At 36.0% G+C, this 144,179-nt stretch overlaps 1 long non-coding RNA gene and 2 pseudogenes across 1 annotated transcript; all 3 read right to left on the reverse strand.

Annotated features, from left to right (window-relative positions):
* Positions 1–617: 617 nt before the first annotated feature.
* On the reverse strand, positions 618–1,009 carry LOC110222902 (protein S100-A4 pseudogene; annotated as a pseudogene).
* Positions 1,010–3,185: 2,176 nt separating this feature from the next.
* Positions 3,186–108,837, reverse strand: LOC110222864 (uncharacterized). The gene is made up of 4 exons (XR_013486965.1): positions 108,555–108,837; positions 9,112–9,439; positions 8,242–8,325; positions 3,186–3,548 (listed from the first exon to the last, which is right to left on the reverse strand). It is a non-coding gene; the product is annotated as an uncharacterized LOC110222864 (long non-coding RNA).
* LOC110222920 (von Willebrand factor A domain-containing protein 5A-like) lies at positions 15,023–17,290 on the reverse strand (annotated as a pseudogene).
* Positions 108,838–144,179: the final 35,342 nt, after the last annotated feature.

Genomic DNA, 144,179 nt, shown 5'->3' on the forward strand with positions numbered 1-144,179 from the left:
TCACATAGGCAGATGTGGGTCTTGAATTGTGGTCTAACTGACTCAGGACAGTTCTTTCTTCACTATGACATTCTCTCTCTCTCTCTCTCTCTCTCTCTCTCTCTCTCTCTCTCTCTCTCTCTCATTCTGTCTCATGTTCAATTATAGTGATGAAGAAAATATAATAAAGGCAATGTCATCTATGAAAGAAGCACTATGTTTCTATGTGTGCGACTTCAAGAAAGCATTTATAAAATCAAATATTCATTAATTTAACATGGAGAAGGCTGGGATTTTTACAACCAGAATTGTACTCTTCATTCTTTTATTTTAATCCCAAAATAACATCTCTCTTTAGACAGTAGATTTACAAGTGTTTGAAAATAGCTAGTTTTAGATACTATCATTTATCCATCAGGGCCTCTTGTCAAAAGTGAACTAATTTGATTTTTTTTTTCTTGCAATAAACCTTTATTGGCTCTACTCAATGACCTGAGTGTGCTCCAGCACCACCTAGGATGGTAATGTGCCCACCTCAGGCTCCATGAGGATACTTATCACCCTGTAGCTTCTCCCCAGATTCCCCCTTCCCCCTCCCACAAGAGCTTCCCTCTTTTCCCTTTCCCATCCCCCACTATCACCACTGCTCCCCTTTATTTCTTCCTGGGCAGCTTGTCAGCATAGCCCTCGAAGAATTCATCGTACATCATGGCAATGCACGACAGGAAGACTGAGTACTCCTGGAAATCAACCTCGTTGTCCCTGTTGTTGTCCAGATTGCTCATGAGCTTCTGAAAAGCAGCCTCATCTGTCTTTTTCCCCAAGAAGCTAGGGAGCTCCCGTGTCACCAGCTCCTTCAGCTCTGTCTTATTGAGCTTGAACTTGTCTCCCTCCTTTCCAGAGTACTTGTGGAATGTGGACACCATCACGTCCAGAGCCTTTTCCAGGGGACTTGTCATGATGCTGTCGTAAGGGGCACCAAACCAACCCTAGAGGAAATGTAGAGAGGGGAGAGAGAGAGGGACACACTAATTTGATTTTTTAAAAAAGCAGATACATATCTATAGATAGGCATAAGACCTATGCTTTCAAATGGTGTAAAGAACTCCTTAGTGAAGAAAAGCCCTTCACCAATGTTAAGTTGGTTAAGTTCATATTCTTAAAGAGTCAACCAAAGCACAGAGAGATTGAGCGGCTTGCCCAGGATCACTCTTCTAATATGTCTTAGAATATTGAACTTGATGTAGGTCTTCTTGACATTAATACCAGCTCTCTTTGTGTGTCTGTCTCTCTCTGATTCTCTCTGTGTCTATCTCTGTCTTTCTTATCTGTCTCTCTCTCTCTCATGCATATATATGTGTATGTGTATATGATATCTTGATGATATATTTGTATATAATGCCCCAAAATTATCAAGACAGGTTTAACTTAAGTAATTATGTTTACTCTATTCCAGTTTGGGAGGCAGAGAAGTAAACATTTTAGAAAATTTCCTTTCATGTATGTTTAATTATCAAAGATATAATAATAATAGTAACATTTTCAAAACTGTCTCAGTTATTTAGACATTTAATTCTCCTGAACATCTCATTCTCCAACACTCTATAAATAATTACAGTATCCCAGTATATTGCTAAATTCATATGGATATATTTTAAAATATATCTTAATCATTTCCCAATAACGTCCCATGCCCCATAGAATCTCCCAACCTCAAAAAGAAAAACAGAAGGAAAACTGAACAGAGTCGCATTGGACAATACATTCAATATTTCACACCATTACAATTATTGTGAGTTCAGATGCCTTTCAATACTATATCAAAGTACTCGTTATTCATATTTGTCTTATGTACATGCTTTCTTCACTATACATCAATTCATGCAGAGCTTCCTATATTTCTCTTAATTTCTCACATTTGCTATTCATTATGGGACAGTAATATCCCATTATATTCATCTGCCACAGTTTTTTCATCCACTTGCAACTGATGGATAGCCATTTTGTTTCCTTACTTCCAGAAGACCTATGAGTAAGATTTTGGCATAGAGTGAACTTTTCTTTATGTCTTGAAGCACTTTGGAGGAATGTTCCAATTAAGGATATTGTTTCAAAGGATATGTGTGAATCTTGTAATGACTATTCATGTATAACTGTTTTCCAAATCTGGCAAACCTATATAATGATTTATTATAATTATCTTTCCTTAGTCTTTTCTTTTCTATTTCCATCATTTATAATCATTCCTCAAATTATATGGATGTGATATGAAGCCTCAGAAATGTTTTTATGCACATTTGATTTATTATTAATGATTCAGAATGTCATTTTCATGTACTGACTGTTGATAATTTTACATTCATTCTTTTTAAAACATATTTGCATATTATTTAGCATCCAAGAGTTGTTGAACTAAAGACAAAGTTTCATTAATGATTCCACTACCATAGTGAAGAATTGATTCACAGTTTATAATATTGTGCTTTATTTACCCTTTATAAATCCTGTATGGGGCTAGGGGTGGGAAGTAGACATGTTGATTATAATCTAGAGATATAATTTAATCTCTGATTGATGTATCTACCCAAAGATGAGGCAACAAGAAAATTAACCCAGTTTTCTGAGCTTCCTCTGTATAATAACATTCCTTCTCATTCCTGATTAAATCCTTATGATTGTCTAAGAACTCAACTACCTTCTACAAATTGAGAATGAAGAAGAAAGAACTGGGAGAATGAAAACTTAGAATTCCTTCTTAGGTTGAATATGATGGTAACAAAGTATAGGTTTCAACTCTTACCTTACTTCTATTTTCTCTACCAGAGAAAAAGATCTCAAGAATAGAAAAGAAAGAACAAAAATAATTAATGTGGAGTCATGAGATAAAGTAGAATTTTTAAGAGTATGTCTAGCTGCCTTTAAGCAGTTCAAGTCCCTGATTCATATGAACTACATGCTAAAGATATAACAGATGTGATATTTGAGATACCATAAGCAATCTTTAAGAATAGGGAAAACAGGGAATGAAAGCAGTGACTTGCTTGAGCTCTCCCCAAAACCCCTCCAAATATTCATAAAAAATGGCTCTAACAAATTCTAAAGCAGCAGAACCCACAAAAAGACAGAGTGAAACAAATTTCCAGCCCAAGACAACCTGGATGATTGATCAGAAAGGTATATCATGCTGGGCGGCAACTAACCTGGAGCAGGCCTCAGAGGACTGAATCATGAGCCGCTGTGGTGGTTTCCAGACTTCTCAACCCAGGAATGCCAAAGGCAACTTAGAAGGTCAGTGGGAAAAATCTGTTTCTGCAGTGCTGAGAGAGGAACACCGGGTCTCAGCTCCATTCCCTCAGATTGTGGCCCTGGGTGGAGCGCAGCTGCCTCCTGAGCTTCCAGGTCCACATACTAAGGGGGAATACAGTGGCTGATCAGAGGGGTTTGCAGGGATCTCTTTGCCTTTGCTGAGGCAGTAATCTTTTGCTTTGCCTGTGTTTGGATCTGGGTCACAGTTCTGGGTGGTGGTCCTGAGGTGAGGAGGAACGCTGGCACAGTGGAGCTTGTAGTGGCTGTGGAGAGGAACCCCTCATCACAGTTAAAGGACAGAAAGGAGTACTTGTAGTCACAGGCCAGGAAAGGAGTAAACACCTCACCCCTTATCATACCACCTTGGAAGAACTGAAAATTTACAGGTCCCCACAAGTATCTCTGAAAACAGCTACACAAACCCCCAAACCTTGGAACAGTATATTCTCCACTTTGGAAGTAGACTCTTATCTTAACAAAGAGTTTAAACTCAAGTAATTGGCCAGGATCATAAGCAAGCAGTGCAAAAAGAGTCAGACTATATTATCTTTCTTTGGTAAAAAAGAGAATCAAAATATACAACCAGAAGAAGACAACAAAGTCAAAGCTCCTACATCCAAAGCCTGCAAGGAAAATATGAATCAGTCCCAGGCCTTGGAAGAGCTCAAGAAGGATTTTGAGAAGCAAGTAAGGGAAGTAGAGGAAAAACTGGGAAGAGAAATGAGAGTGATGCAAGAAAATCATGAAAAACAAGTCAGCAGCTTGCTAAAGGAGACCCAGAAAAATACTGAAGAAAATAACACCTTAAAAAACAGCCTAACCCAAATGGCAAAAGAGGTCCAAGAAGCCAATGAGGAGAAAAATGCCCTAAAAAGAAAAATTGGCCAAATGGAACAGCAAGTCCTAAAGCTTACTGAAGAAAATACTTCCTTAAAAATTAGAATAGAGCAATTGGAAGACAGTGACTTTATGAGAAATCACAACACACTAAAACAAATCCGAAAGAATGAAAAATTAGAAAACAATGTGAAATATCTCATTGGAAAAACAACTGACCTGGAAAATAGATCCAGGAGAGAGAATTTAAAATTACTGGACTATCTGAAAGCCATGATCAAAAAAAGAGCCTAGACATCATCTTTCCAGAAATTATCAAGGAAAACCACCCTGATGTATTAGAACCAGAAGGCAAAATAGAAATTGAAAGAATCCACTGATCTCCTCTGGAAAGAGATGCCCAAAGGAAAACTCCTATGAATACTATGCCAAATTCCAGAGTTCCTGGGTCAAGAAGAAAATATTACAAGCTGCCAGAAAGAAACAATTCAAGTACTGTGGAAACACAATCAGGATAACACAAGATATAGCAGCTTCTACATTAAAGGACTGCAGGGCATGGAATATAATATTCAGAGGGCAAAGGAGATAGAATTACAACCAAGAGTCACCTACCCAGCAAAAGTGAGTATTACCCTTTAGGGGAAAATGGTCATTCAGTGAAATAGAGGACTTTCAAGCATTCCTGATGAAAAGACCAGCGCTAAACAGAAAATTTGACTTTCAAATACAGGACTCAAGTGGAACATGAAGAGGTAAACAGGAAAGAGAAATCATAAGAGACTTATTAAGATTGAACTGTTTACATTCCTGCATGGAAAGATGATATTTGTAACTCATGAGAACTTTGTCAGTATTAGGGTAGTTGAAGGAAAAAAATTGTATGTATGTATGTATATATAGATAGATAGAGGGCACAGGGTGAGTTGAAGATTAAGGGGTCATATCTGGAGAATAAAATTAAGGGATGACAGAGGATTATACTCGGAGAAGAAGAAAGGGAGAGGTAGAATGGGGTAAATTATCTCACAAAAAAAAACAGAAAAGAAAAGTCTTACAGTGGATGGGAAATTGGGGAAGGTGAGAAGGAATGAGTGAATCTTCTCATAGGATTTGGCTTAAGGAGGGAATACCATATGCATTCAATTAGGTATGGAAATCTGTCTTACCCTACAGGAAGATAGGGGGAGAAGGGGACAAGAGAGCAGGGGGATAATAGAGAGGAGGGCAGATTGGGAAAGGGTGTAATCAGAAGCAAATACTTCTGAGGAGGGACAGGGTGAAAAGAAAGAATAGAATAAATGGGAGGGCAGGATAGGATTAAGGGAAATAGAGTTAGTTTTTCACAACATGTCTACTATAGACATGTTTTGCATAGCTGCACACATGTATAACCTATACTGAGTTGCTTGCCTTTTCAATGAGGGTGGGTAGGGAGGGAGGAAGGGAGAAAATTTGAAACCTAAAATTTTAAAAACATATGTTTAAAAAAAATGTTTTCACATGCTACTGGGAAATATGAAATACAGGAAAAGGGATACAGAAGTCTATCCTGCCCTACAGGAATATAGAAGGGGAAGGGGATAAGAGATGCGGGGGGGGAACGATAAAAGAGAGGACAGACTGGAGGAAGGGCTATTCAGAATGCATGCCATCTTGGGGTTGGGGGAGGGTTGAGATGGGGTGAAAATTTGGAACTCAAACCTTGTGGAAGTAAATATTGAAAACTAAAATAAATGAATTTATATTTAAAAAGATAAAAAAAATAATAAAATTAGGGAAAATGAGAAAAGTACTGCAGAATTGGAGAAGGCAAATGTTTTCATTTTTTCATAACAGAAAAGAAAAGCTAAAGACTGGTGAACTTGACTTTAATTTCTGGAAAAATCTGCAAAGGCTATTATCAATGGAATGATCTGTGAACATATAAAAAAAGTAAATGGTGATCAAAAAAAGACATCAGGCTTCAAGAAGAACAGGTTATTCCAGAATAAATTTCATTTCTACTTTTTGATAGGGTTGCTGAACTACCTGATCAAGGGAATGCTATAAATTTACAAAGCTAAGTGATAAATTTTAGCAAAGCATTTTACAAAACTCATGCATATGGAGAAATGAGGGCCAGATGATAATACAATTGGATGGAGTCTGAAGTGGTTGAGTTGTTGAATTCAATAAGTAGGTATTAATGACTTGAAGTAGATTTTGAAGGAAAGGTTCAAGGGGACATCCTAAGGATCTTTGCTTATCTCTGTACTATTATTTATTTAGTCATTTGTTTGTCAATGATCGATAAAGGCACAGCTATTTTGACTAGTATATTGTATAAGATCCAAAACTGGAAGTATAACAATCAGACTGAATGACAGTCAAGATTTAGTAATTTTTCAATAGTCTAAAACATTAGTTTAAATTTTAAAGTGGACAAATGTAAAATCTTTCATTTGGGCTCAAAAAATTAACTTCATAAAAGTGATATAGGTATGACTATATAATGGCTCATATGAAAATGATCTATGGCCTTGAATTGACTACAAGTTCAATATGAATCAACAGTGTGACATGATATGGTTTCCCAGAGAGGCTTAATGTAAAAGACCAAGGAAGTGTTACATAATACAGTTTTTCTCTGCTCTTGTTAAATAGTTTCTGGAGTAATGACACTACATTTTTAGGAAAGTATTTAGAAAGAGGTTGAATAGGATTGTGAAGATCTTAAATAACATGCCATTTAGGGACCAGTTAGAAGTGAACATATGTAGCCTGGAAAAGAGGAGACTTGAAGGAAGGGAATGCAAGTGATCTCTTCAAATACTTAAATGATTGTCACTTGGAAGAAAAATTGGACTTTGCTTGCTTTCTGAGGTCAGACTAGGAGCAATGGGTTGAAGTTTGAAATAAGCAAATTATTCTTGATAGGAATGAAAACTTCCTGAAAACAGAGCTATTCCAAAGTGGAATGTATTACCTTGGGAGTTAGAGGGTTCTTGCTCTCTGGACAATATCAAGAAAGGGCAGAGTGATCACTTGTTGGACAAGTTGTGTGGAGGCATTCTTGGCGAGGTATAAGTTGAACTACATGGCCTCTGAAATTCTTTCCAACTCTTAGAATCTGGGAAACCTTTTTTTGATTATTTACTTGGAGTCTGTGTCCCATGACACATTCATCACAGGTAGAAAGGATGCTTTTGTAAAATAAATCTAGAAGCTGATATTTCATCTTCTTTCAACTCATACTTGGCAGATCCAGTTAATAGGGGTATTTATGCAGCCTTTAGGCTGGCTCCCTTCTTCTGCCATCTGCCTCATGTATATGTACACTACAAGCTCCATATGCTTCTTCAACTCCAGTAAGCCTTGAAGTATTCTGAGCTTTCACCAGGGCCAGTTTAGACAAATGACTTAACTAATTTGTTTTGGGTTTCTAGTGAGTGGGAAGTGAATTTGGCAGTACTCAAAATCTCTCAAAGTGTTTTGCCTTTAATAGAAATAACAGCTGGACAAATGGTACTCTCTAAAACTTTTTTTTTTCTCTTTCAAAATTCTGAATGCCTACTACTCAAACTGAGAAATCGCTTTTGTGATTAAAAGGGGAAAGTCACAAATTACTTCTTTGGTTGCAGCAAGTGAGTCTGGGGTAATTGTTATGAGAATCAACTCACTACTTTTTTACTATACTTATGTTTTTCATATTTGTTGAAGATGTGGGTGGCATGTGTGTCTAGTGGTGTTTATTAAACACACAGTTGGTGACTAACTTTATGATGCTCTGTAACATTACTTTCATCTGGGAGTAGGGTAGAAGACTGTCCCCTCAACCATATCCAAGCCAAGAAGCTCTACTCTCTCTGTCTAGGGGTGATAAACCTCATTGAGCTGTTTCCTTGTGGAAGCCTTTGATTCCTTAACACATCCCACCATGGATTGAACCAGGAAACCTCTCTACATAGAAGAACAAAAGAATACCTGAGCCCTTGCTTTCATTATTTAATTTTAAATTAGCAATTTCCAATTAGCAAACTGTATTTCCTCTTTCCCATATCCCCTGGTCTCTGGGGTAGAAACACAAAACACTTATAACATATATAGTCTTGCAAAACAAATTCTCATATTACCCACCTCCAAAAAATATTTAACTCATCCTGCATTTTGATCCATCATTTCTTTGTCATGAGATAGGTAGTTGTCTTCATCATAAGTTCTCTGGAATCATGGTTGATCATTGCGTTGTTCAAAGTGGTACAAACATTGTAAAGTTAGTGCTCCACATTCTATTCTGAATTTGGAATCTTTATTCTTCAAATTTTGTATGTTGATATAGAGAAAAAGTCTATTTCCCAGCATATGCTGCTCTAGTTTTGACCATCGCTCTAGAATCAAGCTGCCTGCTCTTCTGAACTTTCCTCCCTATTCTAATCAGCCCTGGTCCTCTCTAGGACTGCTCTAATCTAGTTTTCTGCTGACCTAGAAACCCACTGCACCCTTTGGACTACCTGTTCTAATCTTAAGAATTACTATCAACATTTTTTTTTTAAATTTATTTATTATTGGGTTTCTACCAAAGACGATAATCCAAGGCCATACTTTTCATTGAAGTACTTTTCATTGGAATACTTTTCACTTTTCTCACTCCCTCTGCTTTCCAGGACCAGGTGGTGGGCATATTTCTTGATCAGCACTGTCACTTCTAGGTGATTTTTTTTTTTTACTATTATTCATGCTCAGTAGCATGGTAAATAAGAGTGTTGGACTTGGAATCAAGAAGACCTCAGTTCAAATCCTGAGTCAATTACTTATTAGTTATGCAACCCTTGGTAAGTTAAAGTTGCAAACTGCTTCAGTTTCCCCAGATGTAAAAAGAGTATAATAATATTACTTATCTCACAGTGTTATTGTGGAAACAAATATGCTAGCCTATTTATAGTGCTTTACAAATAAATCTTAAAGTACTATATAAATGCTAGTTATTATTTTAATTACACTTCTCACCTGTGGTTCCAAGAAGCTGTAGCATGCACAGTGGCCACAACTCAGTAAAATTTTCTCAGCAGATGGGCGAAACCAAGTTGAGAGGGTAACCAACAGGCCTCAAATTCATTGATGAGTCAGAAAGTTATCTACCTCAAGTATATGAAAACACTCCCCAGTGGAATGGGCAGATGAGAACAGTTTATCCAATGGCTACAAAGATGGCTGAGGCAGGCACTGTGAAGCTCTTAGAGCTTGGTTAGACATCAAAGATACCAAGGTCATCCACTGCATCCTGAGCCATAGTGAGCCGTCTTGACTTTTGTCTTGCCACTGGACTTCAATTACTCTGGAAGAGAGAGTGAGGCTGATGACTTTGTGCAACTCTGCCTTAAATCCAATTCACATGTAAGTTAAGACATCACCCATCATCCCCTATTTTACCCCAACATGGTGATGTCATTGATCCTCTTTAAAAGTGGACAGACAACATTTATAATTATAATTCCTCTACATCAAGTCCATTCAGTTCATTTAAAAGGAACATTACTCCTTTGTTGTTGCTTTCATCAACCAACTCCAGTTTATTCTCTATGACTTTAGTTCTTCTTCCATGCTCTTCCTCTTAACACTTTCTCCTGCCATTAGCCTCAGTAATTCAATATTTATTTTGACAACACCTCTGACACTCTGTACATAATTCTCTGCTTCATCAACTCTAATCGCCTCTTCTTTCTTTACTATGACTGCTCATTTCTGTGATCATACCAAAGAAGCAGAATTTTGAAATCCCACTTTTTATCCAGTCACCTATCTCTATTAGTTTATTTGACCAAAAACATGAATTTCCTGGTGATTAATCTGCCAGTGATGATATCTTCTGAATTTAGCCTTACAAAATGGAAATACAATCTACCACTGATCAAATACTTGAAAATTTTCCACTTTGGTGGGACCTCACAGATGTTATGCTCCTGAATAAACATGAATAAAGCATAGCCTTCGAGAAGTAATGGTCATTTTTTTGCAATATGATGAGTCATTGGACTAGTACTTTAATAAATGAATTTAACAATAGAGCACCGGCCCTAAAGTCAGGAGGACATGAGTTCAAATCTGGCCTCAGACCAAACACTTGTCACTTACTAGCTGTGTGACCCTGGGCAAGTCACTTAACCCCAATTGCTTAAAAACCAAGAATAAATAAATAAATGAATTAATTTCATGATTATAAGAATATAGAGAGCTGTCATAGAATAGAAAACAATATAAGATACAATGTTTCAAAATGTTATCAGTTTGAATCAAAAGGAAAGAAAAGTAATTTAAAATTTAAAATAGGACCTATTAAATTATTGGATATAAATTTTGAGGGAGAAAGGACATTCATTGGCATCATGAAGATTTTAAATATGGGAATTTAGGTATCACTAATAGTGAATTCAAAAGTAGGCATTGTGTTATAGAGCACACAGCAATGATTTGGTACCAGAATATCTGGTCTAATCTCAGCTCTGCTGTCTTTTGCTTATATGAACTTAGAAAAGTCATTCTCCTCTGGGCCTTAATTTCCTCTTCATCTACAAAATGAAGCAGTTGGATTATTTGATCTCTGGGTTATATTCCAATTTTATGATGCCAGCAGCATGTTTTAGTGGAAAGGTAGTAATAATCTTGTTTGCATTTGAATCACTGACTCAGGAAATCCATCAAGTAATCTATGTGAAGATATCACCTAGGGAGTCAAGGAGATGGGCAGGAAAACAAAAAGAAATGTTAGGGATGGAGTTGTAGATTTGGGCTTCATTTTCATACATGAAATTATTGAAGCTATGAGAATTAATGAACTTCCCAAGGCAGAGAGGGTAGAATGGAATTTTCAGATCATAGATTTAGATGTGGAAGGGAAAGAATAAATTAATGAATTTGTTACAATTGCACATTTAGTGTTTACTCTGTTCCAAGAAATGTGTTAAACTCTAGAGATACAAACATAAATGTGAGCCAATTCTAATCTCAAGGAGTTTACATTTCAATGGGGGAAATTACAAATTTTGGAGCAAATATCTATGGATAAGGAAGGATGTTCTGTTCTGGGAAGTCACTGAGTTGGTGAATTAAACAATAGGGTAGTTGATTGACAAGCACATTCTTTCCAAAGGCAATGACAATGCTGATTTTATAATAGTTTTCACTGCAAGAAATAGAAAGGGTGAAGAGAGACCTGGCAACAATTAGAAAATGACTGGGGTGGGAATGTGAATGGACAGGAAATTCAGATCTGAAGAGCTTGGCTCTTTAAAAGCATGGTCTATGCAGGACCATAGAGATAACCAACTCAGTCTTCATTTTATGGATGAAGAAATTGTAGTACTGGAGAGTGAAATTAGTCTCTTCAATGGGCCCTGGCCTGGTGGTACAATGATCTTCAATGAAACCTGAGCACTGCAAATCCATCTAGAATGAGGAAGTACCCTAAGGGCAGTGGACATAAAAGAATTTAAATGAGAGCAAGAAAAAAAAAAGCTGAAAGTGGTGGAAACACAGAAAAAAATAAAGTTGTTAAGTAGGAGAGGGAGGCAAGCAATTAGAGGCATTTAACCCTGAGTCATGTAGACTCTATTTTGAAAATCACATAAATGACCTGCAGGCTGATACAGCATCCATCTTTTGGGGATAAAATCAAATATAGGAAGGGCAAGACCCTCACCTCATATGGTCACCATTATCAGAACTTGGGACAGTCCTCGCTAGGGTAAATAGAAATCAAGGGTCCTGAAGAAGACCAGCCTGTCCACTGACAACAACTGTTGTTGGGTCTGATTCTGACTTTGCATCATGTTCAAGTCTTACTCCTGACTCCTCTGATAATTCTCAGTGAAAGTATAAATAGAACTACTGTAGAGAGTGTGCATACCAAGTCAAATCTGGAACCTGGGGCTCTTCAGGGCTAATTCACTTGCTAAATGCCATATAGGTAGTAAGTAACAGAGTCGGAATTTGAAACCAAGGCCTTTAATTCCAAATATGTGATGTACTTTAAAAGAAAGGACGAGGTCAGAATTTTGGGGATGACCTACCACAAAGAGTTAGAGAGAAGTCAAGAAGCCAAAGGAGGAATGATGATAGTCCACTTTTTTAAAGAGTTATTTTATTTTTAATTTATAGAATAAAACAAGCATTTCCATAATATAGTATAATAAAAAAAAGGTGATTGCATATGAAACTGCAAAATCTATTATGGACAAATTGCTATTCCTTTTAAACATTATAAAGGTATCATGTAAATGTCTTTTTTTTCCTTCTTTTCTTCCTCCCCACCCTAAAGTTGGCTATCATTAGACAAAGTAGGTATATATAGATATAGATATAGATGTAGATAGATAGATAGTGTGTGTGTGTGTGTGTGTGTGTGTGTGTGTGTGTGTGTGTTTAGAATTACTCTATACATCTATTTATCGATTCTTTTTCTGGACACAGAATCTTTCTTCATATGTCCTTTATTTTTAATTTTTTGTATTTATAATAGTCAGAATGACTTAGTCACTCAAAGTCATTCTTAAAACTCTTTTATACAGAGAGATTTAATGTTTAGAAAGATATATATATATATATTTATGCAGTTATCAATACATAAACACAAATACAAATATACATGATTATGTGTGTATAGAAAGACAAATTGACAGAAGCAGAGAGAGAGAGAGAGAGAGAGAGAGAGAGAGAGAGAGAGAGAGAAATCTTACTTAATCCTCACTATAAACCTCTGAGGTAGATCTATTTTTATCCTCACTTTACCAATGAGGATGCTAAAGCTTAGAGAAGCCCAGTTAGGATGTGTCTGAGGCCAGATTTAAATTCAAATATTCTATCTTTATTTTTTAATTTAATATTTTATTTTCCCCAATTACATGTAAAAATAATTTAACCATTCTTTTTACAAATTTTACAAATTTTTAAATTTTGAGTTCCATACTTTCTCCCTATCTCCTTCAATTCGACATAGGTTATACGTGTGTAGTCATGCAAAAAGTATTTCCATGTAAGTCATGCTGTGAAAGAAAACAAAGACCCTCCCCCCAAAAAAAGACAACAAGAAAAATAAAGAAAAAGTATCTTAAATCTGCATTCAGACTCCTTTACTTTGAATAGGTAAGTCATTTTTTCTTGTTATTAGAATATTTGCAGGAAATAACATGTTTCTGAAAAGCTTGAGTGTCCATGATAAAGAAAGTGAGGATATAAGGACCAAATTGTAACATGCGGAGAAGATCTTTTTATTCATCTCAGAGAGAAGGATATGTTTATCTCTATCCTAGTTTGATCTACTACTATGGCTGTTCAGCAGAAAACAGGGCATAAAAGCAGAGGTCCTGCAGTCCAGAGTCATAGGATTCCAACTCCATGACTATGGAGAAGTCTCTATGTCTGCAACAGCTCCCATAGGTGGCAAAGGGAGCTCATTAGTGTTTGTAGAAGCAGAGGATATAAAGACCACACACATGGAATCAGAATGATCCAGTGCAGACTTGAACCTGTGAGTTGGGGAGTTTCAGTATCTCTTCCTAACAACATTCCCCAGGCACAGGGTTAGGATAAATCTAATGCTTGCTTCCCACCTCTAGCTTCCTATGGTTGAGGTCCTTGACTGCTCACCAGCTTTGTGTATAAGATAAAGCGTTAGAAGAATTTTTTAAAGTCATCTAGTACAAGGAATTCTAATTCTGTTATACAATAACATATACTGTGGTAGATGAATGTCCTACCTGCAGCTAAATTTTTACTCTTTCCTCAAAAATCAAATCCCTACCTGCAAATTAACTAAAGACACCAAACTAATCCTTCCATCACTCTATTTACTTATCTTAAAAAAAAAAAAAGTGGGGCAGGGGGAGGTTGGAGGAACCACTCTTGCTTTAAGGTATTCTAAAGGGGTCAGCTAGGTGGTGCAGTGATGGAGAACGAGGCCTGGAGTCAGGAGTTCAAAGCCAGCTTGAGACACTTATTAGTTGTGTATCCTTGGGCAAGTGACTTAATACCATATGCCTCAGTATCTTCTGCTATAAAATGAGCTAGAGAAGGAAATGGCTAACCACTCCCATGTCTTTGCCAAGAAAACCTCAAATGGGGTCACAAAGAGTTGGACAAGACTGAAACAACTAAACAACAAAAAAGGAGGGTAGGGGGAAAAGCTAGAGTAATATCTACATTCCCCAATCCTAGAATTTCATGGTTTATGCAGTGACAGGGATTCTGGTAACCATGAAGAATGATTCAGTATAGTGCTCAGGTGCTTAAAAACTTTTTTAGAATTGAAAAAAGTCTTTATTTTCCCAATTCTTAATTTTTCCTCCCATCCTTCCAAATAATTTTTTATTTATTTTGGACATATTTTGTAATTTACTTATCTCTATATTTGTTGCTTTTCACAGCAAAATGTAAGTTGCTTGTGTGAGGGTACTATCATTTTTTCTTAATAGCTCTAATTCCTAGCACAGTGCTCAGATCCTAGTAGGGCCCTTAATAAATACTTCAATAAATCAAATTAAATCTGATTGACCTTTCCCTAAGAGGAAAGAGCCATAAATGGGAAGGGAACCATACTAACAGGTCACAGCAATTGGAGGGGCAGGAGTAACAGCCAAAGAAAAATACTTTCATTTATATTCTAACGGGCCAAAGACAGAAGGATACACAGATGACTTCAGGAGAGCATTGGTGGCTTTCATGCATTCATCTAGGAGGTATCAGATTGAGCCCAGATCTATGCCACAACTTTCCTTTCCAGAATTTCTCATTCTTCTCTCTGGGCCCAGCTGGTGCTGTACATCTGCAGCACAGCCAAGGTAGTGGCCCAGCTTGGGACATCTTTATTCTGGTCAGGTAATGCAGACAATGCAACCTAAACACTCACACCCACACCTGAGGCCAGGGTTTTGCCTATTTTCTAGGACCCATCTGTTTTCTGGAGAGAAATCAGCTACAGAAGTGGAGACTCTGGAGGGGTTTAGTCTCTGATGAATATCAGTGTGGAAGAGTCTGAGACACAGACATAGCTATCATCTTAGTTATCACTCTCAACTGCATCAGCACACAGGGCCCATAGGATGAAGGACCTGGGAGCTACATGACATCAAGCAATTGGGAACAAGCATATGCCAAAAGACCTGGCATGTACTTCATGGTCTGGGATATATGAAGGCCACGGGAACAACTTTCTGAGTTAAGGGCTCCTGAATTGGCTGGTTGAGTTCTTTATACATAGCAATGTAGGCTGTATGAGGGTCACAACTTAGAGGCTGATACCCACCACTTTTTTCTTCTCTTTTGCAATACCCACTAAGTTTCTATCTAGGGTCTGGATCAAGGACTCGGCAGCCAGGTGGTAAATTGTAAGTTTGTCATCTGTCTTGGGATCCAGGGAGAATGGCACTGTGTTCCTGAAGCCATCACCTTGGAGTATGTATTGAAGACATATCTCACCTGCTGCTCCTTTGGATGAATTTGTCCTTTGTAACTGTGCATAGATGATTAAACTCTGCCCCTGGAAGGCTACAGGAGCTGGAGAGAGCAAGGCAGTCTCCAGCCCAGGTATTAAGGTTGAAGTCAGGGTGATATCCTATACAGTTGGCTGCAGGGCCACTTTAGGGATAGGAGGGTCTTGGGTTGCATTCCTCCTTTGTCTATGATGAATTTTGCAGTGCCTCCAGCTTCCAGAGCAATGCCTATAATAAGGACCTGAAATGTGTGTTGTGGCATTGAATTTTAGCAATGATCTGTCATATACCACAAACTTCTCCATCTGTGAAGACAAAAATCTGTGGAGTGTATCTCTCTCTCTCTCTCTCTCTCGCTCTCTCTCTCTCTCTCTCTCTCTGTCTCTGTCTCTCTCTTTCTGTGTGTGTGTGTGTGTGTGTGTGTGTGTGTGTGTGTGGGTGGGTGTGTGTGAGTCCTTCCCTGGTCAGACAGTAGAACCTTTACTCTCCTCATACTCTCGTCCATGAACTGCTATGTGCACTCCACATTTTCGGAAGGAGTGACTCAAAGTAGGAGACAAGTCTACAGATATTGAAATAACAGCCAAGGGACAAACTCTCCAGCAACAGGAGCAGAGTTTCTTTGTCACTGGGCACCTTATTTGTTATTTATTGGGTAAGACATGCTCCCCAATCAGTCCATGAGGAAGATAAATTGGCCAGAAGTGCCCCCTCCCTGGGACTCAGGGATATTGGGATGGAACTCACCATCACAGTTATATCTCCCATCAGGGAGCCTGGCTTGGCATCAGCTTGGGTCAGTTCCATAGAGACACTGGGCATGTTCACCTCCCTATAGTAAACCAGAATCTTGACATCCAGATCAAACTGGCATCCTTCAGCCAAGGAATCCAGGGCAACTGTCCCGTCATTTTTCAAGTGCTGCAGGGAGCACAGGGGCAGTTGGAATAGAACTTCTTAATGCCATGGGGGGAATAGACATTGGCATTGACACTAAATGTGTAGGGCAGCTCCTTGCCAGCAACCTGGAGAATTTGAGAGGTGATGCTGTCAGTCTCAGCTGACTCTTGGAGGAGATAGCGTGGGTTCAAGATGTCTGGCAGCACAAAACAAACAGTTCCATCTGCCTCGAGGGGCAAGTCCTGAATGTAGCTCAGAGTGACAGCAGCCAGTCTGGCTAGGAGATAGATTTCTTTTATTGTAGCTGAAAATGTCCCCAGAACTGCTATCCTGCTCCAATAGGAAAGCTACCTGGCCTTGGGAGGTGACATCCTCATAATTCTTCTGGACCTGCTGCTTCTGTTGTATTTTTGTCACTATGCTCTTCCCATCCACCAGAGCCTAGAAGCTATAACCAGCAGGGTCTTCATCAATGGGGAAAACAAAGAATGCTTCCGCAAGGTCTCATTCTTGTAGGCTTGGATTGCAGATAGGTTTGCTAGAAACTCACAGATAGACAGACACTGAGATGCTCTTCAGAGGCACTGGCTGCTTGGAGTGGGTGAAAAGACCACAAGGATATTCCATAGTGAAAATCTGCTCAGAAGTACTTCCCACTTTCAAGTTTCATAAAATCTTCTATCTTTAGGTACAACAATTTATTCACTGTGTCAGTTAAGGAAGGAATAATCACACAAGTAGAAAGAAAATCAGAGTGTGAACTTTATGAAGCCAAAATACAGACTATCAAAGAGCCAAGATGGTGGAGTAGAGGCAGGGTTTTGCCTGAGCTCTCCCCCAAACCCTCGAATACATTTAAATAATGACTCTAAACACATTTTAGAACAGCAGAACTCACAAAAAGACAGAGCGAAATGATTTTCCAGACCAAGACAACTTAGAAAGTCAGCAGGAAAGGTCTGTTGCATCTGGATGAGAGCAGAACACAGTCCAGTGCAAACCATACCCACACAGCCCCTGCTGCAGTAAACTAGGAGCAAGTCTTAGGAGCCACTAAATCAGCAGGGGTAGCAGCTGCTTCTGAAGCTCTCAGCCCGCAAACCACAACGGGGTCAAACAACTAGTCAAAAGGAGATTACAGGCGTCTCTTTGCTAGCGCTGAGGCAGGACCCTGTTGCTCTGCCCATGCTTGGATCCAGGTCTCAGTCCTGTGTGGCAGTCCCAGAGCTTGTGGCCACAGTGGAGCAGGGACATTTATTGTAATTTCAGGGCAGAATAGAGTGCTTATGGTCACTCGCAAGCCAGAGCAAAGCTAGGAGAGTAACAAACACCTCTTCTGAGAGCATGCCACCTTGGAAGAACTGAAAACTTACATGTTTTTAGAAGTTTCTCTCAAAACAGCTGCACAAAAGCCCTGAAGCTTGGGACAGTGTGACTTCCACCCTGGAAGCAGAGCCCTACTTTAACAAAGAATTAAAAGTTAAGTACTAGGCTGGGAATATAAGCAAACAACAGAAAAAAAATTCTGACCATAGAAGGCTACTATGGTGACAAGAAAGATCAAAACACACACTCAAAAGAAGATAACAAAGTCAGAGCTCCTATATCCAAAGCCTCCATGAAAAATATGAATTGATTTCAGGCCATGGAAGGGCTCAAAAAGGATTTTGAAAATCAAGTAAGAGAGAGAAAGGAAAAATTGGGAAGAGAATTGAGAGGGATGCAATGAAATCATGAAAAACAAGTCAACGGCTTGGTAAAGGAGACAAAAAAATACTGAAGAAACTAAACACCTTAAAAAACAGAGTAGGCCAAATGGTAAAAGATATCCAAAAAGCCAATGAGGAGAAGCATGCCTTAAAAAGTAGAATTGGCTAAATGGGAAAAAAAAGGTACAAAAATTCACTGAAGAAAATAATTCCTTAAAAATTAGAATTGAGCAAATGAAAGGTAATGACTTTATGTGAAATCAAAATAGACACTATCTAGTAACAGTATTTGGTCAGCGGTGGTACATACAGTGGAAACATCAAAGAGAACAAGGACAAAGGAAAGGTTATTGGAGTTGAAAATTAAGAGGTCATTGGTGACCTTTGTGAATGATATTTCATCAAGGTTATGAGACAGAAGTCAGTTTGGAGGTTTTTATGAAGTACATTGTGGTTTAAAAATTATTATAGAATATAGAAAATGTTATCCTGAAACTTTAGAAGGTGCTAGGGAGATTGGGGTTTTAGAATAAAGGAACTTCACAGAGATTTTTTAGCAAAATATAGAAATGAATGACTAGTTTTCATAAACACAGTTGGTTTATGTATTAAATATGTCTATTACAGAATCATTTCAAGTTTATTATTTTGAAGAGAAGATATCACTAAATAACTTTTTTTTATTTCCCATAATTCATTTTTCATATCATTTAGAACACAAAGGCTCCATGGAATGCAATTTAGAAGACATGGTCATCTAACAGAACTATGCTAAGGGCTAGGTAGCTAAAGACCCAGTTTCTAGTTTCTGCTTTGTTGCTAATAATCTCTGTTTACTGAGCATGTCACTTTACTTCTATGTCATTCAGTTTCTTCATCTATAAGATGAAGAATATTAATATCTGTCCTACCTATTGATCTTGTCCACAAATGTGGAGAAGATATTTCCATCTGAATCAGAGTAGCTGGGTACTTAGAATGAGAATAAGAGATAGAAAACAGCCCTTTGTTTTCATTGGCATAATGAATTCCTAAGTGAGGAAACTTTTTTCTACCAATGAATGAATGAAATATTTATTAATTACTTACTATGTGCAAAGCAGGACAGCTAGAGAGCAGAACTGTTAGAGTGCCAGGCCTGAATTCAGGAAGACTTATCTTTGTGAATTTAAATCCAGCCTCAGACACTTGCTCGCTGTGTGACCTTGGGCAAGTCCCTTCACCCTATTTGCCTCAGTTTTTTCATCTGTAAAATGAACTGGAGAAGGAAATGGCAAATCACTCTAATATTTTTGCCAGAAAAAAACCCAAGTGGGGTCATGAAGAGTTAGACACCACTGAAAAAAGTGAGCAATCGCAACATATTCAAAGCGTTATACAAAGCATGAGAGAGAAAAAGAGAAAAATAAGAAAGGCCTTGTTTTCAAAGAGCTGCATTCTAACAGAAGAGATAACACCTATGGAAGTTGTCAGCTGCAAGTCAGACGGAAAGTCCCTAAAGGAATTCTGATTCAGTCATCCTGAGGCCTACTCCTACTCCAAGTTTTCTGGGGCCCATCCTGGGGCCTATTCCGTGCCTGCCTGGTCTGTACTAGACAGCACTCCTCTCTCCAGATGGTGCAACAGACCTTCCCTGACGACCTTCTAAATTGTTTGGGCTGGAAATGGGAAAGTCCCTCTGAGTGGACTTGGTAGTCAAAGTGGTAGTGGTGGTGGTGGTGATTTGATTTGCTTTCCAAATTATGCCTTCTATCTTTAGAGTCCTTTAATACTTAAACTAGACTGGGAAGGAAGGAAGAAGGAACTTTTTTTTTTCCCTTTTAGCAGTTGGCACTATGTAATAGGTAAAAATTCCTTCCTAAGGGGATAGTCAGGACTTTTTGAGTCAATAATAGCTTCTCACGCTAAATGGAAGTATGGGAAGGGGAATGCAGAGATTTAAAAAAAAAAGAGTAAAAGCCCCAAGAAAAAGAGATGGGACAATGCAATAGAGGATCATCTTCTGGGAAGTATGCAAGGGTCCATATTTCAACCTGACATGACCAGCTGAAAGATGTGCTGTCTTTCCTGAGCTTACAGTCAGGATGTGACACAATGTGTTCTGAGATTTTTCAAATCTCAGGGCAGCTACTTGTCCTAGTGATTCATGATACCACCAGAGGCAACTTGGAAAGAACGTTGCAATTCTAGGCTTTATAAAAAAAATCAAATGAGCAATAAAACATAGGGTCCTAGGTAGTAGTATTCTTTCCTCATCACAATTCTCTGAAATAGGTCATTCAAGTATTTGAATCCCTGTTTTAAAAATAAAACTCAGTACCTTGCTTATGGCCAATATCGGAGCTGTGATTTGAGCCCACCTTTCTCTTGACTCTAGGGCTACTGATCTTTCCCCTATGCTACTATGAGCCTTCTTGTTAATCTCCACAATATGGTTCCATTTTTTTGTTCTTTGTTCCTCACCCAAATTCTCAATGCCATGCAACCTTCTTAGTCGTCATGAAATTGCATATATAAGATAAGATGGAAGCTTTCTAAAAAGAATATTGAAGCAAACAGGGGGATTGTCCATGGACTCATGTTCAAAGTGCACATACAAGAAATGGAAGCAAGAGTGAGTAACTGAGACCAAAAAAAATAAGAGTTTGAAAGCTCTGTAAAAATGGCATCAGGGGGGCAGCTAGGTGGTGCACTCAGGAGGACCTAAATTCAAATCCAGCCTCAGACCAAACACTCAATACTTCCTAGCTGTGTGACCCTGGGCAAGTCACTTAACCCCAATTGCCTAAAAAAAAAAAATTTAAAAAAAGAATAGCATCAAGAAGATTATAGCCGAGCAAATTTTGCTTCTGATAGACTTTCTATGAAACAAAACAACCACCATCAACAAAAAGCTATGTAGAAGGGGAAAAAAAAAAGAAATATCAATGAGGGAAGGGATAAATCCCTGATTGAGGTGAATAGAAAGAGGAAAACAGATATTTATATTTTTTAGATGAGGAAAATTATCTTCATCCTGGGAGATATAGAACAAAAATTGATAAAATGGAGTGAAAATTAAAGATAAGTGAGAAGATAGTAGTGAAAATTTAGATTTTTGACAAAAAATTTCCTAGTCACCAGGACTGAACAAAATGAAAGAATTTGTGGATACAAAATGTTTTCAATGATCACTAAAGAATCAGAGCTCATGGTAGAGGTTCTGAGGGCCTGCAATCAAGCAAATGGTGTCTCAATATGTTTATAATGATGGAGACAATTCTAGAGCAGCTTATTGTGGGGAGTTTGTGAGTTTTGGAATAGGAATATTATAGGAACATGAAGCCGGTATTAGAAGAGATATTAAAAGCCATCTACTCCAATCCCTCATTTTATAGATGATGAAAAGGTACTCCTGGGAGTTTAGATGATTTGCCTTTGGCTACATAGTAGTAATACCCAGAAGTGGAATTTGAACACAGGGCTTCTGACTTAAGGTCCAAAGTTTGTTCCATTGCAATTACTATGAGATTAAGAACATATGCCAGACTAGCTTCATTTCCCCCTAGAAAAGGATTACTAGATCAGCAGCTTGTATAAATGTAAGAATGGGAGCATGGCATTTAACAAAATTCCCTAATATCCTTCTGTGAAAGACAAAAAAAAATTGACTCAATGAAAATAAATTTAGGTGTTTCTGGATATAGTTAACATTTTAGAACCAAAGAAATTTGTTTGCCAACTTGAATGTCTTTGTTTAGCGAAATACTGTAAAATTCTTTCTTTGGCCCTGTTCTATTCAACTTTCCCCTACCCCACTGACTTGCAGAAAGATATAGACAATATACTTATCAATTTGTGCATACTATAAAGCTGCAGTGGATAGATAACACACTGTAAAAACAGAATTAAGGTACAAACAACTCTACAAGTTAGAAAAGTCAACTAAAATGAATACAATGAAATTTAATAGAAATAAATGTGATATCCATGCAGGTGGTTTCAAAAAATGAACTTCAGTAGGATAAGAAAGATGTGGCCAGAAAGCAGTTTGTGTGAATAATGCCTAGAGATTTTAGTGGATTGCAAATTCAATATAATTAATCAATGTTATGATGTAGCCAAAAAAAGATAATGTAATTATAGGCTACATTCATAGTAATTTAATGCACCCAAAAGGGAGGTCATAATCTTGATGCATTTACTCTGTTCAGAGCAAATGTAGTCTGTTCAGACTACATCTGGGATACTATCATTAGTTCTATGAACCATGTTTTGGAAGGCACATTGACAAACTGTAGTGCACTCAGGAGATGGGAAAACAAGATGTTGAGGGGACTTGCAACTATGCCATATGAGGATTAGAGACTAGAGAAGAGAAGAGAAGATTTAGGCATAAATTATATCCACCTCAAATATATGATAGGTTATCACATGGAAAAAGGTGCCTGGGTTATCTGTGGCCCATGACTAGGACAAATAGTTGGAAATAAACATGAAGAAATATTTCTTAGCAATCAAAGCTGTCCAGAAATAGAATGGATAATTATGTTGAGAAACATATTCTTTTTCATGACAAATCTCCCAAGAGAAAAGATGATCATTTGTTGTGAGTCTGGTAGATGGGATTGGACAGCTAGGTGGCACAATGCCTGCAGTTAGAAAGACTCATCTTCATGAGTTCAAATCTGGCCTCAGACACCTACTAACTACATGATAATGGGCAAGTCAATTAGCCCAGTTTGCCTCAGTCTCTTCATGTATAAAATGAGCTGGAGAAGAAAAGGGAAAACCCTTCCAGTATCTTTGCCAAGAAGATTCCGAATGGAGTTACAGAATGTCAGACATGATTCAAATGATTCAGCAACAACCACAAGCAGTATTAATTCTTTAGGTTTGGTTTGGACTGTGATAGGATCATAAACAAAAAATTGGAATACTGTTTAGTGATCATCTAATCCAATCTCCTCATTTTACAGATGAGTCACACATTTGTTAAGTGATAGATAGGTCCTTGATTTGGACCCAGGTTGCTTAACTACAAACCCAGAACTTTTTCCCTACATCAATGTGATATGGTGGTACAGGCAGTGTGCCTATTAGATGATTTCTGAGGTGTCTTTTATCTCTGTACTTTTATGATCATATGTCACTGACTTTGATATTTCCCATAGGTACCATTATGAACAACCTTTAAGAATGTCGTGAAGTTTTCTGGAGAGACAAACAATGCATTCATGGAAACACCAAAAGTGACATTTTATCTTCTAATTGCACTTTCATGTTGAAATATTATTTTGGTCTCCTAATGAATTCTTATATAATGCAAATCCTATGTGCTGAGCAAGTAGAGTAGTTGTTTGACAAAGGAATTGAACTGAAACCAAAGTACGTAGATTGAAAATAATTCATTATCGCAATGTTTTTTATTCTCTCGAGATAGATACAGGTGCCCAGATGCAGATGGTTTTAAGTACAATCATATGCAGATGGTTTTAAGTACAATCATATGTTTCCTTCTAATATTTTCATTGTGTACTTTAACTATGAGGTTGATAGAATAATCATTATCATATCTATTTTAAAGTTGAAGAAATAGAGTAGTTAAGTGGTTTACCACTATAGGTAATAGGTGTCCATTTCAACTCTATCCAACTTCCCCTACCCCACTTGTAGAAAGATATAGACAATATGCTTATCTAATTTGTGGTTCTTTACTCCTCTTATCCAATTCCCTCATTTTCTAGATGAGAACCTGAGAGTTAAGTTACTTGCCCAGAGTAACTTAGGTTATAAGCAGTAGAACCAGAATTTAAAATCAGGTCACATCTTCAAGTCCATTGTCTAACACTTCTATGATGACAGAGGAATGGGTCTTGGGTCAGGATGTTCTGAGTTCAAATCCAACCCCAGACACTTATTAGCTATGTGATCCTGCTCAAATAACTTTACCTCTAACTGCCTAAGCTTCCTCAAATATAAAACAGAGATAATTACAATTACCTCCCAGAGTTATAGTGAGGATCAAAAGAGGTAATATTTGTAAAGCATTTAGTTTGCTAAATAGTAGGTGCCATACAAATTCTAGTAATGGTAGTCAAGTAACAGCAGCAGCAGCAGCAGGAGTAGTATGATAAATAATTTAAGTAGAAATCTCCTGAATCCAATGGCAGCATGCTAACCACTATATCAGACTTCTTCTTAACGTATCAATAAATAAACAAATATAAAAATTATTTATAGCTGGCATTTATATAAGGATTTTCAAAGTTTATGAAGCATGTTGCATGTATTATCTCTTTTGAGAGTAACAATTACCCTATGAAGTAGGTATCATGAATCCCATTTTATAGAGGAGGAAACTGATGTGCATAGTGGGGAATTGGAAGTGAATTAGCATTTATATAATGCCAACTGTGTGCCAAGCATTTTTTGCAATTATTTTCTCATTTGATCTTTACAATAACCCTGCAAAGAAGGTGCTTTTATCTGCATTTTACAGTTGAAAGAATAGAGCTTCAATGACTTGCTCAGAATCACACAGCTAATAAATGTTTAAGTTCACATTTGCACTCAGATCTTGCTCAGTGAAGGCTTGGAACTCTATTCACTATGTCACCAACTACCTCATAGTGGTTCAATGCCTTGTGTACAGGAACATAGGCAATAAATATAGAATTTGAACCTAAATCTTCAGACTAAAAGTGTAAGCCTCTCTGCATTATTCTCTATTGCTTCCCAAAGTGGGGATAATTATGCTTGCAGCTATCTACTTCTCAGGGTTGTTAGGTATATCAAGTAAGAAAAATATTTCATGCATATCAAATATTTTTATTTATGGTATTCTCACTCTACATCTTGATTCCAGAGTGGAGGAGCATTGATTTAGAGCTGGAAGAGATTTCAGAAGGCATCTTGTTTAACCACTTCATTTTCTTTGTTTTTGTTTTTGTTTTTGTGAAGCAGTTGGGGCTGTGAACTTGCCCAGCATCACAGCTAGTAACTGTTTGGTCTGAGGCCAAATTTGAACTTAGGTCCTCCTGACTTCAGGGCTGGTGCTGTATCCACTGCACCATCTAGCTGCCCCAGCCACCTCATTTTCTAGATGAGGAAATGGAGGTACAGAAAATTGAGTAATTGATTTAAGGTCACACAAGCATCAGAGCTGGGATTTGAACCCAGGTCCTCTGATTCCATAGCCCATGTTATTTCCATTATGCTATATAGTCTTCCCAAGACAACAGGGACTCAATCCATCTCATCTTTAAAATGTACGTTAACTGTTTGACAAGTGGCTCACATTTCTTCCAATGGCAACCATCCCAAAATGTCCCATGGAAATTAACCTTAATAGCATTCTTAGGACAGCACGGATTTGATTTCTGTGTTAAAAGTCTGGATGCTGCCTTCACAAAGAGTCACACATGGAAAAGGAGACTCTGAAACCACCATGGCATCCATGGTTTTTGGAACGAAAGATGAAACCAGTAGAATACTGGGATAATTCAGTGATGGGGTCATTGCTTTTTTTTTTAACTTTTTTTTGGGGGAGGGGTGAGGCAATGGGGGTTAAATAACTTGCCCTGGGTCACACAGTCAGTAAGTGTTAAGTGTCTAAGGCTGGATTTGAACTCAGGTCCTCCTGATTGCAAGGCCAGAGCTCTATTCACTATACCACCTACCTGCCCCTGGGTCATTGCTTTTTACAAGCAAGGCTGGAAAGTAGCGAATTTGTCAAGAAGGGAACATACTAAAAATGCCAATTTGGATGATATGGATTATTGGGATTGGATCTAGACTACTTTTCTTTTCTTTTTTTCTTTTACATACCCATTAAACATATTTTCACATTAGTGAAGTTGTAAGTAAAAATTAAAACCAATAGGAGGAACCATCAGAAAGATGAAACAAAACTCAATAGAAGGTAAAAATAAGCAATAGCGATTTGACTTCCATAGTTCTTTCTTTGGATGTGGATAGCATTTTCCATCCTGAGGCCTCTGGAGATGTCTTAGATTCTCGTAATGCTGAGAAGGGTTCAGTTTAACAATCTTGGTCATTGCATAACATGGCTGTTATTGTGTACAAAGTCCTCTTGGTTCTGCTCACTTCACTCAGCACCAGACCATATAAGTCTTTCCAGGTTTTTCTGAAGTCAGCCTGTTCATCATTTCTTATAGCACAACAGTATTCCATTTCATATACCACAACTTGCTCAGCCATTCCCCAATGATGGGCATCCTCTCAATTTCCAATTCTTTGCCACCACAAAAAGAGCTGCTATGAATATATTTGTACATGTGCATTCTTTTCCCATTTGTTTGATCTCTTTGGGATATAGCCCTAGCAGTGCTATTGCTGGATCAAAGAGTATGCACATTTTTTCAGCCCTTTGGGCATAGTTCCAAATTGTTCTCCAAAATGGTTGGGTCATTTCACAACTTCACCAACAATGTTTAGTGTTCCAATTTTCCCACATCTTCTCCAACATTTATCATTTTCCTGTTTTGTCATGTTGGCCAATCTGATAGGTGTGATGTGGCACCTCAGAGTTGTTTTGATTTGCATTTCTCTAATCAATAACGATTTAGAGCATTTTTTCATATGACTATAGATGGCTTTAATTTCTTCATCTGAGAACTGTCTGTTCATATCCTTTGACCATTTATCAATTGGGGAATGGCTTGTGTTCTTATAAATTTGTCTTAATTCTCTATATATTTTAGAAATGAGGCCTTTATCAGAGAGACTGGTTGTAAAAATTCTTTCCCAATTTTCTACCTTCCTTCTAATCTTAGTTGCATTGGCTTTGTTTGTGCAAAAACTTTTCAATTTAATGTAATCAAAATTATCCATTTTGCTTTTCATAATGTTCTCTATCTCCTGTTTGGTCATGAATTCTTCTGTTCTCCATAGATCTGATAGGTAAACTATTCCTTGTTCTCCCAGTTTACTTATGGTATCAGCCTTTATATCTAAGTCATGAACCCATTTTGACTTTATTTTGGTATATGGTGTGAGATTTGGGTCTATGCCTAGTTTCTGCCATACTCTTTTCCAGTTTTCCCAGCAGTTTTTTTCAAAGAGTGGGTTCTTATCCCAGAAGCTGGGGTCTTTGGGTTTATCAAATAATAGATTACTATAGTCATTGACTACTGTGTCTTGCATATTTAACCTATTCCACTGATCCACCTCCCTATTTCTTAGCCAGTACCAAGCAGTTTTGATGATTGCTGCTTTATAATACAATTTAAGATCTGGAATTGCTAGGCCACCTTCCCCTGCATTTCTTTTCATTAGTTCCTTTGATATTCTGGACCTTTTGTTTTTCCAAATGAATCTTGTTATTATTTTTTCTAACTCTATAAAATAAATTTTTGGTAGTTTGATTGGTATGGCACTGAATAAGTAAATTAGCTTAGGTAGGATTGTCATTTTTATTATATTAGCTCAGCCTACCCATGAGCAACTGATGTTTTTCCAATTATTTAGATCTGATTTTATTTGTGTGAAAAGTGTTTTGTAATTGTGTTCATAGAGTTCCTGGGTTTGTTTCAGGAGGTAGACTCCTAAATATTTTATAATGTCTACAGTAAGTTTAAATGGGATTTCTCTTTATCTCTTGCTGTTGGGCTTTGTTGGTAATATATAGAAATGCTGATGATTTATGTGGGTTTATTTTATAGCCTGCAACTTTGCTAAAGTTGTTTATTATTTCAAGTAGTTTTTTACTTGATTCTCTAGGATTCTCTAAGTATATCATCATGTCATCTGCAAAGAGTGATAGCTTTGTTTCTTCTTTGCCTATTCTAATGCCTTCAATTTCTTTTTCTTCTCTTATTGCTAAAGCTAAGGTTTCCAGTACAATATTGAATAACAGTGGTGATAATGGACATCCTTGTTTCACCCCTGATCTTATTGGAAATGCTTCTAGCCTGTCCATTACATATAATGCTTGCTGAAGGTTTTAGATAGATGCTATTTATTATTAAGGAAGACTCCATTTATACCTATGCTTTCTAGTGTTTTTAATAGGAATGGGTGTTGTATTTTATCAAAAGCTTTTTCTGCATCTATTGAGATGATCATGTGGTTTCTGTTGGTTTTGGTGTTGATATGCTCAATGATGCTGATAGTTTTCCTAATATTGAACCAACCCTGCATTCCTGGTATAAATCCTACCTGGTCATAGTGTATTATTCTTGTGATAAGTTGCTGCAATCTACTTGCTAGTATTTTGTTTAAAATTTTTCATCTATATTCATTAGAGAAATTGGTCTATAATTTTCTTTCTCTATTTTGACTCTTCCTGGTTTAGGTATCAACACCATATTTGTATCATAAAAAGAATTTGGTAAGACTTTCTTCACCTATTTTCCCAAATAGTCTATATAGTATTGGAATTAATTGTTCTTTAAATGTTTGATAGAATTTGCTTGTAAATCCATCTGGCCCTGGAGATTTTTTCCTAGGGAGTTCATCAATGGCTTCTTCAATTTCTTTTTCTGAGATGGGGTTATTTAAGTATTTTACTTCCTCTTCTGTTAATCTGGGCAATTTATATTTTTGTAAATATGTATCCATTTCACTAAGATTGTCAAATTTGTTGTCATATAGTTGGGCAAAATAATTCCTAATTATTGTTTTAATTTCCTCTTCCTTGGTGGTAGCTTCACATTCTTGATACTGGTAATTTGGTTTTCTTCTTTTTTTTAATTAAATTAACCAAAGGTTTATCTATTTTATTTCTTTTTTCATAAAACCAGGTCTTAGTTTTATTTATTAGTTCAATAGTTTTCTTAATTTCAATTTTAATAAACTCTTCTTTGGTTTTCAATATTTCTAATTTGGTGTTTAGTTGAGGATTTTTAATTTGTTCTTTTTCTAGTTTTTTTAGTTGTATTCCCAATTCATTAACCTCCTCTTAGGCTACTTTCCCACAAGCTGACTGCCTTCTAGGATGCTCATTCCCATTAGAAATCAGACAGCTGGTACGTGGAAATTCTTGCGTTTGACACAAAGACAAGTTCTCTCACATAGTTGAGTAATTATAAACAGAAATAAAAGAAAACTACAGAGAAACTTGCGACACTGGGGTTTTGGAGAAAAATGTTGTGATCTTTAAAAATCAGTGAAATACCTCAGTTTGTTTTGTTTTTTTCTTCCTTTGCCTGTTGTTGCCATTGACTAGATCCATGTTTCTTTTCTTATTGCTTTTAATCCACAAAAATAGCTGCTGCTACCAGCAATAGTTTTCTGTTTGTCTCATAATATCCATTCAAAATAAATATAATGATCTGTGCTCAGATATTTATTCGGTGAAAAGTGAATAATTTTAATTCACCAAGACCTTCAATGCATACTTTTTAAGACAAAGATCAGTGATAATTCAAATATCGTTTGTGTTTCTCTTAGGTTTTATGACATTTTGTGATAAAAATGAGCACATCTTAGTCTTCCAAGTATTATAAAGAAACAAATAACATTCCCAAACCAAATTCATGAATCATTTATAATGCCTTTCATGAACAAGAAAATGCTAAGCACTGATCAGTTCCTTTTCCAGAAAGCAGACTCTTTCATCTCAGAGTCAGGCAACATCACAGACGTGTTAGACAATGCACTTGAAGAAGATATGACCTGATTTTAAATTCTGGTTCTACTGCTTATAACCTAAGTTACCCTGGGCAAGTCACTTAACTCTCAAGTTCTCATCTAGAAAATGAGGGAATTGGATAAGAGGAGTAAAAAATCACAGAATTTTAGAGTTGAAATGGACACTTATTCAATCATATGCATAAAAAGCAAACCTCACTCTAACACGCCCAGTAATTAGACTTCTCCCACTCCACCCCACACTGGCAACTCTCAAAGCAGTTCATTCTACTTTTGAACACCTCTAATTTTTGTGACATTTTTCCTGACATCAAGTCTTAATTTCTCCCTTTGAAGATTCTTCACATCATTGATGGTTCTGCCCGCAGGGGCCATACAGAAAGTAAAATCCTTCTTGACAGCCTTACAGATATTTGTACACCACAATTATATCCTCACTCTTCTCTTCTCTAGGCTAAATAGCCCCACTTTCTGTCTTCATGTGGCATAGACTCAAGATCTTTCACCATTGTGGTTGTCCGCTTCTGGAGATACACTATCATTTTATCAACAACCTTCATAAACTGTGATTTGAACTCAATACTCCATATGTGGTATTACCAGGACAAAGTATATTAGAGTGGCCTCCCTATTTCTGGAAGCTAGTAGGCTTTTCTTAATGCACCCTACATGTTACCTAACCACTCTTCTCTTATCTTATATGAAATTCACAATTATAATGTAAGCTTAAGATTTTTAATTTAACTTTATTGAATTTCATCTTCTTAGATTCAGCCTATTACCATTGCCCTTGGAGAATTTTTTAGAAGTTGATCCTGTCTGTTAGCTTTAGGTCATCTCCAAATTTGATATGCATACCAAGTATGTCTTTATCCAAGTCATGGGTAAAAAAAAGTAACTTTGACAAGGACAACCATACATCCCTGGAACCTTGCACGGAAATATTTCTACTAAGATGACATTGGACTATTACTGAATACTCATTGCATTGGTCCATTAATTAGGCCAATTTCTTATCTCGTTTGATTGTATTATCATGTAGTCAATATTGCTCTATCTTTTCCACAAGCATAGCAGGAGAGACTATCACACACTTTGGTAAAATCTAGGTAAACTATGTCTAAAACTTTCTCAGCCACTGTCAGTTTAATAACTCTGTTGAAAAAAGAAATGAGGTTAATCTGGAGAGATCTGTTATTGATAAAATCATTTAAGGCCTTTCTAATTTTTCCATATCATTCTTTTAATGATCTGTTCTTAAAAATTTCCCTGAAAAAAATAAAGTGAATCTCACTAGTCAATAGTTTGCAGATTCAATTAACTTCCCCTGCCCTTTTTTTTTCCTTTTCAAATAGGGACACCATTTGGCTGTGCTCAGTCCTGCACTGCCTCCCTCATTCTCATGATCATTCACATATCCCTGACTTTAGCATACTGGTCATGTCTACCAGTTCCTTCAGTATCTGAGGAAATAGTTTATCTGGTATAGATGACTTGAATTCATCTTAAGCTTCTTGGTCCTGTTACTATATTTTCATTTCCCTTGGGTATCAACTATCAGCTTGTCTTTTTTATTATGCTCATTCTATTGATCATCAAAGATTTGTTCCTTAATAGAACAAACAAAAGTAACGTAAGAATTAAACAGCTCTGATCTCATTTTTTTTTCCAGTATTGCCATTCAATCCACCCCCAAGTGGTGGTCTTCTGCCTTCCTTGATCACAGTTTTTGACCTAATAGAGACAAGAATAGCAATGGAATTAAATTTGTATTTTCTTTGCTTTCTCTTGCTGGTTTCAGCTCAATATGAGTTTTAGCATTCTTTATTCTATTGTTACAAGACTATGTGTACAGATGTATGTATGTGTGTGCATGTATGTATATCTATCTAGCTATCTATACACATACACACTATCCATCTGCTATTCTGTGTTCATATTCACATGCACATGCATGCCAACATACACACAATATATATGCATATACACATCAGGAATGTGTATACGTGTGTATATACATAGATGCACATGATTATATATACATACATGTATGTGTATGTATATGTGTGCATATATATGTATATATACATATATATACATACATATACATACATATATATACACATACATACATATATATATACACATACATACATATATATATATATATATATATAATATATATATATATATATATATATATATAAAAACATGGGGCAGCTAGGTTGCACAGTAGGTAAGAGTGCTGGACCTGGAGTCAAGGAGGCTGAACTTCCTGGATTCAAATCAGACCTCAGGGAGGTGGAGCCAAGATGGAGGAGAAAAGACAGGAATTCACCTGCTAAATTCCATCCAAACAACTTCAAATAAAGCCTTAAAATGAATTCTGGAGTGACAGGACCTACAAAAGAATGAATTTAGACAATTTTCCAGCTTAAGACAACTTAGAAGTTTGGCAGGAAAATGTTCTCTTCCATGAGGTGAAAGTGAATCACAGACCAGGAAACACTTTGGCAAGACAGCAACATGCCTTGGGGCAAATGAATCAGAAAAAGTGGCTTCCAGAGCTCTCATCCCACAGATGGTAATGAGTTTGTACAACTGGTCAGATGGATATTACAGGGATCCCTTAGCCGGCACTTGGTATAGGACTCTGTCGCATTGCTCATAGACAGATCCAGGTTGCAATCCTGAGTTGTAGTCCTGGGTTGCAGTCCCAGGGCAAAAAGAAGCAGTAGCAAACTGAAGTTTGCATCTGTAGGGGTGTGGGGACTCTGGTCACAGATCCAGGGTGGAAAAAGAATCCTTGTGGTCACTCACAGATGAGACCATTGACTAGGAGAGTAGTAAACACATCTCTCCTTCCACCTTGGAAGAATTAAACATTTATAGATCCCCAGAATTAGCTCTGAAATCAGCTGTACAAAAAGCCTGAAGCTTATGACAGTGCTCACTTCACCCCACAGTATAGACCAACTTTTACATCAAGTTAAAAGTCAAGAAATAGACTGGAAAAATGAGCAAACAACAGCAACAACAAAAAGAACCTGAGAATAGAAAGTTACTATTGCTGACAGGAAAGATCAAAATGGAAACTCAGAAGAGAACAAAGTCAGCACTGCTACATCCAAAGCCCCAAAGAAAAACATGAATTGGTCTTAGACCCAATTACAGCTTTAAAAGGTTTTTAAAAGTCAAATAAGAGAGGTAGGGGGGAAATTAAGAAAAGAAATTTGATTGTAGCAGGAATATCATGAAAAAAATCCAATAACTTGGTACAGGAGGTGCAAAAAAAATACTGAAGAAAATAACACCTCAAAAAAAAGGCCAAATGTTAAAAGAAGCACAAAAATTCACTTAAGAGACTTCCTTAAAAAACAGAATTAGCTAAATAGAAAAAAAGCAGTACAAATGTTCTCTGAAGAAAATAATTTCTTAAAAATAGAATTTGTTTAAGTAGAAGCTAACGATTCCATGAAACATCAAGAAACAATCAAGCAAAATCAAAATAATGAAAAATTAGAAGATGTAAAGTATCTCATTGAAAAAAGTGCTCTAGACAATAGATCAAAGAATGATGATTTAATAATTATTGAATTACTTCAAAGCCATGATTAAAAAAAGAGTCTATACCCATTATCATTGAAAAACTTTATTATCAAAGAAAACTGCCATGATATCCTAGAAGCAGAGGATAAAATAGAAATAAAAAAGACTCTGCTGTTCACTTCCTGATAGAGTTCCTAAAATAAAAACTCCCAAGAATAGTATATACAAATTCCAGAACTTCCAGGTCAAGGAGAAAACAAAACAAGCAGGCAGAAGGAAACAGTTCAAATATTGTGAAGGCACAATTAGGATTATGTAGGATTTAGTAGCTTCTATTTAAAGAATGAGAGTACTCAGAATACGATATTCCAGAAGGCAAAGGAGCTAGGATTACAACCAAGAGTCATCCACCCAGCAAAACTGATTATAATCCTTCAGTGGAAAAAATAGATATTCAATGAAATGGAGGACGTTCAAACATTCCTGATGAAAAGAGCAGAGCTGAATAGAAAATTTGACATTCAAACACAAGACTCAAGGAAAGCATAAAAAAGTAAACATGAAAGAGAAATTATAAAGGATTCAACAAATTTAAACTATCTACATCCTACATGGGAAGATGACACTTGTAACTCCTAAGAAATTTTTCTTTGTTAGGGCAGTTAGAAAGAGTTTACATAGACAGAGGGCATTGGTGTCAGTTGAATGTGATTGGATAATAATCAAAAAAATTAAATTAAATTAAGGAGTAAGAAAGAGGAATGCAGTGGGAGAAAGAAAAAAAGAGACATAGAATGGGGTAAATTATCTCAAATAAAAGAAGTGTGAAAGAGATTTTACAGTGGAGGGGAAGATAGAAGAAGGGGGGAAATGATTGAATTTTACTCTCATCAGAATTGGCTCAAAGAGGGAATAATATACACACTCAGTTGAGTATAGAAATCTGTCTTACCCTACAGGAAAGTAGGAGGGTAAGGGGATAAGAAAGGTGTGGATGATTAGATGGAAGATTGGGGAAGATGGTAGTCAGAACCAAAATCACTTTTGAGGATGGACAAAGTGAAAGGAAAGAAAGAATAAGATAAATTGGGGAGGGGAAAGTGAAATGGAATGGAGGGAAATACAAAATGAGTAATCACAACTGTGAAAAAATTTACAAGTTTCTCTGATAAAGGTCTTATTTCTCAAATATATAGAGAACTGAATCAAATTTATAAAAGTATGACCCATTCCTCAACAGATAAATGATCAAAGGACATGAACGGCAGTTTTCAGATGAAATAATCAACACTATGTATAGTCATCTGCAAAAAAATGCTCTAAATCACTATTGATTAATAAAAAAAATTGCAAATTAAAACAACTCTGAGATATCACTACATAGCTATCAGTTTGGCTAATATGACAGAAAATGCAAATAAAAAAATTTGGAGAGATTTATGAAAATTGAGACAGTAATGTACTGTTGGTGGAGTTGTGAACTGATTTAACCATTATGGAGAATAATGTAGAACTATTTCCAAAGGGCTATAAAATCATGCATACCCTTTGACTCAGCAATAGTGCTATTAGGTCTGTATCCCAAAGAGATAATAAAAGAAAGGAAAAGAATATATGTGCACCAAAATATTTATAGTAGATCTTTTGGTGGTAGCAAAGAATCAGAAATTGAAGGGATACCAATCAATTGGAGAATGGCTGAAAGATATCATATATGATAATAATGGGATATTGTTCTGTTATAAGAAATGATGAGCAGAATGCTATCAGAAAATTCTGGAAAGACTTACATGTACTGATGCAAATTGAGATGAGCAGAACCAGAACATAGTACACAATAACAACAGTATTGGTCAATGGTAAATTCTGAAAAACTTAGCTATTCTCAGCAATACAGTGATCCAAGACAATTCCAATGGGTATATGATGAAAAATGCTATCCATCTCCAGAGAAAGAACTGATGGAGTTTGGATGCAGTTTAAAACATATTCTTTTTTTTTTAAACTTTCTTTATTGTTCTTGATTTTTTCGGTCTGTGTTTTCTTTCACAACGTGACTAACATGGAAATGTGTTTTGCATGACTGCATATGTATAACTTATTTCAAATTACTTGCCCTCTCAAATGAGGGGTGAGGCGAAGAATGAAAGGAGAGAATTTGGAATTCAGAATTTTTAAAAATGAATGTTAAAAATTGTTTTTACATGTAAGTGGGAAAATATTAAATAAAATAAAATCTTGCCTCAGACACTTACTAGCTATGAGACCCTGGGTAAGTCACTTAATTAACCCTGTTTGCCTCAGGTTCCTCATCCATAAACTGAGCTGGAGAAGAAAATGGCAAACCACTCTAGTATCTTTGCCAAGAACACCACAAATTGTGTCACAAAGAATAAAACATTATTGAGAAATGGCTGAACAAAACAATAATATATAAAGATGGATAAATAGGTAGATCTCTTTCTTTCTTTTTATCTATCCATCTACCTATCATCTGTCTGTCTGTCTATCTGTCTATCTATCTATCTATCTATCTATCTATCTATCTATCTATCTATCTATCCATCTAACTATCTATCCATGGATGTGATGGAGCTAGCTCAAACTATCTCCCAAAACCCAACTGTTAAAATTTCAGTGTGAACATTTACATTTTAGAAATTGGCAAATGTTACCAATCAGGGATTGCTTTAATGTTTTGTTGATTTCCGGACTTAATAAAGAGATCGAGGAAATGTTAATACTGCTAATTAAACTGAAAAGTGTGTCATGACTTATTTAATTTTTGGAGAGCCAATTATTAAACATTTACCAGGGCACCACTCTGTATGACTGTATGTATGTTTAATTTACCTTGATTAATGAATTTCTTTGTACATCTACATTGGTCTTTTCAGGCAACTCTAGTTTTTGTAATTTTTTTTTTGTCTTAAAATCTTATTCTTAGAGTATCAGATCCTTTTCAGGCTAACATTCTCTGTAGTATTTCAGTTCATGGAAGGCTACCCATCCTTCATATTAGCTCTTTGAAAACTACTTTAAAAAAAATCTAATTGGCACACTATATAATGTCTGTCTTTCCTCTCTCCTTTTCTATCACAACCTCTATATGGCAGGGTTTGTTTCCCCTCAAAGTTTCCATTATTTTCACCCAGCAATCACAGACTCCTTGTTTGTTCCAGAATAAAATTTCCTCTTGTTGATTTCTTTGCTTCTTGAAATTTGAAGTTATGACTTTAAAAAGTCAAAATCTTATTAGCAGCTCTGCTTTGGACAGAGGAAGAAAGCTTCAATAGATGTCTGGATAGTAGAAATTTTGTAGTTCAGTCATGTCAGTCATGTTCAACTCTCTATGACCCCACTGGGGTTTTCTTGGCAAAGATGCTGGAATGGTTTGCCATTACCTTCTCCAGCTCATTTTACAGATGAGGAAACTGAGGCAAATTGAGGTAAGTGAGTATCCCAGTGTCAGAGAGTATGAGGCTGGATTCGAACTCTGGTCTTCTTGGCTCCAGGCCTGGCACTCTGCCCACTGTACCACTTAGATGATCCATCACCATTACATTATGCCTCTGGTTTGGGCTGCGAAGATTGGTTCTACCTGTAAAAATTCTACATTACCCTGATGTTTAGTAAATAAAAAAAGCCCTGAGATGAAAACAGCAGACCTCAACTCCAAATCCAGAAGTCCAGGAATTGAAATAAATCATTAATTGCAAAGAATATGTTTCTTTCCCCTTCAAATAAATGCTCATTTGGATCATAAAGGAGGACTTTGCTTCTCCAATAGCATTTTTTTGATTACCTATTAGTCTATTCCTGCTTCCAGTTGTGTTCACTCTTGGGACCTACAAACAATCCATTTCTAACTCAGAAGTGTCTTCAGTTCTTCAAATTAGGCCAATATTAAAATAAAATAATCTCTGTTTTCTTTTGAAGAAAAACCACACATCCTGAGCCATTATCAGTTCTAACCAGCTATCTCCCTTTAGTAAAGAAACACATTTGTTTTAGTCAAAGCTGTACATACTTGTGAAGAACATATAAATATTTAAAGACACAGCAAAACTGAAAAGTAAAAATAATGATGTTGGCTGCCCTCCCATAACATATCTTCTGCACAATATGGGGTGCCAGGCCTTTCAAAGCTTTTTTTTTTCTGTAAGGAAACTTATATAGACCAAGTCTACAAAGTACATTTTAACACATAATTTTGAAGGTGTTAAATATACTGGAGTTCATTTTCTTTTAAGTAGACTATTATAGGAACTTTTGACCAGCAATTTGCAATTAAAATGAAATGGGATGATAGGTTCCCCTATAACTACAGGTTGTGTTCTGGCTACTTGGGACTTTATGAATTCTGTTTAATTTCTGCCATCTTAGGAAGAAGGTAATGTCTGTGAGTGCCAGTGATTAGGGTCAAAAAGGCCCAGGGAGAGAACCAGAGAGTATGCTAGTAAATGTTTAACAACCAGATCGGGGGGGGGAAGAGAAGGAGTATATACATATGTATGCATGATACTCTATTAAGTTTAATTTGAATTATTAACATTTTATCCATCATTTTCTTAAGTGATATTCATTGTCTGATCAACACAAAAAATCAATCAATCTTCAGTGTTTACTGATTCGCTGACCAAGGAACCTTCAGAGTCTACTTTATTCATATAAACTGTCCTTCTTGGTAAGTGGATATTTTAATCTCAGGATCTTTCTTTAAAAACAATATTAAAAATACTATTTGTTAACAAGTTTTTACCAAAAGTATGAACATATTTACCTCATTCTCCGAGGTATGGTCTATTTTCAAGTATAATTATAGAACTCTTGAGAGAGCCATATACATTTTGACGATTCTCAAAAGCAGCACCACTAAGACAGTGAATTTCTCTGAACTACATTACCTATTCACTAATGAAATAGTCATGGATCTTTTTCAGAAACTTCTTGTTTGCTTTCAATTTGGCAGGGTCCCAACTGAAAAACAGACATCAGGTCCACCATAGGAATTGTCCAAAGGCTGCAAAATTTGCTGATTAAGGAACCACATGGGGTATCATTTATCTTTCTCCATTTCTCTGTTTTCTTAAAATTATACTAACAACATTCCAAGCTTAGTGGAACATGATTTCATTTGGTAGGACTATAGCTGCAGAGGAAAAATCCCCTAGGGTTTTCAACTTGCCAATATGGTTTACATTATCTCTCAACTCTGCTACCATTCCTTTATCAGGTTGGTACAAGAGAAGAGACCTAGATATGTTGCTGGTCTGATTAGGCTCATGCTTTGCATAGACTTTAGAGTTTGATAAAAGCAGTTTTCTTTTGTGGGGAAGAGATAAAGAAGGGGTTTTATGACAATTGTAGAGAGCTGTTATTTAGTTTCTCCTGTAATATGCAAAATGTGTTAATTTTCTTCTTATGCCTTGAAGGAAGAGAATTAAGGAATAAAGATAGGGATCTATGAGTTTATAGATATGGGAAGTCTTGTATGAGGAAACTCACTCTACTGATGAAATGAGATGATATTTGTAAAAAGTGTTCTTTACCTATATTAGTATAGTTCTTGGTATATAGTAGGCCTTTTATGAATTCTAATTCCCTCCCTTTCCCCACACCCCCACTCAGATGTTTTTCAACACCTTATAGTTTTAGATTGCAGTTACAGATTTAGTTTGCAAGGCTACCTAGAGCCTCGAGAAGTTGAGCGATTTGTCCAGTATATCACAGGCAGTATCCGTCAGGGGCAGAAGCTGAACCAGTATCTTCCTGGCTTTCTTTCTAGGACTCCATACTGCTTTTTGTGGAGAGTGGACTCATAAATTTTCAATCATTCTTTTCATCAGGACACATATTTCTGTAGTATAAAATATTAAAACCATGGATCAGTATTCATTGAAAAAAATATGGCCATAACTCTTTTTCCTCTGTTTCTTACACTTTCTGGACAGTATGCAATTCACAATACTTGTTGAATGCCTATCAGGACTGGGCATGATTGTCTCTACTCATATAGCCACCTATTTCCATTAGCTTCTCTTCTCATATGTTAACAAAAGAAAGATGTTAATGTAACCAGTTCGTTTTTAATGGAAAAGAAAGAAAATTTCCAGTATCTGTTTTCTATGATCACATTCAATGCAATAATTCAATAAACATTTGTTAAGCACCTACTATGCTCCAGACACTGCACTGCATTCTGGGGAGTCAATTAATAAAAAGAATGACAGTCACTGCCCTCAAGCAGCTTATAATTCAATGGGGAAAGTGAAAAAACACACAAAATGCAGGAAAATGTGGGGGGGGGGTAGAGGAAAACCAAGGGGTACCTGGAATGGGACATCTTGTTTCATAGAGTTGAAACCAGGCAGAGTAGCAGATGCAGAGTGGAGTGAGCTAAAAAAGCCAATATTGGCCCTCTATAAAGAAAGGCATTGGGAGGCAAATGACATTAGACACTAGTATAATAATATTGTTGTTTTGGTCCCAATCTCTTAGGGCCAGGCTTGTTACATTCTCATGCCCCACCCCCCAAAGTGCCAAGAGATTTAGGGTTGTCTCTATTTGATTGGCTAAAGACCCCAGTGGCTATATGTCACTTATTTTAGGGGCTCAGTGACTAGCACCCCAGTTCCAGCTATCCACTAACATTGGATTAATCTTTATGAAAGGATATTTAATTCAAATATGTAGCAAAAATAAACATACAAACATTTCTCCCAACTCCTCATACCTTGATCTGGGGAGAGGAGAAGTGGTTAGGCTCACAGCTCAGCAAATGAAAATACCAAAGAACCAGATCTATTTCTCAAAGTCACATGACCTTCTCCTTAAGGAGAACAGGGAGGAAGTAAAAGGACGTTCCCCTTTTACCACATGGTCTCACCAGGTGGTAAAGGAGTCACCATGATCCTTAAGATGAGACTACTGTACCTCAGGTCCTTTGAAGATATTGATGGTTCTGGCTAACCAGCCACTGGAAAAAAAGATCCTGCCAATTGCTTATTATGTGAACACATAATGCCCATGCCTATTTCAGTCCTCCAGTCTACCAGAAGCATCTTCCACACACATACTTTCATTGTAGGTAGTCTAAGAATGCATTAATTCCCATTACACGAGGATAAAATCTTTTGAGAATCACTGATGTGCCTAGGAGACCAGTTTCTGTAACTGGTAAGGCCCACCTTATTCATTTTGTACATTTAATAAGCATCCAATACCCAACTATTCACAAATTCCTTCAGGTATGGTCTTTCAGAGCCTAAATGTATACTGAAAAAGGTTAGTCACTGCATAGAGTAATCACCATGCTCATTCAAAGATTTAGAAGTTTATTTAGTAATTTTGGAATGCATGGCAAATTTTGTGAAGAGTGAGCCTTTCTTTCACTAAGCAGTACTTGCATATTTAAGACTAGAAACCAAATAAAGAGTTATTAAAATGTAAATAATGCTTTTTTTTTTATTGATCCATAAATTACCATAATGATTTTCTCTCTCCTTTGGCTTCACATCTATGTTGTTCTCTTAAGAAAGACAACAGAAGATAAAGAATGTAATACATTTTATGTGGCATCCAATGTAGCTGCAGTAGTCAGAAGAAAAAACAAACAAACTTGAATAACTACTTGATGTCAGGTTTATGCCCTTCTAACACAGATGCAGATCCCAACCAACATATTAATATCTTTTTTTAACTCCTCAATAGAAGAGCTACCTAAAGTGCTAAAGGCTTTCCCCTATGTCTTTTACTATTCAATGGGTTTTATGGAGTAATAATAGATTGGAACAGATTTAGCCAATATTGTGAAAATTTAGGTATAAATTTGGAATTAAATGCAACACTCCTAATCAAATAGTTAACAAAGAGAGGTTTACTTAGTCCTAGTAAGGGAAGATGTTCAGAGAAGAGAAGAGTTCTTCATTCTGGATAAATCTCAGTTCAGTTGATAGATTTCAAGGTTTGTTCATGTTTCTGTTATATGGTCTGGAAATTCGGGGAGAAATTCCAGATTTTCATTTCCTGGTTGTTTTGTGCCCATGTGACCAAGAATTTACACCAATAGCATAAGTCCTAGTCCGCTGAGACCATAAAATTGTCAAATCTGCAGGATAAATAGGGGTTTTTTTTGACTAAACAAGGTATACAAAGAATCTCAAAAGATAAAATAGATAATTTGGATTACATAAAAATAAACAAACCAAGCTAATAAAGCTAAATTTAAAAAGGAAACAGTTAACTGAGGGGAAAAGAACCCTTACAGCAAGCTTCTCTGATAAAGAGTTCATTTCCTAGGGGCAGCTAGGTGGCACAGTGGATAGAGCATTGGCCCTGATTCAGGAGGACCTGAGTTCAAATTCAGCCTCAGACACATGACATTTACTAGCTGTGTGATCCTGGACAAATCACTTAACCCCATTGCCTAGCCAAAAAACAAACAAAAAAAGAAACAAAACAAAACAAAAAACAACAAGAAGAAGAGTTGATTTCCAAGGTATGTAAGGAATTGATTCAATCTTATAAGAATAATAGATATTTTCCAATTGATAAATTGTCTAAGGATATTAAAAAACCTGTTCTCAAGGGAAGAAATCCAAGCTATATATGGCCATATAAAAAAATTGCTGCAAATCATTAATAGTCATAGAACTGAAAATTAAAGCAACTCCAAGGTTCTGCTTCACATACAGCAAACTGGCAAAACTAATAAAAATAGGAAGTGACAAATACTGGAGGGGCTATGGGAAAACAGGCATATTGATGCACTGGTACAAGAGTTGTGAATTAGTCCAGTTATTCTGAAAAGCTATTTGGAATTATGCCCTAAAAGATTTCTAAATTGTTCATACCCTTTGACCCAGAAATATGCCATCTAGGCCTATACCCCAGAGTGCTAAAAGAAAGAATGAAAGGTTCTACATACACAATAATTATTTATAGCAGTTTATCTTGTAGTGTCAAAGAAAGAAAATTAAATGGGTGCTCATTATTGCTGGATGCCTGAACAACTGAGGATACGTGTATACAATAAATTACTATTGTGCTTTAAGAAATGAAGAGATGATTTCAGAGATACCTGGGATGACTTAATTTAACTGATGCAATAATATGAGCAGAACTAGAACAATTTCTACTATAACATAAAACACAAACTATTCTGACCTTGTGAAACAATAACCGATGACAACTTAAGACACAGTGACTAATGACAGCACAATAACCAAGTACGATTTGGGAGGACTGATGATGAAAAACGCAGCCCATTTTTTTTTTACAGTTATCAACTAATAAATAGAATAAGAGATGTTTTTGGATGTGGCCAATGTTGGTATTTATTTTTGCTTAACGAGGCTTATAAATTAACAGGGTTTTATATTTTTAATCCCTCCCCTTCCTGAGGGGGAGTAGGAGAGAGGATAATAAATGTTTAATAAATGAAAAAAAAATCCAAAGGAGAGTTTCAATACCTTTAAGAAAAACTAACATTAGTTGTATAGGGAGGCATGGGTATTAGTATGTTACTCCCATCACACAAGGCAACCCATATCATCTATCTGTAGCCCAAGATTTTGTAACCTGATATGAGCATCTGTCTTTTTCTATTCATATACATCCTTGGTAATGCATTTACAATATTTCTTTTATGAAAAACATTATTGGCAATACTATATGGCCTATTGCTACTCACCACGGATTCTTTCACTGTGTTTTAAGTCACCTATAACTTTGGGTCTTCAGAGATTACGGTGTTCTGTGACTTATAGACACATTGTTTCACTGTGAAAATATTGAGGGAATGATTACTTTAAAATAGTTCAACCTGGTAGATGGCCTGGTTTGATAATATTTGGGACTACTAGATGTAACCCTTTATGAATAGTTTCTTTGGCAGAATATATTCGGGCCCATTTGTAGATTAATCTAATTTATGTAAATGCAACAGTAGGCTGGTAGAGTTATCATTCCACCATGTGTTCAAGATTTTAACTTGGAATTACGGAAGAAAGTTGAAAATTATCTAAATCTTTTGGGCCCACAATCCTATGATTGGAAATAAACTCTAAGGGAGGCAAGGACAAGAAGAAACGTTCAACATACATTTAAATATTCATAGCAGCACCCTTTGTAGTAGCAAATAACTAGAAACAAAATGGGCACCTATTGATATAAGACTGGCTGAAAAAATATGGTATATGTATAAAGTTGAATATTGTACAACAAAAAATGGTCAATATGAAGAATTCAGAGAAATATGGGAAGATTTTTTTTTTAAATTGACACTGTGCCAAATGGACAGAACCAAGAGACTCCAATGACTCCATCAATGCAAATGAAAAGGTCACTGAAAGGCAGTCTGACTCTCAGTAGCTGACAGACTAGTGATGATCCTGGAGAACATAAAATAAATCCTATCATAGTAGAAAAGTGGATTGCTAGGACAATATAAGTTGCATACACTTTCATATATAGTCACTGTATAAAATGTTTTTGTTTAATTTATCTTCTTTGTCAAAGAGAAGGTTCAATCTAGGGAGTATTGTTATATCTGTTATGGAAAGCCAAAAAATTAGTAAAACATGTTTTTAAAAGGATTGAACAGTGACAATAGTTAGAAAAATGCAACATTAATATGCCAATTAATGAGGACAGAATCATAATCTCAAAAGGAGATTATACAAATGATCAATCTTAAACTGCACAACCTTTTCATTTTTTTAAAGCCATATTGCAAATGATGAACATCATTTGAGATTTATGGGTAACTAAGTGTGAAAATTCAATGAGCTTTCTTTAAGAGCACCACTCAGACCCACCCAAGCTGTGGATAAGCTCTGACCTTACTTTCTAGCAGTTTTCATTCAGGTTATATTTCATGCACTGTTTCAACTTCACATCTGTTATTTTAGGCAGACATACTCTTTATCATTGGGATTTACCTTTTTTTCAGTATTTATAATATCCATGTAGGAATAAGCATACATACAGGTGAGCACACCTGGAAAACCAAGCCTATACTCTATGAATGATTTTAGTTTTACTTTTGCCTTAGATCTTTTATAATACTAATCACAGTGTTTGGTACATAGAAAGTCCTTAACGGATGTTTATTAAGTGAATATTGTATGAGTAACATACTGCAAATATCTAATATATGCCAGATATAAGTCCTTTTATTTTAGACATTAATGAAGGATCTAACATTAAAAGAAGAAGAAATCTCAGCATTTCCAGAAGTAAAAGTGAAAATGTTATATCCTTTGCATAGAGACATGCCACTATTAACTTAACACCACTAGAAATATGTGGTGACAACTTCCCCTACCCTCACACTAGCATAAGAGATTTTTACAGAGTCCATATCCATAAAAAAACTAAAAGCAACCATAGGATACCCAGTAGAATAACTCATGTCATCTGATTTGAAACAAAGTCTTTAGTTTTTTAAGTTCTGCATGTATACTGCATGAAACTTCTGACCATTGCTAGGCTTTCTTTGGACGATGAAAAATGACTTGGCAAGATAAATGTGTTCCTTTTCTTGGTCATTTCCATTGCCCCAATAGATGGTTTTCTTGTTCATTTATTTCAGTCATGTCAGATTCTTTGTGATCCCATTTGGGATTTTCTTAGTAAAGATACTGGAGTGCTTTGCCATTTCTCTAGCTCATTTTATGGATGAGGAAACTGAGGCAGACAGTATTATCCAGGATCACCCAGTTAGTAAGTTTCTGAGGCTGGGTTTGAACTCAGGTCTTCCTAACTTTAGGCCCAGTTTTATCTGCTGCACCACCTAGCTGCCCTCTCTATAGATAGTGAGGTCCTCCAAATTTTCCTGTTTGAGGATATCATTTCATGCTGATTGCACCAAAACCTGGAATATCAAAGCCTTCTTAATGATACCAAAACACACATAAAATCCATACATAGCAAAGGAAATACCAAGTGGATAGAGAATGTCTGTTGTTTAGTTTATATGAACTTGCAAGTATAGCCTATTGAACCTGTTCATCAGTACACTTATCCTTCAATTTACCTATAACTGGATAATGAAATAGATCCATAATTTATTTAAAGGAAGAAAGCAAGTTTGGGGAAATTTCAGAGCCTTTTCAATGATGCTAAGCTTCTCCTTAAAATATGAATTCTCTTTTATATATTTTTATTTTTTTCAGTTAATAAAAAACCTGTTTTTACTCCCTCCCTTTTCATTCCTCCACCGACAAAAGAAAAAAAAATCCTTGTAATAAATATGCATTTTAAAAGAAAACAAATCCCCATCTTTGCATGTCCAAAAAGTATGTCTTTACCTTGAGTCCATCATCTCTCTGTCAGGAGTCAGGTAGCACATTCCAATTCCATGATGAGTCCTCTGGAATTGTGGTTAATCTTTGTTTTAATCAGATTTCTTAAGTCTTTCAAAGTTGTTTGTCTTTACAGAATTGTTGGTAATGTGTAAATTGTACAAATTCTGATCTCTTTATTCTGCATCAGCTTATCAAAGTCTTCACGGATTTCTTTGAAATTGATCCTTTCATCATTCCTTATAAAGCATAATAGTATGCAATTATGTTCATATGCCTTCATTCCCCAAATGATGAAAATCTCTTTAAATTTCTGATTCTTTGCCACCAAGCTGCCATAAACATTTGTGTATATACAGGGGGTTTTTTTGCTCTTTTCCCCCCCTCTTTGATATATAGACCTGGCAGTGGTTTCACTGGGTTAAAGGGTACACATAGTTTAATAACTTTTGGACAGAATTCCAAATTGCTGTCCACAGTGGCTGATCCAACGATTTAGAGCTTCACTCACAGTGCATTAACGTACTTGTTTTTGAAGATCCCTTCTTGCAGTCCAGGCACTCTTCAAGGGATGTGGTTCTTCTTTGAGCCCTGCATGTTACCGTTTTATCCAAAAGTCCTTTGAGTTATCTTTAGACCCTAACTATCAATTTAATGTGTTAATTATCCCTTCTAGCTTTGTCGTTTCCCTTTTTATGCCAGCGTTTCAAAACTGAGGTTGAGTCTCAGAGTTGTTTAGGATGTATTTCTCTCATTTTTTAATGATTTAGAACATCTTTTATATGGTTATTGATAATTTGGATTTCTTCCTTTAAAAACTGCCTGGTCATATCCTTTGAACACTACTATCAGGGAATGAAATGTAGAAACAAATTTTTCCAGTGATTTTATATGACTTAAAATCATGGAATTCCACAACATCTTGTTTTAAAACTTCAGTTCACCCAATGGGCAATGGATGAATGCATGGTGGTAACAAAGTAAGTTTCCACATATGTCTGATGATGAATTGTGTATAAAAAAGTTTCATAAAATGATATCATTGGGGTGGAGTCAAGATGGCAGAGTAAAAGCAGTGACTGGCTTAAGCTCTCCCCCAAAACCCTCCAAATACCTATAAAAATGATTCTAAACAAATTTGAGAGCAGCAGAACCCACAAAAAGCCAGAGTGAAACAAATTTCCAGCCCAAGACAACGTGGATAGCTGATGGGAAAGGTCAGTGGCACCAGGCTAGGAGAAAAGTGCAGTTCAGTGTGGGCCACACAGACAAAGACAGGCCCCCAGAAAACCCAGAGCTGGCCTCAAGGGACTGAATCATGGGAAGCTGTGGTAGTTTCCAGACTTCTCAATCCACAAATGCCAAAGATAACTAAGACAATCTGTAGGAAAAGTCTGTCAGACATGGGTGAGAGAGGAGCATGGTCAGGCCCCAACCTTGGAGCAGCACCTGGGGGGTGGTGTCTGCAGCTGCTTCTGGATGTCTATGTAGATGTGGATGTAGATGTAGATGGATATGTATATTTGTATGTGTGTGTGTGTATTTGTATGCATATGTATATACACAGAGGGTGGCACAGGGTGAGTTGAACATGAAGGGATGATATCTTAAAAGTAAAATTAAGAGGTAAGAGACAGTTATACTGGGAGAAGGAGAAAGGGAGAAATAGAATGGGGTAAAAAGCTTTTACAGATTTGGGGAAGAGGGGGGAGGTGAGAGGAAATGAGTGAATCTTACTCTCATTGGATTTGGCTTAAAGAGGGGACAAAATACATACTCAATTTGGTTTGTAAATCTATCTTACCCTATAGGAAAATAGAGGGAAAGGGGATGGGGGGGGGTGATAGAAGGGAGGCCATACTGGGGGAGGGCCTAATCAGAAGAAAACAGTGTTTAGGTGGGACAGGGTCCAAGGAGAGAATAGAATAAACAGAGGGTGGGATAGGATGGAGGGAAATATACTTAGTTTTTCACAACATGACTATTATGGAATTGTTTTGCATAACTACACACGTATAACCTATATTGACTTGCTTGCCTTTTCAATGAGGGTGGGTGGGTAGGGAGGAAGGGAGAGAATTTGGAACTCAGTTTTAAAAACAAATGTTAAAAATTGTTTTTACATGCAGCTGGGAAATAAAATATATAGGCAATGGGGTATAGAAGTCTATCCTGCCCTACAGAAAAATAGAAGGGGAAGGGGGTAAAAGAAGGGGGTGAGGGTGACAGAAGGGAGGGCAGACTGGGGAAAGGTATATTCAAATGTGTGCTGTATTGGGATGAGGGGAGGGGAAAAATGAGGAGAAAATTTGGAATTCAAAATCTTGTGGAAGTGAATGTTGAAAACTAAAAATAAATAAACAAAAGAAAAAAGATATCATTAAAGATATTATTTGGAAAGAAGTTGGGGTAGTCATGACAAGAGATAGACAATTTTTAGTTATCACTGATACTCTGATAATATTAAAATATCTAGAGAACATTTCCCCACAATTGGCATATTCAAGAATTTCAATGGATGAGAAGATATGATGGCTTGTTATATGCACTACAGGAGTGAGTACAAATATTGACCAACTCACAGAGACACTGCAATGTTAAACTGTAAGTATTCCATTTCCATTAATTTAAAAAAATAGTGCCCCTCTTAAAATCCCTTTTTCTTTTTCAAATTTGGTGTAGCTGATTACTGTGATGGGGGATTGGTAGGTTCTAGTCTTTTTTTCTTTCACTAACTATCTGTTTAACTTGACCTTAGGCAAGTTATTATATCTCTCTCATACTCATTTGCTAAGTCTATAAAATAAGGGAGTTTATTATGTAATCCTTTTTTATGACTCAACTGTCATTTTAATACCTAAACCAGGGAAAAATAGAAAAAGAAAGCTACATACAAATACATCTGATAAATACTGATGCAAAAGGATTGAATAAAATATTAAGCTACAACCATATGGTTCAAATGATTACTATTTTCAAATTATATTTATAATGCACATATTAGGATTATTAAATTAGGAAAACTATAAAGATAATAGGCCATAATAATAATAATAATAATACAAGTAACAAATATTAAACAATTATATCAATAAATGCAGAAAAAATATTTTGACAAAATTCAATACTCATTAATGATTAAAAAAAAACTCTGGAAAGCACAGGATTAAATGAACCTTTCTTTAAAGTGGTAAAGTGTATAATAATGATAAAGCATTGATAACCTTAAGGTTGGTAAAATGTTTCATATATGCTACCTCATTTAGTCTTCACAAAGAGTCTAAGTAAGGGACTATTATTATCCTAAAAACAAACAAACAAACAAACAAACAATGAGAGGTATAGTGAATTATGCAGAGTTTGAGGCTGAATTTGAACTCAGGTCAGGTTTTTTTTTTTTGCCTCAAAGTCCCATACTACCCATCTTAACAACTATTAAAACCAAAAACTGGCATTATTTGTGATGGAGAAAACTGGAGGCTTTTCTAATAAGATGAGGAGTAAAGCAGCCATGTCCATTTGCACCAACATTATTTAATTCAGTTTTAGAAAACTACCTATAGCAATAAGAACAAAAATTCAAAGACTAGTTAAAAGCAAAGAGGAAACAAAATGATAACTTTTGATAGATGCTATGATGGTTTGCCTGGAGCTATCTTAATAGCTCAAGTAAAAATTAATTAAATTAATAAATAACCAATAAAGTAACAGGATAAATTCCAGGTGGATAGAGAGCTTAAATAGAAAAATATCATATCATTAAAAGTCAACTGACAAGGAAGGTGATATTTTTCAAATTTTGCTGCAGAGAAGTCTTACCTAAACAAAGGACAGAGATTATCATAAAAAGATAAAATGAACAAGCTGGCATAAAATTGAAGAAAACTCTGGCACAAGTAAAATAAAGAAATTTGGAACCAGAAGTGAAACAATTAATTTAACAAAAATATCTTCACAGCAAATTTCTGTGATAATGGTCTAATATCCAAGACTGAAGAAAAATTGACACAAATATATAAAAAATAAGATCTATTCTCCAGCACATAAGGGCATGAACAAACAGTTCTCAAACAGAGAATGTAAACCACATGAAAAAATGCTCCAAGTTATTAATTAAAAATGCAGATTAAAATAACCCTAGGATTCTACCTCTTGTTCATCATATTGGCAAAGATGATAAAATTGGAAAACTGCCGTTTGGGCAAAGTAATGAGAAGATAGGTATATTTTAGTAAAAGCTGTGAATTGGCTTAACCATTGTGGAAAGCAATTTCAATCACACCTAAAAGGTCACTAAATTAAATGCCACAATACTCTTGTAATGCTATTATTATGCATGTACCCTCAAGAAGTTCAGAGAAAGAGGAAAAGGACCTTAGGACCCAAAAATCTTACAGCAACATATTTTGTTGTGGAAAATTATAGTTATCCTAGAAGCAAAATAGTTATCAATCATTTGAGGAATGGAAGAACAAATTATGACATGTGTTCTATGAAATTTTGTTATGCCATAAGAAATGAGAAATGTGTAAAAACTTGTAGGCTACTAATGATCGCTTAGCTGTCAAAAACCAAAGACTGTTCTTCAATCCTTATTCTCCTTTATCTCTCCTCAGCCTTTGACACTATTGATCACTCTCTCTTCCTTGATTTTCTCCTACCGATCTGTTACCTCCTACCTATCTGTTCTCTCCTTCTCCCTCTTTTTCTGGATCCTCCTCCAGATCATGTCCTCTATCCATAGTGAAACTTCAGGGTTCTTTCCTCTGCTCTTTTCTCTGCTCCTTCTATACTACTTCACTTGATTATTTCATCAGTTCCCATGGATTTAACTATCATTTCTATGGTAATGATTGTTAATTCTACCTATCCTGCCCCAGACTCTCTACTGACCTCCAAACTCACATTTTCAGCTATATTTTAATCATCTCAAATTGGATGTCTAGGAGACATCTTCAACTCAGTTTATATAAAACAGAATTCAACTTTCCTCCTAAATCCTCCTCCCACTTCCACCTTTCCTATTACTGTAGAGGGCAATACCATCCTACCAGTCCCTCAGGCTCCCAACCTAGCTGTCATCCTGAACATTTTGTATCTCAAACCGCGTGTCCAATTAGTTGCCAAGGCCTGTTGAGTTTTAACTTTGCAATATCTTTTAAATATTCCCCCTTCTCTATTCTGATACCGGTACCACCCTGGTGTAGGTGCTCACCTCCTCATGTCTAAACTACTGAAATTGATTGATAGTATGAACAAATATAGAGCCAAGCAAACAGAACCAGGAGAACAATTTTCTTGATGACCACAATAAAATGGTGGAGGTCAGGGAACTTTGAAGGACTCAGTAAAGAAGTAATAGACTACAGAAACTGTTATACATTTTCAGATATGGCCAATGTCTTCATTTATTTTTCTTGATAATACCTATTTCTTTGATGTGAAGAGTTTTAATTGGTGCTAATGATAGATACAAAAAAATCACATCTATAAATAATTTAAACACTTTAAAATTATTTTTAAATTAAAAAGTCTTGACAGGTTAGAATATTGGGATGAAAATTTTTCATATATTAAACTGAATTCTGCCTGACTTGTTACTGAAGCACATCAATGAAAATCATGAAATGTCTTGTACTAACATTTTCCCCTAGCACTTTTCCCAATTATTTCTGAATATGTGTTTATTTCAAATGGAATCCAAGCCATATGTTTCTGGTTCATTTACACTTAACCCATATAAATATCATTCTGTAAAAACAACTTGATGTTCTGAAGAATGTTTTCAAAGCCATTGTTAATTGAAATTTGTTTATCTTTGAAGAAGACAATTTTGTTTTGCCTGGAAGAGAACTTGACCCAGAAAAAGTTGATTTCTGTGGCTTTTGAGTTTTAAACTAAGGTTGGATGAGGTTTGCACTTAACAAAGCCCGAATTCCACCATATACACTTCGTAAAGCAGTGGAAGGGTTTGATCACAATTACCAGAACTGATATGGAAAATCACTGGAATTCTAATGATTCAGTGCTAAAAGCATTTTATAAGAAAACAAAGTAACATTATAGATTATCTTTAAAAAAGAGGTTCTTGGACATTTTCTGAAATGTTAAATATGAATACCTCTACTAGCATATGCACAGGGACTAAAAGTTAGCATTACATATATCTAAGAGAAATCAAGAGGCATAAGATTTAAATTCATTTAAGAAGATCTGCCTTTTTTTGTTAGTTGGATGCTATGAGAATAGATATGAGTGGTTGACCACTGAGAATATTTGCGCTGGGATAGAGACTTTGATATTTTTAGTTTGATACTGTGAAATACTATGGGATGGGTGTATCTATGGGTAGGACAGCTTCCTTTCTGAATCCAAAACAACATTAATAAAAATTAAAATGTGATATTTTAAAAGTAAAAAAAAAAATTGGGCATATTTACAAATGTATAAAATGGAAAATCCCGCCCCTAATATTTCCCCCTGATGTCTCATTATGGCAGGGCTGGGAGGGGGGAGGCTCTCAAAGGCTGTAGGAGCAGAGCACAAACTCCAGAAGCTCCTGTCATGTTTGGCAATCTTTGACTATAGAGTTGTCAAAAATGATATATTTATTGTCTGTGAACTAGTGTGGCTATATTTTATGGAGTTTGATCACTAGGAGGTTGATCACCAGCTCATCTCCCAATGTACCTGAGTGCTAAGCTCTGTCATTGAGCCTCACCAGCTTACACATTAGCCTTCTACTGTTTTTCATCCTTACTCTGGCTCTGCTTACCTCTATAGCTCTCAATTCCTGCCTGCCTATTCCCTTGTGCATTTTGGAAACCCAGTTCTCTGCCAACAAATTCTCCTTCATACTAGATTTCTTACTACTACATATTCTACTTCATTATATTAACTAAAGCCTGTATTATTGTCTGAAGACTCAAAATTTCTATCTGGCTATTCCTTTTCTCACCTTTCTGATGCTGCTCATGAAGCTTGCAAAAGGAGTTGCCATACTTCTTACTGCTCGTTGTCACTTTCAGATACTTGCTCCACTACTGACTTCTCCTTTGACACTGGTGTTGTCTAACTAGGCCACTCTCTGTCCATCCTTACTGTCCTACCTACTTGTTTGTCACTCTCTCAGCTTTTTCTATGGTTTTGGCACCTTATTCATAGTTTTCCTCTCTACCCTTTCCTGTACCATCAACATTGAAGATATCCATATTGAAACAATGATTATCAACATTATGATCCCACTAAAACCCTGTCTTCACAACTTCTTGAATTCTTCAACTTCTCAGATCCCAAACTTTGACCTAATTCAGTCAACAATCAAGATGTTCATATCAAGAACTTTTATACCACTCAAAACTGCTCCATTTTCTAAAGCCTAAATGTTGAAATTCCCACTTCTCACCACAACTGTCTTTGTTTCTTCCTCTCTATATACTTTAATAACTGATTGTTGTCTTCTTTCTTAACTTTAGCTCCCCAATTGCTTCTGCTTTTCGAAGTCTAATAACCCTTGGCCAGTGTCAATGAGCTGGATGCTATGGCATTAACATTAAATAATGTTCACTCTTCCACTCTTGAATACTTTGTCCCCTTGACTTTTTAATCATTAGATCTCAATTCAGAATAATTGTGGCTCTTTACTTGTTACTCCTAAACATCTGAGTGTTGGTGGAAGAAATCTCCAAACCTTACTGACTATGTGCACCATAAATCTGTGCTCCGTAATATCAAAAAACCCATTAGTCAGAGGTTGTAATCACTACTTGTGTTAAGTACTTTGGATTTTTCTTGTGAATGAATGAATGAAAAAGCCTTTATTAATCATTTATGCAAAGCACCATGCTTAGTGTTGTTCAGGTTATAAATAAATAATAAAAGATATGCAGTCCCCAATTTTAATGAGTTTATTTTCCAATAAGGGAAGACGATATCTATAAGATATTGATGGGAAGAAAAGAGTGCTCGGGCCTAGGAAATCAAAGAGATTATGAATATGATCAATGGGCAATTGATTGACATGCCCTTCCCAAGAATAGTAGTGTTAATTTGATTGATCTCCCAAAGCTTGAGAAGGAAAGTGGGAGCAGAGGAAAAGGGAATAAAGTTATCTGAGTAAAAGCATGACATGAAAATAGTGTACTAAGGAGCTACCATCAGTATTACACAAGATTTAGTAACCACTTCTGTAAAAATATGGCTTGGAATTCAATAATCTAAGGTAAAAGGTATAGGCTAACAACCATGAATAACTTACCCAATGAAACCGATTATAATTCTAAAGGGCTAGGGGTGAGGGTGGGGACTGGATTTTTAATAAAAAAGAAGACTTTTAAGCATTCCTGACTAAAACAAATACAGATTTCCATAGAAATTTTGAAATAGAAATGCAGGAGTCTAAAGAAACAGAAAAAGGTAGACATGAGCAAACAATCATGAGACTAAGGAAAGATAAACCTTTTATATTGTAATAGGGGGAGATAATAAATTTATACCCTTAGAACTCTGATATCAGGGGTCATAGAGAGAATATAGAGGGTCTGGAAGTAATTTTGTTGTGTTTTATTGCTCTAAAAAGAAAAAAATACAGGAAATGAAAGAGGAGTACAGTTGAGGGGAGGGAAAGAGAATAAGAATGGGAGTAATTATATAAGTGGGATACATGAGTAGAATCTATAAAAATAAGAAAAGAGTAGAAGGGGCAGGTGGCACTTGAAAAACTCATCTGGATTGGTCAAATGAGAGAAGAACATACACATAGTTGGATACAAAAATATGTTTCATTCAATGGGTGATGATTAAAGGGATTTTGGGATCTTAAGTAAAATAAACTCTAAATGACAGCAGATTTCAAAGAGGGACTTAAAAGAAAAGAAAGAAAGGTTAAGAACCTATTATTGGGTTCTGGGAGAGGGAAAGTGTACAGCGGCAGGTAGCAGAGGCGGATTATACAACACTGATAGTGAAATATTATTTTTTCCCTTCAGTATTTTTTTATAAAGGTCAATAAACAAAAAGAAGGAAAAGAATAAAAGAACAAGATGGAGAGAAATACACAATTAAAATCATAGCTAAGAATGGAAATGTTATGAACTCATCTACAAAATAGTAGAGAATAACAGAAAGGATTAGAAAACAGAATCCAACAATACTTACAGAGAGTTGAAATAAGGGTCTGCGTCAAAATTTTTCGTGTTTCGTGTAAGTAAATGAAGTAAATAAGAAACGCAGGAGGGGTTTGAATCAAGACCTTATACAGAGCAACAGCAAAAATAAACATTTAAATGAGATAAACTAGGAAACTTCATTTTACTGAAATGTACCACAGACAATAAATCAATATCAATACAAAATATTATGCCCCAAATCACATAGAATCTAAATACTTGAAGAAATAGTTAAATAAATTAAAAAGAGAAATAGATAGTAAAACTCCATTTACCCCTCTCAGACTTCCATAAACCTAACAAAAAAACAGATATGAATAGAATTTTAGAAAAGTCAATCAATCTACAAGAATTTGTTAAGCCTTGCTATGTGCTGGGCACTGTGCTAAGCACTGGTCATGCAAATATAAACAGAAAGAAAGACAGTCCCTGAATTCAAATAGCTTATGTCCTATTGGAGGAAAATGACATATAAAATGGAGGTAAAAAGTGAGGGTGAGGGAAGTTGCCTCACTTAGGGGTTGGATGGGAGCCACTCTAAAGAAAATCCCATGAAGATGAGTTAGCAGTGTGGCCTGGAAAGCAATGAAGACATCTTTGACTTGAACATCCTTCTTAAATTTTTTGCAGCTTTGTTTAAAAAAAAAAAAGAAAAAGAAAAAGAAAAAAAAGAACAGCCAATAGGAGTAGCAGCAGCAAGAGGAAAAAAAAGAGGATTTTATACTTTGGACTTTGTATCAGGCACTTAAATTGCTGGAGAGACATGCCATTCTGAACCAAAGGTGTGAAAAATGGGTTAAAAACATTATGAAATTAAGTCTAATAAATGGAATTTCAGCAGCAAAGTGGAGGCATAGATTCAGCCTCTACCCATCCAAATACACTGAGACACATTTTCTAAAATGCCCAAGACAACAGCAGCAGCAGCAACGGCAGGAACTGTTCTGTAGTGTCTGTTTTCCTTATATGTTGTGTTGTTGACAGGAGGAGTTTCTGTGTCAAACTGAGAAGGCACGGGGGAGAAGGGAGATGCTGTGCCTAAATTCCTGGGTCATTCAGGTCCATGCTTGAACCAAACATTTTCACCAGCTGCTCTTCATAATTGGAAATATTCCTCTTCATAAATTGGAAGCTTGTGGGGGGAAGCAGCCATTCAGAAGATAAGGTGTCAGGGGAGGAGAATCCTTCCAATGAGAGAAGTAGTTTCTATGGCATGGTAGAGAAAATCCTGTGAAGATGAGAAAGAGGCATAGCCTGAAGAGGGATGAAGACATCTTTGACCTTGGCTTCCTCTTTAAATTGGATGTTGGCATCAGTCAATCAGAAAGTAAGGCTTCTGGCACTGAGAGTATGTCTAAAGGAGAAGTAGTTTAGGTGTGAAGTGATTTTCCAGGGTAAAAGAACTGTCCATATTATAGTAAAATGCTATGGTAAATAATGATTTCTATGCTATGCAAATTCAGGTGATGTCCTGGGGGAAAGAGGGGAAGTATATTGTACCCTTGAAGCTAAGCAGAGCACATGATGGAAAATGGATTTGCCAAGAAGATTGTGAGCACTCTATAAAGAAAGCTTTGGGAGGAATTTAGTGCTCTTCCCTGTAGCCCTCCAATTAGAAAGGAGAGGCAACTGAGGGAGAGTTGAGAAAGTGTAGAGACTCAAAACCTAAGTCATTCTTCATGGGAATGAAATTTCAGGTGATCAGCTTATCCTGATCAGCTTGTCCTTATTAAATGCATCTTTTAAAGATCACAATGTAATAAAAAATTATATTTGATAAAGGGCTACTGAAGAAATGATTAAAATTAATTAGCAACTAATGTAATACCAAAGACTAGGTGTATCAAAAGAAAAATCATGGAAATAATAATTTCATTCAATATAATGTTGAAACAGCATACAATAATCTTTGGGATCCATTCAGATCAACCATTAGGAGAAAAATTATGTCTCTAAATGAGAATAATAATAAAAGGGAAAGAACATATCATTGAATTAGACATATAACTCAAAAAAAGTTTAGAAAATAAATTTTAAATTAAAACCCAATTAGCAAAATAGAAAACCTAAAAAAAATCAAAGAAGAAATTAACAAAGTTGAAAACAAATAAATAATTGAATTAATAAATAAAACTAGAAGCTTTGAAAAAAATAAAATAGACAAACCATTAGCTAACTTGGTATTAAAAATTTAAGGAGTTGAATTCACAAACATTGAAGAAGAAAAAAGGATATTCAAATGTAGTACTGAACTGCTTCAAGAAAAGGGAGTTAACCTCTCCCTTGATATCTTTAAACAAAGTCTTGGTGATCATTTGTCAGATGAGGAGACAAGGACTGAACCTCATGTGTCATCTTCCAAACTCAGCCTTTCTACTGAAAAATCATCCCAGGAAATGCACATAAAATATGATTCCTATGTTTCTTTTCACAGAAGCCAGGGAATATAATGATAACTTAGAAAGGCTGCAAGAGAATGAGTCACAGTCACCATATATGTGATAAACAAAGAAAAAAAAACTTCAGACTTTAGTCACACAAAAGAAAATATAATACAGTGTGTTTAAAGAAGTTTTTTTTTTTCCCTGTGAAATAAATGTAGAATTTCTAGATTGAAATTCAGAATTGAATCAGTTTGATACAACCCATATTGCATGAAAAGAAAAAAAAAACCTTATGAAGGTAATGATTGTGGGAAGGGCTTCTAGTTCAAAGGTTACTGAACATCAGGGAATCTAGGGTGGCTCAGTAGAAAGAGTGCCGGGTGTCAACTCAGGAAGACTCATCTTACTGAGTTCAAATCCAGCCTCAGACACTAGCTGTGTGACCCAGGACAAATTATTTAACCCTGTTTGCCTCAATTTTCTTCTCTGTAAAATGAGCTGGAGAAGGAAATGGCAAACCATTCCAGTATTTTTCCCAAAAAAGCCCCACAAGGGGTCACAAAGAGGCAGATACGATTGAACAAAATCAGAGAATTCATATTATAGAGAAACCATGTCAACATAATCAATGTGAAAGGGCTTTTGGCCAGTGATCAAGGCAGATCAAATCAAGAAGCATTTACATTCATGTGCCAAGCAAAGAAAAGCAAAACAAAACACAACAACAAACAAACAAAACAGCCCTTGCTTTCAAAGAACTCAGTCTAACTGGGGAATACAGCATGCAAACAACTACCTACAGGCTAAATACATATGGATAAATTGGAGATAATCATCAATGGAAGGAACTAAGATTAAACGAAGTTGGAGATTGGGTTTATAAAAATAGGATTTTGCTGGGACTTGAAGAATCCAGGAGTGAAAAGAGAGAGAGAATTCTAGGCATGTGCAATAGCCAGAGCTAATGTGTTGAGTCAGAAGAAAGAACTGATCACTGCTTATTCATCAGAAAATTCATATTATGGAGAAATAACGTCAGAGTTTATGATCTATGTCTCAGTGTAACTACTATTTTCCCCAACAATTTAGCATGGTGTCTTCTGCCTTCCTCCCATTTTGCCTCTCTTAGAATATTTAGCCGTCTACTGAGCTCAGCTCAGTGCCATCTCCTTGCTTCTATTTTTTTAAAATTCTCTCTTTCTGTCTTGTTCAAATGTCCTTGTATGTTCTTATATGTGTATTTTATTCTCCCAAGTAAGCCACCTGACATTTCTGTTTTGTTTCCCTGACTGTGTCACCATTTTGTACCCAGAAGTCAATTAATATATCTTTATTAACTTGATATGAATAACAGCCTTCCAATTTATCCAGGTTTAATATATTTTGTAAGTTTTAATCTTCATGCATAATATTTATTTTCAATTTGGACTAATCAATCAAGCTCCAAACAGTTATTAGGCTCTGGCGAATCAGAGACAAAAGTGAAATAATTCTTACTCTCAAGGAGCTAACATCTAATCTGGTATAAACAACGTGTATGTATACACTTATGTGCAAAATAAATGTGAAACTTTTTTGAGGTGGGGCAAGCTGTGGGAATCAAAAAGCCTTCATGGAGAAGATATAGTTGGTGCTGTGTTTTGAAGGAAACAAGTACAGATGAGGATGAAGTTCATTCCAAGCATTAGATACGGCCAGTGCAAAGGTTAGTAGATGCTAGCTAGATAAAATGCTGTGTATGAGAAATAGGCAGGGCACTATATCTAGACTTTACAGTATGTGAAAGGTCAATAAATTTTGAAAGGTAGGTTGGAGCTAGGCAATGATTGCCTATAAACTCGAAATAAGGAAGCTTGTATTTGTGTCTAGAAGCAAGAGGAAGCTGTCATTGTTTTAGTCATTTTCATTCATGTCTGACTCTGTGACTCTGTTTTGCGGTCTTCTTGACAAAGATGCCGGAGTGGTTTGCCATTTCCTGCCCACCAGCTTATTTTACAGATGAGGACACTGAGGCAAACAAGGTTAAGTGACTTGCCAAGGGTCACACAGCTAGTAAGTTTCTGAGGTCACATTTAAACTCATGTCTTCCTGACTCCAGGCCCAGAGCTCTATCCACTGTGCCACCTAGCTGCCCCAATAAAAGGTTACTGAAGTTTATTTAGAAAGAAGATGACATGGTCAAACCATTGCTTTTGTAATATCTCTTTGCCAGTTGTATGCAGAATAGATTAGATGGGAAGAGTCTTGAGTCAAGGCTATGAATTAGGAGACTATTGTAAGAGGCCAGGTGGGAAGTGATGTAGGCTTGAATCATGGTGGCTGGCTGAGTAGAGATATAGGAATAGATTTGAAAGATGTAGTGGAGATAGGTTAATAATAGCTAGCATTTACATAGAGCTTTAAGGCTTGCAAAGTACTTTATAAATGTTACCTAATTTTATCTTGTAACTGCCCTGGGAAGGAGGTACTATTATTATTATCCCCAGTTTATAGATGAGAAAACAGTCATAGAGAGTTTAAGTGACTTCTTCAGAGTCACCCAGCTGAGAACTGTCTGAGGCCACATTTGAACTAAGGTCTTTCTGACTCCAGGTGCAGCTCTCTATTCACCACACCACTGTATCTGCATACACACTTCTGTTCATATTCTAACACAAATTCAATGATCAGTTCTGAATTTAATCATGAATTTAATTAAATTACAGACTTTAGAATCATGCTACTGACTGCAATAATCTACAATATTGGAACATTTTCAATTTAAATCTTTAATACCATGTCCTGCCAAACCAGTATAATTGAAAGTGACTGAAGCTGACAACTTTTTATACTATAGTGCAGGGAAACTGCCTTGTAATGCTGCTGCTAGGGGATAGGTTGGGACTGTGCCATATAATGGCTTTTCTGCATTAATTGTTGTGGTCACTGGTTAGATGACCTTGCACAAGCTACTTAACCTCTGTGGTCTTTTGATTCCTCAGTCAATTTAACTGGATTCCATGTGAGTCTACTCAACCAACATTATTATCAAGTGGCAGCACTGTGACATGCTGAGGAAGAGGAGAAAAAGGTGAAGTAAGGTCTAGACCTTGCCTTCATAGAGCTTATGGTCTATGTGAAGAAGGAACTGGACTAAATGTTCTGCAAGGTCTTTCACAAGATCTTTGATCCTTTATTTTTGCCGTACCAGTGTATATCTAAATCAGTGTAATAACGTATCATCTTGTCTTGAAATTCTGCTCTATTAAATATTGTTAGTTTTATTAGCTGTTATACAAAGTTAATGAAGAAAGGGATTATTCATTTTTTTGTCTCTGTATCTTCAATGTCTATCATAGTTCTTGACATGTTTTTGTTCAGTTGTTCAGTCATGTCCGACGCTTTGTGATCCCATGGACCACAAAATACAAAACTGACTATGTGGTTTTCTTGGCAAAAATAATGGAGTGGCTTACCATTTCTTTTTCTAGTGGATTAAGACAAACAAAGTTAAGTGATTTGTCCTTAGACACATAGCTAGTAAGTATCTGAGGCTAGATTTGAACTCAGGTCTTTCTGATTCCAGGACCAGCACTCTATCCACAAAGCCACTTAGCTGCCTACTAATATCTGCTAGTCTGAAAAAAGAATGGAGTCTAGAAATAGGTCAGGGATAAGGGAGATAATGTGAGGATTCCCTTTATGGTACTATATGACAAAATAAATTAAAATCATCATCATATGACCAGGCATTCAGTGAAATATTGCATAGTTATTATAAAGGTAAAGTAATCCTCAAAATGACACTTAAAATGCCATTTGAATACAATTAAATTATACTCCCTGCAAGTAGTCTTCATGGTTAGAAATGGCCATAAAACTTAGTGAAATAACACTTATATTTATTATAAATCAATCCAATGGAAGTTTAAATTAAAAAAGAAGGAAATATTTGGTATTTATAGATAAAAAAATCACAGGCAAGGCCTCTGAATATTCTACTACTGAGGTTCAGTTCTTATTAGTAGCAATTTTTCTGTCGCTGGCTGATGACCACAGCAGAAAAAAAAAATTATTTAACAAATTCACAATTGTGTTTTTGTTAAAGTGACTTTTCTCAAAGCTAATTTTTCATTAAATTAAGATTGTCTGCTTTAAAATGTATAAACTGGTTTTCTGGAATGAAAATTATATAATTCAAACATATTTATGAAATGAATAACTTGTTTTATTTACGAAAGACTCATAATCAAGGCATAGCTTCTTACATAAACCAACAAGAGCTGAAGGTAGGAATTTAAGGCCTTGGGGGCCAGCATTGCAAACCACACAAGAGGCATATAGTAATAAAGGCTAGTTCAGTGGTGGGATAGGGGGATACCACCCTATTGAAGGAAACAGATGCTTCAGGATACTGCAAGACCATGACTAGGGAAGGTAGCCACTCTCCTCAAAAGACTATTTTTTTAAAACATACTAAGCTTTTTTTAATCAGGAAATAAATTTCCAGGGAAAAAGGAAGTTGATGTGGGCCATCTCTTATAAACTTGACAAATACACCTCATTAAATTAATGAGATTACATGGAACTTTGCCTGAAGGGTACCTACACAGGGGTAAAAACCATTCTGACTGGTTACCAGTGACCGAGGCTGCCTCAAATTTGTTTGGAGTCAGGGGTAACTGAAATGACTTATTGGAAGTGCCACTCCTTCCATTGCATCATTTTTCTTGAAAATTAAATGCCATGAGAGTCATTGCAATGTCATGGATAGAGAAGTGAGTTCAAATCCCATCTCTGACACATCCTGACTGTAGGATCCAAGGAAAGTCATTTAAATCTCTCAGTATCCCCAGGCAGTTAATTTTTTTCACATATTTTATTTATTTTTATTCTGAACTTAACAAATCAAATAAAATGAACATTTCAATATAAGCAGTAGAACAGAAGAGGATTGTACATGAAGCTGTAACCCTGCTTTATAGATCTTGCCCCAGTCAGCTCTCTAAGACCATAAGTTGAAGGACAGATGTCAATTTTTATTAGCTTCCACCCCACAAATTACCAATTTAAACATAGGTCCAATTCAAAACAACCTACCAAAACAAATAAATAAAAACAAGTATACAAAACAACAACAATGACAAAACCTTAAATTCTAAGGTCAGTTGTTTTGCCTTAATACCTGGCTTCCAAGAAATCTAGTTAGGGAATTTAGGTATTGGGCAATGGATATGGAGGGGTAACTCTTATACTAAAAATATCAATATCTTTGGTGAGAGTGCCTTAAAGGGATTTGAAGCCACTTGCTCTCTCCAAAATCCTTAAATTGTTAATTATAAAAAGTCAGAAGGGATGTCAAGGATCATCAGGGGCAGGAGTTCTTAAGCTTTTTGTGTCTTAGATCTCTTCAGGAGTTTCGTAAAGGCTAGCAATGGTTTCTTTCTTTCTTTCTTTCTTTCTTTTTTTCCCTTTGGCTAGGCAATAGGATTAATTGACTTGCCCGGGGTCACTCAGCTAGTAAGTGTCAAGTGTCTGAGACTGGATTTGAACTCAGGACCTCCTGACTCCAGGCGTGGTGCTCTATCCCCTATACCACCTAGTTTACTCTACAAATGTTTTCTAAATATATAAAATAAAATACATAGAATCACAAAGGAAACTGGAGAGAGGGAAGGTAATCTGCCTGTGGTCCTAGAAGAAGGCTCTTTTAGCCCTTACCAAAAATGAGACTAAATTTATATGGATTTAAATGGAGCTCAAATCTGGAAGAGACCCTTAGAGAACACTTTATGTTATCAATCCCCTTAGTTTGAATATGAAAGTAGAAATGGGAACACAGTTCCCTGATTACAGAAACTTTTTTGCAGGTTGTTGAAATTTGGCCTTTTTTAGGGGCACTGGTCCTTACAGAACAGAGGTCTCTGACTTTAGATAATTACCTGAGCAGACGGAAGGGACTACTTTGTCCTTCTAGGAGCTTCCTAGCCCCAAGATTGCCTCTCCTTTCCCCCCCACACCAAGGAAACCTAATGTCCTTAAAAAGGAGAATGCAGAGACATTAGCAGAAAACCTGCCTAGCTCTTATTCTACCTTGTCCCTTCCAAAGGGCATTCTATTCACTTCTTATTTTGGGGTATACTGTCTTTTGAGATGTCAGAGAACTTTCCAGACCAATCCATAAGTCTCCTATAGAGCTCCATTAATGCTGCTTATATTCTCTTATGAGGCAATCAGGGATACTTTCACAACATAATTTCTGCCTCCAGTCCTACAGAAAGTTTGAGAAACCAAAAATAGCAAAACTTTAAGGTAAAGATAAGGTCTGTGGGGTGGAGAGAGAGAGTCTTGTTTATTTTTCTTTTTATTTATTTATTTTAACCATCCATTTTATTTTTTAAACATTCATTTAAAAAATTGAGGTCTAAAATTCTCTTCTTCTCCCCTTCCTGTCTCCTATGCATTAAGCAGGTGAGCAATATATCAATTATGTATGTGAAGTCATGCAAAACATATTTCTGCATTAACCATGTTGTAGAAAAAACACAATGAAAACAAGAAACATTTAAAAAGTGAAAAAACATTATGTTTCAGTTTGAATTCAGGGTTCTTCAGTTCTTTCTGTAGAGGTTGATAGCAATTTTCTTCATGAGTCATTTGGAATTATTTTGGATCATTGTCTTGATCAGAGTAGCTAAGTCTTTCACATTTGGTCACTGGTAAAATACTGCTGTTACTAGGTACAATGTTCCCCCAGTTCTACTCATTTCACTTTGACTAAGTTTGTATAAGACTCCCCAGGTTTTCCTGCTCATCATTTCTTATGCCACAATAGTATTTCATCACAACTATCTACCGAAACTTGTTCATCCATTCTCTGATTGAAAGGCATCCCCTCAATTTCCAATTCTTTGTCACCACAATAAAGAACTGCTATAAATGATATTGTGCAAATAGGTCCTTTTCTCTTTTTTTGATCTCTTTGGGGTAGAGGCCTAGCTGTGGTATTGCTGGGTCAAAGAGAATGCACGTTGCATTGGGCATAGGTTCTTTGGGCATAGGTCTAGAATGTTCTCCAGAACAATTAGACCAATTCACAACTCCACCAAGACTGCATTAGTGTCCCTATTTTCCCACATCCCTTCCAGCATTTATCATTTTCCTTTTTGGTTCTGTTAGCCAGTCTGATAGTTGTGAGGTGATACCTCAGAGTTCTTTTAATTTGCATTTCTCTATCAATAGTGATTTAGAACATTGGACAAAGCCAGCCCTTGGATAAAGCCTTAATCATGTTGCCCAAATTATATCTCTGCTTTTCAGGAAGACGTCCTCACAAACTTCCTTTAATAGATAACTAAAACTCAAATATAATTAAGCCAAGTCAACTCATCAAGCATGTATTAAGTGCTTAGTAAGCAATAGGTATAGTGGCAAATTGGAGATGAATGATCTATGAGAGAAATAGAAAGGATGACAGTCTTGCTGTACTGTGGAATATATAGAAGGGATTAAAATGTAAGAAGACTAGACAAGTAGGAAGGGCCCAGGTTATGAAGGACTTCAAAAGCCAAATAGTGCCAGGGGTTGTTTTTTGCTTCTTTTTGTATCCCCATTACTTAGCATAGCACCTGGCACATAGTAGGTATTTAATAAATGTTACTAACTGACTGACTTCAGGTTGAGTGCTCTATCCACTGTGCCAGCTAGCTGTGAGATAGTAGAGAGGAAGAAGAGAATAGCACTCAGGACAGAGCCTTTGGGGCACCCACAGTTAACAAGCATGGACTGGAAGAAGATTAGGCCTAAAAGACTAAATCAGAGAGCTATTAGGAAACTCAGAAGAGAGCAGTGTCATAAAAAGCTACAAAGAAGAGAGCAGCAAGGATAAAAGGGGGATTAATGGTGCCAAGGGGTTTAAAGAGGTTGAGGATGTATATCAGAAGAAAAAAAAAGGCAATTTTAGATTTAGAAGTTAAGAGTTCATTGTTAACTTAGGAGAATGCAATTTCAGTTGAATGACAAGGTTGGAAGCCAGACTGCAATAGTTTAGAAAAGAGTGTGGAAGCACTGAAGACAGAGAGGTGGAGGCACTGATTGTGAATACACATGAATATTTTTGGGGTCAATAATCATGAAGAGTAGGACAAAACTGAACAAAACAAAAAAAATTTAGAAGTGGTATCTGATAGGTATTTTTAGCTATTTGTTAGTCGTAGTTGGAACTCTCCTTCAGGACGCTCCAAAGTGAATTACCACATGTTGTCAAGTCTGGGCTTTAAATTGACCGCACCATATCAGGGCTTCATCTATTCCATCCCTCCCCTGCCCCCTAAAATATGATAATTAAGCTATTCTTGGACCACAAGGGCTCCACCCTTAAAAGCACTTTGAGCTCCTTTTCTAATTATATCCTACTTAATACTCTCAACTTCTGTGGTGATGCTCTTTCTGAAATGTAAACTTGCTTACAAATGGCCCTGCTACTACATAAAAGAGGAATGTATATTTATGAGCTTAGTCATAGCACTTGGGGAGAAAGGTTACCCTTGATGTTTTACATACACACACATACATGTTAATATTAGTATAATATGTCTAGATCTCTTTATATATACCATATTAATATCTTATACTTTTATGGCACTTTGTAGTTAAGTACTTTTATCATAAGAATGCATTCAAGTAGGTAGTACAAATATTTAGTCCCAGTACACGTGAGGAAACAGATGCAGAGTATTTAAGGGAATGAGAATCAGAATTGGATTTGAAACCAGGCTTTCTGAATCTGAGTACTTTGCTCTTCTACTGTAATCTATGTCTCTCTAGAATGCTTTATTAAATATGTCGCTCTTGGTTCCATTACTGAATTGCTTAAGTGGTTTTTGGACATATAAAAAAATCATCTGCTTATATGCCCAGATTCCCAGACAAGTTTGAAAAGTATGTCTTTTATTGAGGGGAAAGTGACATTAATTTGTATAAGTCCTAGTAAGATGATCAATTATAATATATGTTTGGAAGATGTTTCCTCTACCTATCCATCTATCACAATATCTTTAGTACAAGAGACTAAGTCTTCTAGAGAAAAAAAAAAGGAAACTGATTTCTAGTCTGAAGACTGAGAAATACCAGTTTGATTAGTGAACTTTGGATGGTTGCTGACCTATTAGAGGTTTAATGGATCATTTGCACATTTAGTTATTTGAAAACTTTCCTAAGAACATAAAAATCTAGCAAATGGAAACTTAACTTTCCTCCAAACAAATGATTAACCCACCTCTCTTCTTCTGGTCATTCCACAAGACTTATCTCTAAATGTTGAGAGGAAAAAAAAAAGATAAAAATAGAGTCTTCTGTCATAAATATATCAGGTCATATAGCCAACTTAATGCTAATGAACAGAAACAATACAGCTGTGAAGGATGTTAACTAAATCTGTTCCTTTCAGCTTGCATTTTCTCTTAAATGGAAAAAATCTACTACTAATACCAATAAAAAAGTAATTGAATGACTAAAACAGTGTCCTTGTGAAATATCTGAAATGACTAATTAGAACTCCAATGGGAATTTTAGGTTAAGAAGAAACGTCAAACAGACAGTAAAAGTATGTGTGAGGAGCAGCTATACAGAAAAGGATAAAGTTTAGAACAGTTCAATTTTCTGTTATTTTATTTTTTAAAAGATGAGCAGAGTTTTGCTGATTATTAATTTTCAAATGACTCTTCTTATCTTAGAGCAATTTGGAATTATGCCTAAAGAGTTATTAAACTAGCCTTTGACCCAACAATGCCACTACTTGGTCTATTTCTGAAGATTAATAATTAGGGAAAAAGGAAAATAACCTATATGTTCTAAAATGTTTGTAGCAGTTCTCTTTGTGGTGTTAAAGAACTGGAAATCAGAGGGATGGCCATCAGTTGAGGAATGGCTGAACAAATTGTGGTACATGAATGTAATGGAATACTATTATGCTATAAGAAATGATGAACTCAATGATTTTAGAAATAAACATGGAAAGACTTGCACAAAGTAATGAAGACTGAAATGAGCAGAACCAAGGGAACAATGTATACACTAACAACAAGATTGTTTTAAGAATAACTATGAGTAGGGTAGCTAGGTGGCACAGTGGATAGGGCATCAGCCCTGGATTCAGGAAGACCTGAGTTCAAATGTGACCTCAGACACATAACACTTACCAGCTGTGTGACCCTGGGCAAGCTACTTAACCCCATTGCCTAGACCAAAAAACATAAATAACTATGAGCAAATAAGTTATTTTGACTATTATAAATACCCAGATAAACTATAAAGTGCATATGAAGAAAGACACCATCTGCATCTAGAGAAAGAACTGATAAGTAGAAGTATGTATACAGTAATTTTACATATACATATGTGTGTATACAACATATGTAGGTATACATCTGTGCATGTATATGTATGTATATAGGTGTGTATGTATGTATGTATGTATGAGTGTATACATACACACATATTTGTGTTTAATGGTAGCCATCTCTAGGAGGGAGAAAGAAGAAAAAACATTTACATGATAATTTTATTGTATATTTGAAAGGAATAGCAAGTTGCACATAGTGGATTTGCAGTTTCATATGCAATTATTCTTAACTTACCTAGACTGGATGTATAATTGCCACTCATGGACCCAATCCCAATATTGCTTTACAACAAAGTTTTGGTCTCTTCCATTTCTGACCTGGACTTGGTTCAGTCCTCTGTGAGGAGCCTGGTGTTCCCTTTCTCCCAGAAGCTCACCATGTTGGAACCAGACTTGGTGAGGACAGTAGATTAGCTTTTACCCTCAGAATTCCCAAGCTCAAGTGATACACTAGCCACAGCCTCCCTGGTAGTAGAGGTGACAGATATGTGTCACCACCCCTGACCATGCACAGATTTTATCTGTGATACATTAATTGAATGAATAGATAGAGCTTTGTTGAGAAATATGTTTAAAATCACTAAATCAGTTTTCCATTTTCAGAATCTGGTTTTAGAAAGAGCCAAAATCAATTAATTGACCAAGTGAACATATAATTCCCTGAAAGTTATCCTCGCTTGACTCCTCACCATTTTTATAGCAATATAACCTATGAATTAAGTAAAGTGCATCCATTTGGAATTTGAAAACATATTATAGTTCAACCATTTGAATGTAATGAAATGTTATGCCATGAAGGGACTGATTTAGTTTAAAGGGTTATACTGCATTTCTTCATTTGGAATAAAGTAGTTCATCTAACATACATTTGTTTAACATGCATTTATTAAGCAACTCTTGTATTCTGGGCCCTGTGATAGATGCTGAGGATTCAAAGACCAAAAAAAAAAAAATAGCCCCTGCTCTCAAGGAGCTTCCATTTTATTGTGGGGACGGGTGAGATAATACACACACAGATAAATAAATAAATACAAAATATATACAAAGTAAATAAAACAGCATGGCTAAAGGCACTAAAATATATGAATTTTAAGTAGAATGCTACTATTTTAGTGGTTGTTCTCTATGTTATTCTTACCAATCCTACCCTCAAAGACCTATTAATGCTGGGACTAAGGACTTCTTGGCTGGATCAGGAGCTGTCTAAAGCAGTAAAAATAACAACCACAAAGTTTTCATAACTTTGCCATAACCAGTGGTTTGAGTGTTCAGATCCAAGAACAAGGTGATATGTCCTAGAGCTATACAGGAGATGAGGATTATATGAGACCTGCAATCATTCAAGTTCAAGGAACAAGAAAAGAGATAGGTGGTCTAGGTCTTATGAAGAAATGCCAAACACTAAGAACTGAGGAGGTGTCAAGTTTGTACAGAATTAAACACATTTTGGAACACTTGGCTTTTTGCAGGTGCATGTCTTTTTTTTTTATTGCTGGCTTAAAGATTGAGCTGACCTTGCCTGTCAGTTTCCCCTAAATTAATGGCAATTCTGTCACAGCTGATGCCATAATTCTTGGAGGAAACAGCTGTCTCAAATGAACCACAAATACGTTCTGCCTTTAGAGAAAATCTCATTTATTGTATTTCACAAGTAGACAACTGTTATGGTGCTATTAATTATTTCAGTATCTAGGCATTGGGGAGAAGAGAGATGAAGCCTGTCCTGGAGGAAAAGTGTTTGAGTCTCAGTCAAGATCTAAATAAGTATACGGCAAACTAAAAACAATACTGGTTTGGGAAATTGAATTTCTCTGAAGCACCAGAATGTAGAGGAGAAGGAAGCTACATAGGGAATCAGAGATTCAAAGCCACTAACATGGTACTGGCATAACAAGGAAAGATACAGAGAGTTCATATATTAAGTTCTTTGAATTATCCAGAATTTTCAATGCTTTAGCTTCTTTATCAAAGCTGCATGCGAACTCCATGCCTGACCTGCTCTGACCTGGAGGCGTGGTTCTTAGGCTGCCATAACTCCATCTGTCTCAGCCGTGTCAGAAGGTCTTGGGTGTGGATATCACTGCTCACTTACACATATGTAGAAATAACAGGCATGGCTCATGTTGGCAGAGCTGTCTCAATAAGTTCTATGCAGAAATAGTTGGCCTAATTTGTGGTTTTGCCCGGTTTCAAGTGCACTTGGATGACTTCAGTTGAATGGAAGATTATAAGAATTATTTGATCTACAAGGACTTTTATTTTAACTTTCTCAACTACAAGGTATAGCTATGGAATAATTACATTTTTATGGTGTATTTTGTTACTCTATAATACCACCTCGTATTTGTAAAGATGTAATTTACCAGCACTAAATGAACTTTTGAACTTTAGAAGTTTCAATATTAATTGATAAAATAGCTAACACAAATTTTTCTATTTAAAACTAAGGAAACATAGCCAACCCCATATATCCAAACATCTCACAAGACACAATCTCAAATGATTTCTACTCTGAAAAATCTCAAGGAGTGGTACATGTGTTAAACCTCAAAAGGCCATGTGAACTACTTAAGTCTGTAAAATTTGGAGGAAATCTCTAGAGAAGAGGTTTTGTTAAAAGATTTCCAGTATTTCCTGCATCTGGCTGGGTGGAAACAGTACCCAAAACAGCCTTTTTACAAGTATTTCAACGTGGCTAGGAAAAAGAGATGCACAAAGTCTAAGTTTAAAACAATGGGAGAAAAAAAAAGACAGCTATTTTTAACTTCAGAAAATACTTTGATAAATCTTTCTTCCTGTAACAGTGAAAATTTGATTTCATGTATCATTTGAGTTTATATAGTTACTGCGAACATAGATAATAAAAGCTAATATTTTGTTGAATGACTAAAATTTAGCAAGTAGCAGCATGTGACTATAGGGCTGTTGCTTTAGAGGTCTTCTGAATGTTTCCTTCTCTTATACTGCCCTATCAAGCATACCCAGATGAAGCAGAAACCTTGCATTATTCTCCCTTCCTCATCTACCTCCTTGTCCTATTAAATTAAATGGAATAAATATTAATTAAGTTTGTTACATACAAGTTGGGAAAGGCTTATTACCGGAGAGGTAACCACTAGATGATGAATATTTCTATCATAGCAACTCATTAAACCATATACTAAGATTTATTTAATTCAACAAACATTTATTAGATGTTTTCTGTGAGCCTAATAATTATGCTAGGCTACAAAGATGAAATGAAATGATTGGCTTCTCATTCTGGAAGGGGCTGGTGTGACCGGGACTCTTTAGTCAGGGCCAAGTCATCTTTCTGATGTTCAGCATCATTTTAATATGCCTAATGGTTTTAAAAGTTGAATTCTTCCTTGTAGATTGTCATTTTTGCTATTCAGTCTTTTTTTCAGTTTTGTCTAACTCTTTGTGACCCCATTTGGAGTTTTCTTGGCAAAGATACTGGAATGGTTTGCCATTTCCTTCTCCAGCTCATTTTACAAATGAGGAAACTGCAGCAAACAGGGTTAAGTGACATGCCCAGTGTGTCACATAGCTAGTAAGTGTCCAAGGCCAGGTTTGAAGTATACATAATCTGGCTGACTAAATGCTGGCAGGGCATCTAGGTGGTGCAGTGGATAGAGAGTTAAGCCTAGAGTCAGGAAGACTCATCTTCCTTAGCTCAAATCTAGCCTCAGACCCTTACTAGCTGTGTGACTCTGGGCAAGAAATTTAACCCCATTTGCCTCATAGGGTCATGACGAGTCAGACATGATGATGCTACTGACACCAACTGATATTCATCTTGGAAGGACCAAAGGTGGATATTCAAGGGTAATAGTACTAGAAAGATACTCTCCATTGCTCAGATTTAACCCTTAAAACCTGAGAGTATGTAGGAATTGACTACAGGAAAATGGACCGATGTAAGCAAGAGTTGGAAAAGTACTTCAAAAGCCTGAGATGCCTATGAATTTAATTATCATGGTACAGCATTATTCCTACCCTCTAAAACAGTATATTTTTCAAAAAAAAATTTTCTTTTGGCAAGTTCCTCAGTGACATTACAATGAAACCCGAACTTTGGCATCATTAGGATTTTACACATTACAAAACCAAAATATTGGAGTTAAAGGCATAAAATACTTTTAAAAGTGTCTTCAACAACATTTATATTGAAATTCTAGACTTTACAACATAAATGGAGCATAAGCAAGAACTTGCTTTGTATACTTTCAGTAAAATGTCTGAAGTGTGAATTTCAAGGACAAAAAAGTTATTGAAAGTTATCCTCATAAACATTTCTCACCTTTCACAAAATAATCATTGATTTCATGTGATTTTTTAAGGTTAAATACAAACTCTTACCTGTTATTTGCCAGATTTTTTATTTGAAATATTCCTTTAAATTAAAGATATAATTGAAAAATGAAAACAATTCCTGACCTCAAAAACCTTGCATTCTACTTGAAGAGGTGGTGAAGAAAATGAGAAGTAAGAAGATAAGTAAATACAAAATATGTTGAATCATGTTGTGGAAGGAGCGCCCATGCCAAAATCATTGCTATAAAAATTTTTTTAAACATCATCTAATTTTTAATTTTAATTACTTTAATGTTTAAATTTTTTGATTACAAGACACAAGACATAAAACATAAACATAAAAACATAAAACAGTCACTAAGAATAAGGAATTGGCTCTCTTCAAGAAGTTTCATAATTTTATATACTGTTTCTGGAAGGAAGGGGAGATGTAAAAATGCATTTGCCTTATCTTTAGTTAGGAATGGCCCCAAGTTAACCACCCTTGGGAATGTGCATGTGTTTCTGAATGTGTGTATGAGGAAATGGAGTCAATTTGGAAATAAATTTGCAATATGTTTTATTTCAACCTAGAAAATTATTTGCTAAAGGTTCAACACAACTATGAAAGAACTAGGTGACTCAGTAGATAGATCTCTGGACCCAGAGTCACAGAAGATGAGTTCAAATAAAGCATTAGACATTAGCTGTGTGACCCTGAGCAAATCAGTTTTTAATCTGTCTGCTTCAGTTTCCTTATCTGTAAAATGAAGGTAAAAATATCACCAAGTAGAGGATGTTGTGAAGATACCCTGAGATATGTTGATAAAGTTCTTTGCAAATCTTATTATTAATAATCACAGCAGGGGGCAGAGCCAAGATGGCGGAGTGAAAGCAGTGACTTGCTTGAGCTCTCCCCAAGAACCCTCCAAATACTCATAGAAAATGGCTCTAAACAAATTCTGAAGCGGCGGGAACCCACAAAAAGACAGAGTGAGACAAATTTCCAGCCCAAGACAACCTGGATGATTGATCAGAAAGGTGTATTGAGCGGGGCTGGGAGCGTGTGGGCGGGCAGGCCACAGCAACCCTGGAGCAGGCCTCAGAGGACTAAATCGCGGGCAGCTGTGGAGGTTTCCAGACACCTCAATCCATGAATGCCAAAGACAACTTAGAAGGTCAGTGAGAAAAGTCTGTTTCTGTCAGTGGTCAGAGAGGAAGGCGGGGTCTCAGCTCCATTCCCCAAGAGCCTGGCCCTGGGGCTGGGGGGGGCAGCTGCTTCCCGAGCTTCTGGCCCACACACTGCGGGGGAATCCGGTGGCTGATCAGACAGGAACTGCAGGGATCTCTTTGCCAGTGCTGAGGCAGGACTTGCTTTGCCCATGTGTGGATCTGGGGCACAGTTCTGGGCGGCAGTGCTGGGGTGAGAAGGAGCGCTGGCGTGGTGGAGCTTGTAGTGGCTGTGGAGAGGAACCCCTCCTCACAGTTACAGGACAGAAAGGAATAACTGTGCTAACAGGCCAGGAAAGGAGTAAACACCTCACCCCTTATCATACCACCTTGGAAGAACTGAAAATTTACAGGTCCCTACAAGTATCTCTGAAAACAGCTACACAAACCCCTGAAGCTTGGGACAGTACACTCTCCACATTGGAAGCAGACTCTTACCTTAACAAAGAGTTTAAAACTCAAGTAATTGGCTGGGATCATAAGCAAGCAGCACAAAACGAGTCAGACTATATTATCTTACTTTGGTGACAAAGAAGATCAAAATATACAACCAGAAGAAGACAACAAAATCAAAGCTCCTACATCCAAAGCCTCCAAGAAAAATATCAATCAGTCCCAGGCCTTGGAGGAGCTCAAAAGGGATTTTGAGAAGCAAGTAAGAGAGTAGAGGAAAAACTGGAAGAGAAATGAGAGTGATGTAAGAAAATCATGAAAAACAAGTCAACAGCTTGCTAAAGGAGACCCAAAAAAATACTGAAGAAAATAACACCTTAAAAAACAGCCTAACCCAAATGGCAAAAGAGGTCCAAAAAGCCAATGAGGAGAAAAATGCCCTAAAAAGAAAAATTGGCCAAATGGAAAAGGAAGTCCAAAAGATTACTGAAGAAAATACTTCCTTAAAAATTAGAATAGAGCAATTGTAGGCTAGTGACTTTATGAGAAATCAAGACACTTAAACAAATCCAAAAGAATGAAAAATTAGAAAACAATGTGAAATATCTCATTGGAAAAACAACTGACCTGGAAAATAGATCCAGGAGAGAGAATTTAAAAATTATTGGACTATCTGAAAGCCATGATCAAAAAAAGAGCCTAGACATCATCTTTCAAGAAATTATCAAGGAAAACTGCCCTGATATTTTAGAACCAGAGGGCAAAATAGAAATTGAAAGAATCCACAGATCTCCTCCCCAAAGGAAAACTCCTAGGAATATTGTAGCCAAATTCCAGAGTTCCCAGGTCAAGGAGAATATATTACCAGCTGCCAGAAGGAAACAATTCAAGTACTGTGGAAACACAATCAGGATAACACAAGATTTAGCAGCTTCTACATTAAAGGACCAGAGGGCATGGAATATAATATTCCGGAGGGCAAAGGAGATAGGATTACAACCAAGAATCACCTACCCAGCAAAACTGAGTATAATCCTTCAGGGGAAAAAATGGTCATTCAGTGAAATAGAGGACATTCAAGCATTCCTGATGAAAAGACCAGAGCTGAATAGAAAATTTGACTTCCAAATACAGGACTCCAGTGGAATATGAAGAGATAAGCAGGAAAGAGAAATCATAAGAGATTTATTAAGATTGAACTGTTTACATTCCTGCGTGGAAAGATGATATTTGTAACTCATGAGAACTTTGTCAGTATTAGGGTAGTTGAAGGAAAAAAATTGTATGTATGTATATATATATATATATAGATAGATAGATAGATAGAGAGAGAGAGAGATAGATAGATAGAGGGCACAGGGTGAGTTGAAGATTAAGGGGTCATATCTGGGAATAAAATTAAGGGATGAGAGAAGATGATACTCAGAGAAGAGAGGGAGAGGTAGAATGGGTAAATTATTTCACACAAAAAAAAACAGAGAAGAAAAGTCTCTCATAGTGGAGGGGAAGCAGGGGAAGGTGAGAGGGAATGAGGGAATCTTATTCTCATAGGATTTGGCTTATGGAGGGAATATCATACACATTCAATTGGGTATGGAAATCTGTGTTACCCTACAGGAAAATAGGGGGAGAAGGGGACAAGAGAGCAGGGGGATAATAGAGAGGAGGACAGATTGGGAAAGAGGGTAATCAGAAGCAAATACTTCTGAAGAGGGACAGGGTGAAAAGAAAGAATAGAATAAATGGGAGGGCAGGATAGGATTAAGGGAAACAGAGTTGGTTTTTTGCAACATGTCTACCATGGAAGTGTTTTGCATAACTGCACATGTACAACCTATATTGAGTTGCTTGCCTTTTCAATGAGGGTGGGTGGGAGGAGGAAGGAGAGAAAATTTGGAACTCAAAGTTTTAAAAATACATGTTTTAAAAAAATGTTTTCACATGCAACTGGGAAATAAGAAATACAGGAAATGGGGTACAGAAGTCTATCCTGCTCTACAGGAAAATAGAGGGGGAAGGGGATAAGAAAAGGGAGGGGGAGAGATAGAAGAGAAGGCAGACCAGGGGAAGGGGTATTCTGAATGCATGCCATCTTGGGGTGGGGGGAGGGGTGAGAAATTTGGAACTCAAAAACTTGTGGAAGTGAATATTGAAAACTAAAAATAATAAATAAATTTATATTAGAAAAAAAGATGTAGATGAAAAAAAATAAAATAAAATAAAAACACACACACTAAAAAAAAAATAAAAAAAAAATAATCACAGCAACAGGCATTCATATAGTAGTTATTATGTCCCAGGTACTGTGCTAAGTCCTTTTTATAAATATCTCATTCTAACCCAGAAAAAAAAAATTCCTGGCAAGTAGGTGCTATTATTATCCTTATTTAACACTTAAGGAAATTAAGGTAAGCAAAGGTTAAATGATTTGCCCAAGGTAACACAGATTTCAACTCGGGTTTCCTGACTCTGGGCCAGAGAGCTCTATCCACCATTCCATCTAGCTGCCTCAATTATTATTAGTTATTTTTGATTTTTAAAATATTATGTCATGTCATATTATATATCATATCTACAGCCTATCACATTATACTACATTCTATATCATATATTACATTATATTATATAATTGTTACATTTGTTATTTTCGTTTAGACTTTGTCTATATGGAACTTCATCATCTAACTGAAAGGAAAAAAAAATCTGTAGCCATCTATGTTGTCTAGTTAATGTCCATCGTCCAGATTATCTGTAAATGAGTTGATGACAGCATAACCATGGAGAATTATCCATTGGTATTTTTTCTCTGTTTGATACTTCTTAGCTAGCTTCCTTGTTTCTTAGTTCTGGGCTCTGGATCTTAGTTTCAGCCAGTCTTTCAACCCAGATTACCTATTCTTTTTGCTCTGAGACTATGTAGATGTTCCTACACTTTCTTTCCTAGGCTCCTGACCTGAGTTCCTGATCACAATTACTCATTCTCCCTCTCCCTCTCCCTCTCCCTCTCTCTTTCCCAGAACTAACATGGTATACTTTCTTAGACTTACTGTATTATACATTTCTCAGCTTGTTCTAATCACTTAGGCTCTTCAGCCTGGCCTATCAATTTGAATTCTGGTATTAGCCTGGTTCTCCTTTCATATGCTTATCCCTCCCTGGCTCTGGAATACATTAACATATTCTGCCCTATCTGTCACACATCTCAACCTATAGGGTTTCACTAACACTTGCTAACACCTGGGTTCTGCCTCTTTGACTGCCTCAACTAAAGTTCCAATAAACCCTATGTGTCTGTCTCCTCTAACTGTTGGCCAATTTCTGGATATGATAGCACTTGAGAAGTACAGGCAACAAAGGAAGCAACCAAAATGGTGCCAGAGATAGGATGGATGGGAGTGGAAATGAAAGGGAAACATGGGAATGGAATTGGAAAAGCACCAAACAAAATGTAATAGAATTGGTCAAACAATGGTGGTCATTGAAGAAACCTATTATTCCCATTGCTTTTGTTTTTAAATGTGACTGTTGTATGGCTTTTACCTTTAATTATTCCAAAGAATAATCAAGTAATTGAGCTTCTAATTCATCAGACAGTTTCTTTATTGTCATATATTGGGTAAAACAGCAAGCTTTTGACATTGTTAGATGACTCTTTCCTAATCTAGAAAATGGCTCCTTCTTCCAGGCTTAGTAATTGAAGCTGGGGTTGTTTCATTTACTATCACCATTGCTACTTCTGCTGCAACTATTATTAAGTGGTATTCACATAGTATAGTGAATAGAGGGGCTCACGTGGAGGCAGAACGATTTGGATTCAGATCTCAACTCTGACACATTAGTTGTGTAACTATGAGCAAGTCTAGGGATATGCTAGTAAACGTTTAACAACCAGTACTCCAAAATGTAATCTTAATCTGCATTATTAACATTGTTTCTATCACTTTCTTGTCTAGGCAGTCAACAAACCAGTAAATTAAGCCCTGGTTTGTAGAATTTCTCCAGTTGTAAATGCTCATACTGAAAATTTAACGATTGGCTTGGACAGCCAGTTCAAGCTGAGCCTAGAACACCACTGTGCAAGTTACAAATTCTCTGAGTTTTAGACACCTTACCATGGCCTATCTACTAATCTAAAGGTGATTTGTAATATGCATTCATTTCCAATACATTGAAATCACAGGTCCTTAACATATTGTCTTATTTCTATGCTTCTTAAGATCTATGATTTCACCAATAAAATATAATCCAACCTATCTTTGCAGCTCTCTTTTTGATTTCATAAATTGCAAAAGACAATAATTATCATTTAGTTGACCACTATCTGATGATGAACCTCCCAGAACTCAGCTAGCCAGGTCCTTAAGTGATACTGAATGCTTAATTGTCAGAGCTACACTCGTAATTCTTCCAGATTATTAGAATCTTCTAGATCTTCTGTCCAATTAATATAGCCATCAAGAATTCAAGGTATCCAAATTAAGGCATTACGGGAGGATTTTATTGGAAGATTATTATTATTGTTATGATTTTTTTCTTAATAGCTAAATGGGGATACTTGGATAGGATAATAAAAGAGGAACAATGTTTAACTCCTTCCCAATATTAAACTTCAACCAGAAGGCCCTGACCTCTAGAACCACTGTCCCTGAAGCAACCTTTATGGTGTGAATTCCTGATGAGGATTTTTGAAATATGCTCTTAGCCTAGTGTGTGTCCATGTGTTTGGGTCAGGAAGACAGGGTATGTTTGTGTATGTATGTAAATAGAAGCACAAAAATATACACATAATTATTAATCTGCCTTGTATTTTTGTCAGCTGATCTTTTTGTCCTTATACCCTAGCACACTGTGGGCACAGCCATTTAATATGTATAGAGCTGGTAGAGATTTGAATATTTTAAGACACAAAATCATTAATTTTGCAAAATGTCAGAAGTTGAAAGGAAATTATCAGTGAAAAGCCATGTGGCTATTCCTATGTGGAAAGAGAAAGAGAATGGCATTAACACTTCCACCCCATCAGTTTGGTTGTACATCAGTGGCTTGAAAGACTGCACTATCACAGGTAAGGGCCTTCATAAAAGCTTTCAAAAAGAAGAGTGAAATTTGAATTTTAAAACTAGTACACTGTCCTTTCTTACCACCAATCTAGAGTGCAACATTTTAGTTTAAGGTGGAAAATAGATAGCCAAATTGTACTTGAGGGTATATTACTCAGGTTATAGGGAGGTGGGAGGAATCCCTAGTGACTTCCAGCCCCGGAAGTCCTATCCATTAGCCAGGCATTATGGAAATGTGCCTAGTTGGCTTTATGGAATTTTTTCAACTCTAGGGAAGGAAAATCTCATTTGGATCACGCAATAATTTTCTATGCCTTTGTGAACTTCTGTCTTTCTAGAGAAACAGTCCAATAGAGTAGAGAGAGAACAGTGAACTTGGGGTCAGAATGTCAAAGTTTGAGTACACATGTCTATACCAATGCCAAATATATTCCCCTGAAAATAGTTGGTACTTAATAAAGGTTTGCTGAGTTTGATTACCAGGCATGTAATCATGTGCAAATTACTTAAATCATGGGTACCTAGGTAGTGCAACAGATAGAGCATTGGGTGTGGAATCATGAAGACCTACGGTCAAATCCAACCTCAGACACTAGCTATGTGACCTTGGTCAATTCATTTAACCTCTGCTTGCTTCTGTTTCCTCAACTATAAATCAAGGGATAATAATAACAGCTGCCTCACAGGGTTGTTGTGACCATCAAATGAGATAGTATTTTTAAAACATTTAGTACATAGTAGACACTTAATAAATGCTTGTTTCCTTCCTTCCTTTTTTTCCTTCCTTCCTACCTGCTTTTCTTTCTTTTCTCCTTCATTCCTTCTTTCCTTTCTTCCTGTTTCACTATTTTAAGCCACAGTTCTGTTATGTAAAATGAGAATAAAAATCACTGCACTATATATTTCCCATGACTCGTAGGCATTATTCCTATTGATTACTATGTGGGAGAAAAAGTATTAGTACACTTTAATATTAACCATGGAGGTAGACTGATATGATGGAAAGAAAACTGGATCTGGATGAAGGGAACCTACCTTCAAATTCAACATCCAAATCTTACTACACAAATGGCCTTGAGCAAGAAACAACTTCCCCGGGCCTCAACTCTGTAAAATGAATGGGTTAGACTAGATGATTCCTGGATTCTCTTCTAGTTTAGGTTTATGATCCTTTCATAATTTCAATCAATATGTTCTATATCTTGACAAAATGATATATGTCCAGTACAAAGATAAGCCATTGGTCTAGGACTTAGGAAAACTAGTTTTAAGTCCGAGTCCTATCATTTGATCTTGTCAACATTTGACTTTAGATAAAACCTCTGTATCACAATTTCTGTAACTGTAAAATGAAGATAACAGGATGTTAAAAGGATCATGAGAGATCATGCAAGTGAAAGGTCTTCAAAGACTTCTTAATATTTAACTGTTTTTGTTTGTTAGTCAGGCAAAAAATGATGCTTTAGGACACCCACTGTCTCATCAGCGTGAATGCTCCCATGTTTTACACTGATTACATTCTATCCAGGCATGCTCTTGATGACCTAGAATTTTGTGAGATATTTGATAATTTTTTTGGTAGCCTTGCCACAGAAGATCGCTCTAACTCCTAGAGCACTTCCTTTGCATTTTCAGATAATAGAGAGCATATCAGGATGACTCTTGGATTCTCCATTATCCATGTTCCTATTACCTGGCTGTCATACTTTCTTTTCTGGACAAAGATTTTCAATATATATCTTCCCACAACCCATGCAACAATGACAATGAGCATTTTTAATCATATTTGCCAATCTGATGAATGAGGTGAAACAGTAAGATTGTTTTGATTTGCATTTCTCTTCTTATTAGTTGATTTGGAGCATTCTTTCCTGTTGTTGTTTGTAATTCTTATTTTCAGAAATGTTTCTTCTTATTCTTTAACCACTTTTATATTGGAGAATGGCTTCTGTTTATATAACCTGGACACCAAATCCTAATCAGAAAAATTTGACAGAAAGATATTTTCCCCAAAATCAACCTCTTCCCTTCTTATCCTAAGTGTATTTATTTTGTTTGCCCAGAAGCTGTTCAGTCTCATGTAGTTATCTATGTTATCTTTTGTAGTTGTTTCTGTCTGTGGTTTGGAGGTATATGAGCTGTTTGTAATCTATTTTTATAGTGTGGTTTTTAATAACATTATGGTCACACTTCCATTTTAAAAAAGAATACACAGACTATGGCTAAAGGCACAAATCTGTCTATCTGTTTTTCTATAGCCCACAAGCTAAATGGTTTTTAAATTTTTAAATATAATAACACCTGGCTCAGATTCTTATAATCTAGCCACTGCTCAGATTTTTACAATCTAGCCAATAGCTCACAGATGCTTGGATTCCTTAAGAGTCTGGCTAATATAGCAGATCTTTAATAAACTTTGTCTCTGGTTGAAAAAATAAATAAATATAATAACACCTAATTGTAATTTTTTAAAAAAATTCTTGTCTCACTAGGTTGTACAAAACAGGCCATGGGTCTGATTTGTCCTGCAGTCAGAAGTCTGCCAGCATTTGATTTATAATGTATTGTAGAATATGGTGCAAAATGTTGGTCTAAGCCTAATTTCTTTCAGACTACTTTCTAGTTTTCACACAATTTTTCTTTAAAATCTAAAAAGGCATTCTTTCTTAAGAAACTTATGTTTTCTTGTTTATCAAATACTGGACTATTGAGTTCCATTGTTTCTGATTATCCTTTTTCTAGCCCACTTCATTGATCTCTATTTTTTTTAAGCAATGCCACGTCTTTTATGAACTACAGCTTTATATTAAAATTTGAATTTTAGAAGAACTGTGCCCCCATCATCCTTATCTCTTTTCATCATTTCCCTTAATATTCTAGATATTACATTTTCCCTAAATACTCATCATTTCATTGTGTTATGTAAAGTGCTCCTTTGGCAATTTGATTTTATAGAATTGAAACTGTAAATTAACTTTGGTAGTATTGTTATTTTTATTATTTTGGCATGCCCCAGCAATAGGCCCTGAATATTCCTCCCACTCTATAAATTGTCTCATATTTCTTTAAAACCAATTTGTAATTGTATTTATACAAGTATTTTGTGTGCTTTGGTAAATTAATCCTCAGATACATGTGCATCTTATATTTATTTTGGAAAGCATTTCCTTTTCCTTGCCTCTTGAATATTGTTGTTATTATTATATAGAAATAAGATTGCTTTTCTTTGGGGAAATAGTATTTGTGGCCTGCAACTTTGCTGAAATTATTGTCTCATTAATTTTGCTGATTCTCTAGAATATGCTAAGTAATCAACCATATCAACAAATGAGGATACATTTATATCCTCTTTCTTTACTTCTCTATTTCCCTTGTATTATTGTTATTCTAGCATTTTAAAAACTATGTCAAATAATAGTGTGGAGAGTGGTAATCCTTGCTTTATTCCTGTGTATATTGGTTAAGGTTCCAGTCCATTGCCATTGAATATGCTTTTGTTTGAATTTGTTTGTTTTTACCATGATATGTTACTTTCCTGATGATAAAATATATTTGCATCCCTACTATGAATCCAACTTATTTAAAGTTAATTATTCTTTGGATGAATCAATATAGACTCCTTGATTGGATTTTATTTAAATTTTTTTCACTCCATATTCATTAATGATATTAGCCTATACTTCTGTGTTTTGTCCTTTCTTGATTTAGGCCTTGGGAATAAGTATATTCATCTCACAAAAGAAATCTGGTACAGTGCTTTCTTTTTCAATTTTTGAGAAAATTTATGTAGTATTGGTACTAATAAGTTTAAAATGACAGAATTCCATTAGGAATATGATTTTTTAAATGGTAATTCCTTTATAGCTAGTTTGATTTCCTTTTAGTTTGGGTATATTTTGTTTTGGACAGTATTTTCTATTTCTTTTGGATTCAGTTTTGTTAGCTTGTTATTGTGTATAATAAGTTCTGACCGTTCTTTTATTTTTATTTCTTTGAGCTTTGCTGTCACGCTTGACCATTTGCCTTTTTATTGATTGGATTTTTGGTAGTTTTCTTTATAATTATATTGGCTAGGGTTTTATCAATTTAACTTAGTTTCCCCCCATAAACCTGAACATAGCCATTAATAAAAGATGAATGTGCTATAAAAAAGAGGTTGTATCTTGAGCTCTTACTTCTCAGAATATATTATTCCATTCCCTCCTGCAGTTTTTGGTGGATGCAGAATGGTTTTGTGTCATTCTTTTGTATAAAGAACACTTAAAGCTTTGATAAAGACTTAAAGATAAAGAACTGGCCAAAGCTAGGGCTCTCTTACCCCCTCATGCAATTCAGGGTATTCATTTCCACCAATAAAGAAAGAATCATGTATCAATGAGTTTTGGGGACAGAGGTTACATTTGAATTTCGTTCCCTATATTTAAAAGTCTTTCTACTGATTGCTCACATAACTTATTTTTTTGACTGTAAAATTGTTAATTTTAACTATTATGTATCTTGGAGTTTACAACATTGGACTTTTTTTGGGAGGTTTTCTGTGGATTTTTTTTGATTGTGTGTGTGTGTGTGTTTGGAATTACTGCACAACTTTCTTATATTATTTTTTACATCATGATATATAGGCTTTTTGAATTTTCATGTTCTTCTGGGAGATATCATAATTTGTCTTTTCACACACTATCTTTAATATTAGCATATTTTGTATAGAAACCATGGTTTCTTTTTTATTTTTATTTAATTTATTTTTAGCTTTCAACATTCACTTCCATAAGCTTTTGATTTTCTCACCCTTCCTCCTCTCCCCCATCCCCAAGGCAGGGTGCAATCTGATAGAGGCTCTACACATACATTCCTATTAGACACATTTTCACATCAGTCATGTTGTAAAGAAAAAATAGAGTCAATAGGAAGAACCACAGGAAAGAAGAAACAAAACAAAACAAGAAATAAAAAGAACAAATAATATGCTTTAATCGGCATTCAAACTCCATAGTTCTTTCTTTGGATACATTTTCTATCATGAGACTGTTGGAGATGTCTTAGATCCTCGCATTGCTGAGAAGAGTTAGGTCTATCAAAGTTAGTCATTGGACAATGTGGCTGTTACTATGTGCAATATTTTCCTGGCTCTTTCATTTCACTCAGCATCAATCCATGCAAGTCTTTCCAGGTTTTTCTGAATTCCTCTTGCTCATCATTTCTTATAGCACAATAGCATTCCATTACATTCATATACCACAACTTGTTCAGCCATTCCCCAAATGATGGGAATCCCCTCAATTTCCAATTCTTTGCCACCAAAGAAAGAACTGCTATAAATATTTTTGTACATGTGGGTTCTTTTCCCATTTTTATGATCTCTTTGGGATACAGACCTAGAAGTGGTATTGCTGGGTCAAAGGCTATGCGCATTTTTATAGCCCTTTAGGCACAGTTCCAAATCGCTCTCCAAAATGGTTGGATCAGTTCACAACTCCACCAACAATATATTAATGTTCCAATTTCCCACATCTTCTCCAATATTCATCATTTTTCTGTTTTGTCATGTTAGCCAATCTGATAGGTGTGATGTGGTACCTCAGAGTTGTTTTGATTTGAATTTCTCTAATCAATAGTGATTTAGAGTTTTTTCATATTGCTATAGATAGCTTTAATTTCTTCACCTGAAAATTGCCTGTTCATATCCTTTGGCCATTTATCAATTAGGGAATGACTTGTATTCTTATAAATTTGACTTAGTTCTCTACATATTTTAGAAATGAGGCCCTTATTAGACACTGGTTGTAAGAATTTTTTCCCATTTTCTGTTTCCCTCCTAAACTTAGGTGCATTGGCTTTGTTTGTGCAAAAACTTTTCAATTTAATATAATCAAAGTTGTCCATTTTGCATTTCATAATGTTCTCTATTCCTTGTTTGGTCACAAATTGTTCTATTCTCCATAAATCTCATAGTTGAATTATTCCTTGCTCTCCCAGTGTGATTATAGTATCACACTTTATATCTAAATCGGGTACCCATTTTTTTTTATTAATTCATTTTGATTTATCAACAATCACTTCATAAGCTTTTGGTTTTAACTTTTTCTCCTCCCTCTTCCCCTACCTCCCCAAGATAGCTCACAATTGGATATAGGCTATATTTATATATTTCTATTAAACATATTTTCACATTAGTGATGCTGTAAGAAAGAATTAGAAACAATAGGAAGAACCATCAGAAAGAAGAAACAAAACAAAACAGAAGAAAAAAATAGCAAATAGTATGCTTCACTCTGCATTCAAACTCCATTGTTCTTTCTTTGGATGTGGATAGCATTTTCCATCATGAGACTTTTGGAGATGTCTTAGATCCTTGCATTGCTGAGAAGGGCTAAGTCTATCAACATTAGTCATTGTACAAAGTGGCTGTTACTATATACAGCATTCTCCTGGTTCTGCTCACTTCCCTCAGCATCAGTTCATAGAAGTCTTTCCAGGTTTTACCGAAGTCAGCCTGTTCATCGTTTCATATAGCACAAAAGTATTCCACTCCACAACTTGTTCAGCCATTCCCCAATTGATGGGCATTCCCTCAATTTCCAATTCTTTGCCACCACAAAAACAGCTGCTATAAATATTTTTGTATATGTGGGTCCTATTCCCATTTGTATGATCTCTTTGGGATACAGCCCTAGAATTTCCATTGCTGGGTCAAAGGGTATGCACATTTTTATAGCCCTTTAGGCATAGTTCCGAATTGCTCTCCAAAATGGTTGGATCATTTTACCAACAATGCATTAAAGTTCCAATTTTCCCACTTCTCCAACTTTATCATTTTCTTGTTTTGTCACGTTGGCCAATCTGATAGGTGTGATATGGTACCTCAGAGTTGTTTGGATTTGCATTTCTCTAATCAATAGTGATTTAGAGCATTTTCTCATATGACTATAGATGGCTTTAATTTCTTCATATGAAAACTGCCTGCTAATGTCTTTGACCATGTATCAATTGGGGAATGACTTGTATTCTTATAAATTTGACTTAATTCTTTATGTATTTTAGAAACAAGGCCTGTATCAGAGAGACTGGTTGTAAAAATTCTTTCCCAACTTGCTACTTTCCTTCTAATCTTAGTTTCCTTGGCTTTGTTTGTGCAAAAGCTTTTCAATTTAATGTAATCAAAGTCATCCATTTTGCATTTCATAGTGTTCTCTATCTCCTATTTGGTGATGAATTCTTCTGTTCTCCATAAATCTAATAGGTAAACTGTTCCATGCTCTCCCAGTTTGCTTATAGTATCAGCCTTTATATCTAAATCATGAACCCATTTTGACTTTATTTTGGTATATGGTGTGAGATTTTGGTCAATGCCTAGTTTCTTTCATACTCTTTTCCAGTTTTCCCAGCAGTTTTTTTTTCAAAGAGTGGGTTCTTATCCCAGAAGCTGGGGTCTTTGGGTTTATCAAAGAATAGATTGCTATACTCATTGAATACTGTGTCTTGCATACTTGAACTATTCCACTGATTCACCACTCTATTTCTTAGCCAGTTCCAAGTAGTTTGATTACTGCTTTATAATACAGTTTAAGATCTGGAACAGCTAGGCTACCTTCCTTTGCATTTCTTTTCGTTAGTTTCCTTGATATTCTGTACTTTTGTTCTTCCAGATTAATCTTGTTATTATTTTGTGTAACTCTATAAAATAAATTTTGGTAGTTTGATTGGTATGGCACCAAATAAGTAAATTAGCTTACGTTGAATTGTCATTTTTATTGTATTAACTCAGCCTACCCGTGAGCAACTGATGTTTTTCCAATTATTTAGATCTGACTTTATTTGTGTGAAAAGTGTTTTGCAATTGTTTTCATGTAGTTCCTGGATTTGTTTCAGAAGGTAGACTCCTAAATATTTTATAATGTCTACAGTAACTTTAAATGAAATTTCTCTTTCTATCTCTTGCTGTTGTGCTTTGTTGGCAATGTATAGAAATGCCAATGATTTATGTGAGTTTATTTTATGGCCTGCAACTTTGCTAAAGTTGCGTATTATTTCAAGTAGCTTTTTTGCTTGATCTTCTAGGATTCTCTAAGTTTACCATATATCATCTGCAAAGAATGGTATCTTTGTTTCTTCTTTGCCTATTCTAATACTTTCAATTTCTTTTTCTGCTCTTATTGATACAGGTAATGTTTCTAGTACCATATTGAACAACAGTGGTGATAATGGACATCCTTGTTTCATTCATGATCTTATTGGAAATGTTGCTAGTTTATCTCCATTACATATAATGCTTGCTGAAGGTTTTGGGTAGATACTACTTATCATTTAAAGGAAGACTCCATTTATTCCTGTGCTCTCTAGTGTTTTTAATAGGAATGGGTGTTGCATTTTGTCAAAAGCTTTTTCTGCATCTATTAAGATAATCATGTGATTTCTGTTAGTTTTGTTGTTGATATGATCAATTAGGCTGATAGTTTTCCAATTATGGAACCATTTCTGCATTCCTGGTACAAATCCTACATGGTAACTGTATTATTCTTCTGGTAAGTTGCTGCAATCTTTTTGCTAATATTTTATTTAAATTTTTTACATCTATATTCACTACGGAAATTGGTCTATAATTTTCTTTCTCTGTTTTGACTCTTCCCAGTTTAGGTTTAAGCACCATATGTGTATCATAAAAAGAATTTGGTAAGACTATTTCACCTATTTTCCAAAATAGTCAATATAATATTAGGATTAATTGTTCTTTAATGTTTCATAGAATTCACTTGAAAATCCATCTGGCCCTGGAGCTTTTTTTCCTAGGGAATTCATTGATGGCTTGTTCAATTATCATGGTTTCTTTTACTGGTATTGTTTTATGTTTGTCTTCTTATGCTTTGTCATTCCCTTCTGTATATTTGTATTCCCAATCAATTATTCTCTCTTTTGTTTCTTTCTTTTATGAGACTTGACCACAAAGGTGACATGAGATGGTAGTAAAAATCCTATTTCATTAATTTACTCTCTTTATTCCTGAAAGATACCTAGATAGATGCACAGATATAGAAACAGGTAGATAGATAGATAGATAGACAGACAGACGGATAGATAGATTAGATAGATAGATAGATAGATAGATAGATAGATAGATAGATAGATAGACATGTAGATATAGATATAGATTTTTTTTTAATATCCCAAGAATGAAAGCTACATGATTTGGAAATCCAACACCTTTTACCAGATTCCTAAAAGTTGTTTATGGAAAGATGTTACTGACAGGGATTGCACACCTATTTTAAATTGCAACTCTGTGGGGTGGCTAGGTGTCTTGGTGGATAGAGAACCAGCCCTAGAGTCAGGAGAACCTGAGTTCAAATCCTGTCTCAGAGCAGACACTTGACACTTACTAGCTGTGTGACCCTAGGCAAGTCACTCAACCCCAATTGCCTTGCCAAAAAAAAATTGTAATTCTAAAAATTCATCTTGATGAGTGTCCTTTAAAGAGATGAAGAGATCAAATTTGAGCTTATACAAGAAGATATTCAGAAAAGTAATCTTGGACATAGATTTCTAGAGGAGTAAAGTTATGGAATATTTGAAAAAAATCTTTAGTGGACCTTTACTTTTGCTATAGAAAACAACTCTATTTCCTAATTTACTTACAGAGAATTAAGGAACTGATTAAACACGGGAAAGTGGGGAAACCAATGTCTTGTGCAGCATGCACTATTAAAGTCTTTCTTTGTACTCTCCTTTTTTTTTTCTCTTCTAGCCAGGGCCCTAACTTAATTGCTTTTCACCCCCTCCCCACTTTTATTCAGTTGACTCAAAGTGCAAACTATTCAACCAAACTTTTTCTATTACATTTTTCCCCTTTTAACAGAGGGATGTCTTGAAAATAATAGTAATAGCCTTTAAGGAGAAAAATTAAAGTTCAAAAAATATATGAGGATGCAAGCTTTTACCAAATAAAATGAGCCACCAGAGTATAAAATTCAAAATTTAAAGTAACCCATTTCTTTGAATTTCAGGTCAGATAAAAATAATTTAAAAGGAGTGTCTTTAAATTTAAAAGAGCCAGTGTTGCTGCTGATATCCTGAAAGTGGAAAATACTTCTACTTTTTCAGAAATGGGATCTGACTTTCAGTGAATACAAGTCACAAAGATCCCTGGTTCTTTTAAAAATTCTACCAGCCTCATTCCCTATTTAGGAAATTTGCCCAGTGGAAGTATTGTTATGATTGTTACTCAAAAAACTTCACCAAAAATAGTTAGCAAAATTTATGAGAATTTGTAGTAGCTTGTGTGTTTTTGGGGAAATCAGAAAGATGATTTGTTTGGATTAATAACAAAGATAAGCCTGGATCTACATAACATCAAGCAACCAGATCCAACATGAAACATTCATTCAATCAACCAGACCAGTTTTCTACAGATAACAAAGCTGTTGAAAGTATTTGTTTTTTATTTAATTGGACAAGACTTGGGGAATTTTTTACATGAAACAAAAATAATATATTTATACAAATGATGTTAAAAATACAAGTCAAAAATATATTAACAGCAGGAAAATGTTATTTCAGTATGTTGACTTATTCATTTGATTCTTCAACAAAGCTCTAATCATAGAAATTCTTAACCTTTTTAGAGTCATGTATCCCTTTGCAGTGAAGTGTATGAATCCCTACTCAGAATATTTTCAAATGCACACAATAAAATACATAGGATTGCAAGGGAAATGAGTTCCTTTTCCTAGCCCAATCTGATAATTCATTTTGTCATAGAAAGTACCTCAAAAGCTATATCCATGAGGTATAAGTTCTGGTTAAATCCTGGTACAAAGGACAAGAGTTTCAACTGGAGGTAAAGTACTTGGATCCAAATCTACATTTGCTACCACTTTGACTTTGGATAAAATGTTTATTCACTCTGAGCCTTTATTTTCTTTATGAAATAAAGAAGTTGAATTAGATGACATATATATATATATATATATATATATATTTTTTTTTTTTTCATATCTAAATGCATGATATTAAATTTTACCAAATTTGAAAGGCTTCATGTTGGGTATAATGTGGTCTCTGTCTTCAATGGTCCATCATCAATCATCTAGCCTATTTTAGTTGGAAGAGCGTCATTAGTAGTAGGTTGGTCAAAAATTGATGATTGTGTTTTGATTGGGAGGTGAGGAGTATGGCATTGTAACTGATGAAATCATCAAATCATGCATGGAGAAAGAAAATCACAAATATTTCAGAATATTGAAGAAAGTATTGCTTGTCAGCTGTTCATTCTGCTTTTTAAGGAAAATTCCAAGTTAAACAGAGCTTAATCTTTCTCTTCACTTACTTATAATATCTTCCAGTGTTTCTTAATTTCTTCTGACATCCTGTGGGTACCAGCAAAACACTCAGGCAGCCTACCTGCCATTGCCTGGTCTTGTCACATGACCAATCCATCTTCCCTTGACATCATAAAATTCTTTGATAATGTCTTTTACTCTTCTATTTCTGAGTTCCTTCTCTAGTTATGTGTACACAGATTAATCAGTAAATATATATATATATATATATATATACACACACGCACACATACACACACACATATATATATATACATGTGTGTGTGTATATATATATAAAATGTAAGTGATTTTAAGATAAGAGTAGTTTTAACAATAGGTAATCACGAAAGGCCTCCTGGAGGAGCCAGTACTTTATATAGAGCACTGTGCTAGTCACAGGTAGAGCAAGACAACATTCAGATAACACATGGAACTAAGAAACTAAGTGGGAAACTAAGACAGAAACAGACACAATTATAGTTCATAATATTACAAGACAAGTGCATTCAAATTATTGTTTTAATCATCAAACAAAGCTTTACTATATATTCAAGCATATACCACCTGATTGATAGGTTTTCAGAGAATGCCAGATATTTTAGGAATATTCATTAGTATTCATGGCATATTCATTTTTCCAAACTGTATTGCACTTTTTGATCCCTTTCCATTTTCCCAGAGGGCAAACAAATTTAAAAAACAAAACAAAACAAAATGGAAACAAAAAAAAAGCATTGATTGTAGTCTAACTTTGCACTTTGGTTGCCTTGAAAGATATTTAGAGAAAATAAAAAGAAATGGCAAAAACCTTAAAGACAGAGCTTTATTTAGTTGAAACTAAATTGTATTTTGCTAGCCTATACACACACACACATACACACACACACACACACACACACACACACACACACACACACCCTTGGTTTTTAAGAGCTCACTTTTCTTCAACTAAAAACTGCTAACTTGGTTTAAGTAGAAAAATTTGCTTTATATATTCTCATTCTACTGAGGTATGTATTACATTAACTTGTAATGAAACAATGTCAAAGGTAGAGTTACAAATACCATAATAGTCTGCTACAGATTAAAACTAACAAATTCCAAATGGTTGGAAATTCACTGTTATGCCTAAAAAGAAAAAAAAAAAGAAAAAGAAAAAGTAGGACTGTTTTACCACAAAGAACAGGAATGCTTATTCAGCCACCCCAAAAATGGAATTGTGGGATCAAACTTTATTAGTGGAAATGAAAGAATTTCACCTAAGTAATGGTCACTTTTTCCTTGTGATTTTTGAGTTCAAAATAGAGTTTACTAGTTTAAGTGGAATGCTCTCTGGGAAAAACACACATACAGAATTCATTATTAACTCCCTCAGTGTGTTAAATATGACTGAAGAAGAGAGAATTTACAATGGGATTCTCTATTAATCTGAAAGAAATTCATTTCAAATACTAAGGGGAATTTGAGAGGTCTCCTAGGAATTAATCTGCTATTTAGGTCTACAACCCAGGTATCTATTGTCACTTGAGAATTTTGTAATGAATACAGGTCTTTAGGAGCCTAGTCAATTAGAGTATAAGAGTACTTCTTGACACTGTAGAATTGTACATATATTTTGATTCTCATTGCCTTGCCATAAATTTAGACACAGCCTAAAATTAGATCCATTACATAGTGATTTAACCATTTATTTTCCTATTCCAAAGAGGATGCTTGCATTACACTATAGCACTTAATTACATACTATATGTAAGGGGTTAGATTAGATTATCTCTAAGACCTCTCTAAAATATAGGCTTTAAAATACATGCTTCAGTGATTCTGTTACATTGTCCTCCTACTTGTCATTTCATGTGGGTTAATCTTTTCTCCCAGACTAAATCTTAAACTCCCTGGTAGCAGGGGCCACACTTGATAGTTCTTTTGTATAGCTCTAAGCATACTGCTGATGAGAAAGTTAGTGCTCTAAAAATACATGCTGAATGACTAAAGTGGAACTCCAAATATGAATTTATTCATTTGAAGTTTTCCCTTTTACTGTAAAGGTAAATAACCATTTTCATCCAAATGTCTTATCGTTCATAATTGTCAGTCAATAATAATAACAATAAAGTATACACATATAGACACACATATGATATAAATATATGTATTTACATAGTATGTTATTATAAATAATTAAAATTATAAATGTTCACATATTAAATAATATAAGCACTATATAACAGTACTGAAGGTAATATGTCATATAAATGAAAGAACATTGAAATTGGAATCAACATCTGAGTTCAAGATATGGATTTCAGACTTACAAGCTATGTTACAATAGAGAAGTTCTTTAATATCTCTGCAACTCAGTTCCACTATTTGTAAAGTAGATTGTAGTAATTATTCTCTGTCTCTCTCTCTTTCAATGCCAAGGTACTACATCTGCCTCTCATTGTCACCGAGAATGGCTGAGTGTTTCTTTGTTTTCTTTGGCTCAAGGCCCCAACAATTATTATGTTCCTCCCATCATTAGGGGCCTGTAACTTGCTTTTCAGACCCATTTAACCACTTTACATAAAGTTGCTTTTACAAAAACAAAAGGATGTTTACTTCAGAGACATAGCAAGAAGAAATGTACCAACATTTCCCTCAGTGTCTCCAGTGCATACTTTCCCATATACCACATCACTCTGAAGAAACAGTCCAAGTATAGTTCCATTCCTATATAGTTTCCTGACACATCAATGTATGGCTGTCACAATAACTGGTAGAGATTCTAGGCTCTGGAATGCTAGAGTTCTCTCAGAATGACCATTTAAACTCTCTAGGTTCAGAAACTCTAACTCTTTCACCTAACAGAAAAAAAAAATGAAAAGGCTAGGGACTGAGGCCTATTTCTTACATTTCCAGATGGCTTAATCCTCAAAAGTTGGACTATCATGCTGCCCCAAGCCTGAGATGAAAGTGTACAACTAGACATCTATACAATACAGAATCAGGGTGCACAGGTGGACATTTATACAAGCAAGTAGGAAGCAGTGAGGGGGGGTGGCTGACACTTGAACCTCACTCCCATCTGAACCAATCAAAGGAGGGAAGAATAGACACTCATAGTTGGGTAGAAAAATATATTTCACTCAATAAAGTAAAAGGAGAGAAAGGGAGGAAGGGAGAATGGAGGAATTCAAGGGAGAATAGCTTAAGGGAAGGATTTGCCTACGCAAAATGAACTCTATGTACAAAAAATATTTATAGCTGTTTTTGAGGTGGCAAAATGAGAATCTGAGGTGATGCCCAACAATTAGGGAATGGTTCAAAAAACTATGTTATATAAATTAATGGAATACTACTGTGCTATGGGGAATGATGAAGGGAATAGTTTCAATATATTTGTTGACTTGCCCTATTAGGGAGAAAGGAGAGGAAAGAAAGACTATGAGCCATGTACTAAACTCACTGACAAAAAAAAAAAAAGATGTCCTGGACATTGGTAGACAAGAGGTGTTCAGAATCTTGGATTATGGAAATATGGATTAAGTGAACCTCAAAGGAGGAGAAGTTACTGAGTGGCAGAGATAGAGGGAAAGTTTAGAAATGGCAATGAGGAGCAAGGAGTATCCCAACTTCCCCACTTTGACCAGTGGGTCAAAAGCAATGAATGAAAGTACAATCAGTGCTAGAAAGGGAAGTCAGAGATGCTTTGTCATCAGAAGGAAGCTAGGTCTCAGCAAAAGTCAGAAGATGGAAGGAATGGGGAAGTAAAAGATTTAGATGAAAACAAGTCTTTTACCTGTGTTACTATGTTGTATAGAAACAAAAAGAATTAATTCTAAAGTTGATTCTTAAGAAAATCACCAGTACTAATTTCATAAATGTTTTGGGGGTGGGGTGGGGAAGAGAGAGCATAGATTACTTTATTAAGCACCGAACATGTGTCAGGTACTGTGCAAAATTCTAGACAAAAAATGAAATTTTCTCTCAGGAAATTTATATTTTATGGGGGAGATATGTACATAAATATTCAAAATAAATTCAAAGTATACTTTCGGTGGATAGTAGGTATTGGACTCTAGGGAGACTCAAGAAAGACCTCAGATGGAAGGTGTCCCTGGAGCAAAGTTTTGAAGGAAACAAGGAATGTGGAGAGGGGAAAGTGATTTGAAAGCACATTCTAGGCATGAGGGAAAGCCCTCAAAAGACATAGCGATGGGAAATGGAGTGTCATGTATAAGCGACAGTAAGAAAGAGAACTTGGATAGATTACAAAGTTCAGGAAAGAGAGACATGTATAATAAAGACAGAAAGGTAGTTTAGGACCAGGTCATGAAGAGCTTGCAAAGCTAAACAGGGGAATCTAAACAGGGAGTCACAAAAGACTTAGTTCAGTTTTAAGCTTAAATAAATTGAACTCTGCATGAAGAAATTTGGAATAGGCTGTTTTTGATCCTACAGGCAATAGGAAGTCATTACTGTTTAGCGAGCAGGGGAATGGCAAATGTTGTAAATGGACTAAGAGTTCAGCAAATTGCTTTTTTCAATAGGAGAAATATTTCAAGGAAATGTTTAGGAAAATTAAGATATATGCAACAAGCTGACTCTTCTTTCATAACATGATTAATGTGGGAATATGTTTAACATGGTATCAGATTATTTGCTATCTTGGGGAAGGGGAAAGGAAGGGAGGGAGGAAGAAAAATTTGGAACTCAAAATTTTACAAAAATGAATATTGAAAACTATCTTTACATGTAATTGGAAAAAAATACTATTAAGGGAAAAATAGTAATAACATATATGCATCAAAGCTCTTGCCAACTTGTTACAGTCTTACATTCCAAGAGTGTGTTTGTTATTAAGTTACTTGTTTGGAACTTTGAACTCATTTTCCTATAAAAATAATACTCTATGAAGTAGTAGGTTCCTAGGCCAGTTCACAAAACCTAATGAACAAAAACTGTAGTCTAACACAACACTAATGGCATCATCCAAAGTACATAACAATGAATCTATGCGCCAAGCCATTCGTGGTTTCCATTTGGGGTGTCAGGAATACCTGTGTCTCTTCTATAGCCATGCTAATAAGATTACAGACCATAAATCCCTTCAAAACTTTTTTCCCTTTAGCAGATAGGTTGTATAAGCAGAGATTCACCTAGCTCCATCTCATCTTTTCATGCCCCTACATCCAAAAAATGAAACAGACGAGAGAAAATAGGGTTGTCACTCTTGACATCAATTTTCCTTTCTGTATTTTCTGTTATCATAGCTCTTTGTGTTTTCTGTGCAGCATCTATGACCTTGTTGCTCTCCAAAGCCCCAGTGACTTGCTTCCATCAATCCTCTCCGCCTGTCAGGGCTCTGCATACATGGAGTAGACTTTCTGTAGCCAGACCTAACCCTTCCCAGCTGGGCCTTCAGCCCTGACTAGTTTCATTCAGCACCTAGCCAGGCATGAACTCCCTGGACCATGGCAGCTTCTGCCACGAGCTGGTAGCTCATTTGCAAACTTAATTATATCCTTGTATTTCCATGCTTGCTGGATTTTCTAATGAGACAGCTCAGGGACCTTAAAGAGAAGTGAAATTTTTCTATTAGATTGTTCTATTTCTGGGCAGACCAAGCCCACCTTCCACAGCTACTGAATATTGACTAATTGTGTAAATGGAAAGCAGGGCACATAGAATGTTATGCGAAATGTCATCCATACTTAGCAAAGAATAGGCATGAACGCATAAAAGGAGCACAAAAGCAAGGTATAGAAGAGAAACTATTTAGAGAGGTTTTTTTTTAATTTATTAAAACTAATGACAATGTTTTTGTTATCTCAAGATTAGCAGTAGAGATTCATAGACTGGTAGCATTTTAGTATTGGAAGAGATCTCTGAGACCCCGAGCAAGAATCCTCTCTATAACACACTTGCTAAGTGGTCATTTAGCCCCTTCTTGAAAATCTCTAATGAAGGGGAACTCACCAACTCCAAAGATCACTTATTTTATGTGTAGATAACTATTTGCTGAAAACTTTTCCTTAAATGAAGTCTAAATTTTTTATTCTACCAATTCTACCACTTTCTTTTCTTTTTTTTCCCTGTCTGGGACCAAGCCAAGTAAATCTAATCCATCTTTCCCATAAAAGACTTTCAAACACTTGAAACCAACTATTAGATTACATGTACTATAAAACTTAAATCTTTAACAAAGCTTTAGTCTTTTTTTAAGAGACATTTAACATTTTGAGTAAAACAAAGATTTGCTTCCCTGATGTGTTCAGGGAGCTATCAATAAGAAATAATGAATTGGTATTTTTATAGCACTTTAAAGTTTACAAAGCACTTTAAAAATATTATCTACTTTTATCCTCACAACAATCCTAGGACAGAGGTGCTATTCTTGTCACTGTTTTTACAAATGGGGAAAATAAGACAGATAGATGATAAATATTTTGCCCAATTAGTAAGAATCTGAGGCTGGATTTGAACTGAGGTCTTCCTGACTCCTGGTCCAGTACTCTATGCTACCTAGCTGCCTCTGAAATACAACAGGGAAAAATGATGGAAAATAACTTCATCCAATGCACGGTATGTTTGCCTTAGACATAATATAATCTTTCAATGTTTTCCTTTTGGTCCTTTGAAAAGTTTTCTAGTAAGCAGGCTATTTACAAATAGTCTATTTTGATGAAGCGATCCTTGCTTATACTTTATTTCTTTCCCTGTTCTTCATCTTTCCTAATTCTGTGTTATCTGTTGTGATAATATTCTATACTCAGACATTCTTAAGTAGTTGTTAATGAAAAGTGCATCACATTTCTGACCCTTCTGTTTCCCTTTATTCCTCCCATTCTTCAAAAAAAAATCCTATTTTAAGAGGTTTTAAAGAGATATAATGGATATAAAGCTAGCCTCCAAGTCAAGAAGAGACAGGCTCAAATCCTGTCTCTGATGTATATTGGCAATGTGGCCCTAGTCAATTAATTTAGCAACCTACATTGTCAGGCAACTCTCTAATAGTGGGTTTGTTTCTTAACCTTCTCTTTGTTATGGACTCCTTTAGCAGTCTGTGGAAGGCTATGGAATCCTCAGAATATGTAATGGTTTTATATGTGCAAAAATCAAATGCGTAGGATTACAAGCAAAGCCAGTAATGAATTGAAAGGTGTTTATCAAAGTATTAAAGACAAAGCAAATTCATGGACCCCAGATTAAGAACACCTGATTATTGATATCAATAGAAGTTCTTCCATGGGATTAATTGTACCAGGTCCAGTCTTATCCACTATTTTTTTATTGGCTAAATTTCTTTATCTCATAAAAAGCAAAGTAGATCCAGCTTCTAACAACAGAGAGGAAAACATTCAATTAAGATGAGCTGTCTTCATTTTAAAAAGAATACATACATAAATGCCTACATAAAGAGTGTATATATAGATCTATATTTAGATCTTTACATCTCTCTCTCTCTCTCTCTCTCTCTCTCTCTCTCTCTCTCTCTCTCTCTTTTTCTCTCTCTCAGAAGGAGAAGAAGCATTTTTAAGCACCTATGATGTGCCAGGCACCATTCTAAGAACTTTACAAAAATTATCTCATTACATATGTAAATATATATATATATATATATATATGTATATATATGTATATATATACATATATATAATACACATGTATATATGTAAATACATATGTGTATATAATCATATGCTTTTCCAAATCTATAAATGTCAACATTAAGGTGAAATACTATCTTATCTTTACTTTTCAACACATTGTCTTGGACATCTTGGAAGAACAGACAGGAAAGATACCAATATAAAAGAATTTATATCAATCACAGGATTGGACAGTAGAGGAGTCTCTTAGGACAGTGACAGGGACTGACTCCATTATTTCAGTGGCACAGAAATACCTTAATCCCATGTGCTCAATTTCAAATCTGTGAATTTGTTTTTTATTTTTAAAAGTAATTTGAAAACTGCATTTCAATGTAATTGGTTTCCTTGGAAATCTCATATTTTATTTTGTACATTTAGTAATAAGCATTTATATATTCCCTGCAATGTACCAGACATGTTACAAAGCACTTTTTACAAGTATTATCTCATTTGATTCTTGCAGAAATCATAGGTGCTATATAGATCCCCATTTTACAGCTGAGGAAACAAAGGCAAACAGAATTTGAATGACTTTTGTCCAGGATGAGTGAGGCTGTATTTGAACTCAGATCTCCTTGATTTTAGGCTAGCACTTGATGCGTTGTGGTCCTTGGGCTTCACCAGACTGCCAAAGGGATCCATGACATAAAAAAGAAGCCCTGTTGGAACCCTGAAAACAATATTACAGGGGTAAAAAAAAACTTTCTCAAATGGGAAGTATAGATCCTCTAACACATGAAGAGAACAGGGCAAAAGGAAGGAAAAAAACAGTTTTCTCCGAAGTGTATTATGGCAAGATAAAGATTGTTTTCTACTATTTGCAAGAGAGAGAGAGGAAAAGGAAGTTCTTGGGGGGGAAGGAAGGAGGAGAAAGCTACATTTTTTTCCATTTTTTTTCCTTCCTCAAATGAGTTTGCCACAGTGGAAAGAAGCTGATTATTCTGTCTGGAACCAAGGATTGGAGCCAGGACATAGAAATTAGATCCAAGGTCTGTGTTTCTGCAATCCAAGCTTTGGGTGTCCTCCAGGCAATGCTGAAATGTCTCGGTGCTCGTTAATTGTGGTGTGGAACCCATTAAATTTTGACATGGTCATGAGATACCCCTGGAAGCTTGATGCCAATTCCATTAGTAAGAAGCAGTATAGTATGGTAGGAAGAGTGTTTGACTGATAATTGGGAGACTGGGTTTCAAGTCAACAAGCATTTGTTAAGTGCCTACTATGTGCCAGGCACTGTGCTAAGTATACATACATACGTATATGTGTGTGTGTGTATGTATGTATGTATGTATGTATGTATGTATGTATGTATGTATACATATATACCTATAAGTATATGTACAAATATGTATGTATATATGTATGTATGTATGTATATATACATATACACCTATAAGTATACGTACAAATATGTATGTATATATGTATAAATGAAAATGTGTATGTATCTAGGCAGGAGCAGTCCCTGCTCTTAAGAACACAGTCTAATAGGGAGACGACATGCAAACAATATTATATAAACAAAATATATACAAGATAAATTGGAGATATTCTCTAGGTTCTGGCATTAATGGGAATCAGGAAAGGATTTTTTCAGAAGTTAGAATTTTAAAATGAAGATGTCAACTCTGCCTACTCCCTGGATGGTCCAGAAGATGAAAGGGAGCATTGAATACAAAGCTATTTGGAGTCATGTATGATGCATATCCCTTTTGTTACTAACAGTACGGCTGGGTTGTGGTGTGACCTGCTTAGCACCTCAGAACTTGATAGTTTTAGATCCGCTCCAATTTCTGAAATACTTTTGGGGATTTGAATTTGGCCTAAGACAAGTTTATGGGACATGTGTGGTGTAATGGATAGAGTGATTTACTTGGAGTCAGGAACACCTGGAACTGAATTATTCCTCACCATCTTAATAGCTGTGTGACCTGAGGCAAGTCCCTTAGCTTCTCTGGGCTTTTATTTTTTCATATGCAAAATGAGAGTGTTGGGTTCAATGACCTCCAAGGTCATTCCAACTCTGAATCTTTATTTCTGAAATCTAGTTGGCTTGATCACACGCTAGCCATTAGTAATTCATTTTAAAGTTGAACAATGGATGAGTTCTAGGATTCCTTTCAGGAGTTGAAAGCTTCTTTGCAAATGTATATTTATAAAATTGAAGGAGGCTTGAGAATAGTTTTCCTCACTGGAAGTCCTTTACCCAGATTTATACAACTAGCTAGGTCTAAATCAAGCTTTTTTTCCTTCCTTTTAAAAAAAAAATCAACTAATCATGTTTGACTCTTTGTGACCCCATTTGGAGTTTTCTCAGCAAAGATACTGAAGTTTTTTGTCATTTCCTTCTCCAGCTAAATTTACAGGTGAGGAAACTGAGGTAAAAAGGGGTAAGTGAGTTGCCCAGGGTCACACAGCTAGGAAGTGTCTGAGGTCAGATTGTCCTGACATCAGGGCCACCACCTTATTCACTGTGCCATCTAGCTGCCCCTGAAACAAACATTAAGGGTAACTAAAACTTCAAAGTGATTCCAGGGAGTGGTAGCATTTAATATCTTTGCCCAATTGGTTTTATGAAGTCCCTCCAGCCTTCTAACCCTACTATATGATGAGAAGTCACTGGCCAATATACTTCTATGCATCTGGGAACTTACTCATGTTGTAAATTTCTTTGGTAATACAGTCAGTCACAACCATCGCATTATCTCTTATTTTGTACTATTATTGACTATGACTGCCATAAACCTTTCTAGAGTGGTCTATCCAATAGACTTATGATATGTATGTAACACATATGTATAGACACATACATGTACAAATGCATATTAATATTTGTATAAATATGCATATAGATATGTCTAAATATACATATGTAGATATGTGTATTTTGAGGCAGCTAGGTAGCCCAGTGGCTAGAGTGCTAGGTCTAGAGACAGGAAGCCTTGAGTGCAAAACTGGTCTCAGATTGGACCTCAGCTGTATGACCCTGGCTAAGTTACCTAACCTTTGTCTGTTTTAATCCACTGTAGAATGAAATGGCAAACCACATCAGTACATTTGCTAAGAAAACCCCATGGACAGTATGGTCCACATGTCATAAACTGTCATGCATGCCCGACCATATTATGTATGTGCGTACATACATGCATGTTTATGTGTATGTGTATGTGTATGCATGTATGCAGATGCATATGCACACATTATATATATGTCCGTATACATATATGTGTACACACAAACACATATATGCACACACACACATACACATATATGCTACCACTGTCTCTGCCTATGCCAGGGGTGGTGAACCTGTGGCCTTCTAAGTCCTCAAGTGCAGCCTTTTGACTGAATCCAAACTTCACATAAAAATCCCCTTAATAAAAGGATTTATTCTATTAAACTTGGACTCAGTCAAAAAGCCACAACTAAGGACCTAGAAGGCCACATGTGGCCCGGAGGCCACAGGTTTCCCACCCCTGTCCTAAACATTTCTCTTATGTCCTTTTCACCTCTTTTATTGGTAATACGCTGCAGCCTACTAATGCCTACCACGAACCCCTCCATTGCCCTTTGAGTGAACTCCTGTAATTCTTCAGAGACAGGAGTAGTCTATGACTGTAGCCATACAACATCTCTAATACTGTATATTTAAGTCAATATGCCAGATGGTTTGGAGTACGGGTCAATAACCTCACAGTGATGATTGGTCAAGTCTTCATATATTCACTCCCTGGAGAATTGCGGGCTGGAGGGAGAGATAAGGAGAAGGGGGTAGGAGAACAGATGGTATGTTTTCTTTGCCAGTAGGGGAAGGAAAAATAAGAGAGTGATGGGTAGCAGTTGCCTGAAATATACGCCGCAGTTTCCATAAACTTTTAAAATGTCTGAGTCTATAGGCAGACACATCATTTGCAAGGTGCCCTAGTATTAATCAGCGAATCAATGAAAAGGATGCTACATCAGAGAATCTAGGTTCTAATCTAAAATCAGATACATGCTACCTATGAGACCCTGGGGCAAGACTTTTCTGGGACAAAATTTCCTCCTCCACAAAATGAGGGACTTCATTGGATGAGCTCTAAGATTCCCTCTCAGCTCTAAACCCCATGATTTTTTCATATGTGGCCATAGTTTACTGACCCCTAAAACATTTTTGAACTAAGGCAACCCATTCCACTCTGGCTGTAGGCAGTGGAAAAGAATTAGATGTAAGCAACAGATTTTTATAAAATTATTTCTCTGCAAAATATTAGATGTACATGTCATTTGACTTCTCTGGCCTCAGTTTCCTGATCTGAAAAATTAGGAGATTAGATTAAACAATCTCTGTATTCTATTGGTGTAACCCCCTTTGGTTCAAGGCTGTTTTGTAATGATAATCTGAGCATATAGAGAATTATCCTGTTGATACTTTATATTTTAAAATGCAATGTCAAATTCAATCAAGATTGAATGTCTAGGGAGATGTTGGAAAAGAATTATGAAGATTTTAGTTTTCTCTATGAACTTGTTTGGGGGAATTTTAGGAATTTCCCTGGAATTCAGCATTTTCATCCAGGATTCTACACTAATGGCATTGAAATGGCAAGACTATGCAGCTATATGGCACATGGTGACTGAGTATTTACTAAAGAATGGTATAACAGTCACAGTTCATGAATGAAATGTCACAAATCCTTCAAATATATTCTTCATTTAAATTATCAACTGCTTATCCACACTCACTGGCTATATCTGTAAATTAGGTGTTCTTAACATTTTTGCATTTATCATGGAGTCCTTTTGTAGTATTGTGAAATCCTCCTTTGAATATTGTTTTTAATATATATAATATAAATATATATTTAATAAAACATATTTAACTAAATATAAATATATAATTAATATGCAACTATATTCAATATTTAAATTTATTCAAAATAAGCATATATTTAATAATATATGATATATAATAAATATGTGTTATATATAATATATAGAATAAATAAGATTACAATGGAAAATAACTGTACTAAAATATAATTACATATACAAAGAAAGAGGTATATCTCTATCTATCTATCTATCTGTCTATCTATCTATCTGTGTTTATCTTTCTGTCAGTTTATCCATCTTTCATCTGTCTTTCTAAATTCATGGGCCCCAGGTTAAGAACTCTTGTTTTAAAGTTACATGTTTAAATTTATTGTTTCTCCTTAGTTTCGTACCTACTATACCTAGTGTAAGACTTATTTATTTTTATCGTTGAAAGTATGTGGAGCCAAACATGGTGGTACCCTGATACTGGGGAGGCTGAGGCTGGCAAATCTCTGAAGGTTGGGGTTTCTGAGCTAGGGGTAAGCTGATCAGGTTTCTACACTAAGTCCAGAACCAATATGATGAGCACCCAGGCTTCCCCATTTAATTTCTTATGCCACCTTGTGATATATCGAAACCATGATAGGGAAAGTCATGATTGAGAAAAGATAACTGTGCACTACATCCTAACGAAGGCAACCCATTCCACTCTGAGATGGCTCTAATTGGTAGGAAGTTTTACCTTATATTAAGCCACAATTTACCTCCCTACATCTTCCACCCACAGCTCCTTGTTCTATTCTCTGGAATCAAACAGAACAAGTATAATTTCTCATCCACAGAACTGTCCCTTAAATGCCTAGACACAAATAACATGTTCCGCCTAAGCAGAGCTGTAGCTAGTGCAAGGAGAATTGAGGTTTGTCCTAGGACACCAATACCCAGAGAGGTATGCTTTCTCCCCACAGTTACCCCTCTCTTCTCACATTAACCAACATAACCAGACATTATACCATGATCCTATGTCAGTGTGCACTGTGCCACCCTCCAACCCCCAAACCACATCAGGTATGTATCAGAGCTAAAGCTGGAGGGTAAGTTCTTAACAAAACAAGGGATAGAGGGGATCACGAAATATAAAAATAGATGATTTTAATTATAGGAAATTTAAAAGTTTTTTTTAAATAAAAACAAAACCAATGCAACTAGGATAAAAAGGGAGGTTGCTGATTGATGGGAAAAATCCTTTCATCAAATACCTCTGATGAGTCAGATATCTAAGATATATAGAGAATCAATACAAAAATATGAGTAGTAGCCATTTCTCAATGGTCAGAAGTTATAAGCAAAAACAAATGAAAATTAGAGTATCAAACTGTGACCCATCATATAAATGACTGCAATAAATCACTAATAAGAAAAAAATAAAAACAAAACCAAAAACTCCAAGGTTTTACCTCACACCCATTAAATTGGCAAAGATCACCAAAAATATGGTAATAACCAATGTCTGAGCAATTGCGTAAAGACAATCACACTTTGAATTTGAATCGAGGTGACCTTTGAATTGGTATAATTATTCTGGAAGGAAATTTGAAATTATTCTAAGGAAATGACCTTAATGTACAATAAACTTTAATCCAGAGACCCCACTCCTGTGCGTATTCAAGAAGGATGGTTAGGACAGAACACCAAACTATTTACATCGTTATTTGTGGTAGCAAAGATCTAAGGAAAAAAAAAATCCAATAACAACAACTACATAGATTCCATCAATTTAGGAATGACTGAACCAAATGTGATACATGAATGTAATGGAATCTTTCCATGCAACGAGACAATGAACATGAAGAATTCTCAGAATAGGAAGAATTATAAGAATTAATGGAGAGTGAAGTAATCAGAACCAAGAAAACAATATGCATGACTACAGATGTATAAATAGAAAGAAAAAATAAATGAAACTGAACAAATTACAATTATAAGGTATAAGCTTCTCCCCAAATGAAAGAACTTTACAGAAGTGAGAGACTGCAAAACTACAGATGTGGAATGATGTATATTCCATTGGATTCATTTCACATGTTGGTTATAACTGCTTTGAAGGTATTTTCCTTCTCTCTGTCTCTGTCTCTGTCTCTCTCTTGTTACATGGAATATATTTAGAAATCATAAAAAGATATCAATATAAATTAAGTAAATTAAGGAAAGGTAAAGAAGATTATGTTTTAATTTTAGCAAATCATTTTATGTCTGAGTTTTACTGTCATTTAATATTATTTTTATGTATTTCTTTTTTGATTAGTCATGTCTGACTTTTTATGACCCCTTTTGGAGCTTTCTTGGCAAAGATACTGAAGTGGTTTGCCGTTTTCTTTTTCAGCTCATTTTGCAGATGAGGAAACTAAAGCAAACAGGGTAAAGTGACTTGCCAAAGGTCACACAGCTAGTAAGTGTCTGAGATCTTATTTGTACTCTGGTCTTCTTGATTCCAGGGCTTATGCTTTGTGCACTGTGCCACCTAATTATTCCTTAATCTATTGTAGTCAGTGAATAATCTATTATTTTTGGTCTACTTTTTTTTAACTGTATATGACCTTATTCAATACTTCCCGTATTTCCTTGAATTTTTTTTATATTAGTTCTTTACAATGCAAAATTTCCGAACATTTATATATAACAAAGTCTTTATCTATTTGTCATAGTTGAGAAGACAGTTTGTTTATAAATTTTCATTTTTGTAAATGATACGAACAGGCAGACTTTCACAGATGATTTTCTCCAGCAAACTGTGTCATCACAGCCAAAAAATTGACTAAGAGGCAGAGAGAACATAAGATCCAGCTTCATTTATTTTTGTTGTTTTCAAAACAAAATAAAAACAATTCATTTCAATAAATTATAATCTAAAAGGACTTGCCTCTCAAAAACTTTTTTTGGGGGGGAGCTAGGCAATGGGTTTAAGTGACTTGCCCAGGGTCACACAGCTAGTAAGTGTCAAGTCACTGAGGCCGGATTTAAACTGAGGTCCTCCTGACTCCAGGGCCGGTACTGTATCCACTGAGCCACCTAGATGCCTCCCTTTCCCCCCACCAAGAACTTTTAAACTCATAAAATAATACAGGAGGCAGCATGGCATAATGGAAAAAAATGCTAGTATTGAAGTCAGAAGACCAGCTTGTGTAAACTGGAGCAAATTACTTGACCTCCCCTTGTTTCATTTCCTCATCTATATAATGAGAGTATTGGAAGAGATAATGTCTCACATCACTTTGAATTCCAAATATATGATTCTGCGATCTCTGATAGAAGCAACTTCAGTGTGAACTTAATTCACTGATCCTTTGATTATGAATATTAAGCAAGATATAAAACATTTGTTCATCAAAGATACTACTGTCACCAAGGCATTCTGGTGGGAAATATCATTGAAAGAGTAATTAATTCAACATATGAAGATGATGAGTTTTCCCTGAATATTCTGTTCAAAGATGATATATAACTGAAGATGATGAGTCCCAGAAAACATAAGGCTTCCTCAATGAGATCAATTGTCACACAAAAGACATCAGCCTAGCAATCACAAAGGAGAAAAAAAAAAGCAGATAGATAGGACCACTATCCTTCCAGATGCTCCGATTTACAACCTCCAAATCATCCTCAACTCTTTTTTAAAATTAATGAATTTATTTTTAGTTTTCATCATTTACTTCCATGAGATTTTGAGTTCCAAATTTTCTCCCCATCTCACCCCTCCCCCACCCCAAGATAGCTTGCGTTCTGAATACCCCTTCCCCTAATCTGCCCTTCCTTCTTGCACTCTTTCTGCCTTGGAAGTGTGAGGATGATTTCCTCTCCATTGTTGCCACAAACTCCACTAGTGTTTCTCCTTGCCTCAGGACCACCACCCCAGGACTGCAACTCAGATCCAAGCACGGGCAAAGCAAGAGAATCTTGCTTCAGCATCAGCAAAGAAATCCCTGCAATCCCCCTCTCATCAGCCACTCGATCCCCTCTCTGTTTGTAGGCCGAGAGCTCCAGAAGCAGCCAAGGCCCCTGGCCTGTGCCGGGACTCATGCTAGACCGAGCTCCTCTCTCCCTGAGGTCCAATAGACGTTTCCTACTGACCTTCTAAATTATCTTTGGTGTTTGTGTATGGAGAAGTCTGGAAACTGCCACAGCTCCCCTTGATTCAGTCCCCTGAGGCCTGCTTCAGGTTCACTGAGTCCGTGTCTTGGCCTGTGCAGACAGTGCTGAACTGCACTCCTCTCCCAGCCCAGAGCAACAGACTTTTCCCATCAACCATCTAGATTGTCTTGTGCTGGAAACTTGTTTCACTCGTTTTTGTGGGTTCTACTGCTCTAGAATTTGTTTAGAGCCATTTTTACAGGTATTTAGAGGGGGTTTGGGGGAGAGCTCAAGTAAGTCATTGCTTTTACTCTGCTGTCTTGGCTCTGCTCCCCATCCTCAACTCTTAACACTACCTCAACGCCCATACCCCATGAATCGCCACATTCTGTGAATTCTACCTCCACAATATCTCTCATATCTACCCCTTCTTGCTCTAAAGACCACCACTTAAATCCAATTCCCATGCAAGTTAAGACACGATTTGTATTCTCATTGATCTTCTTTGAAAATGGAAGATCAACCACCAACAGCACCACCACCATCACTGCCCTTATCCAGGTCTGGATCAGTGGGGTAGCTTCCTAAATCATCTCACTGCTTCCAGTTTCTCCCTTCTTCACTCCATCCTCAACAGACTGTCAAAATCATCTTTTTGGCACTTTTTCTTGCTGTTCCATTCCCCTGATCTAGTACTTCATCAGTTCTCATTTTCTTTAGGATAAAATACAAACTCTTCAGCTTAACATTCAAAGCCATTAAGAATCTGGCTTCATCATACCTTTCCCATCTGATTCCATGTTACTTTCCTCCAACTTTACATTTCAGTAAAACTTGTCCACTCCTCACCCACTGAAACTATTTTTCTAGAGTAAAGGAAACCATTTATTACAGCTTTTCATTGGATTTCTTGATTGTTGTTCAGTTTGTTTCGGTTTTTAGTATTTTTTTCCTAGGGTACATACATGGGAACTAACTCTCTGCCCCTAGAAGTCCTCATAAACTGTTTTTAATTGTTAGATTTTGATGATAGATTTGGGCTACATGATCTATAAAGTATTTTCTATCCTTGAATGCTATAGTATGTTACATATCTCACATAGATTATAAATTCCTTGGGAGCAGGGACTATGTCTTCTGTGGTTTATCTTTTTTTTTTTTACTATTTAACAGTAATCATCATATGATGCAGTCTCAGTATATAATATTTGATGGGTACATAGGAGGTTCCAATGTCAGGTACCACTATTATCAGTTTTAAAGATAAAATGAGGAGTTAAGAAACTCTGCTTAATGATATCAGATGTAGTATATTCAACTTTGTAGATAGAATCCTTGGTAGCAGACTTGCCTATTTATTTCAATTAATATGAGGAAATCCCCAATTTCTGTTTCATCACAAGAAGACATAGGAATTGAGAATGTTGGAGCCTTTTAAATGTGGATTCATGGTTTCCTATTCAATATTTATGTTCTCCTGTATATGTGGAAATAGACTTTATTTTTGTTTAAGCTCAAAATTTTTTAAAAGAAAATTTAAAAGAGAAAAAAAAGAAAAGAGGATGTACACTATTCTCATAGTTTCATGTAAAAAGACTCCACTGGAAAAATATTGGAGTGTTTCTGCAATGACACATGTAGATACAGCTTAAAGGTCTTTGATACAAAAAAGTAGAGAAGGAAAAGTAAAAAGATAAAGCGACATAAAATCCAGAAATTGAATTACTAGTCCCTGATTATTATAAGAGATGGCTGAATTCCATCTCCCTCATGGCTCTGTGATCCACTTTCCTCTTCAAGAGTTAATCCTCCCTTCAGCCTCCCAAATAACCCAGACATCCTATTTTCACCTTAACTCCTAATCCTTTCAGTCTGCATCAGAGAGCATGTCAAAAAGTCTTTCTTGTTCCCTTGTTACATTAGCAGAAATAAAATTAGGATGTATAGTCATATTTTTTAAAGGGTGACCTTGGTTTATTTGTGTACTTTTAACCAAATGCCAAAATTTTCATAATATACAGACACAGAAACATATACAATTATACTACACAATTTATTGACATATTTGAATTTTTGCTACTGGTCACAATCAAATGCTTACTCTTTATTCTAATTACTTACTTTTTCTCCCTTGGAACTTTCCTTTCTCCTCCTTCAGGCCTCACAACCAGTGATATCTGGAGAACAAAAAAAGGCTGGAAAACTATATGAGTTATATTTCTGTCATTATTCTAGAATGCCTTTAGGTCTAAGATAAGAAAAAAAGTGTATTAAAGGCCAGGGATATGAGCTTAGTGCTCTTTAATAAGTATTCCAAACAACATGTAAATTTAAATATATTTCCCCTGTAGCACTTGTGAGAAAAATATCTGTTTTGAGAAGAGGAAGTGTCTTGTTCTATTTAGAACTTCTCTTCCTGTACAGGAAACTGCAAAGTTTGCAGTGAACAAGACTGTGCATTAACAAGTCTGGATGTTGTCTTTTACTGTTTCTTTACTCAGGTTTTTCCCCACAGCTGTCCAGTTTTTCACTTCTGGTCCCAGGGGCAAGATGGAACTCTCTGGCTACTCAGGCTAGAAATGCTTGTATGTGAACTCTCAGTCCTCCAATACAGATGCTAAATCACCAAAAAAAAAAAAATCCAATTGAGTCTAGGCTGATGTATCCAGCTGAGGTGATAGAAGGGGCACACACATTCCCATGATCTGCCCATTATCATCTAGGCTGCTTTCTCTTCTCTGTGATTTGGGCATGTGAGAGTTAGGTGAGAGTATGCCCTAATATATAGCAAGCACATGCAAATGTGCATTGATTAATTGGTGGAAACCATAATATTTAATGAATTTAATCCATTTTTTAAAATGAGAGTGTCAGGGACCTCAGATATCATATAATATAATCCCTGCCATCTCGCCGATGTGAAAACCCATATGTGGCAAGTTTGGGCTCTAATGAGATTCTGGGCCAATAAAAAGGATATCAGTGAAATTTTAATGTCTCTAAACCTCAGAAATATCTTCAAATACCTTCTGGCCTGAGGAATTTTGGTAAATGGAGTAAAGCTAGAATGAAGCTGGTTGTTCTAGGAAAAGAATATTTCATTCTATAAATTTTAATTATCAAGCATCTTGTCTTTTACATATATGTCTAGTTAATAGATACATAGATATAATTGATAGATACATAAAAAGAGAATATTTCATTGCAGCACATGCATTTTTGTTTCAGCTGATAATTATTTGTTCTTCTACATAGAATTGCTGAAATTTATTCCTATTTCATTAAAAGGAAGGATGACTTTAGAGAAGGATTCTGATATCACAGTGATATAACTTTTATATATCACAGTTAGACCAGTGATGTACCTGGTTTGTCACAGTTGGACTAGCAGTGATATGACTGATCTGATAAGGCTGTTATGCTGTTGAGACTGATGAGCTATATGTATACATGTCATATATGTGTTACATATTTCGTATATGTATGTATGTATAAATGCACATATATGAAATCATACTCTGTTGTACTCAGTTCATTTTCTAATGAGTGTGGTAGAAATAATACTGGCTCAGAGTTAAAATACTACCTTACCATCAGAATGGCCTTAGATATCATTTAATTACCCTTGGTCTTATTTCCTTATCTGTAAAAGTCAGGGCTTGGACTAGAAGACCTCTGAGATCCATTCAAATATTGCCTCTGGAAATGTTAGAAGTTGAGACTTTTCACAGATGTTTTGAAAATTATTGAAGTGCTAGTTAACTTAAAACCTTATATCTAGAACTACTAATTAAGAGACAAGAGATGAACTCAGAAATATGTCAGAAATAAATACCAAATGGCTAACAAAATATTCACAGCACCCTTAGATTCTGTAATGCCAGTTATTTAACCAATGTAGTCAGGATGTGATGCTATTAACAGGGATGATAGATATTACACCATATATGTACCATATTGTATATGATTAATGCTACCATAAAGTGTGTATATACTTTGAAGCATGTATGTATATACTAAGTATGTAGTTTGTGTATGTATGTGTGTGTGTGTGTGTGTGTATATGTGTGTATGTATATACACATACTACATACTTTAGTATAATCATGTCCAATTCTTTGCACCCCCACTGGGCTTTTTTGGCAGAGGTACTGGAGTGGTTTTTCATTTCCTTCTTGAGCTCATTTTTCAGATAAGGAAACTGAGGCATGCAATGTTAAGTGACTTACCCAGGTCACATAAGGTAAGTATTTGAGACCAGATTTAAACTCAAGAAGATGTCTTCCTGACTCCAGGCCTGACACTCTATTTGCTGAATCACCTACCTGCCCCACATCACATTATGTAGTATTATACATGTATAATGCATAAACATATTATCTTATTATATAACCATATATATATTTCAGCTAAAGTAATGAGTACTGTTCTAATTTTTGGAAAGTCTTCATACTTAGCATTCCTTTTTGTGAGTAGCAATAAATTGCTGGTTCCATGCCCAATTCATATCGGGCATTACATTCCCCTTTTACTCCATTTTATGGAGTCCTTGAATATGAGCTATAACTTACTACCATTATCGTTGTCCACAGAATGTTGGAGTGGGAGGTTTATTAATAAGTCAATGAGTCTAAAGAAAAGGGAATTCCCTATTATTAGAGCACGGCATCAAAGCTGGTTCACAAACCAAAATGAATGGGTAAAGGACTGGGAAAGGTAAGTGTGTGAGCCTCAATTGATTAGTTTTTTTTTTAATGTTATAATTGCATTTTTTGATGGCAAATAGGTCATAGGAATAAAAAAACCATAGGAAGATCAATATGAATGAATGCAGAGCAAAGGAAAATCCAGGAAACAATGTGACTATAATATGATCTTGTCTTTAACATTTAATTTATTAAAAATTCATTGAAACTTTGTATTATCTGCAAACCCTCAATTTCTGGAATGCTCTCCCTCCTTATCTCTGTCTCTTGGCTTCCCTGGCTTTCTTCAAGGCTCACCTTAAATCCCATCTTCTGCAAGAAGTCTTACTCAGTGTCCCTCTTTGTTCCTTCCCTCTGAGATTATCCTCAATTTACCCTGAATATATCTTCTTAGTACATAGTTGTTTGCACATTGTCTCTCCATTAGACTGTGAGCCCTTGAAAGCAGGGATTGTAAATGGTCTTTCTTTGTATTCCCAGTACTTAGCATAGTACTGGCACTGAGTAGCCACACTTGAAAAAAGTTCTGAATACAACAGAGGTTCTTTAATATAGCAATAGATTTGTGATTTCATTGATAGTCTTGCCCACAGTACAAATTACAACCATTCTGTTCCTTCTGTTCTATTCTTGTTCCAATCCATGCCTTATGAAGATGACTAGATGTATTCATTCAAGGGAAGATGGTACCACTTTGCATTTGTGCAAATAATCGATAAGTTCAGTTAATAAGTGATATTGTTAAGTTGCTCAAGGGAACACTAGTGATTAATAGAGTCGGGACTTGAACCCAGGTTTTCTTATTATCATCACTTAGAGCAATACCTGGCACTCAGCAGATGTTTAATAAATGCTAAGGGAATGACCAACTGACAAGTCCAGGTATCTTTATACTATTCCATAGTGAGTGATCATAATTAGATATGTGAAAAGAAGCACCTGGGTGGCATCATGGAGAGAGAACTAAACTGAAAATCAGGGTAAACCTGAGTTCACACCTTGCCTCAGCTATTCATCAGCTTGGTGATCCAGTGCAAATCACTTAACCTAGGACTGTTTCCTTATCTCTAAAACGTTAAGAACAATAGCATCTACGGTTTTGAAGCTCAAGTGACTGAATATATGTAAAGTACCTAGCAAACTCTATATAAATGCTAAGAATTATCTTAAAAATCAGGATCCACTATATTTACTACTTACCAACAAAAAGCATTCAAAACTCTGAGATTTACATGAATCCATTATTTTGTACACACACACACACACACACACACACACACACAGAGTAGCAACAAGAGCAACAGCAGATTTTCAGATCACAGGAATTGTGAAATGTCCTTATGGGACCATACGAATATTAGGAGGAAAGACAGAAGGTTTAAATCTTCTATTAGCAACTTAGCTTCAGAGCACCAATTGACCATGAATAGTTGGAATACAGAAAAGAAAGGTTTTGTAGCAGTTAATTAATGGCATATCATATATCTCAGTGGATTCTCCAAGCAGTGGGTAGATGAAGGAAAGTGTAGAAGATGAACACACCTATATGGACCCAGCTTATTCAGGTTAGTTTTAAGAGATGAGTAGGTTATAGGAGAAAGATTTGATATTAATCAGTGTCAAAGTCCTAATGAGGTCCAAAAGACTGTTTTAGCATGTAGGAAACTTTTGGCATTCAGGGAAAGTCCATTTTTCAGACAGGAAAACACAAATCAAAGAGCATTTTTAGCCTGCTGCAGCCTTGTTATTGCTAAGTAATAGCATATTGAACAAGTTTGTGCATATTAGAATAAATGAAATTAATATTTATGTATGTAAATGCAATATGTAAAACATTGTGGCAGATACTGAAAATATAGAAATGTGCAATTAAATAATCCTTGTCCTCAACAAGTTTAGAATCTATAGGGAGTGGTGTATAAAACATACACATAAACATGTATTATGCCAGAAGGATCACATAAGGGTAAATGAGATATCTATAGAAGTTCTTTTAGAAAATTTGGGATAGAAGAAATTACTTTCATCTGAGAGGATTAAGGAAGAGTTCATGGAAGAGGTACCCTCTTAAGTGGGCCTTGAAAAGAAAAGGAAGAGAAGGCTGTCAATACCTAGAGATGAAGAGAGATTACATTCCAGGCATGGGAGACAGTTGCACGAATTCCCAGATGTGGGAGAGTGCAGTACAAGGTCAGGAAACTGGCAGTGGCACACCAATTGGTAGGTAAGCAGGGGAGGGAAAATATGCATACCCAGTAGTTAAAAAAAAAAAAGATAGGGAAATGATGTACAAATTGAGCAAAAGAAAATCATAGAGGTGAGTGGCAAAGGATTGGTAGATAGATGCTTGGAAGAGAGATTGATTAGAGGTTAGATGGGTAGGTGAGTGATAAGCAAAACAATGTGGTAAAAACACTTGATAGAAAATGCCACTTTAGTAGGAGGGTTGGATGTTTCAAACATACCCCTCTTGAACTTAGTTTCCTGAAATGACATATTGGTACATTCTTCTTGGTGGCAGTATGCTATCTTAAAATGACATTGAGATACAATGAACATTAAGATACAAGGAACCCTTTATCCTGTTCATCAAGTAGGAGAAGAAATTGGTAAGCAAAGGTAGCAAAAAAAAAAAAATTGGAAACAGCTCAAATGCTTAACAGTAGTGGGAATAGTTAAGCAAATTATAACTCATTAACAAAATTGAATACTATAGAACTGTGAGAAACCACAAGCATGTGGATTACATTAATTCAAGGAAACATTTATGTGAAAATATGGGCCTTGGTTTCCTCATTTGTAAAATGAGTGGGTTAGATGATCTCCAAGGTCCTTTTCAGCTTTTAGCATCCATTAGTCCCATGAAATAAGTTTATAAAGCAGAACATTTAAACACCAATTGCACCCCAGGGCTCTGTCTTATACCTTAAACTTCTCTCTGTGTTCTCAGCGATCTCATCAATTCTCATGAGCTCAATTACCATCTTTATGTGTATTGTTCCCAAATCTACGCATCCAATGTCATCTTTCTCCTGAGTTCTAGTTTTGAATGATCAACTTCCTACTGGATGTTGCGTTGTAGATGTCTCATTGGCATCTCAAATTCAAAATGTCTAAAACTGAACTCTCCATTTCTCCCCTTAAAACTACTCTTTCTCCTAATGATCCTGTTTATATTGAAGGCACTATGAGTCATGGAGTTACCCAGTTTCATAATCTCAGAGTGATTCATAATTATTCAATTTCCTTCACCCTACCTTCATTCATATCTTTGCCATCTTCTCCTGGCAAAGGACTTGCCATGTTGGAGAAACTTGTGATCCTATTCTGCTGATTGACAATGGTCTTTCCTGGACCACTATTTCAGGAAATACCTAGACACCACGTTTTACTTCAGTCCTTGTTCTCTAGTCATCTCCATCTCCTTGTCAGCCACCTTGCTACTTCATGGGTACACTTCCCTCTTGTTTGCTCCCCTTGCCATAATTATGGAAACATTATTCTTGACCCAATCAAATCTGACATTGTTCCTTGATGGCAGGAATTGTCCTTGCTTTTGAATTAGTATTTCCAGAACTTAACATAGCGCTTGGTACATAGTACTTAATAAATGTTTTAGTTTTTAAAATTAATTAATTCATAACATATCAGCTGCCAAGTCATATCAATTCCATTTTAATTATTTCTCTTGTACCCACCCCCATTCCTTACTTACATAGCCACCACCATATTTAAAACCTTCTACCTATCTCTAATCTCTTATCTCTACAATCTCTCCTCTACAAAGTAGCTGCCAAATTGAGATTCCTAAATCACATGCTCCTTTCCCGCTTAAGCAGTTTCAATAGTTTACTCTTACCTCTGGGTCAAAATAAAATTCCTTTCCTTCAGATTGAAATCTTGTCAAAATTTGACCATGATTCATCTGCTAGACCAATTTCATGTTACTCTCCCTTAACACTCTGCAAACTTGCCTATCTGATCTTTTCCATTTTAGAGGAAGAGACTAACTTGAAAGGCGTGGAGTCTATCTCAGCATCTCACTATTCCAGAGTCTGAGACTGAATCTACCACAGGATCAACATCCTGAGGAGCAAAGAGAGCTTTCTGTAGTGACGTTCTAGACACAGGCCAGTGGAAGATGCAATAAGTGGAATGTGAAGAGAGACTTACCTGGGAGCTAGGCCACATCTAGGCAAGAGTTGAGTGGAACCCATGCTACGGGGAAACTGAACTAAGTTTTGAGCCTACTCTTCCAGACACTTAGGAAGTATAGGGAGAGTAGGTCCCCAAGGTATGGTGGGGGGATGTTTGTGTGCTTGTTCGTGCTCTATTTTAAAATTAGATATCACTTTGTAAAAGCTGATTGATATTGAGTGGCTACATGTAACTTGGGTGCTAATCACTGGCAACTAAGAGTGGGCAGAACAGAGCTGGAGGGATCTTGAGCTGATGCCAGTAAGAAAATATCACCTTGGGTACTCTGGAACTCATAGGGGGCCAATATGGCAGCCTAGCTCTGGGAGAGTAACCAAGGCACCCTTACTAAATCTGACATAGAGAATTGAATTGTTGAATTGAACTACATAAAAACACATGTGCTCACAAATGCATGTACATGTATTTTATATGCTTTGAATATCCTCCCTCCCCCAATTAAATTGTTGGATTTGTATTCATTCTTTAAATTCCAATTAAAAATCCACTTGACCGATGAAGTCTTCCATAATCTCTTTCATTGGTAAATACCTTTCCCCCTTGTGACTCATATAGTGCTTGTTTTGCTTCTCTCTTATACACTTGTTTTATTGATAGAAATGTCATGTATTTCTGATGTGAATTCAGCTATTATTTTTATTCTATCACTCGTGCATGTGTCTAACCTTTAATTAAACATAAGTAGTTCCTTCTCATCTCTTTCTCCTGGCCTCTCTGTCTTTCTTCAAGGACCAGCTAAAATTTCTAGAGGAAGCCTTTCCTCATTCTCCTTAATTCTAGTGCCATTCCTATGTTGATTATTTCCAACTTATCCTATTTATAGATGGTACATAGATTTGAGTTCCTTAAGCAGACTTTCATTTTTCTTTGTATCAGCCATGTATAGCACAGTGTCTGGCAGATAGGAGGTGCTAGATAGACATGATTGTAAACTTCATGAGGGAAGGGACAATATCTTAATTAAACTTTGGATCTCCTGCACCAATTATTATCATGTTGTTCACATAGTAGAGTAATAAGAAATTGTCTTTCACTTGTATAGTTTTAGTAGACATACAGGAAATAAGAATAGGTCTGGGAGTTACAGTATGAGTAGCATTCTCCATCTCATAGCTATTCCCAAAGCAAATATTTCTGGGTGAGTCTAAGCAATGACAGTCCTTCCAAAATGTACTAAAATCTATTATGTTAGAAGAGTTTGTTGGAAATTTGGCTCCCTGAAGCCTCACACAGCAAAATGGTTTTTTGAATCCTTTTTGAATCCTTGCCTGGCTTACTCTAAAAGAGCTCATCTGACCCGGGGCAGGGGCGGGGGGGGGGGGAGAAATTGTGTAGGTGTGGTTCTCCAAGCAGCTGTCTAAAACTGTCTTAAGATCTTACCTAGCTGCCCAGAGGAACTGACAGAAAGAGTCCAAGTAAATGGAAATTAAACATAACTGATATCTTGCTACTAGAATGTTAATGGGATCATTAACCAGGAGAGATTCTCCTCCTGAAGACCTGCAGTTTCCACTACTGCCAATAGGATATCAACCAAATCTCTTAATCAGAACAACCAACCACTGTAGCTTCCATTTCCAACTTCATCCTTTCCCAATTCAAATCATTATCAGGTCCTTGGTGATAAAACCATGTTGCTAAGCAACATGGGCAAGCAGTGCCACTCATAGGAAAGGTGAGCTACTGCTCTGGGGAAAAAAACACATGATAAAACTATATTTGTCTATAAATATCTACTACCTATCAGTGACTTTCCACTGAGAATCACAGATAATAGTAAAGTCTATTAATAATATGTTACACTAACAGATGCACATTGAATTTTGATGAAAACTCTGCCCATCTTGCTCTGCCGAGGGTGTTTCATAAACTATCATTTGTCAACACAGAAAATAGGATCCTGAGATTTTATCCATATATGTCTCTTTAATGTAACATTGCTGCTTTCCCACTGATATAAAAAGACCAACTGGAGGGAAGGATGAAAACTTGAAATTAGTGTAAATCTCACCGTTTGCACTAGATACCATCCATAGCAACTTGTCTTGTATTTCATCCAATTAAAAATAATTAAAGGGATAGGGTTGCTACCTCTATCTCTGGGAATATATCCAGTCCTTATTAGGGCTCAGAGTTCTCCTTGATAATTACATAGTGACATTCTTTGCTCATTTTCATCCTACATTTCTCTGTATTTGAATTCCCTCACATTATTCATGGAGAAGATTATTGCCATTTGTATCTTCAGCTGTGTAAAGTTAGCATCAACTAAAACACCTTTAACTTGCTTCACTGTTCTCACCATTGGTTCTACTTTGAAAATCATAATTCAAATGACATATATATGTATACGTGTGTGTGTGTGTGTGTATGTGTGTGTGTGTGTGTGTATTCATTTTGTAGGTCTTGGCCATGCTGTGGCATTATTTTTTTTTCTGTTCTTGAAATCAACTGTATCTCCAGATCTGAGTTCCAAGAACTGCTTCTGTCCTACTGGATCATAAATGTCTGGATTGAGACACCTTCCTATTTTTCAAGCACCAATAGACATTTTTAAGAAGTATTTCCCCAGAAGGAGAAACATGATTTCATTTGGAACATTGCTGGTTCATTTTCTGCTGGAGCGTCTCCTGACCCTGTGATCCATGTAAATGTACCTTGCAGAGCCTAGAATGGAGAAAAACATTTTCTTAATCTCTCTCTCTCTCTCTCTCTCTCTCTCTCTCTCTCTCTCTCTCTCTCTCTCTCTCTCTCTCTCTCTCTTTCTTCAGTGTTCAGTCTTAGACTCATTTCTGTAGAAAATTTCTTAGCCATAGCCTCTAAAGTAACAGGTAAAATTGTTACACAAAAAACTCTGAAGGACAAATAGAATTTCAGGTGACACTAGTGACAGTTGGTCACTGTTACATAGAATATAGTGGAAAATGTTCTGAATGTCAAAACATTGTGTGACTCTCAGCCTCTAATAGCTCTTCTGAAAAATGAAGATAATATCACTTCCCTCACAAGGCTGTTATGAACTCCAAAAGAGATAATATGTGTGAAGTGTTTTGCAAACCATAAAATGCCATATGTAAGTTAGCTATTATTATTACCAGCTGAGGTCATTACAGCTTGGTTCTAAGTTAATAATTGAATTCCAGGGGGTTGCCCCTGGCAAACAGGAGTTAAATGACTGGTCCAGGGTCACATAACTAATAAGTATCAGAGTTGGGGTTTCAATACAAGTCTCCTGGTATTAAACTTTCTTCATCCATTGTTCTGTGCTACATAGGGCAGGGATAAGACTGATGGTGGTGAAGTAGTACAGTAGCTATCCTAAATTGGCAGCAATGACATAAATGTTGAATTTTCCTCAATTGCTCCATTATGTGTAACACTATGTACTTTTCCAATGAAACTCAGTTTTTGTCTTTTGTTTTTTTGGGCTCAAGAACCTTGTATAGTACTCTCTAGTATTTAGAGCTCTGGCTAACAACTTTATAAGCCTACATGGTCAAAGAATAAAGAATTATTTATTAATAGGTAGTTTAGTACCAGTTCTTCTGTGTGAAGCCAACTTGAATAGATGTGGCTCATAAGGTAATGGATTGTGGCTGTCAGGCAAAAGGAATTTATGGAAGGGAAATAGGGCTATTTCTCTAGTCTTTTGACTCTGTGGTATTCTCCAATTGCTATACATTAGTGTTCCTTTTGGCATCCTTTTTGTCCCCATTGCAGCTTCTGAGAATCAGAAGGCTGCAGAATGTGAACGGACTTACCTGGTGTTGACTGTCATTGCTCTCAGACTTAGTAGAGAAACATGTCGTGATAGAGATAGAAGTAGGACATTCCCTTCGGTGAAGCATAGATAACTGGAGGCACGTGATCAGCGATGACTGACAGACAAAGGCTGAAACAATGTAACCTGAATATCTTACAATATGTTGCTTTTCCGAAATGTATCATGGGAGCACTGGAAAGCTTTAATTTGCTACCTCAGTTACACAGTCTGCTCTCATCAAAATGGAAAGAACTAGAGAATGAAAAACCTACCACTAATTACCTTAAGCATTCATGGATGAATTATAAGTTTACAACAAATGCCAACTATTTTAGCTTCTTCATGAAACACACTTCAGAAACCAGACATTTATAAATGAGAGTGATTTCTAAGGCAGGTTCACAGTGCTGATTGAAAGCTGAATTTGGAGTTGAGATTAGGTATGAGTTTCTCTTTGGATGCTTATCTATGTGATCTTGGGCTAGTTTGTAAACTCTCTGAATTAAGAGTTCCCTTATTTGTAAAATGGAGATGGTGGCAGCACCGCCTCATAAGGTTATTGTGTGGACCAAATATGGAAAATACTTTCAAATCTTAAAGCACTTGGACATTTCCAATTGGGTGCTCTGAATTTGGAACCTGGAAGAGACCATCTTTTCAAGTGAGTTTAGAGCTGGAAGAGACAACAAAGTTTATCTAGTCAAGTCACTTCATTTTATAGATCAGAAAATTGAAGCCCAAGGAGATAAAGTGACTTGCCCATTCACACAGGTAGGAAAAATCAGAAGCAGGATTTGAATCCAAGTGTACTGATTTCAGAGCCAGTATTCTTTCCACTGCCTCCTCCCTATAGGTAACTCAAATGTAGTATGTTTCCTTCATTATTTTTCCTCTCTTCTTGCTGACTTTATATTCTTTTTTGAGAGCACAATCATTATTCTGGTTATCCAGATTTTCAACCTTGGTATCATCATTGACTTCTTCTAATTCCTTGGCCTCTATATCATTTCAGTTGTGAAATCTTAGTCCATTGTACCTCACAATAGGGCTCAAATAGATTTCCTTTTTTTTCCCCCAACTTAATTCAGGCTCCTATGATATTTCACCTGGACCAATTTTAAAAAAATAGCCTCTCTGCCTATAGCATCTCCTGTCATTAACCCACACAGTTGTCAAATTAATATTTCTGAAGCACAGATCTGATCATTTCACTGCTTTGCTCAAGAAGCTTTGGTGACTTCCTCCTACATCAAGAACAAAATGCAAATTTATCAGTTTGACATTTCAAGCCCTTTACAATCTGGCTCTGTCCTGGCTCTTTCGGTTTGTTTCACATTGCTATCCTTCACTATTTCTACTTTTCAATGAAACTGGCCCTTGGACAGCCATGAAACACTTGTACATCCCTATGTGTGTAATGAATTCCCCCCCCAACCCTGGTCCTTCCTTCTTAAATCCCCAAGTTTCTTTTTAGCTCCTCAGCTCAGAGGCCCACGTCCTATATGAGGTGCTGCCTCAACAACGAAATAATTTCATATACAATCACATATAGTTACATTTTAGTTATTCATGTTCATCTCCCCCTCCTCCCCAACTGATAGAATGTATGCTCCTTCAGAAGACTTTTTTTTTTAATTTCTGTCTTCATATCCTCAGCATTAAGGGTTATACCTGGTGCTTTGGGGACATTTAATAAATAATAATAAATGATCATAATTTATTCAAGTCATATTCTTGGAAATGGAGACAGTTTACTGTGCTTAAAAGACATGTAGAAAAGGGGACAAATTTTTCAAAGAACAGATCCTCAAACCTGTCCTTTAAGTTATACTGGGATTTGACAAATGAAGAGACACAGAAATTGTGAAGAATGATGAAGGACAGCTAGGTAGTGCAGTGGATAGAACATGGGCCCTGGAGTTAGGGAGGACTTGGGTTCAAATCTGGCCTCAGATGTGACCCAGGGAGTTCCCTTTGCCATAAAATCACAGGTATAGACTAAATACAGGTTTATGTAAAACAACCTGACAAAGGACTTTTTGGCCACAAAACTCCCTGGCATTTGTAGTTCTTCCAAATTTCGGAAATGAATGTGAGATCAGCCCTTGGACAAGGAAGGGGCAGGTTTTTTTTTTTCTTCATCCCCAGATAGTAGAAGTTTGGAGACTCATAGGAGGGTAAGGAGAGAAGGCATCATTTCCACAGTTCATTTCTTTAAGACCCCATGAACTGGGAAGCATATGTGATTGTGTGTTTATGCTTTTTCATGGGCACGTCCCTCAGTAGCAGGACCACTGAGGGAAACAAGCTAGCTGAGATAAGAACAAGGGGTAGGCCCTCCTCTGCCCCAGCATTATTTCAGTTTGAAATTTTTTAAAAATATAATTGCCAGGACTTCGTCTTCTGGGAGCCAAGATAGCAGAGTAAAAAGATAGGCACTCTCACACTCCCCTATTAACCTCTGAAAACCTAGAAAATATAATTCCAGAAAAAAAAATCTCTGGAACAGCTGAACTAGAAAAAAGACAAGGAACAGCAGTGCAACAGCCCAGCAAATGCGTCTCCCAGTGCCTCAGCAAAAATAAGGGAAGCAGCACTTCAAAGTGCCCCAGGTGGATAAGCACCCTGAGCACTCATCTGAAAGGAGCTGAAGAAAGCAACCTAGAGTCTTCCTAAAGTCCCTGCCCTGCTGATTCCAACCCAAGTAAGCTGTCAGAACCCTACAGCCTCCAACTGTCAACCAGGAGGAAATCCTGAAGCCCAGGAGGTAGAGCAGGCAAACACCAACACCTGGACCTCCCAGTGCCTCAGTGAGGGTGGGGGAATTGGTGGAAACCAGCTCAGAAAACCACCAGGTACCTCAGCACTCTAACTCAAAGGAATCTCCCAGAAATGAAGGAGGAAGCATTGCAAGGGGCCACAGACATGTAAACACCCTGCAGCACCCATCTAAAAGGAGCTAAAGAAAGCTAAAGGAAAGGAAAATCAGACAATCTAGAATTGCCTGAAAGTTCCAGCCTTGCTGATTCCAGCCCAACCAAGGTAAGCTGCCAGAAACCTACAGCCTCCAATTGCCAGCATAAGAGGCCCCAGCACAAAGCCAGTGACCAAGACCTAGGCTCCCAACACAAGAAGCTTGGGTCAGTACCCTCTGTTCCCCAGCAGGAGAGCTCAATCTCTTTAAAGGCCAGGGAATAAAAAACACCATGAGTAAAAAAAATACCATAGATTCATATTATGAGAAGAGTGAAGATCAAGACAGAAATTCTGAAGAGGACAACATTGTCAACAAACCCACATCTGCAACAACAAAAGGGAATATGAACTGGTCTGAAGCCCAAAAAGCCTTCTTAGAAGAGCTCAAGAAGGATTTTAAAGTCAAATGAGAGAGGTAGAAGAGTCCTTCAAAAATACAATTGGCCAATTGGAAAAAAAATACACTGAAGAAAACAAGTCCCTAAAAAACACAATTGGCCAAAACTAAAAAAGTATACTGAAGAAAACAAGTCCCTAAAAAACACAATTGGCCATTGAAGAAGGAAGTACAAAAACTAACAGAAGAAAACAATCTGTTAAAAACTAGAATTGGACAAATGGAAACTAATGTCTCTATGAGAGAGCAAGAATCAGTCAAACAGAAACAAAAAAATGAAAAAATAGATGAAAATGTAAAATACCTCATCAGTAAAACAAGACCTGGAAAATGACTCAGGAGAGACAATTTAAAAATTATTGGACTACCTGAAAATCATGATAAAAAAAGAGCCTGGACAGTATCTTTCAGGAAATCATAAAGGAAAACTGCCCAGAAGTCCTAGAACCAGAAGGGAAAATAACCATAGAAAGAATCCACCTCACCACCTGAAAGAGATCCCAAATTGACAACACCAAGGAATATAATAGCAAAATTCCAAAATTACCAGATGAAAGAGAAGGTGCTGCAAGCAGCCAGAAAGAAACAATTTAAATATCATGGAACCACAGTCAGGATTACACAGGACCTTGCAGCTTCTACATTAAAAGACCGCAGGGCATGGAACATGATATTCTAAGGCAAAGGAGCTTGGAATGCAGCCAAGGATCAATTACCCAGCAAAAATGAGCATCATTTTTCAAGGGAGGAGTGGATATTCAATGAAATAGGAGACTTCCAAACTTTCCTGATAAAAAGACCAGAGCTCAACAAAAAATTTGATCTTCAAGTACAGGACTCAGGAAGGACTTAAAAAGGTAAATGGGACAGAAAGATACAGTATGTTGTTAATAAGGGGGGCTTTTTGAACCCCTACAAGGGAATATGACACTTGCAACCCTTGAGAACTGTATTGTTATTACACCTTGTTAAAGGAGTATACATAAAGAGGGTGGATATTAGTTGACTTTGATGTAATGATAAAAAAAATCTAATCAAGTGGGTTAAATGGATCCAAATAATTAGATCAATCTCATCTTAGAAAATGTACTGAGAAAGGAGGAGGCAGACAAGTGTAAATTACATTACAGGAAAAGACACAAAATCCTATTACAGCAGAGGGAAAGAAGGGGGGGAGCATTGTTTGAACCTTACTCTCATCAGATTTGGCTCAAGAAGGGCATAACATAATCAGTTAGGTATAGAAATCTAACTTGCCCTATAGGCAGTAGGAGGGAAAAGGGGAAAGAAAAGGGAGGGGGAAGAAGGGAAGAAGAGCAGTAAGACTAAAGGGGAAGAAAAGGGAAAGGGATAATAAAGGGGAGGACTGAAGGTGGTGGTCAAAAGCAAAACACTAGTGAGGGGGAAAGGAAAGGAGAAAAAGCATAAAAGGGGGGAAAAAGGATGGAGAAAAAGACACAGATAGTAATCATAACTGTGAATGTGAATGGGATGAACTCTCCCATAAAATGGAAAGGATTGCAGAATGGATTAAAAACCATAATCCTACAATATGTTTACAGGAAACACATTTGAAAAAGAGTGACACATACAGGGTAAAGGTAAAAGGCTGGAGCAGAATATATTATGCTTCAGCTGAAGTAAAAAAAGCAGGGGTAGCAATCCTGATCTCAGACAAAGCAAAAGCAAAAATAGATCTAATCAAAAGAGATAAGGAAGGAAACTACATCCTGCTAAAAGGCACCATAGACAATGAAGTAATATCATTACTAAATATATATGCACCAAATGGTATAGCATCCAAATTCTTACAGGAGAAGTTCAGGGAGTTACAGGAAGAAATAGACAGCAAAACTATACTAGTGGGGGACCTGAACCTCCCCCTCGCTGTATTAGATAAATCTAACCACAAAATAAACAAGAAAGAAGTTAAGGAGGTGAATAGAACATTAGAAAAGTTAGGTATGATAGACCTCTGGAGAAAACTGAATGGGGATAGAAAGGAATATACTTTTTTCTGCAGTACATGGCACATACACAAAAATTGACCATGTACTAGGGCATAAAAACCTCACAATCCAATGCAGAAAGGCAGAAATATTAAATGCATCCTTTTCAGATCATGATGCAATAAAAATTATATGTAATAAAGGGCCATGGAAAGATAGACTAAAAAATAATTGGAAACTAAATAATCTAATCCTAAAAAATGATTGGGTCAAACAACAAATCATAGAAACAATCAATAATTTCATTCAAGAGAATGACAATAATGAGACAACATACCAAAACTATGGGATGCAGCAAAAGCAGTTCTTAGGGGAAGTTTTATATCTCTAAATGCTTACATAAATAAAATAGAAAAAGAGGAGATTAATGAATTGGGCATACAACTAAAAAAACTAGAAAAAGAAAATTAAAAATCCTCAACTAAACACAAATTAGAAATATTGAAAACCAAAGGAAAAATTAAAAAATTGAAATTAAGAAAACTATTGAACTAATAAATAAAACTAAGAGCTGGTTTTATGAAAAAACAATAAAATAGATAAACCTTTGGTTAATTTAATTTAAAAAAAGAAAGAAGAAAAACCAAATTACTAGTATCAAGAATGAAAAGGGAAGCTACCACCAAGGAAGAGGAAATTAAAACAATAATTAGGAATTATTTTGCCCAACTATATGCCAACAAATTTGACAATCTTAGTGAAATGGATATTTACAAAAATATAAATTGCCCAGATTAACGAAGAGGAAGTAAAATACTTAAATAACCCCATCTCAGAAAAAGAAATTGAACAAGCCATTGATGAACTCCCTAGGAAAAAATCTCCAGGGCCAGATGGATTTACATGCGAATTCTATCAAACATTTAAAGAACAATTAATTCCAATACTATATAGACTATTTGGGAAAATAGGTGAAGAAGGAGTCTTACCAAATTCTTTTTATGATACAAATATGGTGTTGATACCTAAACCAGGAAGAGTCAAAATAGAGAAAGAAAATTATAGACCAATTTCTCTAATGAATATAGATGCAAAAATTTTAAACAAAATACTAGCAAATAGATTACAGCAACTTATCACAAGAATAATACACTATGACCAGGTAGGATTTATACCAGGAATGCAGGGTTGGTTCAATATTAGGAAAACTATCAGCATAATTGAGCATATCAACACCAAAACCAACAGAAACCACATGATCATCTCAATAGATGCAGAAAAAGCTTTTGATAAAATACAACACCCATTCCTATTAAAAACACTAGAAAGCATAGGTATAAATGGAGTCTTCCTTAAAATAATAAATAGCATATCTAAAACCTTCAGCAAGCATTATATGTAATGGGGACAGGCTAGAAGCATTTCCAATAAGATGGGGTGAAACAAGGATGTCCATTATCACCACTGTTATTCAATATTGTACTGGAAATTAGCTTTAGCAATAAGAGAAGAAAAAGAAATTGAAGGCATTAGAATAGGCAAAGAAGAAACAAAGCTATCACTCTTTGCAGATGACATGATGATATACTTAGAGAATCCTAGAGAATCAAGTAAAAAACTACTTGAAATAATAAACAACTTTAGCAAAGTTGCAGGCTATAAAATAAACCCACATAAATCATCAGCATTTCTATATATTACCAACAAAGCCCAACAGCAAGAGAAAAGAGAAATCCCATTTAAACTTACTGTAGACATTATAAAATATTTAGGAGTCTACCTCCAAACAAACCCAGGAACTCTATGAACACAATTACAAAACACTTTTCACACAAATAAAATCAGATCTAAATAATTGGAAAAACATCAGTTGCTCATGGGTAGGCCGAGCTAATATAATAAAAATGACAATCCTACCTAAGCTAATTTACTTATTCAGTGCCATACCAATCAAACTACCAAAAATTATTTTATAGAGTTAGAAAAAATAATAACAAGATTCATTTGGAAAAACAAAAGGTCCAGAATATCAAAGGAACTAATGAAAAGAAATGCAGGGGAAGGTGGCCTAGCAATTCCAGATCTTAAATTGTATTATAAAGCAGCAATCATCAAAACTGCTTGGTACTGGCTAAGAAATAGAGGTGGATCAGTGGAATAGGTTAAATATGCAAGACACAGTAGTCAATGACTATAGTAATCTATTATTTGATAAACCCAAAGACCCCAGCTTCTGGGATAAGAACCCACTCTTTGAAAAAAACTGCTGGGAAAACTGGAAAAGAGTATGGCAGAAACTAGGCATAGACCCAAATCTCACACCATATACCAAAATAAAGTCAAAATGGGTTCATGACTTAGATATAAAGGCTGATACCATAAGTAAACTGGGAGAACAAGGAATAGTTTACCTATCAGATCTATGGAGAACAGAAGAATTCATGACCAAACAGGAGATAGAGAACATTATGAAAAGCAAAATGGATAATTTTGATTACATTAAATTGAAAAGTTTTTGCACAAACAAAGCCAATGCAACTAAGATTGGAAGGAAGGTAGAAGATCGGGAAAGAATTGTATAACCAGTCTCTCTGATAAAGGCCTCATTTCTAAAATATATAGAGAATTAAGACAAATTTATAAGACTACAAGCCATTCCCCAATTGATAAATGGTCAAAGGATATGAACAGACAGTTCTCAGATGAAGAAATTAAAGCCATCTATAGTCATGTGAAAAAATGCTCTAAATCATTATTGATTAGAGAAATGCAAATCAAAACAACTCTGAGGTGCCACATCACACCTGTCAGATTGGCCAACATGACAAAATAGGAAAATGATAAATGTTGGAGAAGATGTGGGAAAATTGGAACACTAATGCATTGTTGGTGGAGTTGTGAAATGATCCAACCATTTTGGAGAACAATTTGGAACTATGCCCAAAGGGCTAAAAAATGTGCATACCCTTTGATCCAGCAATAGCACTTCTAGGGCTATATCCCAAAGAGATCAACAAATGGGAAAAGGACCCACATGTACAAAAATATTCACAGCAGATTTTTGTGGTGGCAAAGAATTGGAAATTGAGAGGATGCCCATCAGTTGGGGAATGGCTGAGCAAGTTGTGGTATATGAATGTAATGGAATACTGTTGTGCTATAAGAAATGATGAACAGGCTGACTTCAGAAAAACCTGGAAAGACTTGTATGGTCTGATCCTGAATGAAGTGAGCAGAACCAAGAGGACTTTGTATATAACAAGAGCCACATTGTATGATGACCAATATTGATAAACTTAACCCTTCTCAGCAATACAATGATCTAAAACATCTCCAGAGGTCTCGTGATGGAAAATGCTATCCACATCCAAAGAAAGAACTATGGAACTTGAATTGCTATCTTTTTTTTTTCGTCTTCTGTTGAGTTTTGTTTCCTCTTTCTGATGCTTCCTCCTATTGGTTTTAATGTTTACTTACAACTTCACCAATGTGAAAATACGTTTAATAGGAATGTAAATGTATAGCCCATATCAGATTGTGTGCCGTCTTGGGGAGGGTGGTGGGAAGGAACGGGGAGAAAAATTTTAAACTCAAAAGCATATGGAAGTGATTGTTGATAAATCAAAATAAATGAATAAAATTAATTTTTTTTAAAAAATGTAATTGCCAGATTTAATATTATTCTTCATAAACACCTGTGTTTGACCTTGCCTTTGTACTTCTAGGTGTTTTATTTGCTATAAGACACATAGGAGAGAGGAATATTTTGAAGTGCACAACTGAGAAGTGAGCTTTAACTGGAGCCATAAGGAGGATACATTTCATAAACACCCTTCTAAGTACAGAATTAGTATGAATCCAGGTCCCTATTTTGTAAATATGCCTTATAGATGAGAACCAAGTTACATATATGTGTGTGTCTGTGAGTGTGTATTGTTAGAATGCTAAGCTAGAGCCAGGATTAGTTCTAAGTTCAAATCTATCCTCTGATGCTTACTAACTGTGTGATACTGGGCTTGCTCATCTTCACTTGTATCATCTATAAAGCGCTTTGCAAGCCATGAATTGTTATATAAGTGTCACCTATTGTTGTTGTTGTTGTTGTTATTAAACTATTCTCATTTTTTCCTGTGGGGTTCAAATAGAAAAGTAACTGCAGTAATCTCTATCCTATTATTCTTTTCTATTGTAAATTCTATGGATTACTGCCTGGGAAGATAAAATGACTCCTTTCTGTAGTTGAATAAGAGTATTGGGATATAAGCTCGTCATCTGTAAACTCACTAAATGGATCCCAGGTATAACTCCAATATGTTATTATTATCATCATTATTTGGCTGGAGGGTAGTAGTAATAGTGACAACCTGAAGTTGTCCTTTATTGTTCTAATTCTCAGGATACAGGCTCAGTATCCACTTATTCAACACTTAACATTTCATTTGGATACGTAATATCATTTTTAAAGTTTTGGCAAGCGTCACTTTAATTTACAATAGGCTAGGAATATCTGCTGTAACTCACATAAGGAAAACAACCACAACAATCATTTAAGCACTTCTAACTAAAACCAATGGTCCTTGTGAAAACAGTTTCTCAGGTTGAATGAATTCTTATCTACAAAGTTCATTTTTATAACAAATTTCCATATGCTCTTTAGCAAAATTTTTTTGTTCCTTTCTTTTACTGCTAAAGTCTTTTAGCATATGATGGTATTTTTCTCCCTGTGAACAGTAAAAGGTAAGAAAAAACCAAGTAGTGCTTCATGGAATGATATGATGGCAGCTAAATTAAGTCAAATTTCCCCCATTTGTTGTTCTAGATTTATTAACATCTGGGACCATTTTTTAAGCTAGCTCACTGTAGTTCAGGATTTCTTACCACAAAATTTAATGTTATGTCAAGAAAGTGTAAAATTATGGATTGAAGAACATAATTAATATGTGAACCCTAATCAAGGGCAAGTTATAAAGATAAATAATATAATCAGTGAGGGTTACTCTATAGGTTCCAGATAGGTGCATGACCCATATTTGAGAACAAGCTTAGAAAATATCTCTGAAATAGAAATATATAAGAATAAAAGATAAAATGGATGACACTGACCTACTATCAAAATGGCTCAACTGGGGAAGAAGGCATTGGTTTAAAATATAACATAAAAAGTAATAATGAAATTTTGATGGCTTTCCTGAAGCAATGTTGTAAGGACAAATGTTTAGGTAAATTATAAGAAATTCTAAGACTGACAGAAAGAATCTGTTGATGTTTATCTAGTGCTGTCTAATTGAGACACTGCTTGTCATAAAAGAGCTCTCTCAATCATTGCAGTCATAACTGATTCATACTGGAGAAGGGATAATTCTTCAAGGTCTAACATAGGTTAAATGATATTTCCTCAAGATAATCCATCTGTTTTTTCTCTGGTTGCATACTTACTGCCTTCCATTATGCAGTTTCTCAGGAACCTTGACACCTAGAATAAGATGCCATGGAGAATGGATGTAAATATTCTGATGACTGGGAATCTATGCTCTCCATTATATATGAACATGACTTTTGATTTGGAAATACTACATTTTTGAGTTTTGTTTGTATTATCTGGTTTACTCACAGGGAAAGCAATGAGAACATATCTTTTTCCCTTCTTTGCAAATGGATAAAGGATGAGAATGAACTATGGTTGTTTTGTTCAGTCAGTTTTCAGTTGTGTCCAACTCTTCATGAACTCATTTGGTTTTTGTTTTTTTGTTTTTTGGCAAAAATACTTGAGTAGTTTGCCATTTCCTTCTCTAGCTCACCTTATGGGTGAGGAAATTGAGGCAAATAGGGTTAAATGACTTGCCCAGAGTCACACAGCTAAAAAGTGTCTGAGGCTAGATTCAAATTCAGAAAGATCAGTCTTCCTGACTTCAGGCCTAATGTTCTATCCACTGTATCACCTAGTTTCCCAAATTATGATTGTGAAACGCTACACATAATGTTAGAAGTGATGTGTCTCACAAACATAGCTCATTCTCACCTCCCATCCCTTGGCAAAAAAGAAGAGAGAGAAATGTTATCATAGCTCTCATGGATTTACTGAACTATTTAGTTCTTTTGTTTTCTCTTTATTTTTTAAAGGCTTTTTTTTTTCCTGATAAGATGAAAAGGAGGAGTATTCTGGAAAATATAGGTGATGGAAAAAATGACAGTCACTTTAAAATAAATGTTTGTTGAACAAAAGATTGAGATCTTACATTTTTCCAAACCTTGAATAAAGCTATTCAACCAATAGGGCCAAAATTTTATCATATAACCACGATAGTTGCCAATGTTAAGAAATTATGCTTCTGTACAGGATTCTGTGCAGGTTCCAATGACAACACTGTTCTTTAAATGTGCTTGGAACAGACATTATGATTTGTGGATATAAGCACTGGATTTGTAACCCAAAGTCCCAAGTCTGAATCCAGCTCTTCTTTTTACTATTCATATGACCTTGGACAAGTCATCCAACTTCTATTTTGCTCAGTTTCTTCTTCTGAAAAGGCTAAAGTTGTACTTGATGGTCTCAAATGTGTTTTCTAGCACTTATATCTTATATTTCTTTGACCCATACCGTATTTAGAAATCAGAAATGCAATGATTCTCTCTATTAAGTGACAATTAATATTTGTCATGGCCTGGAATTTGTGATTTTAAAATCTGAATAGACACATGCAGAAATAAACAGAAGCAAATTCTGTTAGGAAAAGGATATTTAGCAGTGAGCCTTATATTAGTAGACTAGGGCATCACATCCTTAAAAGATTTTTCATCTCAAACTGCCTCATCCTGTTATCTTAACAGGATCCCATAAGAATTAATTACTAACTATTCCAGCCAGCACATCTATTTCAGATAATTTTGGTAGCAATTTATTGCTCATAAAAGTCTAACTGAGTCTATGAAGATGTAATGGCAAAGGAGAAAACTAGAATTGGTATTAAATGTCTTCCCTTTTCAAACCAAAGGGACAGTGACTAATAAATACTTTGAAAACGTTTTACTCAGTCATGTTGAATATATTGTAGTCATAAACTTTCCCATGTATTCTATCTGCAAATAAATTGACTATCTTTTGTAATAAAGTAAAATCACTAAAGGAGCTTACTCTCCAATCTTAATAGATAATGGCATGAAAGTAGAAACGGAGAGGTCAGAAATGAGAAAAAAGCAGATACCTCTTGCACAAGACCTCTTATACATGAAAGACACCTTACCATCAATTACATGAATATATTTAACTTTCTGAAACTGTGGAATCAATTATCCTTTTTCCCAGGCATCCCAAATTCCCAATTTAAAAAAAATTAATTTAATTTTTGCCCAATTTATAAGCATTTATTTTCATTCCCTCCCACTCCCATTCCAAAGTGTGCAATGAAAAAGAAGAAAAAAGACAACCTTTGTAACACCAAGGAAACAAATTAATGTTGATACACTGAATCAGCATCATTCTTCGTTTCAGACTTCCTACTCAGATAATTGATCAAAGTGGTGTCCGTGCTGCTGTGATGAGGCTTCATACTTTTTACCCACAAAAGAACAAGTAGAAAGTCATGACCTTGACATACCCAGAAGCACATCAAAGGTGAGGAAAATCAGAACCAAGTTGTGCTAATTTTCTGGCCAAAGAAAATGTCAGTGGGTGGAATAGAGTGGGATAGGGAGGACAACTTAATGTTCCACTAATGCTGAAGATTGATCACTCACCCCTCCTGAAGCACTTGGATTCAAGCTAAAGCAAATCATAACAGCATTGTAGCTGTAGATTGCTTTGCTAACCTCTAGAATAATGTGTTGTTCTTGTTGTTGTTGTTTTGGGGGAGCTCAAGGCTAAAGTTGAAGGGAGAAAATCTAGCCAGATTTTCTGTATTAATAACTCAGCTTCCAGTGTGTTAAACTGATGATATCATTTATGTCTGCCAAGGTAAATAAGGAAAAAAGGACACTTGGTGTCCCAAGGTGAAAGCTCACTCTAAAAAGCAGTTTCATTCTTTGAAAAAATCTGTAAAAAATGAAAACAAAAACAAAAAACAAAAATCAATTATATTCTTTATGAAGAATTCTATTTAAAAATTCAGTTATATTCTTTAAGGAATAATTTTAGTTTTTAAAAATTTAGTTATATTTCAGGTAAGAAGGAAGGAGAAAGCAATAACTATTCCTTACTGATCCAAACCACCCTACCCCCACTCCTGAATCAAGAAGATGTTGTCCATTTTATGACTGGGTGAGAATATTTTAATTTTAACCACTGCAAGTATGACTTCAAATGTAACAGTTAGAGGTTCCATTAAGTTTCATGTCCCATGAACTCAGTACTAGAATCCTTTTTCATGCGACATTTAAAAGTACCCCCCTTTCCTATAAAAGTGCTTTATGATGATGATCAGCCAAGGAAATCAGTAATGTCAGCTTAAATGTAGTCAACTTGTCTCTTCTTTCTTTTTTTTTAAAGTCATATTGAAAAAACCTGGGAATTTTACACATCTCATGGTTGTGATAATTATGCCAGGCAGTACAATGTTCACTGCCATTTTCTGAAGCAAACAGCACTCAGCCTGTAAGGATTCTTTGCTACATGTAATAGAATTTCCTCTGCTCAGTGTGTGGCCTACAGATCTCTGTGGGTCTTTGATAGTTCACATGAAGGACTTTGGGGCCAGAATCTGATACAGCAAGAGAGGCTGTATCAGATAATAAATTAGGGGGCTGGCTATAAGGACTAGGCAAGGCCTGCTCCCGGGAAATAATTGCTGGCTGCCGATCATGATTGAAGGGGATTTTATGTGTCCTCAATCCTGGAGATGTTTGGAAAAAAGTGGAGGTAACATTACCAAAAAAGAAGGTTGTATAGATGTGCACACATCATACATAGATAATCATACATAGATAATAGAAAATATTAGACACCATACCGCGTTGCTAGTGATACTTGGATGACAAAAGGGAGCCTTCCTGCTAAAATCTCCTAATCACTGTTTTGGATTTTTCCATCAGCAATCACACATTAAGGAGGTGCTATAGCACAGTAGATTCAGAGCTAACTGTGGAGTCAGGGCTTGAGTCCTTGCCTCTGACATAGATTAGCTGTGTGATCATGGGCAAATCACTTGACTTTTCATTGCCCCAGGCAACTCATGTAGACTAGAATTTACACAGTGGGATTAAATACACATACATGCGCACACGCACAGACACACGCAAACACCCACACACCCACACACACACAGAAAAGAAAAAGCCTGAATGGAAAATATATAGCGTATAGTTTACCTGAGAAAGGGAAGAAGTCATTTCACATTCCTGAAGTTTATATCCATTCCTCATTTCATATACAAACACATTTAGTTGATCAACAAATTGTTGTTAGGCACTTGGATTCAAAGGTCTCTCAAGGTGCTAACATGCTCTTAGAGGAGACAACATATGTAAAGGGCTATTATAACAACTCATCCAAGGCTAAATATTAAATGAAAAGGAAAGAATCTTAAAGGTAATATATGCATTATTTCTTGAACATAGGTACAATATTAAAAAGTTTCACACAATTTGGAAATTTTATAAGAGAAGTCTAATAACATTTCTAAAGAATTTTCAAATTAAAGGAAGAAAAAAGGAACAGTGCATAGGAATGTTGGAATGGGTATTCAGGAGTCTAGGGGCTTGCAAAAACCTCTTCAGTAAAATGGACACAGTGAAATGATCTGTAGGAAGTTTTGTTTTGTTTTGTTTTGTTTTTCCCCTAATCTTTCTGAACTTGACCCCTAAGGTCAGGAAACTACCAATTCTGCTCCTGGTCAGGAGTTTAATGCCAAGAATTCAAAACATCAATTTAGATTTGTTATAGATCCAGTTCTTACCACTCTATCTTTGTTCCCACTTTCCTATAGTTAGAATATGCCCTTGCTCCTTGTGACTGATCCCTGACTTGTAACCCAGTTAGAGTAACAGAATTCTGCTCTGGTCTGTCCCCTACCCCCAACCTTCTGCCTATTCTCTACTTTTGAATGAAGTCTGAGCTTTTTGCCTTGGTCCCTTCCTGCTGCCCTGTTAGTTACATGCTGCTGCTCTTCCCATAGGATCTATGAGATGTTCCATGTGCCCACAACCTGCCTGGTCCCAGGAACTCCTGAAACCCTTTTTTTTCTTCCTGTAGGTCCATCTCCTCTCTGGCTCCCAGTCTAACCTGGCCTACTCTGGAGCAGTTGCAAAACCAGATTTTGGTAGGTATAAAACTAAAGCTTTTGAGAAATGAAAGACAAGTTATGAAACTCTGTGCCACACTCTGATGGAAGTTGATCAGTGATACAATAGAATATCTGGAGTGTGTTTTTATCAACAAGAAGAAGTAATAGAGAACGAGAAGCAAATATGCATGCTCTATTAAGGAATTTGGACTTAATTCAGTAAGAAATGGTAGATCATCACAAGATTTGGGGACAGGAAATACACATATGGAGAACAGTGCTTTATGATGACTAAAGCCTCGTTCACATGTTTGGCTACATGATCCCAAATAACTGAATGATGATTTTGTTTTTCAGCTTCAGCCTTTTTCTTTATTTCTATCTTATTGGGGTGGGGGAAAGGGGAGCTTGATTTTGACTCCATTTGAAGAATTCCTTATAGAGTTGCTCACTAATGGAAAGGGCATCCTTAGAAAATAATGGATAATCACTTGTCTAGATTTCAGTAGAAGGGATTGATATTTCAGGTAAGGCTTCTATAATACCCATTCTGGAACAACTTTCCTAACTTCTCCTTATGTTGACAAGTAAGATTGCAAGAACATAAATACTACTACTAATCTCCTTTAGAATTCTAAGGATAACCCTTGAGGGGCTGGAATTTTTCACTAGTATAGCTCATGACATCCTAAAGTTTGTTTCCTATTGATTATCAGCTAGTAGCATCATTGATCTTTTTAGAAAGAGAAATACTAATCAGGTATATCAAGGAGAGTTGTTATAGAAACAATTCTCCCAAACAGAGGCATACTCCACTTGCACACACAAGAAATGGGGAATAGAATCCAACTAGTACTAAAATATTAGTGAGAAACACATGTAGGGAACTTGGGTTGTAAAGGGGTAATTCACAGCTGCTCTTCATGAGAAGTCTATTTCTCCCTTTATGGAATCCTTATGAAATTCACCTTAGTTGTATTTCTATGTTGGACTCAGAATGTTGCAGCCCTTTAAAATTCTCAAGCTATCTCTCCTTAGTGTTCTTTCATCTCCCAATGAAAATACTACCATCAAGCCATTATCTACTCTTGCTACCTACCAGCTCTGGTTGGCATTGCTGCATACTTCATTGTAACCTCCATGTCTTAAGATTTTTTGAGCTCTGCAGCATTATGACTTGATCAATTCCCTCTCTGGATGGCTGGTTGCCTTTTCTTAGGAATTTTTTTGTTTGCCATTGGGATGTCTCTCTCTTCTCCCACCCAGATGTATCTCTCTCACTTGTTTAATCTCTGTTAATATGTCCAATTAGGAAGAGAAGAGAAAAGGAGAAGAAAAGGGGAGGGAGGGAAGTTGGAAGGGAAGGAGGGAGGGAGGGAGAGAGAGAAAGAGAGAGAGAGAGAGAGAGAGAGAGAGAGAGAGAGAGAGAGAGAGAGAGAGAGAGAACTCTCCTCTCCTCATTGCTATCCACCCTTTTCAGGGGTCTGGAATTCTCAGCTTCCTTTCTCACTAGACTGAGAAAGACTGAGAAAAACTACCAACTAGCTTGAAGTTTTTATATGTGGTCCAAAAGGCAGGACTCGATCTCCTCAACTGATCACAGGATGCTTCCTGTGTGGTTTTATCTGTTTTTCATCAAAAGTACTTTTACTTTTTCAACTTGGTTAAGAAGGTGTGAACTTGTTCATATCTAAGATCATACCTTTGGTTGGTTCAATTAAGGTTTCTAGGTCTTCTTTGATTTACATTACATGTATACACTTGAATTAGATGGCCTCTGAGGTCTCTTCCAACTTTGGAATTCTATGATTCTATAATTTTGAGAGGAAAGTAAGAAAGAACTTCTTATTTCATTGGTATAAAGAACTCCCAATAAGGAAATGGCCTCTATCTACGAGGACTTGATTTACAACTTATAATCTTAGAGAATTGATTGAGGAACTGAGATACTTTAAATATTATGAGTCACACAATTAGTATGTTTTCAAAGGCAACACTTGAACCCAGGTCTTCTGTCTCCAAAGACAGTAGTATCCATTATACCAAGCTGCCTTTAAGGCATACATTTTTAAACAAACCTGTCAGCTCTTTCACCATGAATGGTAGAAAGATTTGGCTTGGTAAATAAAAGTGAAACAGTTTCACTGGAGTGAAGAGTTGGCAAATAATTCTGTAAAGGTTGTCTGGGATCAGATTGTGAAGGGGTCATGTGAAGGAATTTACTAGAAACCTTCCAGTGGAGGCTAGAAAATCACTTGCTTAGGTAGTAGTTGGACTAGGTATACTTAGAAAATACTTAGGATCTAATATTCTGAGATCAGAGTATCAAAGATTAAGGGCTGAATGAGACTTTAGAATTTATTTATTCAGATGAGGAAGTGAGGTCCAGAGAAGTTAAATAACATATACAAGATCATATATGTAGTAAGTGACAGAGTAGACATTTGAATTAAGGACCTCTGACTCTAGCATACTTTTCTCTATTCCGCATTGTCTTCCTAACTTTATCCACATATCTAGCCAAAGCATGCCAAATAACTGGCTAATTGACTATATTTTCACTTTTGGCCTTTTATTTTTATTTTGTTCCATATATTGAGGTGATACCTCCTCAGAGATTTGATTCTGCATTACTATACAGTGGTACAGTAGAAACGGTGCTGACTTGATATGAAAGACCTGAACTCACATCTTATCTCTGTACTTGAACATATCACTAAAACTTTTCTGTGCTTCAGTTTTCTAACCTGTAAAATGAGAATATTGGACTAGCTGACCTCTAAGCTCCTTCCTATTGTTAATCTATGATTCTCTATGAATTAAAGAAAACCAAAAAACACATTGTAACCTAACGTGAAGTTTGGATGTACACATGTGTGAGTCCTGCATTCCCTAGATTTATATATGGTTCTATTACATCTTCTTTGACAAACACAAAACAAAATGAAAAAAACCTTAATTTTGGCCAGCACAGGAATCATCTGTGTTCGTTAATGTTCAGGCAAGAAGGAACCTAATCTTCTTTGCTTAGAGTGTCATATTTCACAAAGGTTATGGACCTTTAGGTATCTCAATTTGCAAGCTTATTTACCCCATATTTCTGTCGCAGCTACCTGAGTTTTGCAGACAAATGTGACCTACACAAGAAATATATGTTGTAAGGGTATCTTCCTATACTCACATGTTAGAGAAAGGGAATATCAAAGGCCAAACTTTGGAGTAAATAAACCAAGCACAGGGCACAAGAAACTCCAGGAAGCAGGATATGATGGTTTCAATTAGTAACAGAAGGTGAGGAGGAAGGGTCATAGGGCAAGGCAAAGAAAACGTCTTGAGATTATGGTTTGCAATAGGCCTGGAGTCAATTATATAGAGAAAGATGTGACTCCTTGTGGAGAAGCCAGCATGAGAGAATGGAGTTCATCTTCATTAGTAAAAAGGAAGAGAACGAAAAAAAAATTACTAACTAGCCATTTGAGAAATCCAAGGAACAGAGAGAACAATAAGCTATGTAAAAAATCTAAAGGAACACTGGAATTAAAAGTAATTTTTAGACCAAATTATTTCAAGAAAAGAAAATTGGGAGAGGAAAAAAATATAGACACACATACATACGTACATATATACATACATGCATGTATACATATATGCATATATGCATTGTATGTATGTGTGAATATTTTTTTTCCTATCTCAGTTGAAAAGGGCCAGCCTGGGGCCCATCTATGATCAGCTATAAGAACAATGTATTCACTGTCACCCTAGAAATGTTCACACCTTTGACATTCTGATCTTTGCCCTGTCAATTCTAAATCCCAATAACTTCCGAAATCCTTCTCTAGGACTAATGAATGGAGAACATTACAAAGCTGTGGTTTGGGACATTATAGTTTTATCCTGGATAACTGCTGTGAGACCCTTGTTGTACCTCAGCAATCCTTTCACTTAGTGCTTACTGAATTTCTGTCTCATTTCATAACCCTGATTAAAAGGACCCTGGGAGGACCTTTTCCTCTCTCATTAGGCTGCCAATCCCATCTCTTTTTCTGACTAGGTCAGAGGTGAACTCTCATACTTTACTGAAAAGATTGGACCATCTGAAATAAACTACCTCAGCTTTCTTTTCCTTAACCTCAAAATTTTTCTGTGACTTATCCTTTCCATATGGCCTATTTCCTCCCCTTCCTCTGAAGAAGATATGGTTCTCCATTATCTAATTATTATTTTTTTTAACAGTTCCTGGCCAAAGCGTGTGTGTGTGTATACACACAATATGTGTATATATGCAAAGGCATGTGATATATATGTACAAGCTACATTTTATATATACATATGTATGTATATATACATACATTTTTATGTATGTATGTATATATATACATATATATATGAACTACATACCAATATTCTTAACATGAACTTATGCTGAGCAAAGTGAGCAAAAACAGAACAACATTGCTCACAATAACAGTAAGATTGTGTGATGATCAGCTTTGATAGATTTAGCTCTTCTTAGCATTATAATGAGTCAAGACAATTCTGAAAGACTCATGATAGCAAATGCTAGCCACATCCAGACAACGAACTATGCAGAGTCTGAATGCAGATCAAAGCAAATTATTTTCACTTTTTTGTTTTTTTTCTTTCTCATGTTTTTTTTCTCTTTTGTTCTGATTCTTTCTACTCACTACATGAGTAATGTAGAAATATGTTTAACATGATTGTATGTTTATAACCTACATCAGACTGCTTGTTGCATTGGGAAGGGGAAAAGGAAAGGAAAGGAGAAAAATTTGGGACTCAAAAGCTTATAAAAATGAATGTTGCAAACTCTGTCTCTACATGTAATTGGAAAAAAATACTATTAAGTGGAAAACATGTTTTAACTGATGTTGATCTCCTTGTTGTGCAAGGGACTCTCAAAACTGTTCTCCAGCACCACATTTTTTGCATCAATTCTGCAGTGCTCAGTTTTTCCTATAGTCCAACTCGCCCAACCACATGTTGGTACTTGAATAACCATAGCTTTCACTATATGGACCTTTGTCAGCAAGGTGATGTCTCTGCTTTTCAGTATGCTCCCCACATTTACCATAGCTTTCCATCCAAGGAGTGAACATCTTTTAATTTCATGGCTGTAGTCAACATCTGCAATGATCTTTGAGCCTAAGAATATAAAACCTGACATTGCTTCCATTTTTTTCTCTCTTGATTTGCCAGGAAGTGAGGGGATAATTTGCTAGAAAGTGACGAGACGATTTGCCATGACCTTATTTTTTTTCAATGTTAAGTTTCAAGGCAGCTTTTACATTCTCTCTCACCCTCATCCAGAAGCTTTTAATTCTTCTTCACTTTCTGCCATTGAAGTGGTATCATCTGCATAACTGAAATTGTTGATATTTCTCCTAGCAACCTTAATTCTGGCTTTTGATTCATCCAGGTTGGCATTTTGCATGACGTGCTCAGTATATAAGTTAGATCAATTAGATGACAATATGCAGCCTTGTTATAAGCCTTTTCCAATCTTAAATCAATCATTTGTTCTATATTCAGTTCAAACTTGCTTCTTGACCTGCAGACAGGTTCCTGAGGGGCTAATAAGATGATTTGTTACTCCCATTTCTGTGAGGATTTGTCCCATTTTGTTACAATTTACATAGTGAAAGACTTTAGTGTAGTCAATGAAACTGACGTAGATGTTTGTTTGCTTGTTTGTTTGTTTGTTTGTTTGTTTTTTCCTGGAACTTCCTTGCTTTAATCATAATGAAGTGAATGGTGGCAATTTGGTCTCTAGTTTCTCTGCCTCTTCAAAAACCAGCCTTCACTTCTGATAATTCTCAGTTCACATATAGCTGAAGCCTACCTTGAAGAATCTTGTGTAAAACTTTGCTTGCATGTGAAATGAGCACAATTTTTCAGTAATTTGAACAATCGTTTAGCAAAACCCTTTTTTAGGAGTGGGACATAAACTGATCTTTTCCAATCCAGTGGCCATTGTTGTTTTCCAAATTTACTGGCAGCACCTTAACAACATCATCTTTTAGAATTTTAAATAGCTCAGCTGGAATACTGAGACTTCCACTAGCCTTATTGTTAGCAAAGCTTCCTAAGGTCCACTCAATTTCATTCTCCAGGATTTATGGTTCTAGATTCATAACCATACCATTGTGGTTATCAATGATGTGAAGATCTTTCTTGTATAGTTCTTTTGTGTATTCTTGCCATGTCTTCTTAATAACTTCTACTTTTGTTACGTACTATCATTTTTGTGTTTTATCATGATCAGTTTTTTCACTGAAATTACATTTTATTTTATTTTTAGTCAAAAATATTTTATTTTCCCCACAATTATAAATCAAGAAAATTTTTGCATTCCTTTTTATAAGATTTGAATTCCAAATGTTTCTCCCTTCTTCTCTCCCCTTCCTTCTTCTAAAAATGGTAGACAATTTGATATAGTTCATACGTAAGTTATCATGTAAACATATTTCCTTATTCATCACAGTTGTTGAATAAGAAACAGGTCAAAAGTAAAAAAAAAAAACAACACAAGAAACAATGAAGTAAATGAAAATCATATGCTTTGATCTGCATTCAGACTCCATCACCTCTTTATCTGGATATAGATAACATTTTCCTTTTTGAGTCCTTTGTACTTGTCTTGGATCATTGTGTTGCTGAGAAAAACTGTGTCATTTATAGTTGATTATCACATGATATTTCTGATACTGTGTACAGTGTTTTCTTGGTTCTGCTCATTTTACCTTGCATCAGTTCATATAAGTTTTTCCAGGTTTTCCTTTACTCTTTGTGTGTGTGTGTGTGTGTCTGCTTCAAGTGTGTTTCTTGTAAGAACATATCGTAGGATACTGGTTTTTGATGTATTTTGCTATCCACTTCCATTTTTAAGACAGTTTATCCCATTCACATTCACCATTATGATTACTACCTGTGTATTTCCCTACATCCTATTCTTCCTCCTGATTGTCCTCGCTCTCCTTTCCCTCTTTCCAACATCACCAATGTTTTGCTTTTGTCTACCACCTCCCCTGATCTGCCCTCCTTTCTGCCAGTCCCAACCCCCTGCTCCTTTGTTTAATCTCCCCTTCTCCTACTTCTCTTTTAGGTAAGATAGATTTCTATATTAATCTGATTATGTATATTATTCCCTTTTTGAGCCAATGCTGATAAGAGTATGGTTCAAGCAATGCCCGTCACTCTCCACTCCCATCTACCCCTCCACTGTAAAAGGCCTTTATTGCCTCTTCATATGAGATAATTTACCCCATACTATCTCTCCTTCTTTCTACACCCATTTTGCTCTTCTTTCTTATCCTTTAATTTTTATGTCATTCCCTCAAATAACCTTACACTCATACCCTCTGCTTAAGTTTATTCCTTCTATCTATACTGTTAGTGATACAATTTAAAGAGTTACAAGCATTATCTTTCTGCATAGGGATGTAAACAGTTTAGCTTTATTGAATCCCTTCTATTTTATTTTCCCTTTTTACCTGTTTATGCTTCCCTTGGGTCTTGATATTTGAGGTCAAATTTTTGGGTTGGTTCTGGCCTTCACCTTATAAAGTCTTGAAATCCTTCTATTTCACTGAAGGACTATTTTATCTCTTTTTTGCATTATGCTTAATTTTTCCAGGTAAGTGATTCTTGGTTGTAGTCCGAGCTCCTTTGCTCTCCAGAATGTCATGTTCCATGACCTCTGATGCTTTAATGTTGCAGCTGCCAAGTCCTATGTGATCCTAATTGTGACTCCCTGGTATTTGAATTGTTTCTTTCTGACCACTTGTAATATTTTTTTTCCTTGACCTAATAGTTCTTAAATTTGGCTATAATATTCTTTGGGGTATTTAATTTGGGATCTCTTTCCTGAGGTGATTGGCATACTCTTTCAGTACCTATTTTGCACTCTGGTTCCAGGACATCAGGGCAGTTTTCCTTGATAATTTTGAAAGATACTGCCTTGGTCCTCCTTTTGATTATGACTTTCAAGTAGTCCAATGATTCTGATATTGCCTTTTCTAGATCTATTTGCCAGGTCAGTTGTTTTGCCTATAAGGTATTCCATGGTTTATTTTCCATTTTTTTCATTCCTTTGAATTTGATTGATTTGATTGATTCATGATGTCTCATAGAGTTATTAGCTTCCACTTGCCAAATTCTAACTTTTAAACTGTTAATTTCTTCAGCTATCTTTTGTTCTTTCTTTTCCATCTTTAAGTTGTTTTCTTCAGTTATTTTTATATCTCCTTTTCCATTTGGCCAATTGTACTTTTTAAGTAGTTTTTCAAGCTGTTAATTTTTTTCATAACTCTCTTGCATCACTCTCATTTCTTTTCCCCATTTTTCTTCTACCTCTCTTATATGATTTTAAGCTCCTTTTTGAGTTCTTCTGTGAGTTCTTTCTTGGCTTGAGACAACTTCCCATTTTGGGGGGGAAGGCAGGGGATTACTCATAGATATTTTGACATTGTTGTCCTCTTCTGAGTTTGTGTCTTGGTCTTCACTGTCAAAATAATAATTTTCTGTGGTCAGATTCTTTCTGTTGTTTTCTGCTCAACCCCCTCCCCTTTTTTTGCCTTTTTTCCTTTTTTTTAAATTTGATCTCTTCTCCTAAGTTGTAAGAGGAAATCTCTTGGGCTTCTTGTGCCAATGGCTGCAGGTCCTGGCTGTTTACCTGGTGCTATACTGATGTTTCCCTGAGGACCACAAGGGACCCTGGTGACTGGTGCTATTCTGCTGAGAGTATGGTGGGGGTTGGGGTAGGTGATGCTGGAGGCCGTAGGGCATCTGCAAGCTTACCTGATGCTGATCTGGGTTCCTAGTAGTAGTGTCTAGCATGTGCTGAGGCTCGATAGGGTTTTTCTGTGTTTCCCTGGGGCTACACTAAAGCATGTGGAGATCCAGTTGCCGTAGGATGCCCACCTGGGGCAACACTGAAACTCTCTGAGGTTCAGCTGCTGCAGGATGCCTGCTTGCCTGAGGCTGTGCCAAAGAAAATGGTGCTTCTTGGAGCTGGAGTCTACTGGTTCTCACAGCTATGTTAAGCCATGTGGGGGTCCTGGTATTGGCATTTGCCTGCTTTACCATTCTGGATCTCAGGCTCTCCTGCTGGTTTGTTGAGGTGGGCCTTGCTGCTGGCTTGCTGGGATGCTTTGTGTCCTAGAATGTGCTCCCCTTTTAGAAACCAAGTGAGATCAAACTTTCTTGCTGATCCTTCAAGTCTCTTGGGCTAAAAGACCACCCCACCACATCTTTCTGCTGGCTCATCTGTTCCAGGATTTCCTCCATGGTGCTATTGTATGGTTGTTTGGTTTTTTGGAGGTGAATGTGGGAGAGCTACAATGATTTACTGCTTACTCTGACATCTTGGCTCCTGGAAGTCATGACCATTTTTGCATAAACATTCCTTTGATAACTTTAATTTTCTTGAAGAGATCTCTTATATTTCCCATTCTGTCATTTTCTTCTATTTCTCCGAATTTCTTAATTGAGAAAACCTTTT

The sequence above is a fragment of the Phascolarctos cinereus genome, unplaced genomic scaffold (genome assembly GCF_003287225.1).
Source record: "Phascolarctos cinereus isolate Bilbo 61053 unplaced genomic scaffold, phaCin_HiC Scaffold_5;HRSCAF=322, whole genome shotgun sequence".
In the NCBI taxonomy this organism is placed as follows: domain Eukaryota; kingdom Metazoa; phylum Chordata; class Mammalia; order Diprotodontia; family Phascolarctidae; genus Phascolarctos; species Phascolarctos cinereus.